General features: G+C 35.5%; 7 protein-coding genes and 2 long non-coding RNA genes across 16 annotated transcripts; 5 read left to right on the forward strand and 4 right to left on the reverse strand.

The window, feature by feature from the left end:
- Positions 1 to 9,176: 9,176 nt before the first annotated feature.
- LOC18437702 (phytosulfokine receptor 1) lies at positions 9,177 to 13,663 on the forward strand. The gene has a single exon (XM_006847902.4). The coding sequence runs from the start codon at positions 9,981 to 9,983 to the stop codon at positions 13,116 to 13,118; it is 3,138 nt and encodes a 1,045-aa protein (XP_006847965.1). The 5' UTR covers positions 9,177 to 9,980; the 3' UTR covers positions 13,119 to 13,663.
- A 1,474-nt stretch (positions 13,664 to 15,137) lies between these two features.
- LOC148780296 (uncharacterized) lies at positions 15,138 to 25,284 on the forward strand. The gene is made up of 3 exons (XR_016041037.1): positions 15,138 to 15,215; positions 24,514 to 24,634; positions 25,198 to 25,284. It is a non-coding gene; the product is annotated as an uncharacterized LOC148780296 (long non-coding RNA).
- Positions 18,696 to 27,200, reverse strand: LOC18437703 (aldo-keto reductase family 4 member C10). Of its 2 annotated transcripts, XM_088847140.1 has the most exons (4): positions 26,851 to 27,200; positions 26,091 to 26,617; positions 23,334 to 23,588; positions 18,696 to 19,204 (listed from the first exon to the last, which is right to left on the reverse strand). In XM_088847140.1, the coding sequence occupies exons 2-4, from the start codon at positions 26,427 to 26,429 to the stop codon at positions 18,950 to 18,952; spliced, it is 849 nt and encodes a 282-aa protein (XP_088703266.1). In that variant the 5' UTR covers positions 26,430 to 26,617; positions 26,851 to 27,200; the 3' UTR covers positions 18,696 to 18,949. The 2 variants fall into 2 exon arrangements, with proteins under 2 accessions (XP_088703266.1, XP_006847966.1); XM_006847903.4 differs by having other exon boundaries at positions 26,091 to 27,200.
- Positions 27,201 to 34,854: 7,654 nt separating this feature from the next.
- Positions 34,855 to 36,978, reverse strand: LOC18437704 (uncharacterized). The gene is given in 2 exon segments (XM_020669353.2): positions 34,855 to 36,340; positions 36,342 to 36,978. Coding segments are annotated over 2 exon segments (2,031 nt in total). The 5' UTR covers positions 36,956 to 36,978; the 3' UTR covers positions 34,855 to 34,923.
- A 4,475-nt stretch (positions 36,979 to 41,453) lies between these two features.
- Positions 41,454 to 59,405, forward strand: LOC18437705 (ARM repeat superfamily protein). 6 transcript variants are annotated; one of them, XM_006847905.4, is made up of 20 exons: positions 41,454 to 41,654; positions 41,910 to 42,084; positions 44,866 to 44,984; positions 45,405 to 45,450; positions 45,927 to 45,999; positions 46,130 to 46,187; positions 47,241 to 47,336; positions 48,561 to 48,678; positions 49,564 to 49,830; positions 50,672 to 50,773; positions 50,869 to 51,226; positions 51,369 to 51,482; positions 51,626 to 52,263; positions 52,633 to 52,826; positions 52,934 to 53,156; positions 53,323 to 53,442; positions 54,265 to 54,627; positions 54,891 to 55,301; positions 55,765 to 58,392; positions 58,808 to 59,405. In XM_006847905.4, exons 2-20 carry the CDS (start codon positions 41,989 to 41,991, stop codon positions 59,165 to 59,167), a joined length of 6,384 nt encoding a protein of 2,127 aa, XP_006847968.1. In that variant the 5' UTR covers positions 41,454 to 41,654; positions 41,910 to 41,988; the 3' UTR covers positions 59,168 to 59,405. The 6 variants fall into 6 exon arrangements, 4 of the variants coding, with proteins under 4 accessions (XP_006847968.1, XP_020524952.1, XP_020524953.1 ...); XR_016041040.1 differs by having other exon boundaries at positions 41,464 to 41,654; positions 41,932 to 42,084; positions 52,934 to 53,175; positions 58,808 to 59,317; XM_020669293.2 differs by having other exon boundaries at positions 41,464 to 41,654; positions 41,932 to 42,084.
- Positions 59,406 to 76,606: 17,201 nt separating this feature from the next.
- Positions 76,607 to 84,493, forward strand: LOC18437706 (SKP1-like protein 1A). Its single transcript, XM_006847906.4, has 2 exons — positions 76,607 to 77,026; positions 84,180 to 84,493. Exons 1-2 carry the CDS (start codon positions 76,727 to 76,729, stop codon positions 84,351 to 84,353), a joined length of 474 nt encoding a protein of 157 aa, XP_006847969.1. The 5' UTR covers positions 76,607 to 76,726; the 3' UTR covers positions 84,354 to 84,493.
- Positions 84,494 to 87,268: 2,775 nt separating this feature from the next.
- LOC18437707 (flotillin-like protein 1) lies at positions 87,269 to 94,507 on the reverse strand. The gene is made up of 3 exons (XM_006847907.4): positions 93,684 to 94,507; positions 89,421 to 89,951; positions 87,269 to 88,374 (listed from the first exon to the last, which is right to left on the reverse strand). The coding sequence occupies exons 1-3, from the start codon at positions 94,080 to 94,082 to the stop codon at positions 87,865 to 87,867; spliced, it is 1,440 nt and encodes a 479-aa protein (XP_006847970.2). The 5' UTR covers positions 94,083 to 94,507; the 3' UTR covers positions 87,269 to 87,864.
- A 17,780-nt stretch (positions 94,508 to 112,287) lies between these two features.
- Positions 112,288 to 128,518, forward strand: LOC18437709 (tobamovirus multiplication protein 3). Of its 2 annotated transcripts, none has more exons than XM_006847909.4 (11): positions 112,288 to 112,806; positions 113,617 to 113,707; positions 113,824 to 113,876; positions 114,000 to 114,092; positions 114,176 to 114,247; positions 124,225 to 124,297; positions 124,405 to 124,450; positions 124,754 to 124,817; positions 126,617 to 126,670; positions 127,562 to 127,639; positions 127,951 to 128,518. In XM_006847909.4, exons 1-11 carry the CDS (start codon positions 112,681 to 112,683, stop codon positions 128,041 to 128,043), a joined length of 843 nt encoding a protein of 280 aa, XP_006847972.1. In that variant the 5' UTR covers positions 112,288 to 112,680; the 3' UTR covers positions 128,044 to 128,518. The 2 variants fall into 2 exon arrangements, with proteins under 2 accessions (XP_006847972.1, XP_020525214.1); XM_020669555.2 differs by having other exon boundaries at positions 112,289 to 112,806; positions 124,225 to 124,293; positions 124,400 to 124,450.
- On the reverse strand, positions 115,327 to 129,559 carry LOC148780297 (uncharacterized). Its single transcript, XR_016041042.1, has 2 exons — positions 129,225 to 129,559; positions 115,327 to 115,713 (listed from the first exon to the last, which is right to left on the reverse strand). It is a non-coding gene; the product is annotated as an uncharacterized LOC148780297 (long non-coding RNA).
- Positions 129,560 to 144,179: the final 14,620 nt, after the last annotated feature.

Genomic DNA, 144,179 nt, shown 5'->3' on the forward strand with positions numbered 1-144,179 from the left:
AACAATCAAATTAGAGCCTACCTAAAAAAATTAACTAGAAAAGTTTTTTTTTTTATGCCCAAATATCCTCAAATTGATCATCTCAACTTCAAGATACATGGACATGAGAAAAAAAATGGATTTTAAGTTTTACACATAGTGTATTTTGTAGCGTATTTTTGGACTGTCAATTTTCAAGATTTTCAAGTTTTTACAGATATGTCGATCTACACTATTTTTTAAGCGTTGAACTTTATAAATAAAAATGAAAATATATTTTAAGGCTATCACAAAAATTTCCAATATTGAAACCACATTTCATGACACTATTTAAAGGCAGGCTCTAATTTGATTTTTTTAGAGCCTAAGCTCTATACAACCAGCACCCTAAATATTTAAATACAATTGAATTTTAATTGGGTCCATCTTGTATCATCAGCATCATCATTATAGCCTTTTTCCAATTAATTTGGTAGAATTCTGTCGTTTTATTCTATTAAGAGTCATACCTTTAATGAGATCATAAATCTCCACATTTTTTTCATCACTTTCAACTGTCCTTTTGAACCTACCATTACCCTTTTTGAGCCTTTAACTCGCACCTCTTAATAGGTGTTATACTGGGTCTACGCCACACATGGCCAGTCCACATAAGTCAACTCTATCTCATCTTATCGACTATTGGTGCCACACCTAAATTTACATTATTTTTTTAGCTCGAAGTTTAGAAATTTGATGGGACAATGATTCTATAGTAATTTGAGATGCGTTTCAGGTCCTACAACCATGGATAATTAGATCAGATGCATGAGTCGGTAGACTCACCAAAAACTTTCCCATACAAAAAAGAAATAAATATACTATAATGTTTTGGAACGCGGATAATCAAAATGGCATATCATACACCCAATTTGCACAAAATATCAACTCTCTCCAAAAAAAAAAAAAAAAAAAAGAAAAGAAATAATAATAGAGCAATTCGTAAAATAGAATGTATACCACATCGACATGAACATGGTAAACATATGATGACCAAAGTCCATAGCCGTTTAATCACTGAGTTGGAGGGTGGAGGAGGAGTTGGACCATCCAACCATTAATCGGACCGTGCTGACCCTTATGGCCATAATATTACATTGGTCATATGGATCATACATATGCACTATACTTTCCACACAAAATGAATCAATGCCCTGAAACTTGGATCAGACTGTGGACTTGGCCCTAGCTCAAGCCGATTTACTCTGGCGAGTCCGAATGGGCTCGCCGGAGTCCAAAAACGAGATTTATTGACAAATATCTAATTGTCATCCCTTGGTCAAATAAATGAATATGGGGATATTGCAAAGGGTTGAATCACGATCAAATACAACCAAGTTTCAAGAGCTTTCCACCAAAAATAAAGGAGAAATCAATACCATGGCAGATTGTGTAGTGCGTGGAAAATAAAATTATTTTTTATTTTTTATCAAAAAATCCTGAACTTTGGGCTACAAATCTCAAACAAATCAGTATTTGGCTACTGCAGATGTTTGAATAACGATCATATAGAACCAAATTTCAATATATTTGGGCTAATAGAGGGTTGAATCGTGATCAAATAGAACCAAATTTCAACTTACTTAGTCCAAAAGTCATGGAGAAATCGATGCAAAGGCAAATTTCCACCCAAAAAAGAAAACAAATACCTTATGTTTCTCACAAGAATTGAGGACGTTTGGGCCATATCTCTCAATTTCTAGCTTTTGATCCAACAAATAAGTATAGGGATAATGCAATCAACATCAAATAGAAGACTGTTTTAATGAATTTGAATAAAAAGTGAAAAAAATATATGTCGAACTGAATTGAGTAAAAAAAAAAAAACGTTTTCTTCATAGTAAAAATGATAAAAAAAAAACAAAAAAGAGAAAAAAAGAATGCTTAAATCAAAACTTTGGTTCTCAATCGATCAAATATTTATTATGTTGGTGAAGAACATGGGATATTATAGCCTAACAATAATTATTTGATCAATTTTCGACCAAAACATCCAAAATTTGATGAGGTGACACACCTACTAAGTGTGTACACCCAAACTTGTATAAGCTACTAGATGAGGCTGAGTAACTCGGCCGAGTTTTAAAACACTGAAACAAAAAAAAGACACATCATTTACCATTCAAAAAATAATAATTCAAATGCACAATGTGATTCATTAAAATAAAGCTAAAAAAAGTGGGTGGAAATATATTAAGAATTCATACAACAAAGTATTGAAAATTCTTACAAAAAAGTATGTAAAACTCCAAAGGTAAAAGCAAAGAGTAAAGGAAGGACAGAGGATAAATTGTCTAAACATCAAAAGGAAGATAACAAAAAAGAAAGGCAGTCTACCACTAAAATTGCATCTTATAAATACAAATGTGGAGGGGTTTATAGTGACATGTTATGTGAAATGGTTTGCATTTGGAGTGCACTCACTAGGTGTGCAACCCCAAATAGGATTTCTTTCAAGTGCTCATTGCAAATATGGCTAATCAAAGCGTAATCCTATCTGATGGTCAATCCACTATGATAGCCCGGATGTCACCACATTACCCCATAAAATAATCTCTCTCTCTCTCTCTCTCTCTCTCTCTCTCTCTCTCTCTCTCTCTCTCTCATCACAATACCCCATCAAATAATCTCTCTCTCATCACAATACCCCATAAAATAATCTCTCTTTTGTGTACACTTACATGAATCTTGATTAAAAAATAATTAGTATCATTGTGCTTCTCTCTCTCGATAATCTCTCTCATCACAATACCCTATAAAATAATATCTCTCTCTCATCACAATACCCTATAAAATAATATCTCTCTCTCTTCACAATACCCCTATATAATAATGGACGGCTTTTAGGAGTCCACGTAGAAATGAGCTACTTCCTAAAAATAGATTTTTCAAATAGATTTTTGGATCTAATTTTTAAAGACATGTAATCTCTAACATGGAGATCGTGAATATGAAAAAATAAATAAATTTTGAAAATTAAAAATAGTATTTCTATTAAGAAAATATTTAGACCGTTAGTTTCAATTATTTTTAGATGGAGCACCTATTTGCATCGATTTTAAGATGGAAGCTTTATACCTAAGGACTGCAAATGTAGAAATACGGTTCCCGCTGCATGAAACAATTTTCCTAAAATAATCTCTCTCACTCATCATAAAACAATCTCTCTTGTGTACGCTTCTATGAATCTTGAATAAAAAAAGTCTAATTAGGATCATTGTGCCCCCTCTCTCTTTCATTCTCTCTCATGTGCACACTTCCATGAAGCTTAAATAAAAAAGTCTAATTAGTATCATGGTGCTTTTATTCCTTTGAGTGGATGAACCCACTTTGTTATCTTTGCTACCTGGCCTCACCTGTGTCTAGTTAGGTTGATATCCCTCTCATCCACTTCATAAAGCATGATTCCTTCTCATCCCTTCCCAACCATATGTAAAGAGAGAGAGAGAGAGAGAGAGCTTTTCTAGAGAAGATATGGATCATGACAACCACCATGGCATGGCTCCAAGCGAACATTCTATGATGGATGGTGCCATGTATTGAGCTTTGGGACCTCTCTAATACACACATTCTATGATGGTGGCATTTATTTGAGCAACGAGTCTCTCTCTCTCAATCTCTTCCTCTATGATGTGGCGTTTATTATGGCTTCCTTCTCTCTCATGCATATGGTGGATACATCTTCAAATGGATACCTCTATTGAAGAATGAAGCCTTCACTCTCTCATGACGAAAATTATAGAAACCCCAATTTGATATCACACTATTGAATCCAATAGTGTTTTTGTTTTTTTTGGGATTATCAGAAATATATTTTAATTTTTTACAAATTTGAAAAAAAAAATCTTCAACTTTCATAAACCTCGTCTACACTTTTTTTTTTTTCAATATTGGTATTTAAAATACTTCGAGTTATCACGGCATTTAAAGCGACGTATAAAATGGGGTAATCATTATGGTACCGTAATGCTAAGACTTCTCAATAATAGTACTGTGAATGATATTTTGGTAAAAAAAAATATCAAAAAGGGTGTGGATGAGGTTTATGAAAGTTAAAAGTTTTTTTTTCTAATTTATATTTTTGATAATTTTCACTCATTTTTACCACCCTGTAAGTAAAGAAATTGACTTTTTGAAACTAAAATACTCTATTTCTAGGCCTAGTTTCCCACTTTCTCTCTATAGATTACTGGACTAGCAAAATTTGAGTATATTGTGCCAGGGTGGTATAATTTTAATATAATCTGATCTGACACATTTTGTACTGTAACAACAAAATTTTAATATCAGAAGTCGGTCCGGTATACATCCTGTCGGACCAGCATTTTTTGTCAGAAGTCCGTGTCGTCAATTTGTATTAGACCTACACAGTATATTTTTGTGTTAGACCGACACAGTATATTTTTGTGTTAAAATGGGGATCTGAAAAATTTAACTCTTTTACTTGAAAGTGGTTACAAAGAAAATCAGTGTCGTGGTTAATATTATGGTATGAAAAGCCTTAGGGGAAGCATACCAAAAAAGTCCAAAATAGGGTATCCATATTTCTCCCTTCATTAAATGAGCCTTGTATGGAGAGCATGGCGTTTCTCTCTCGTTAATTTCATACTTTCGCTTTGTTTGACCACCCAATCAACATTTTTATATTAGTAAATGTGAATTCAAAACATGCAACTAGACGCTGACACCAATGGCTGGTCGGGTACACACCTCACAGCTTAAGACCAGGATCCTAAATGGATCAATGGTTGGTTGAGAGAGAGAGAAGAGAGCATGGAATATTGCAATGGCGTTTGAGAGAGAGAAAAGAGACCATGAAATCTTGAAATGGCCTGTGGAGAGAGAGAGAATATAATATTGAGAGTGGCATTTGAGAGGGAGGTGATGATACGAGCAACATTTGTAATATTATTGTTAGTTATTTGGGATGGGTCTCATGATTTTTGTTATGCCGTTATATTTTATTGAAGGTTATATTTTGAGTCAAATTTTGAATCACCATATATCTTCTCACTACTTTCATTCATGTCCATTTTAATTTTTTTTTTACTTTTTTAGAGCTTAACACTTGAACTAAATTACCATTGCTAACGGGATTTGTTCTATGTCGCAATGCACATTATCATACGACTTAAATCAACTTTCTCTCATCTTATCACTTATTAGAGTTATCTCTAAGTCTTTGAGATGTATTCATTTCGAATTTTGATTTTTATTGTTTTGTTTTTTATTTATCTCAACATCATCATCTCAGCTATACTCATTTTATAGATATATTATATACATTAATTTTTTATCGCTTAATATTCTATCTTATATAACATGACCGGTCTTCCTATTGTCTTACAAAAACTTTCTCTTTTTTTTTTTTGTCAATAAACACTTTCTCTGAATTTTCAATCGCATTTGATTTGCATTAGTAACATTTGAGTGATAAAAGTCAGCATGCCTCTTTCTTTGCATTTGATGGACGTCTCAAATCAGATTCAGCATCAGGTGGGGATATCACAACCGTCCAATGGGTCCTTCATGCCGTCCATCAAACTTTTGTTCCACAATTAAGGGCTTTCAATTGTGGCATTCGATTTCCAATAAACTGACTTTGTACGTCCCAAAAAGCCGTTATCGGCTCTTCCCAACAAACTCCAATTTCAGCGAACCTCATCCGAAATTCGGTACCGAAATTTTGGCCTCTAAATCGGTTGGACCAATGTTTCGGCTCCGTCCGAGAACTGGATTCATCAATCGGGTTGAGAGAATTGACTAATAAAAATAAAACATGAAAAAAAAAAAAAAAAAAGGGAACCATCGGGGCCAAATCTTCCAAATCCTTTAGAGCCGATTTTAGTGGGAACCGCCGCATACCATCAATAAATTAGGATGATCCTTAGTGATTTTTAGAAAGGATTGGAGTTTCACTAGTGATTTTTAAAAAATAATTTTTTTAAAAAATATATATAAATATATAAAAGTTTTTACCTAATTGATTACTTGAATGGCGCCATAGTTAAATATAAATTCTAAAAAAATTTAACTAAACTTAAAATTTCCTTTACGCTAGACTGCCCAGGCCAGCAAGAAAGTAGCACCAACCGTTCCAGTGTTGCCTGTGAAAGCCGAAATCTAACCGAAACATTATGAAATTCGTTGAAATTTTAAGCACGGACCCACTTGCAAATAGGTCGCCTTTATTCCCCTCAAGTAAACCATATAAACTAAAGATTAGTAAACTCCATAAACAAAAGCCTAAAACAAAAAATAAAGTCGACTCTATATCACTAAAGAAATGGTGGCAAATTTAAAAATTTAAAGTATAAATAAATGAAATGACGGGGCCTATCAAATCAGAGCCACAATGTCAAAGCCCCTTTTTTTGCCCTTTTTCGTTTCCTTGTGGCCGTTAAGATGCCCAGGAGCGAATCACCATAGAGCCGAAAAATTTAGGGGCTCGGCTAGAAATCCGAAATTTCGGTGAAATTCGTTCTTTTTTGCGGTGGGCCAGTAAGTTGCCGGGACATGGGACCCAACTAACGCGTTGTTGCGCCAAAAAATTGGTTGAAATTTCAGAACGAAATTTCAGGCCTTACTGAATTGCCTCCCCTCCCTTTTGGAAGATGTAGACTTTGTGATGATGCCGTTTACCAAATCTTACCGTTTGTCCTTCGAGACGAACCTTATGTGTTAAGTCCTGTTGCCCACCGACCGCTTCAGTGCTATTTGGCTATGATTTGGATCGCTGAATTTTCGATCTTTAGTTTTATAATCTAAGGGTATTGGATTGTTAATGGGCTAGGCCTAAGCATTTCAAGACATATCTGAGCTTGGCCGGTACGCGGGGCATAGTGACTTGATCCTGATTTAGACTTCTAGCTGTATTTTGTGGTCTAAGTTTTAGTTTTTTTTAGTGTTGGGCGAGTGCACCTTATTGACAAAAAGTAAGTGGCTGGGTCATATAGGTCCCTTCCCTGTTTTTTTTTTTTTTTTTTTTTTTTTAAACTCATGTTTGTCCAATATACCGATATGGCCAATCTGGATATCGCTATGTATAGTCTTCTAGAATCCAATTTCGGGTTCTAAATGCAAGTCATCTTCATCTTCAAAGTATATTTCCAACTAATTGAAGTCGGTTAGGTTATAAATGCACATATACACTTAAAGTAAAGAGAAGATGTCTCTGATAATATGTAAATCTGATAGATATCAAACTATAAATAACATGACAGTGTTTTGTCAGGAATGTAATAGAATTATTTTATCACTTTAGACCTTGAACATGGGTTATTATTATTTGATTTTTTTTTTATTGTTGTTTTTTTTTTCACTTTAAAATTTTTTAACCCTTTTTAGGCTTGTAAGTGAGTCAAGCAAGTCCACTTGGAGTGGCCTGAGTTACTCAGCTCGTGTAGGTGCCAAATCCCTAACCCAAGCCAAGTTTCTGATCATTCATAGTGAAGCTTTAAAAAACATTTATATAAATTATTGTAAATCACAAGAAAAAGATGACAATGGTGAGTTCTTCCAATAAGAGGAAGGGAGGTAATCAGTAATGTCATGAAAAAAATTGCCCCATTTATTCAACATACAAGCAATTTTGTATTTTGACTAAAAAAATCCCTTAATTTGTTACATTGAACTAGGGAATGTGACTTAATCTTATTTGGAAGCCTCTAGTATACTTTTGGGGGTCATACCTCGGCTAGAGAGGATAGTTTATTGTCAATGGAACACTACCGTGTAGGTTTGATTACTACTGCCAAACTAATAAAAAAGAGATTATGACTAAATTGAGCTCATTCACTCTCCATTCTCACCATTATTCTAAAACTAAAAAATAAAATTAATAATAATAACAATAATAATAAATTCTTCTCATTCCTTTAGTGGGTACCCTTATGGAAAAAAAAAGATCTACTATGGCACCGCATAATAGAAAAATTGTAGAAAGATTAGTCTGTTCCGGCCTTGAATCCCTTATTTTAGACTTCTAAAGGCATCACTCAGACAATTTTTTGTCTCTATGTTATTTCCTTGTGACTGTTCCTATTACCTCTCTGTCCATTCCCACCCTGCAGTGGTTATTGATTCATTTTCCCGATCCCCCTTTCTTCCTCCCGATTAAGAAAATCACACATTATTTTGCTTTTCCCTCTGTGAGATGAGCCTGGCCGATGGATAAGATAAAAGAAGAGAGGTGTCTTATCAATTTCTTGCTGATGGATCCAAATCCAAAATAGATACTTACTTGTCTCTTCAATAAATAGAAACAGGAGATTTCCACTTATTATTGAGGGATTCCCTCTCTATCCATTCCTACTCATTCAATCTATCAAAACTTGTAACGCCATCTATCAATCCCTTCATAAACCGAAAAGTTTATATAGAGCCGAGGCTCTAAACAATCAAATTCGAGCCTATCTAAAAAATTCCACTAAAAGAGGTTGTTTGATACCAAAATATCCTCAAATTGATCATCTCGATATCAAGATGCATGGACATGAGAAAAAAATGGATTTGAAGTTTTTGAAAATAGTATATTTTGTAACGCATTCTTGGACATTCAATTTTTAAGATTTTCAAGTTTCCATAGATCTGTCGATCTACACTCTTTTTTATGCTTTAAACTTTATAAATAAAGATAAAAATATATTTTAAGGCTATCACAAAGATTTTTAGATTCTGGATTCCATTTGAAAGTGAACTCTAATTTGATTGTTTAGAGCCTAGGCTCTATACAAACTGCACCCATTTATAAATAGCATGTTTATATTTCCTTTCTCATTTCCGCCACGCCATAATAACAATAGCAAAAGACCAAATCATGCTGACTCTTGAATTAGGGCAAAAAATGGATACCCATGACTAATCCCACTCATGCAATTCCAAGTTGGTTCAAGTATGCCTAGCAAATAGGCCGGCTCTAGCCTGGCCCAAGAGGCCTTGGCCTAGGATCGGCTTAACTCGGCTGGGCCTAATAGGCTTAAAGTGAAAAAATAAGAAATGGTGCAGTTTGTATCAGGCCAAGGCTCTAAACAGTCAAAATAATGCAAATCAAAAGATATTTCAATATTTGAAATCTTTGTAATGGCTTGATAATTTATTTTTATCTCCAATTATAAAATTTAAAACTTAAAAAAAAGTGTAGGTTGAGTAGATTTATTAACACTTCAAATTTTATGATTCAAAAAATATATTACAAGATGCACTATTTTCATGATTTTGAAATCTATTTTTCATCTCTTTCATGCATCTGACTCGAGGTTATGCTCTTCCTCTCACTGAGATTCAGCCGAAATTTCGTATCCGAAATTCTGGAACCGAAGAAAACACCGTACTTCCGCCGGGCTGGAGCCGAAAGCCTTGTGTCCCGGAGGCGGCACGGAATTACTGATCGACACGGCGTTTTTGTTTGACCTCAACGTGATTCCGTACCGTCCAACTTTTGACTGCTTAATGCTGGTAAACAGGTCTCCGGTCACCACCCTACGAAGCCTCAAAACAGTTGACCAATTTCCATACAGACGAAAAAAAGCAGAAAAAAAAAAAAAACCAAAGAACACGGGCTTTGACAGCTTAAGCCCAGTCCTTTTTTCTCTCTCTCTCTCTCTCCCTCTTTCTCTCTCTCCTGGCTACTTACTATTCTTCCCTCTCTCACTCTTTTTTCTTCGGATTGAGCTCTCTCTCTCTCTCAGGCAGGCCAACCCAAGTCCTTTTCTCTCTCAATTTTCCTATTCATTTTTCTCTCTCTTTATTTGAAATCATCTCTCTCTACTTCCCATTCATCTTCCTCTCTCTCTTCTTTGGATTGAGCTCTTTTTCTAGTTCATTGACTCTTGATAATGAATTATATGCTGAATTCTATATACCCCATTTAAGAAAAATGGATTTTTTAGGATTTCTAGAGTGCCCCGGAGTTTATATTACTGGTATGGGGAAGTAGTGATCTGGAGTTGAGGGTGCTGGAAATGGGGTTTTGGGGCTTCTTGATTCTGGTTCTAGGGTTCCTGGCTCAGTTTCGGGATGTAAATTCTCAGAACCAGAGGTGCAGTTCCTCTGATTTGGACGCATTGATGGGTTTCATGGCTGGTTTGAGCCAGGGGATTAATGGTTGGGGTAACGATTCTTATTGTTGCAGCTGGAGAGGTGTTTTCTGTGGTTCTTCTGGAGCTGCTTCTTCTTCCGGTTCAGAGACGATGGTAATTCGGTTGGTTCTTAGGGAATTGGGGTTGAATGGTTCCATTTCTAGGGCTTTAGCTAGTTTGGACCAGCTTCAAACCCTGGATCTCTCCCTAAACATGCTTTATGGATCTGTTCCATCTGAGCTTTTTCGGTTGCAGAGGTTGGAGTACCTGGACCTGAGCTATAACAAATTGTCTGGCAACTTTACAGATGTTATTGGGTTACCATCGGTTCGCGTTTTCAATATTTCGAGCAACTTCTTCGACGGACAGCTGCCCCTTCTCTCTGGGCCAGTGAATTTGACAGTGTTCAATATCAGTAATAATTCCTTTACTGGTTCGATCGATGCTGGGATATGTAGAAATTCAGGAAAAATACAGGCTATCGATCTTTCAATGAATCTGTTTTCTGGCTATTTTCCAGTGGGTTTTGGGAATTGCAGGTCTTTGCAAATTCTCTCCCTGAGCTGCAATTCTCTATCGGGGCAATTGCCTGATGATTTGTTTGGGTTGTCTTTGTTGGAGCAACTGAGCTTTTCAGCTAACAGGCTTTCCGGGAATTTCAGCAATCGATTGGGTAATCTCTCGAAATTGGTAATTTTGGATCTTTCAGCTAATGGGTTTTCAGGGCCAGTACCCGAAATTTTTGGTAACCTGAAGAATCTTCAAACTCTCTTTGCTTACTCTAACCGGTTGGTGGGTCCATTGCCATCCTCTCTTTCAAACTGTTCTGGGCTTAGAATGCTCAATCTGAAGAACAATTCTCTCTCTGGTACACTCTCTCTTGATTTCTCTATGTTTCCTCGTCTCAACCTCCTTGATGTTGGTTCGAACCATTTTGAGGGCCTTCTCCCTGCTTCTCTCTCTTCCTGCCAGGAATTGAAAACTATAAATCTTGGCAGGAATGGCCTTTCCGGCCAAATTCCCCAGAGTTTCGCAAACATGCAAAGCCTCTCGTTCCTGTCTCTCTCTAACAATAGCTTCCATAACATCTCGGAAGCGTTAGGAATACTACAACAGTGTCGGAGCCTTACTAGTCTTATCCTCACGATGAATTTTCAGGGTGAGGAAATGCCAATTGACATTAATGGTTTCGGAGGCCTAAAATTCTTGGCAATCCCAAACTGTGGTCTCTCTGGTTTCATCCCCCCATGGTTGCAAAACTGTGAAAATTTGCAGGTTTTGGATCTCTCGTGGAACCATTTGTCAGGAAGCATTCCACCTTGGATTGGAGACTTTGAGCGCCTCTTTTACTTGGATTTATCGAATAATTCCTTTACAGGAGAGATTCCGAAAAACTTGACTCTACTGAAGAGCCTCATTTCAAGAAGCTACTGGCCAAGAGATTCCACCATTGAAATGCCTGTGATTATCAAGAGAAACCACAGTGCAGCCGGTTTTCAATATAACCAGATCTCGAGCTTTCCCCCAACTCTTTCTCTGGCCCACAATGGGCTTGGTGGACCCATTTGGGAAGAGTTTGGAAACCTGCGCTTGCTCCATGTATTGGACCTGAGCTCTAACAATCTCTCAGGTTCAATACCGAGTAACTTGTCAAACATGAGGAGCTTAGAAATTCTGGACCTCTCCTTCAATAACCTTTCCGGTTCGATTCCCTTTTCTCTTTGCTTGCTCACCTTCTTATCAAGCATTTCTGTGGCATATAACCAGTTGCAGGGGCCTATCCCAACTGGTTCCCAATTCTCAACCTTTTCAGCAAGGAGCTTCTATGGAAACCCCGGTCTTTGTGGTTCACCTTTGCCTCCTTGTAATCGAACCGACACCAGACCCTATCTTCCCTCCCTTTCTCAGGGCAAATTGAAAAAGAACAGAACCACCATTATTGTGTCCACAACACTTTGCCTTGGCATATGGATGGCTCTTTTTCTTGCCGTGGTATTTATTATTGCGTCAAGGAGGCATAGAAAGAGAAAGTGTGGTGATGGAGTTTGCAGAACTGCAGGGGGGATCAGAAGGTCTTCTGAGTTCTCTGGTTCACGAATGGTGATTCTATTCCAACCCCAAGATAAAAAAGAGCTCACTATTTGCGATTTGCTAAAGGCCACTGATAATTTCGACCAAGCAAATATCATCGGGTGTGGGGGCTTTGGCCTTGTGTATAGAGCCACACTCCCTGATGGTCGAAAGGTGGCAATAAAAAGATTGTCAGGGGATTGTGGTCAGATGGACAGAGAATTTCAGGCTGAGGTTGAGTCTCTCTCTAGAGCTCAGCATAAGAACCTAGTTCTCTTACAAGGCTATTGTAGACATGGGGATGATAGGCTCCTTATATACTCTTTCATGGAGAATGGGAGCTTGGATTATTGGCTTCATGAGAGGCTTGATGGTGGGTCGATGCTCGATTGGGCCAGTAGGCTTCGTATGGCTCAAGGGGCAGCTCACGGCTTGGCTTATTTGCATCAAACTTGTGAACCCAACATACTCCACAGAGATATTAAATCGAGCAATATACTTTTAGATGAAGAATTTGAAGCCCACTTAGCTGATTTTGGATTGGCAAGGCTTATACTCCCTTATGATACCCATGTGACCACTGATTTAGTTGGGACCTTGGGCTATATACCCCCTGAATATGGGCAGGCTTCAGTAGCCACTTTCAAGGGGGATGTTTATAGTTTTGGTGTTGTTTTATTGGAGCTTCTCACTGGTAAGAGACCTGTCGATGTGTGCAAGCCAAAGGGGTGCAGGGATTTGGTTTCTTGGATTCTTCAGTTGAAGAGTGAAGGGAGAGAAGAAGAGGTTTTTGATCCATTTGTTTATGAAAAGGAACATAGTAAGCAAATGCTGCAAATGTTGGAGGTGGCTTGTTCGTGTGTTAATGCGTGCCCTAAAGCAAGGCCTTTTATCTGTCAGGTAGTTTCATGGCTTGACAGTATTGGGGCCGATAGCCAGCAAACAAAGTGAGAGTCAAATGTTTCCATGGCTTGATGAAAGGACTTAGCATTCGGTTCATAGTTCGTTGTAAAGTTTAAGATGGTATGTGGCTTCATGCCTTCTTGAACTGAATGCAATTGTATATAACAGAACATGAGGAATCTATGTGCTCCCTTTACCTGGCCCTCCGGTCATGAAGCCCACCTGGATGTAGGGTCATTTGATTGGACAGCTTTGATTCACGAACAAGTTTGGTTCTGGAAATCTAAAGCATCGCTTCCCTCTCGAGCATGGAGGACGCGAGTTATGCAACAGTACACACGGTCCTCTGTAGGTTAATACCATTTACTAATAACAACTTTGTTTTCTTATTTTACAGTGAGCATGTTTGCATTTTCAATTGTTTCTTTGATTCTAATTGGCCACTGTCTATAATTCCCATCTGCATGTGTAAAGTTGTAGACATTATGTAAAGAATGGTCGTATTCCAACCATTCATATGGGTACTCCTTTGCACCGATCTCTTGTTATGCTCTCAGATATAAGTGAACTAGAACTAGATTTTTTTACTCTAATTGGAATATTAGTCTTTTATTTGAGGTGATTTTTTTGTATTAGTTCTTTGCTCTTCTTCTCCTTATACACTCTCCTCACTATGCATATCAAAGTGAAAGGAAATTTCTGCAAGCCAAGGGGCTTTTGGTTACTTGATAAGCCGAGCTCCAAATCACATATTATAAACCTCTTGTGCAAAGTACGTTATAATCCCACGGACTATGAGAAAAGCGGGGCATATTTGGTGACCTTCGAAGCCATGGATTGATGGTGATGGAGAGAGCTGCGCCCTACCTAAATGTCAAATGTCAATGATTGATCATGCTTGCTCTCAATCACCATCCATCCATTGCTTTAATAATGGATGAACGGCAGATCATGTTGCGGACTAGGGTTTTTGAATGGCTAATGGATTACCATGTACTTGTAAGTATCAAGCAAGGTGAATAGGTCTTTCTTTAAAAGCTTTTGTAGGTCAACGATATTTGTAAATTCAATCCAATGTTAAATCAAATTGATGAGGATCTCCAAACTTACCTTAATATATTCTCAGGCTGCTGCTGCAATCTTCATGCTAAAAACTAGCATCACTGATTCTATAGTAATTGTAAATTCAATCCAATGTTATATCACATTGATAATGAGCTCAAAACTTGCCTTAAGATATTCTCAGGCTGCTGCTGCCAGCTTCATGCTAAAAACTAGCATCACTGATTGTATAGTAATCTTCCCATTAATTTCATCATTTTACAATTTATTATCAATGATTGATTAATCTCTCTCTCTCTCTCTCTCTCTATCTCTCTCTCTCTCTCTCGCACACACACATAGCCAACTGTTGATATCTCTGTCTCTCAATCTCTTCTATTGATTAATCTCTCTTTCTCATTGCTCCCACTGTAGATTAATCTCTCTCTTGATATCGACGGTTTAGATATTTGATTAATCTCTCTCTCACCCTACTATTGATTAATCTCTCTCTCATCGCCAACTGTTGATTAATCTCTTTCCATTATTGATTAATCTCTCTTTCTCTCCATCTACCATTTCAATATTTGATTAATCTCTCTCCCCTACTATTAATTAGTCTCTCATTCTCTCTCTCTCTGTGCATATATATGATTTGGGGTTTTGATGATGAGCTCGACCATATGTGATACAGCAGTGTTTGTTGAACAAAACAATTTCTTGTGGTGGAAGTAGTCTTCAACACGCATACAAATACCACTTGTCTGCTTCTTCTACGCTTAAAGAAAGACCCTCTTTTTGGCAACTTGCATTTGTAGCTTTACAAGTCAAATGCTTGGCCATTACTTAACCTCGTAAATGCATTTTCTTCTTGTTTTTTCAAAGGGGTAAGTTGGTGCTTTGGAGCCACATGCCTATACCCTAATTACCAAGGAACTAGGACTCTAAAGAGGTTAACTACCCTATATCTTGGTGTTGACTTTGACCGTTTTGCTTATCGGGGATTTCAGTATTTCAAAAATCGTCGAGCCAGCTCAGAATTTGGGGGTACGAATCTAGGTTTAAGATTTCATGGTGTTGGCTCAGTTCCACTAGTGTCTGAAGGTATTTTTTTTTAATTTATTATTACATTTTTTTATTTTATTTTTTTTTTGAATTTGCTAATGGCACATGTATTGCACAATGTTTTAGTTTAGATAATTTTTTTTTGTCTTTTTTAAAAGATATCCATTGTTTATGAGTTTCATAAATTTTAAGTGTTTTATTGAATTAAGTTGGTTAAAATTTTGATAAATACTTTTTAGGCATTTGTTATAATTGGCTAATGTTTACTTAATTTTTTGCATCCAATTTTATTTTTCTACATGTTACGGTTTTTCTAATTTTTTCTTTATAGATACTGCTTTTATTGAGGCGAGTGTGAGCTCTCTAGATATTGATATAATTTCTATTTTTGTTGGAATTCTTATTATAACTTGAATATTGATAGAATTTAGAAAGGGAAAATGTTTTGATAGGGCTGTAGCCCTATCAAGATAAGTAGAGCCTCACCTCAAAAACTCGTTACAAATTATGGTTTTGGCATCAGAAAACCTTAAAATCGATCATCTTGGCCTTCATATTCACTTCGGAGTCTTTTTCAGTTTGGTGGAAAAAATGATGTAATTTGATGTTTCGGCCGATACAAAGGAAGACCTCAGAATTTACCAAAAAAAAGTAATATAAATAAATAATATATTTTTTATATAAAAATATATTAAAATATCAAAAAAATAGAAAATAAAAAAACAATTTTGTGCTCTGACTGAAGATTTCGACGTGTACCAAAGCACATAATTGTATTTAAAAAGGACAAATATGTGCTTTGGCCGAAGAGGTTGAAGCTTTGGTCGAAACGTTTGAATTAAACCGAAGCGGGCCAAATTGCCCTGAAGCAGGCCGAAGCTGATACACCATAGCTTCACTTAGCTTCAATCTCGACCAACATTCCAAAGACTGCAACCTCTTCAGCCGAAGTGAAGCGAATTTGATAACATTCCTCTAAATTAATATTATTTAAGAAAATGGTTATGTTAAAGTACACATACATGTGAACATTTACTAAATGTACTCAATATTTTTGGATAGTTAATACCATTACCCCATAATATAGTAATTTTGTGTTTAAGAGTATTTTAGGTAATTATTCAAGGGCAAAGTAGAAATTATGATAGAAAGAAGAGTATTTATTAATTATAGTGGAAAATGACATCATCCACAAAATGAGTGACATCACCCACATGAAGCATTAAATGATACTAAATTTTTTTAAAATATCTATCTTACCCCTCTGAGGATGAAAAATACCTTTATTATAAAAAATTTGTATTACAAAACAAGGGTAATTAGTGTAAAAAAATATTGACTACATTTAATAAATGCTCACATGTACATATACCCTAACACAACCTGAAAAGAAAATTCCCCAAACAGTTTGTTTTTACTTTCATATCTTTCTTTTCATTTTTCATTTTTCATTTTTTATTTCTCTCAAATTTCCCCTATTTTGGACCTCAGAATCTAAGATTTTTAATCTTAATTTGCTCATAAACCGAGATCTGACCAATAAAGTTCGAAGTTATTCCAAACACTTCAAACTTTACAATCCCAACTTGATGTTTGAGACCTTTTGTTGGTTCTCGTTACAAATATCAAACTTCAGGCTTTGAAAGTCCAAGTTAATATTTGAAACACAGCTTTGGACCTTCAAGGTCTGGAGTAAACATAAAAATAAAAAACAATTAAACTATGGGGTATTCGAAGTCCAAAGCCAGGACAATTTGAGAAAAAATAAAAAGATTGAAAAACATAGGCATTAATGTGAAATCAAACTTTTGGGGGGTTAACTATAATTTAGGTGGGGATTAGCATAGATTTCTCCAATAGAAAGGTAAGAATTATAAGCCTAAAATAAAACAAGAAATCAAAAGATTCATGGCATGAAAATAATCGGTACACAAAAGGAAAACTAATAATAATCAGAAATTAAGATTTATATTTTGCAAACTAATATATACTTATCTCTCATTATTTTGTTGGAACAAAAGACAAGTCTCATGACTTCAGAAACTTAATTTATGTAAGGGGATGTGCATGCAATTGTAGAACATTATTCTGGGACTTTTCACTAGGTTTGTTTTTTTACTACATGGTATTCGAGCCTTTTTGGGATTGGTAAAGAAGTTCATGGACAGAAAAAGAATAAAGAATGACTCTGTAAGTAATTTTATGATTATGACGAATAGGAGTATTCTAAAAACTTAATTTATGAGAGGGGATGTGCATGCAATTGTAGAATATTATTCTGGGACTTTTCACTCAGTTTCTTTTTTTACCAAAAGGTATTTGAGCATTTTTTGGAATGGTAAAGAAGTCTGTGGACAAAAAAAGAATAAAGAACGACTCTCTAAGTAATTTAATGATTATGAAGACTAAGAGTATCCTGGTCAACTTTAAAATATTTGATTTTTGCAATAAAAAAATAACCCTCTTAATCCAGATTAGAGAAGACTATCCTGTAATAAAAATAACTGTGGTCAAGGACCAAACAGTAAATTAACAAGACAAGATGGCTCCATTACATATCCTCAGTATATTTGTTGCAGCTCTCCATTCCAACCATCATGGCACCTTCATATGCATTCACTGAATCCCATTGCATATCCTCAGTATATTATATTGCAATCCTTTTACAATATAATAACTTCAAATAAAATAATACAACTAGGATTTCAAGAACTTGAAGCAATTCAAAATCTTTCTTTCAATAACAAAGAAAGGACACATTCTATGCTTGGGAATAAATAAAGCAATAAACAAATAAGCAAGAAATAAAAGAGGGTGTTGGAGATTATTTCAACCGGACTTTTTACACCCTATACCGCGTTACTACGTTTCGATGGCGCGGGATCTAATGGCCAACCTTCAATCTCAACCGGGAAAGCAAGTTTTGGACAAGCCACTTTAATGGAACATGAACCCTTTGATTACAAACTCAATAGCTATAGCTAGGTGAACCCCCTTGATAACTTAGTTTGAGAGAGATGCTTCTCTTTCTACCGCACCTTATAGAGTTAGCCCCAATGTGTGATGAGAGATGAAAGGTGGTTCGCTTTCTTGAAAACAGCTATCAATGTGCATGCCTTGTGATGGAATGCAAATGAGGCTTAAGCCCCGTATCTGAAGGCCTCTATCACACACAAGGGTCACACAATCCCTCAGTTCACTGCTCCAGGCATATTCCAACCTCATCAAGAGATGACCCATCTAACCTTTGTCGGTTTGTTTCTCTATGACCAGGTAACATGGGCTTTCCCCAACCAGAATAACTTATCACGTTAAGCACAGTCTAGTATCAGCAAACATCGTTTGTTTAGTGTGGTCCACACGGGAACAAACTCCCACTGTGTTTATGTTCCACTATATAATTCATTTACAAGCACTCAAAACGTATTTAAAGGCCATACACACCCAACAAGTTCCACCATTTACCAAGGAACATGTTTAGCATTTAACTTCCCATTGAGGCCACAAGAACAAACCCCCTTCTAAATAACATATATGCAATTGCCCTCGAAATACGATGAAAACATAACAATATCAAACAATCCAAACAGTCAGCTGAACTGGTTCAAATATATCCATATGCACACTTACTTTAAGCAAGATTACTCACAAAACCAACAAAGGGGACAAGAGCATTAAACTGCACAGGTACAATCAGAGCTAAAAAACAAAAAAGATTTGCGCCAAATAACAGAGGGCACAAGAGTAGCAAAGATTGAACGCAACATATTTCATCAATTGTTTTCAATGTCATCCTCCATTTCGAGCACTGCTTGAAGAGGGCTATTATCAGAAAGGAACACACCTTCTGATGGATTTATGGGTCCATGTCCAAAGAGGCAGAATTGGGGCTCAATTCTATTCATGAGCATCCACTCCTCGTCAGAAAGAGACCAACTGAAAATGTCTGCATTTCTCTCAATTCGATGGGGTTTCAGGCTGCATGGGAGCACACTCGTGCCCCTTTGCAGTCCCCAGCGCAAAATGACCTGCCACATATTAAAAGCTTAAAATTTCAGTGTGTGCATTCATCCTTAACAGACCATCCCTCTCTCTCTCTCTCTCTCTCTCTCTCTCTCTCTCTCTCTCTGTCTGCTCCGTGTTTCTGCCTAGTACCTGAGAACTTCTCTCCTAATATTTTGTCAACAGTTTCCATGACCACTAAATGGTTTCTTGAATTCCAGTCAAGTGGGAACATGGATCAAGTAATTCTAGCCTACACAGTATGCAATAAACTGGAGTCTAAATAATTTCAGATCTGGTGCTTTGAGCATCCATTTGCAAATCTATCACACATTCTGTTAGCTTTAAGATCACCCAGTTCTATTGCTTTTTATTCTTACAACATTTTGAACGACATGAGTTGTTCTGCAAGCACTTCTATGTGTTCCACCCAATAATGGACTTATTTCAAATGGCTCAGTTCCTGTACAATAGCGGTCATAAGCAGGCTACTACAAGCACACCCGAAAAATCCATCACATGTCAAAAAAGGCAGTCCAGCCAAGATGCTAAAATGGATGTTCTATATTAGATGTTGGGATAACAGTCTAGATGGATAATTTTTAGGGCTCCAAATTCCCTTTTGTTTTTTTTTTGGCAGGATCTTGATCTTGGAGGTATAGAGTATGAATTTGCAGAGTCACAAGTTGTCATAAAAAACATTTACTTTTGAGGTGCAATTGTAGTCATATTGACTACAATGCAGTTGTATGAGAACTTTTCCCTGTCTTAAAAAATAAAACTTTAGAGTTTTGCAGTAATTAAACCGCATTTTCTATAAAAAAATATAGTAAATTTATTTATTTTATATAGTCTTTTCTTATTTAGAGTGCGTTGTAGTTTTCTTAGACTGCTAAATTTCTAGGATTTTCTAGAGAGGTTATCCTTGTAGTCTTCCTAGGTTACCATCTATCTTAGATTTGTTTTCCTTCCAGATATGTCATTAGAATTCCTTTTAAAAGGACAAATCATTTTTGAATGTGGGAAGTTTTTGACTGGTATTCCCCTTCGTTGGTAATATTTTTCCTTCTTTTTTCCCCTACATGGGCATTTCTTAACTATACAGTTTAGCAAAGAAAAGAAAAATAATCTACAGAAAGCATTCTAACAATATATTAATCTATCTCCATCGCATTTTAACAATTTTCTAAAAATATTAGAAACAAGAGGTCATATATTATTGACAATGGGATGACATTAATTCCTGCTATTTTGATAAACAATAAGGGGATATTAAATATTAGAAGTTAAATTATGAGAGAGTCTAAGGTAATTCATTTTGCCATGTTGGGTCTTACTCCACCTCATTCCATGACCATATCCTTATATTATCTCTTTTTGTGGACGATCTCTTTCGAATTACCCAGACATGTTTCATGAAAGCCAAATCTAAAGTGTATGGCATGCATATTTCAAAACATCAAATTCAGATTGGGAAAACAGTAAAAGTTCTAAAATCTGATTCACGTCTAGGCTACATGCCTAAGAGATGTGAAATTCTGAACAATTTATAAAATCTCAATGCGTATATCATCAGAGAACATGTCCTTGTAATTCACCAGCAGAATGCCATTGGTTAATTTAAAAACAAGCTTAAATTGAAAACTATGCGATCTCTTTTTTTCAGCCTTTCGAACCTTCTAATTCTAAGGTGGCTATTATTCTTAACCTAGTTTACTTTATCATAAGAAATCTATCACCCATTCTATTTATTGTTATTCCTGTAGAATCCTTCATGCATTTCAACTTTCTAAAAATTCAGACAATGGTCAATCTATCTCTTCAAGATCATGCTCCCTCCACCAAATCATTACCAGATACAAACCTTAGGTGAAAGCAGGCCAGAGAGCCAAATAAAATTTAACTTGTTTGGAAATGGATATGTAAACATTTCTTCTTCTTTTTTGAGAGAGAGAAAAACCTTCTTCCTGACACGATGATGACTAGGATTATATGTAGACATTTCTTTTTTTAAGAGAAATCCTCTTCCTGAAACCAAGATGACTAGAATTATCTTGCTCTACTTGGATTAGTGTGATTTTAACACATTACACAATAAGCAAGAGATGAAGACTATTAGGCCATAACCTTCTGTAAAACTAGAATGCATGGCCACACTGGATGTGATAAATTCCCAACTCATCACCATAGTTCTGCGCTGTGTACACACTTCTCCATTACTTACTATATATCATTTTTACTCAAGACAAAAATGGCCACTTATGCTGCTTAGAACCTTCCAAAAATCATCATCATCATCATCATCATAGGATCCTTATTCCACTCATGCTGCTTTGAAACTTCCATAAATCAAACCACAATAAATGGCAATAGCTAGAACTCAAGGGCCCAAAAATTCTGCCATGAATAAGAATGATCAGCTATGCGCCAATGACCAAACCACCCCACACTCAACGCTTTGAAATTGCAAACACAATAATGGCACTGAGTAACCCTCAAATGCTTCAAATCACCCTCATCAATTAAGAGACAGTATCCAAGAAGGGAAACCACCACAGCTCATTCTTCTGATCTCTATTTATAAAATGTAAGTTTGCAGTGTTTTCTATACTGATAAAAAAGACCCCACATGGAAAGCTTTCCCATTTCTTAGAAGAATGTAACATTGTATCTGTAAACAGTTACCTTCTTGTAGAGAAGAATGCGGATCAAGGATTTCTTATTAGCATGCAAGAGTTAGCCAGAAAGAAGAACATGAACATAGGGGTAAGGAGATCCATGGGAAATTTTGTTTGAGAATTGGAGTTTATAGTTTTAAGATCCTTCTTCCTTATTGAAATTGCCGCCAAAATGTTTTATGCAAATACTATTTAAGCATTCCCTCTTGTTCCACTGACAACTATACAGTTAAGGAATTAATAAAACGTACATTGCTAGAAAAATTTCTGCAACGTCTAAGGAATAATACAAGCAGCTCATTTTAGGGTTCCAATGCATCATGCACTTGATTCCCTTCAATGACAAACATCAAAATCCCATCTCCTTTCCCTCCCCACCAGCCCTCTGCCACTGCCCCTATCCCCAGGAACCAAGTTACCTCCAAAGCATCTAGCCTATCCCACACTCACAGGTCAAGGGTATTTTCCTTAATCACAAGAAACAGCACAAAGTTACTCTGTTTCATGGCAAAAAGAAAAAGTATATGAGAGTATTCTCAGCCAAAGTATTACGAACTCAGCCATAAACATTTCCTTGGATAGTCGTCAACATTTCCTTCAACATCCTCATTTTCTGAGAAGGTACGCTTGAAAGAGAGCACTCATCCAACCGTAATGCCTAGTTTGACTCCTGTCCAGAAGTCCTTCAATGAAACCAATGTTGATGAGAACCCCTAACTCATAACAGCTAAGCCACTCAAACAAACATATTTAGTTTAGGGTGACCCGTTTCCCAATATTTCCTATAATAATTTGTCAAAGATAATCTCAGAGGGCCTTCTTCACCGTTGCAAACCCATGTGCCGAGGGAAATATGTACATCTCAATTCTCATCCATCATTGCTGTACACATCATTTTTCTGATATCAACGTATAAGATATAAATTTAGTTGACTACTGATAAATAAAATACATTTGATGCAGAGCAGTCTCGAATAGACAAACAAGTCTGCCAAATGATACTTCATATTAATCCATATAAATGTGCAAATAAATCAATTTTAAGACTTAAGGACTTGCCTTGAGTCGATTCATCTTGCAGAACTACTAGTCTTCAGGCATCAAAACTCACAAGTGAACAAAATGGGTGAAAAACATATAGTTGCCAAGCTTTTCACGAGACTTGGGCGAGGTTCAAATCCCACCCAAGACTTACCCAAGGTCTTTGCCCAAATATCTTTAAAGAAAATGGAATATTCAAAAGGTCTTTCCCTGATCTTTAAACAAAATGGAATATTCAGTAAAACATTTTGTATAAAATGCATCTAAGCCATCTAAGCCAACAAGAAATTCTCCTCGAAATGCTCTCAACGGTAACAGCAGTTTAAATTCAAACATAAGATGATCCAAAAGTATTATCTTTTTTGGAAGCAAAAAATCGTGAAACTTCAAAATATGGAATAAAGAGTGAAAGGAAACAAAGAAGTAAAACTCTTGCCTGCTCTGGTGTCTTTTTATGATGGTTGGCAATATTTGCAACAACAGATAGTTTTAGCATCGGCCCATGTACAGATCTTGACCTTCTGAATGCTATTCTGGGTGTTCCACATTCATCTTCTCCCCCTGATCCACTGTCATAGGCACTAGCACTAGTATCAGGGACACCCAAAGGGGTATGAGCAGAGACATGAATACCTTTTGATTGGCAAAACTTGACCAGATCATCTTGTCTCCAAAATGGATGCAATTCTACCTGAAATTGGTCAAAACTTATGCTTATAAGTACTCAAATAATAATCTTTAACTATTTTGATAATTTAAGCACTAGTGCCGTGACATACCAATCAAGTGTAGCATCACTTTAAGATAAAATAAATTTTACATTAAACCAAGGTATTGAAATGTTCCTCTGCTTAGTACTACAAAGTCACAAAAACTACTCTATAGATGAAAACTGATTTCTTATTTGATGAGAAGTCAAGATATACAATTATGAGAAACAGGCCAACCTTTCTTCCAGGAAAATAGTGTCTTCATTTAAAAATAAATCACTGTCAAATATCAAATTAGAAAAAAAAAAGAAGTTGGTAGGAAATATTATATGAGATAGTTTGATGTGGAAAACTTGTGCACATGTAGTGGATGTCAGTGAACTTGATAGGTTGAAGTCCTAGAACTGGGATAAAAGGAGAGGTTTACTCCAGATTTTCTGTGTATGGCAACAGGCAGAGGCAAGAAAGGAAGAAGGTTGTCTACTTGCCTCTTTTGGTACTTAGTGACCAACGGTGGGATGCCCGATGTAAAGCTTCAAGGACTATGTGAATCAATGTATTCTCTTTAAAGTGCATTGCAGTTTAGTCCAGCATTCTCTAGACATAGTGAAGTCAAGAAAGGTTTAGTTGATGTCATTTCAAGGCTTAAGACTTAACCAGGGTTCCAAAATTAATGCGGAGTGTAATGAATGGTGACTTTGGTCAGAAAGATGTCATTCTACCTTGTATCTAAGTCAAGGGGTTAACATTGTAACAATGCAGTGCATTTTCCATTAAGATGCTTTATTTCTTCTCATGGTTAAGTTATATTTATGTTTTAGTTATATATTATAATATGAAAAATAACCTCATATGGTGCTTTTGATTTAGGTGTGATTTTTCTAATGGTGATGATCTGGTACACAGAAACATCTAGAAGAAACCGGAAAATAACTATGTGCATTCACGCAAGGAAGATAAACAGACTAAATAACAGTCAATATACTGATGTGATTTTTGTTCACGATCAATCAAGTAGTGCAAAAAGGTACTGTGTAAAACCTGTTTTCCTTGCATTTGGGTAGCTTTAGTTTGAATTTTTATTGTAACAAAATACTGCAGTCGAAAATTGTCTTAAGCAACTAGAAGAAGAAAGCAATTACCATTTCTGCCATTCACTGACATAGTAATTATAGAGCATTGGGTGGTCAAGGGTGTTGCAGACAAAGAATTGGAAAATAAGAGACGTATTATGAGTGTGCGCTGAAATGACATGCCATTGGATAGCATCTAGATGATATCAAACAAAATGGACATGACTATGATATCAGGAAGGGAAATTCTAATGGGCAACCAGAGAAGTAAAAAGCAATGACCATGGCTGCATTAGCTAAGATATAGCATAGATAGAACATGCTGTCATCAAGAGTGTTGCAGCAAAAGGATTAGAAAAAAAGAGAGGTATATTGGGTGTTACTTAGCTACCATAAGCTAGTGTGAAAAATATATATCTTATAAAGTGGGCATGACTGTGAAATAGAAAAAGGAATGTGGAGCACTTGTTATGTATTATAATATGAAAAATCACTTCATATAGTGTTTTTGATTTAGGTGTGATTTTCGTAATGGTGATGCTCTGGTGCGCACAAACATCTAGAAGAAACTGGAAAATATTCAAGCGCATTCATACAAGAAAGATAAGCAGACTAAATAGCAGTCAACGTATGATGTGCTTTTGTTCACGATCATTCAAGTAGTGCAAAAAGGTATTGTGTAAAACCTATTTTCCTTGCATATGGGTAGCTTTTAGTTTGAATTTTTATCGTAACTAATACTGCAGTCGAAAATTGTCTTAGGCAACAACAGAAGAAGAAAGCAATGACCATGGATGTCTTTCACTAACATAGTAATTATAGAACATTGGGTGGTCTCAAGGGTGTCACAGACAAAGAATTGGAAAATGAGTGCGCCCTAAAATGACACGCCATTGGATAGTATCTAAAGGACATCGAACAAAATTGACATGACTATCATCTCAGGAAGGGAAATTCTAATGGAAACCAGTGAAGAAAAAAGCAATGACTATGGATGCATTAGCTAAGATAGCATTGATAGAACATGCTGCGATCAAGAGTGTTGCAGCAAAAGGATACGAAAAAGGGAGGTATATTGGGTGTACTTAGCTATCATAAGCTAGTATGAAAAAGATGTATTTTATGAAGTGGGCATGACTATGATCTAGAGAAAGGAAGGCGTAGCACTTGAGTCCAGATACCAGAAACAATTTAACCTCCAAATACTTTCTGTGAACTTGGGAAAGAAACAAGATAAAAATCAACCACAATTGAAACAGAGAAAACAACTTAAACAAGTAACTTACTTGATTGGTCAAAAAAGACAGTCTTTGCACAATAGAGGAAATTCAGTGGTCCACAAACACAAGAAACAAACAAAAAAAAAACATTAGCAATCACAATTTAAATAAAGAGAAACAAGTAATGGACCTGATTGACCGCAGGTACAATCTTTGCAAAATGGAGCAAATCTTCGATCTGCTTGACATTAAAATTGCTCACCCCAATAGCACGAACAAGCCCCATTTCTACAAGACCTTCCATTGCCTTCCATATTGGTTCTAATCTCCGAGAAAACTGCCTATCCTCGATCCCTGCCTTCGAAGGAGGATCAGTTGCATCTCCTATTGCTGAACTTTCAGGCCAATGAACCAAGTACAAATCCAAATATGAAGTTCCGAAACTCTTCAAAGAAACCCTAACCGAATTCTCGATCCTTCGATGAGCCGTAGTTGTGCAATAAAATTTAGAAGTCAAGAAAACATCCATTCTCTTCAGACCAGGGATTGCTCCATTGAAAGCCTCAGAAAGAGCTTGTCCAACTTCAGTTTCATTGCCATAGAGATGAGCACAATCAAAATGGCGATACCCAACTTTTAAAGCAGTCCTAACAGCTTCTACACAGAGATCTCCTCCACTCTGCCATGTTCCAAGCCCAAGAGCTGGAATTTTGGCCCCTGTATTCAATACGAAGTAATTACCACTAGCTCCATTTTTGCCTCTCATGATCCTTAATCAATGGCAGGTTTCAGTAATGGATGATAAGTTTTGGGCAGAACATATAGAAGAAAGCCCAATTGAAACTTTGCTTGATAGCTTAAAGACAGAGAATCAATGGCTTATTTCAATAATGGATCAATGGGTCATTTCAATAATGGAAGATGAATTCAGGTATAAATGAATAACCCACCTTCCTGTTTCTTTAGAATTTTAGAAGATTTCCTCTTCTGTCTTCTTCATTAACTGACGAACTCAAGCATCAAACCAGTTAGAAAAATAGCTGAAAGAGACAATTGGGCGAATCCCCGTTTGCTTGGAAAGAGAGAGACAAGGGGACTTCATTGCTCGACTCCAAATCCAAAGCATCGCATACTTTCTCTCTCTAAACCCAAACAAACGTGCCTTCTCTCTCAAGGCCAGGGTAAACATACACCAGCACCATTCTACATTCCTGAAATCAACTACATTCCTGAAATCAACGCCTTTATCTGTAAAACCAAATTCTCCTGAAATCAACTACATTCCTGAAATCAACGCCTTTATCTGTAAAACCAAATTCCCCCTTTCCCAAGTCTCTGGTTAACCATTGCAACACGCAAAAAGTAAACAAGAGAGAGAAAGTGAAAGAAGTCACGATTTCCCGTCCGTAGTTACCTAACAGAATATACGAAAATCAACCAACCACCAACTTATGTAAAGCGACATTGTTGACTAAACCAGAATTACAGAATAGTAAAAAGGCAAAAACAATAAAAAAGAGACAGTAATTCCCGTTTCCAACTTTGTTGGGTCACATAAATTACGGATAAAAGCATCATCAGTAACTTGTTGCTGTGCTAACAGTGGTCTAGAGAGAAAGCAATAGAGAGAACTACTTAAGGGTAAAACGAATAAAAAAGAGAACGTCATTCCAGTTTGATGGGTTACTTACATTACAGAGAAACGCATAACGATGACTTTGCTGCTCATCAAGAGCTGTCTAGACTCTAGAGAGAGAAAGAAAGTGTATAGTTTCCATAAACTTAGAGAGAGAGAATCTTCATATACATGTTAAGAGTTTCCAATGTCTTCTTCTTAGAGAGAGAGTGTTGAAAGTGCCAGAGAGAGATATCATGTACTTTTTACAAAGAATGTCTTTTTTAGAGAGAGAAAGATGTAGAGAGAGAAATATGTAGAGAGAGAAAGTTGAAAAATTCCTTGCTGGTTGTCTGGGCGTTTGTTCTCATGAGTCGCCTTCAGTTGAGTAAAGTCGCACATAAATTTATGTGCTTTCTTTTTGTCCTTAACCGATCAAATACTATTCCTCCCTCTCACTTCTTATTTTTCCCTTGTTGATTATATCTTTTCTGGCAGGTCCTTGTTTGTTAGTTAACCTCCAAGTGGGAAATGCATACAGAAATGTTATTTTATTTTGTAATTGAAAATTATTTTATAAATATCATATTTTTTTGTCTGTAAGTTCCGCTTTTTGAGAGTCCCCAGTGTATTTGAATTTGTTTTGGGGGGAAAATTATAGATAGCCTCTCAAATTGGACTTCCTAGGTATTCTCTCCAATTACTTTTGATATCATATTATTAATACTGATTATTTTTCACATCACTCCTCAATCAAAAAAAAAAATGGTTTGTTAAACCCCAAAATACCCTCATTTTAACGTATATTTCCTACTTTACCTCTCTAAGCCATACATTTGTGTTGGATCAACACAACACTCTCAATATAAGCCCGTCCGACCTATTTTGTGCTTGACCGGCATAATTTGAATATCATAAGTCAGTGCAGCACATTTTGTGTCGGACCTACACTTTTTGAAAGAAGCCAATCGGACACATTTTGTGCCAGATCGAAACAAACCGATCGGACATATTTTTGTGTCAGACTAGTACATGATGGGTGTCACATTTTAAAAACGTGGGTTAAAAATAACAACTTTTTCGTTTTATTTCGCTCTATCGAGAGCCATACTCAGTCATACTATAAGTGATCATATCTCTTGTCACTATTTTCATCCATGTCCATTTAAGCTTTCTTCTTGCTCTTTTAAAGCTTTCCACTTAAACCAAATATACACTCCTGAGCTGTCATTTTTTAGGTTGACATTACACATGGATAAACCACCTCCGTCTACTTTCCCTTATATTATTACAAATTGGAGCCACCCCTAAGTTCCTTAAGATATATTCATTCCTATTTCTATCATTCATTATCTTGCCACCTATCCATTCCAACATTATCATCTCAATCGTACATATTTGTTTCATCATATAAATGCCTAATTAACTTGTCCATAGCCAAACTAAAGATATATGGGCTCGACATTGAGCCTGATGTAGGCCTATTATCACTAAGAACTCGCTTATATCACCATTTGTTGTCCTCACGCTAGTTTGCACTCATTGTACACATCTCTCATAAGATATATGGGCCCGACACTGACCCTGATGTAGGCCTACTATCACTAAGAACTCGCTTATATTATCATTAGTTGTCCTCACACTATTTCACACTCATTGTACACATCTCTCACCATGTAGATATATCCTATAGAGACTTCTTTTGTTTCAACACTCACCAAATTAAGACATCATATCGTATGCTTTCTATACACAGAGGTTTCTCCTCTTTTTCGTAAACTTCTCAATCAATTGCCTAAGTAGGAAAACAATACAGGAAAAATAAATTTTACTTGAATACTTGTGAATCTTGTAAGGGCATTTTGGTTATTTTTTATTACTATATATTCTTATGCCTTCTACATATGCGCGATGCTGAGAGGGCATGGGCACCTAGAATTTAACTTAATTTGATGTTTGATCATAATGAAAATTGATCAAAATACACATAGGAGATTAATTATTTAATATTTTACTCATAGTTTGATTCAATGTCAAAATATCCATCAAAAGCCACAAGATATAAGCTGAAATAGTTGCAAATGATTGACAGATAATACTCCCTCACGGGTCATTTGATAAATTTTAATTTAAAAAAAAATTTAAATGTATGAGATCAATTTGATTTATTTATAAAAAAAATTATAGCACCCCATATGCCCTCAAAAAGTGTGAACTGGGTAAAGAATGAGGTGTAAGGGACTATTATGAAATTTAAAAATAAAATAGATTTTTATGTGTATTTCTCAAATGGCTTTTATTTCCCCAACAAAAAATAAGGAAAATTTACAAAAATAAATCCCTTATACAGATGAGAATTTAAAAAGAGTCTCACTTAAATTTTATTTCACACTCAAATCCCACTTTTTTATAACTAAAGTCCCACTTTTTTATAACTATTTTTGCATTTCCTTTTTATCATGTTTTGGATATCCAATTTCTATACTAGTATTTGTTTTTTTTTTTAATTTGAGGTAGAAAATGGTTTAAACATCGTATGTCCCTTTTTTGGGGAAATTATAAAAAATATATCTTAATTTTTAGTTTATTAGAAGAAGAATTAAAAAAAACTCATACTTTTCTAAACCTCATCCACACACTTTTTTTTTTTTTTTTGTAAAACAATAGCCTTCATAGTAGTCGTATTACCGTAAAAGCATCATGGTACTTAAAATACCATGATGACTATGAGAGGTATAACGGTGTTTAAAATATCGCGATTATCATAGTGTATCACGGTATTTTAACTACATTTGTGGTCTCAATGTTTTGCTCCACTAGCCATTTCAGGTCAATAACAATAACATCTCTAGGAAATTGATGCCGTTGCTCTATCTATGAAATGAAAGGCGGACTATGTGATAAAGCACTGTGTATATAAATTTAAAATTTTATTTTCTTTCACCGACTAGATCATTTACAAGGTCCAATTACAAATAAATATCTATTAAAATAAATAAAAAAATACAAACAGTTTTCACTTGCTACTACTAAAAACAACTCATTTATTCAATAAAAAAACTTGACACATTGCTTTATGGAAATATGAGAGCACAATAAAAGAAATAAAAAAAAAAAAAAAAAAAACTATCAAAAATTACCTCAACCGGACTTAGCACACCACACACCGAGTCACATTCTCCAATGGTGAATGGTGCTCATAATCAATAATCAAACTCAAATCCACTAGGTATGGCAAAACCCCTAATAATGAAATCATATGGATCTATCTTGAACCAAAGTGCTAAGGCTTTAATGCCTTAGCTCACCTTAAGCCCTCTTTGGCTTAACCTAGAGAGATGGCAAGAGAGATATCCTCTAGATGGGGCATGCCCCTTCTACCATTTATGAGAGAGAAACTCTTGGAGAAAGAGAGAGTGAGAGCTTTCCTTGCTTGGGCGTGCCCCCGTTTTGCAACCGACTAAAAAGAGAGACATAGGTGGGGCGTGGCCCCTTAGAGAGAGAGAAATTGTAAGAGAGTTTTTAGAGAGAGAAGAGGAGAGGCGTGTGGAGAAAATTTAAAAATATCATTTATTTCTTTTAGTTTATTTAAAGCACTAGAAATTGATTTTCTATTATATTATAAATCTAAATCATAAAAATAAAATATCAAGAGAATCACAAAAATTCAAATAATTATTATAAAAATCATATAACATAAAATTAATTAAGCTACTTAATTTTGATGAGAATCGGATCTGTATAGATCTAGGAATTATGAATATACTGAAGCACTCTACCTTCAATTGTGGACCATAATCCACACTAGCTTTCTAAAACTGCCCTGGTGGTTATCATGACTAATAGTCTACTGCAGGGGTTCATGATTGGTCATCAAAGTCTGCCAATAGGCGAGAGGATGTAATCCCAGTCTATAGACTGCAAGTTATCCCCTAAAGATGAATCCATAGTCCCCAAGACCATGATGCAACCACAACTCCACGGTGCATAGGATAATCTCTGGCACATGTACACGCTTTACCCATCTGCTATCTCATTACGGCTATCTTTGTACATGTCGTGTGATGGTTCAATGAGTCATTCCTCGATGAGGTCGGAGTTGCCATGATGAATGAGCATGAGGTATTTTGGGTTTTCCAACTCGATTGGCATAATACGTCGAGCCAAGTCTAAGTATCGGTAAATGTTAGTATTACCAAGTATGATTCATAAAAAGACCTGATTCCCACTAAGTTTTATGTTTCGCTATATAAAATACCTTTAATGACCACATAAGACTATTCTTATGGGGTGATCGACTCTCTCTCTATCTATATAGACTCCGAGTAGTTTATTTAGATGGCAAGATTTCCCCTCCGCGGAGGTCTTTTCTATGTGAAATTCTAAGGGATTTTAATACGGGATGCTCTCTCTCTAAGAAACATATCGAGTTTCCAATTTGTTTGATGGATTAGCACCAAGGTTAAATTATAAAGAGCTCTCTAGAATCAATGTGGTTTATTTAGATGGTGAGATTTCCCCTCCACGGAGGTCTTTCTCCATGTGAAATCCAAGGGATTTTAATACGGGATCGCTCTCTCTCTAATAAACATATTGAATTTGCATGTTTTGGATGGCATTCTGAAAGTGGGCAATCGCAGGGTTTTGTTGAGTTACAGAGGTGCGAGGAAAAAGAGAGTGGAGTATTGGTTGGAAGAGAGAGAGAGGATACGTTAGGCATTTTGAGCCAATTGTAAGATAAATATTATTTAACTAGTGAGAGAAATATGGATTCTCTGCAACTGATGAGGAATTTAAATAAGAGCAAGGGGCGCAAGAGGGAGACCGAAGTTTAGAGAGAGACTGTGATTTGAAGAGGTGTGTTTTGTTAGATTTATGGAGGAGAGAGAGATAGATTGTGAAGACCTCGGTTTTGACGATGAAGCGAGTCTTCCTACTGTGATTTTCGTGGATAAGACTATGCTTCTCTCTAGGTGAGCAAAATATGAGACCACGATAGTTAAATACCATGATACATCTTGTGGTCATGGTATTTAATATTATGATACATATGTTGTCACGGTATTTAATATTGGGATACCTCTCATGGATCACAATAGTAAGTAGAGGGATGCCTTTCATGGTGATCCGTGGTATTTAATTACCATGATATTTTCATGGCCAAACAACTACCGTGATGGCTATTCTGGTAAAAAAATGTAAAAAGTAAAAAAAATTGTATGAATGAGGCTTTAAAAAATAAGATTTTTTTCCAATAAATCAAAAATTAAAATATATTTATGATAATTTTCCCTTTTCTTTTTCTTTTTTTGTAATTGTGATGATTCCTCTGTTTGAACACCCACATTAGTCTTTTTCTTAACCTAAAACAGAGGTCGGAACATCCAATGTTTGAAACACCTGCAAATTTTTTTTTTTTTTTTTTTTGTGCCGCAAAAAGTTGTTCTTTGGATATCCGAACCCCTTCTCACTCCACAAAAAAAAAAAAAAAAAAAAAAAAAAAAAAAAAAAGAAAAAAAAAAAGAAAACATCAATCTTTCGATCAAAATTTACAATACTTATTGTATTTTAATTTCATTTCTTATAAATCAGATTAGGCTTAAATTTGCATGCACACGCTTCTAACCATCACAATTCAAGGTAACATAAAAGATTAAATAAACAATATCAATATCCAAAATACGCCTAACTATCTGGTCATTTTGTTTTTTCAAAATATTTATTTTGTGTTTTAGGTGCATAATAGTGAGATGTACGGGTGCCCAAAATTCGTCCGATCATTAAAATAAAGAAAATTATTTAAGGCCAATCGGAACTTTGTGTTGTGATTGGGTTTCCTACAACATGTTTGTATCAGAAACGAAGTTGGAGATCTGACTTGGTCATTAAAAAAAAGTAACAAGTTTTTTTAGACCGAAACAGAACTTCACATTATGACATTTTTCTAAAAAAAAAAAAAAAAAGGAAAAAAAAAAAAAAAGGGGTTAGAACTTGGAGTTCTGATTAAAAAACTAGACGAAAAAACAGGAAAAGAAATAAACTCCAAATTCAGACCTTGGGGTGTTTTTTAAAAAAAAGAAAAAAAAGACCCATGTGCCTAAAATATAAAGTACAAGATACATTGGTTTCTATAAGGTTGTAACTTTAAATAATCCAGTTAAGGCGTACCTTCAAAGTTTATCATAAGTAATTCTAGTGAAAAAAATTCTTAGAAATATCTCAAATCTATTTTCATATCTAATTATAAAATTTTAAACTCCAAAAATGGCTATAATCAAGTAGATCCATAAATATATGAAAATATTGAAAATGGACGGTCTAGATAATGTATTGCAAGATGCACTATTTATGGGACTAATTTTTTTTTTTTTTTTCATATTCACACATCTCGATGTCGAGATGATAAATTAGAGGTTTTTTCAATATTAAAAGAATATTTTCCGATGGAATTTTGAATTGCATCTGTAATGCTACATTTTAAGGTTGCAACCTTATATAAACTTCTTCTTTTTCTAAATACTACAAAAAAGAAAAGAAAAAATAGAGAGGATATTAGTCAAAATTTCTCCAACTAAATAAATTTTAATATGGCATTACATTGAGCTCACAAATTTCCAATGTGGCGACTGGAGAGGTCTGAGAAACCACAAATTTTCCGCCACTCGCGGCACGCGCAATGGTAGATGATATCAAGTTAGACCATTATCCATTCTAGCAAAGAGGGAAAACGTCTGACCACCTAAAACCAGGCCATTATGCATCCTAGCAAATAGGGAAGACGTCCGACAATCTAAAACCAGAAAAATATTGGCTTTAAGTATTTTCAATCAAATCGGATTTTTGCTTTAAGTATTTTCAAACAAATTGGATTTTTGTTTTTAGACTACCAAAATCCCAATTGGAAGCCATATTCTAAAAACAAAAGTTTATATGGAGCCGAGGCTCTAGACTATCAAATTAAATCACACCTCAAAATTTATCACTATAAGAGGTTCTTTTGATTCCCAAATATCCTCAAAGTGATCATCTCGACATCAAGATGCATGGAGATGAGAAAAAAAAATGGATTTTAAGTTTTGGAACTAATGCATCTTGGAATGTATTTTTGGACCGTCAATTTTCAATATTTTTAAAATTTCATATATATGCTCAATCTACACTATTTTTTGAGCTTTAAGTTTTATAATTAGATATGAAAATATAGTTTAAAGCTATTATAAATATTTTTAATATTAAAACCAAATTTCTCGACACTATTTGAAGGTGAACTTTACTTTGGTTGTTTAGAGCTACATACTGTACCCATTAAAATATACAATGAAGAGTGGAAAAACTAAACTGAAGAATAAAGCTGTAGGCGATGCTAGTTTACATATGATACCTTAATTTACATGACAAGTTCAGTATCTCAAGACATGCCCGCAAGCAACAATGTACATGTTACAGTCCATAACAAGCCCATGTTATTTATCCCCAACTTGCTGCCATCTGAGCACCAAGGAGAAGTAAACCCGTTATGTGGTGTCTCAGTCTCTCGGCATGGTGGCAATGGTGTGCCACAAAGACCTGGATTTCCCTCAAAGCTTGACTCTGCAAATGTTGAGAATTGGTTTTCTGAGGGGATTTCCCCTTGCAGGCTGTTATGTGACACATTAAATTGAGCCAAAAAGTTGAGCCTCACCAATGAAGGCGGAATGGATCCGGATAAACTGTTTTGAGATAAATCCAATTGCTCCAGGTTCCGCATATTTGATATGCCATCAGGAATGGTGCCTGAAAAATTATTCCCGCTCAGATCCAATACATGAAGCCTTATTAAGTTGGCGATCTCCGGTGAGAGTTGTCCAGTCAACTTGTTGTTGCTTAGATACAGGGATGGAGGAAAGCTCGCAACACGAATGTATTGCAACGCGTTTGCCTTCGGGTTACGCCTGTAATACAGAGGCAAGCCTATGGGATTGGGTTCTGTTGTTGACATCGGCCCAGAACTGAGGCTCGGCAAATGGCTCAATCTTTGAGGAATCTCTCCGCCGAGTGAATTGTTTGATAAGTCCAAGTAGAAGAGGTGGGAAAGGGCTCCGCAAAGATGGTTCCATGATAAGTCTAGTATCTGCAGCTCTCTCAAGCTTGACAACCATGGCGGGATTGAACCATAAAGTCCGCAATTTGGGAGGGCAAGCACCCTTAAACTTTTGAATTTTGGAACAATGTAAAAAATGCTGCTCGGGAGTTCTTCGTTGTAGAAATTCATTGTCAGGATCAGAGTAGTGAGACTTTGGCACCGCTGTAGTATCTTTAATGCCCTCGATATGTTTTGAAAGCTGTTGTTTGATAGTGAGAGGAAAGAGAGGTATTGCAAGTTTCCAAATTCTTCAGGGATTTCACCACTGAAGTCATTCCTGGCCAGGTCCATAGCTTCCAACCTAGTACATTCCGAAAGCGTCGTTGGAAGATAACCAGTAAACTTATTATATTTGAGAATTAGGCCTTTGAGAAGAGGTGTTCCTGTGAAATTGAGATTGATGTCACCTTCTAGAGAATTATTCATCAGATTAAGCACCTGGAGCATTGAGCATTGAGATAGAGAAGAGGGCAAGGGCCCTGTGAACTGGTTCGAGCGAGCATTGAGAAACTGCAGCTCCTTAAGATCACTAAACATGTCTGGTATATCACCTAAGAATGCATTTTCAGAGAGCCCCAAAGAAAGCAAGTTTGTGAGGTTTCCCAACCCATGTGGTAGTTTCCCTGAGAGAGAGTTCTCGGAGACATAAAGCTCCTTCAACGACCTGCAACTTCTGATGCCTTCTGGAAGCTCTCCTTGAAGCCTATTTGCTGAAAGATCCAACTATCAATGGCGAGCTCGACACGTTGCAAATCCCAGCCTCAACTGACCCATTAAAGCTATTGCCACTAATATTAAACACTACAAGGTGTACTGCTCCTGTTAGAAGGGGCAGAGAACCATAGAAACCATTTCTTGAGATGTTGAATATCTTGATCGATCGGAGATTGAAGATGGCTGGAACCGAGCCAGAGAGCTGGTTGTTGCTCATGTCAATGACTTCGAGTTGCTCAAGATTGAAGATTTCTGATGGCAAGGAGCCTTGAATAGAATTGTGGGAGAGGTCAAGGAGTCGTAGTCGATCGAGACCGGCCACAGACCGAGAAATGGTCCCCATCAGGCTCTTTCTACTGAGTACCAAGCCTGTCACCCTTCTTCCTGAGCCAGGGGAGGCCATGAAATCTTCTTCATTTTCTTGGCATAAAATCCCATTCCAATTGCAACAAGCATATTCTTCAGTCCAACCAGCTATCCCCCCATCAAAACTAGACATGAAATTGACCAAGGATGCTAAATCATCTAGGTTGCAGCCTTGGCTATGGGCTTGAATAACCAAGATTTGGAAACACAGAGATAGAAAGAGAAGCTGACGCTCCATTGTTGCGAAATTCCATAGCTTGGTCGAATGGCAAAGACTTATTGCATTTGAGAATGCGGCAATGGTCAAGATGTGATGGGCCTACACCAGTTGTAAGTCAAGTAAAAGGAAGAAAAAGAGAGCCAGGTCGCTCTCAATAAGGATCCGAGTTCCCTAAACTTAATTGCATTCTCCCAACCTACTCTAGGTTATTATCGGTGAGGTTTGTACAAGGTGCCAAACTTATAATGTACAAGTAAGGCGTAGCTCTAAATTTTATTAGAAAATAGATTCAAAATGGAAGTTTAGAAACCTGGTGTGGCCTTAAAACATTCTATTAATAATGAAAATAAAATTATGACTTCCAAGTCATTGAGATAGTTTTCGTTACAGAAAACATCACTTGCACACCCTTCAAAAAAATTGATCATATCTTTCAAACCACAAGGGTTTTCTTCATGAAAATATTTTTGTTTGAAAGTAGACTCAATTTGATGAGTTACAAGCAAATTTTAGCTAAATATAAAATCATATGATTGGTGAAAAAAAATCATGAAATCCAATGGACAGTTCCTGGATTTTGCAAAGTCGTAATTGACACCCTTCATGGATGAGTCATTAACTCTCAATTCCCCATGATCTCCCACTAATATTTTGTAGGTAGATCTTACTCTCCAAAATACATTATATCTCTGAAGAATGCATCAAAGAAATACCCGATTCTGTAGAGTGCCTTCTCGACGTTTGAAGGTGCCAATAATTCTTCTGGAGGTGTATCACTTGACCATAAAAGTTATTGGCTTCCTTATATATCATTCCCAACTCACAAAAAATAGTGAAATAAATTAAATAGGGAAATAAGTAGATCTAGCTCTGGTACCAATGAAAGTTGGACTAAGTGATAAATCACGATGTATATAAATTAAAAATTTTCTTATTTTTCTTATTCTTATACCGGCAATATCATTCACAATGTCCAATTACACACAAATAACTCTTGAAACAAATAAAAAAAAAAAACATGCTTCTCACTTGCTACCACTGTTGAATACAATTCTTTAAATTAAAACTTTAACTCATTGCTTTATGGGAAGAAAATATCAAATCACAAATAAAATTTTAAATAAGTAAGATTGCTGGAGATTACCTCAACCGGCTTAGTATACCCCACACCGAGTCTCATCTTTCTGATGGTGCTCGGCATCTATGATTGGTCTCTTGATTCAAAACTCTTATATGGATCTGGATCTGAAACCAACTACCTAATGCCTCAATGCCTTAGTCTGGCTCAAGCCCATTTGGCTTGATATTTGGAGAGATGAAAAATAAATTAAATTGAGAGGGAGAGATCTACTAGCAAGAGGATCATCCTTTTTACTACCCAAAAATCAAACCACCACAAGCTAACCTTTGAGAGATAAGAGCAAATAGGTGTAGAGATTTTATGAGATGGGAGCGCCTCTTTATATAGATTTTCCATGCTTTAGGGTTTGCCTCAATTCATAAAGTCAAATATTGGTCGTCAATCTAATGAGACTTGTGGGGTGAGAGATTTAAGCTATCTATTTATTTTATCCACCATTAGATTTAAAGAGATGAGCTAGAGCTTTGTCCTCAATTTCCTATATCCATTCTTATCAAATCTTTAAATAAAAAAAAATATATTTTTTGTTTTTTATTTTAGTGTATCCAATCTTTATTTATTAGATCACCCAAACTTGGAGAACATGTTAGTTCTTATGGGTGGGGTATCCCACCCTTTCGTGGCCACATGTAGGCTCACCCAATCCCACATGTTCTAAATTGGCCACCTTTATTTATGGAGGGTCCCATATAATTTTAGCAAATATTTTATTTTATATTTAAAAATTTTAAGTCTTATATTTTATTTAAAATATTGAAAAATTAATTTATCCTAATTTATGAATCCAAATAACAAAAATTTAAATAAACATTCAAAAAATCATATATCATAAAATTAATTAAAACTAATTAATTTTATGGGAATCAAATCCGTTAGATCTAATAATTTATCAATATATGGGAGCACTACATCTTCAGCTGCGGACCACAATCCACCGAGCTTTATCAAACTGATCAGGCAGTTTCCATGACCCATAGTCTACTACAGGGGCTCATGATTGGACTACCAAAGTCAGTCAATAGATTAAGAGACGTAATCCCAGTTTATAGATTTCAGGTTTTCCCTAAAGACAAAAAAATCATGGTCATCCAGACCATGACTCTATGGTGCATAGGAGTAATATATCGCACATGTACACACTTCACCCTCATTGGCGAATATCAAAATGGCTATTTTTATATACATACCGTGTGATGATCTAACGATGAGGTTTTAGCCCTGTCTCTAAAGGCTATTCATCACACGTAAGGGTCACACAGTCCCTCAACTCTCATCTGGGCATACTCCGACATCATCAAGGGCTAACCCACTAAACCGTTATTGGTAGATCCCTATGCCCAGGTATCTTGGATTTTTTCAAACTCGACTAGCCTAGCACGTCGAGCCTAATTTGAGTATCGAAAAATTGTATTTGCCTAATATGGTCTGCAAGACGACCACACTCGCACTGAGTTTATGTTTCACTATATAAAAGGCTCCTACATGTTTCTTTAAAGGTCACATAAACCTAATAGTTAGGTGGGTTAGAGAACCATAGAAACCATTTCTTGAGATGTTGAATATATTGATCGATCCAAGATTGATGGGGGCCGGAACCGAGCAAGAGAGCTTTGTGTTGCTCACGTCAAGGACTTCGAGCTCCTTAAGATTGAAGATTTCTTATGGCAAGTGGGAGAGGTCAAGGAGTCGAAGTCGATCAAGACCGGCCACAAACCGAGAATGGTCCCCATCAGGCTTTTTCTACTGAGTACCAAGCCTGTCACCCTTCTTCATGAGCAGGGGAGGCCATGAAATCTTCTTCATTTTATTGGCCTAAAATCCCATTCCAATTGCAACAAGCATATTCTTTAGTCCAACCAGCTATCCCCCCATCAAAACCAGTCATGAAATTGACCAAGGATGCTAAATCATCTAGGTTGCAGTCTTGGCATAAGAACCAAGATTTGAAAACACAGCGATAGAAAGAGAAGCCGAAGCTCCATTGTTGGGAAATTCCATGGCTCGGTCTCATGGCAAAGACTGCAGCAATGGTCAAGGTGTGATGGGCCTACCCCAGTTGTAAGTCAAGGAAAAGGAAAAGGAAGAAAAAGAGAACCAGGTCGCTCTCAAATAAGGATCCAAGTTCCACAAACTTAATTGCATTCTCCCAACCTACCGTAGGTTATTATGGGTGAGGTTAGTACGAGGTGCCCACCCTATACTGTACAAGTAAGGCGTATCTCTAAATTTTGCGAGAAGGTGTAGTTTTTGTATTGAAAACTTTATGATAGCTTGAAAATCTATGTTCAATCATAATTTTGAAATTTATAATTCTAAAATGATACAGATTGAGCCTGCTTATAAATATTAAAAAATATTAAAAATAGATGGTCCACGTAACTTGTTACAAAATGACCTATTTTTTATATAAATTCTTTTATTCATACTATACTTAGCAAGTCACCGTTAAAAGTGTGACTTTAAAAAAAAAATGTTGTTTTTGTGACATGTTTTAAACTATGTTATTTTCAAAATATAGGGAAAAACACATTATTTTGATTAAAACGTTGAAAACACATTTTTATGAAAAACGGTTAAAAAACAACTTTTCCATCTTTTGCATTTAGATAAAAAAAATTTGTGGATCCAAAAAAAAAAAAAAAAAGACCATCATAGAGAAAATGATAATGGGCCAGACCATTTTTAATCCGATTAGTGTAGTAAAAATTAATTGATTTAATTTACTGATGATAGGATGAGACATCTAAATTAATTGCAAATGGAAATTCATAATCATAGGTGGATATTAATTTTAGAGCCATTATAGAGGTTACCCAGCTAAAGTATTTTCGACGAAGTTTTGAGGTGATGCTTTATTATTATTATTATTATTTTTTGCGAGATGGGTGATGTTATACCTGTTATTTATTTATTGATAAGGCCTATGTGAGATTTTTTTTATAAGGCTTAGACCTTATAGTATATGGGTCATAATCGGGATTGTCTACTATGAGACCATTTATCTTTGCTATAAATAAGTCATAATCACTTCTAGCAATTTAATCGCAAACTAAATGGTTTGGAGTAGGTCATAAAGGTCGAGAATCATTTTTATTTATTTTTATAAGTTTTGAGTCTAGTGGCACACTTATACCCACCCAATTTGAAATCTCCCGGACAAAAATCATTGCGACTCCCTTCTATCAAAAGTAATTAGTCCTTTCTTGTATTATCAAAGAATACGCCAAGAGAAAGATAATAACGTTAATTTCTCGAAATAAAATACAGTCGCAGTTTTACGCACCGCTAATTATAAGAAGGATCAGCCTAAGTCCCACTCTCCCTTTATTACCGTCCAAGTTAACGATGGATAGTGATAAACATAGCTTCACGTTTACGATCTTTTTATGGATCATACTGTTTTTTCTTTCGAAATGCACTTTCGTCATTTCAGTCACTGCAAAAATGAGGTTCCCTCTGCGGCCTCTCTGGCAATAGTGAGAGCGAGGAAGAGAGAGAGACTCGCCCAATTCTACTGCTGTTACACAAGGAACCCTAGGTTCATTTTCCTTCTCTGTCTAGAAACTCTTCGTGCAGGTATCAGATCTATCTCTCTTTCACAAGCACAAACACACAGAGTCACTCTTGATTTATCAATTGAATTAGTGCCATTTGATATGGTGCTCTATTTCCCATCCTCTCTATGCAATGCGTCGTGAATTTCCTAGTTCCTCTCTCTCTGCTTCCTCTTTTCATGAAATTTTGCTAAGAAATCATGATCCCTCATTCTATCTAATCTCTATCTCCCTCTTGTTCTCGCTCTCTGTTCAATAATTTCGATGGTCTCCTCAGAAGGGGAGTTTAATGTTTTCAGGTTGAGTGAATCAATTCTATAGGACCAAGGTGAGTGGGGACTTCTGAAGAGGGAAAAATGAGGGCGGGGAGTGCTGCCAAGCTCATTGTGGATGCGTTGCTCCAACGATTCCTTCCTCTTGCCAGGAGACGCATTGATACTGCTCAGGCTCAGGTGTGAACACTCTTATAAAATCAAACTCATGTTTAATCATTTGTATTTTAATGATGGTTTGTGACATCGATTTCAAAGAGCAAGCATGATATTTAATCATGCAATCGTGCATTCCAATTTGTTCGGGTTTAGTTTCTCCATTTTGTTGAGGGGAATTTGCAATTTAGGAGTGGCCTTAAAGGTTGGAGCCTTATTCTTACAGTGTGTTTGTCCAATTTCTGCTGTCTTGAAGTTGGTTTAGAACCCTCTTTTGGATTCATTAGTTCGAACTGTATTTTTTTTGAAATAGCTATGCACTGTTTTCTGACTTCTAGTTTGCTTAGAATCCTGTCTTATAGTTATTAGTTTTTCTGTGAATTTGAATGTAGACTACACATGATACTGAAGAGTTTGACCAAAGCCATCCTAATTCTATATAATGAGTATTGAGTAGCCCTGCCAACTCCTAGATCCAAGCTCTTCTTTCCATCTCAAACCTTGGATGAAAAATACCTATAACAAGCCTAGTGGAGGTATCAATCTTTCGAGATTTCTTCATTTTATTCCTGATTAGACCTAGAGCATATCACAATTTCTCTTTGCTCCCTCATTTTGAAATCATCCGCTGTGGGCGCCTCCCAATCCACAGCTAAGCATAACTCATGATAGTCTGTGCAATAAGATGTTCTTCTGTATAACTAAACTACAATATTAATTCATTGTTTTCCTTGGGAAATACAACAATGTGTTTGTTGTTATATCGAATTTGGTGGCACAATAAGTTTTTTCTCTCAAAATGTCATTTCCCCTCTTAGGGATTGATTCCAGAATCTTTACCTCCTGGCCTCGTACCGAGAGGTGACGGAGGCAGAATCCTTCGAATCGATTGGAGGAACTAGAGTGTGGAGCCCCAGTTTCCGAAGATGTCTAACGGAACAAGAGGAGTCCAATTTCATGGATCTCTCGTCCCTGCTCCATTCCCTCTTCTTCCCTGATCAGGGCCAGGATTCCCTGATATGGACCCCCACTCCCTCAGGAACCTTCTCAGTTTAATCCTTTTACCAAATCCTCAAAGCCCAAGCCATCCCTCTTAACCCGTCGGTTGCTGCCAGGGCATGGTCTAACCTTGCTACCCCCAAAGTCAGGTGGTTCACGTGGTTAGCATGCTCCAAAAGAGCTCTAACTGTGGACCAGCTCCAATGGAGAGGTCTTCAACTCCCAAACCGATGTATTTTGTGCCGCAACGAGGAAGAAACAGACCCTCACCTTTTCATCCATTGCCTTCTAGATCTGGCTTTATGGGCAGACATATTGTGGCTCTTTAGATGGCAATTGGTTACCCCCCAATCTCTCCCTCAGATATTCCAGCAACTGTTCACCCCTCCGTGGCCCAAACTAGGATTAATCCTTTGGCGGACAGCGGCCTCAGACTCTTGTGGACCCTGTGGATTGAAAGAAGAAGAAGAAGGGTCCTAACCCGGTGCTGGTCTTGCCTAAGCAGTCCTGGGAGGGGTGGGCTGGAAACGGTCCTAACCTTTGGCTTATGCACAAAGTGGCTGCTCTCAGGACTCGAACCCGCGCTCTTGTGCTGGCTACCCGAGCTATTTACCGGCACAAGAAACAACAAGATGATTTTCCAAGCAAGGGCAAATCTCTTGAATCCCTCTTGGACTCCCTCAAAGCTTCTATTATTAGCTGGGCCAGTACCAACAATTTTTTTAACCATTTCTCTACCTCGAACTTCCACCAGTACTGGCTGAAGCTGACCATCCTCACCCTTCGCCCCCTTAGACCTTCCAGATCCTCCTTATGGCGTCCCCCCCAACTTAGACCAAATCAAACTCAATTGTGATGGATGTTCTTTGGGCAATCTGGGTCCGTCAGGAGTTGGTGGCTTATTTCGTAAATCAGAGGGTAACATTGTTCATTCATACTCCAACCATATCGGGGTAACGGACTCCACAGTCGCAGAAGCAAGAGCTCTCCTCGAAGGCTTAAGAGAGTTCGACTCTTCTTCAAAACCCTCCTTATTGGTCGAAGGGGATAATCTCAATGTGATGATTGGGCCTCAGGAGTGACACCTTGCCCTTGGAGACTGCAATATTCGTTCGATGAAATCTTCATCCGCAGCTCATCCCTTCATATACCGTGGAATCTCACTCTCAAAGAAGCAAACTCCGAAGCTGATGCACTCGCCAAAGATGGAGCCTAATCGCCCAACTTAGTGGCTACGGGTCCATGACCTCCTTATCCCAACCCCTCCCCCCCTCCCATTTCTCTATCTCCCTTATAACTACTCCGATGTATTTACCCTGTTAGAGGGGTCCATTTTTTGGAACCTTTTAGGTTCTTATGCAGGACCCCCAATTTTTAGGGGCCTTTTCCTCTTTTTGTACCATCTCTTTATCAATACAAAGGTTAACATTATCACGAAAAAAACAAGTCATTTCCTCGAAGGAGTTTCCGCTTAATCTTTGGGATTGTAGGATTTGGTTAAGAATGGGATTGTTCATTGCAGTGCATGTAAACATGTGATGCATGTAGTATATTAAAAATTGTTCACTTTTCCTTTTCCAAATCTAATTGGCCAAGCGTGCATTTGACATTTCTCAAGAAGGATTATTGGTCTGGTGTTACCTCATTAGATCTAAGAGCCCTATCATCCCAGATTCCGTAATTATTACTGTTATCACTATTATTATTATTATTGTTATTATTATTATTCTTCTTATTATTATTATTATTATTATTATTATTATTGTATCTCATTTGGATCATTGGATGACTGTTATGAATTCACAGGATGGACAATACCTTCGACCATCAGATCCAGCATATGAACAGGTCCTGGATTCATTAGCAATGGTCGCTAGGCATACACCTGTACCTCTTCTTGAAGCTTTACTTAGGTGGAGAGAAAGGTAGTCAAACTTTAATCTTTCGAATAGTAATTATTGTTCTATAGTTTGTTTCTGTCCACTTGGAGTGGCTTATAGAGTTTGTCTCTGTCCATTTGGAGTGGCTTATGGAGTTTGTTTCTGTCCATCTGGAGTGAGAATTTTTATTGGATTTTGAAAAATGATTCAGATTTGCCCCTTTAGCAAAGAATTAAGCGTTGTCTTTGCCAAAGGGGTCAGTGTCGAGCATGAATTTCCTTTCTGTTTTCAGATAAGCCGATATGGCTTTTAGGCAGGAGCTTGTGGGGCCTTTTCCTTTCTTTAAAATTTAATCAAAATCAATGAATTTACGATTAAATATTTTTGCTTGTCTGAAAACCAATTTACATATAATACAAACTTTTCATTTACATGCTTGACCGGGTTCACCTTTATTTATTGCAGTGAATCTCCAAAGGGTGCAAATGATGCTGCAACATTCCAAAGAAAGGTCTGCCAAATTTTTCTATCGTAGATTATTTCTTAGAGTGACTTGGGTTTTGCGCCACCCATCAATTGTGGCTTGGATGTAAAGCTTATATCCATTCATTTGGAGATTTGTCGAACTCTCTTCCTCATGCTGGAGAGTGTTATTTGTAATTAGTAATTACCAAAAGTTCACTGACTAAAACCTTTCTTATATTAAAAGTCCTTCTCTGTGAACTTATAGCTCGATATTATGTGGTTGTCCAAATAGGTTGCGTGAAAGTTTCATCCTTTTATCCTTTTGAATGTTAATTTGGGACTTGGTGGGAATGGAACTCTAGACGTCACGTTGTGGCACCCGCCACCCGGACCACCTGTGCCCAGAGCCCATTCCCATCAGTTCCCTTATCAAGCTTATTGAATTTCCTATATGAAAATTTGAAGGAATATAATTGACTAATTTATTGAAAAAAATTGCCATTGGTTTCCCTGCAAATACAGCTTGCAGTGGAGTGCATATTTTGTTCTGCATGCATTCGCTTTGTGGAGTGCTGCCCACAAGAAGGCCTTACAGGTCTTTACATTCTTTAGCTCTAATTTTTTTGTTTCTTCTGGCAGATTTGTTATCTTTTTTTTTTTGGGTTATAAATCATGTCCTAATTCTCTTTTATTTTTCAATTTTTTTGATACTCTCTCATTTTCAGAAAAGCTTTGGTCTGGACTAGAGAATTTTGTCTTTGATTGGCTTATCAATGCTGACAGGTGAGACCTCAATGATGATGTTGTTCACATTGTTTCTTGTGGGGTTGACATATTCATCTACTTTTTTTTTTGGACATTGCATATTCCTCTCTACTTTTTTTTTGTGGACATTGCATTCATCTACTTGTTCTTCTCATTTTGTCAAATACCAAAAAACTGCTTGTTGATGTTCGCATTGAAATCAAATTCATAATCTTCACACAGAACTTAACGTTGATGACCTAAAGGCTCTGCTTGATCTTCCCCCATGAACTTGAAATAGATAATGGTTGCATTGATGCAATATGATATCAAGTGGAAGGAGGAGCTTGGTTGTTTAGAGTTTAAATGACTGTGAGTTTCAGTCTGTGTTTACTTTTTGTATCAGTATTAAACTAAGTGCAGTTGCAGAATGGAAGGTGCATTTTGAGACATAAAAATCTTCTGGTAAATAAATAGTTAGTTTCAAAGCTTCCGAATTAAAAAAGGATAATAATAAAGATTCAGAACCAAGGATATTGAGGGAAATTAATTGCACATGTTTTTAAGTCTTGAGATTCCTGCAATATGGATCACCCTGGACTGGAGATGAGTTCTCTGAGCTATACATGATGAATTTACATTACAGATTATTATCCACCTAGAATACACACATCCAGGAGTGCAAAGCTTTGTTGTAGGTAGGCTTTTTGATCTTAACCATGCCTTTACTCCAAAGAACTATTCTGGCAATAACAAACTTTCCTTTAGTTACTATGTTGTTGGTAAAGAATTTGCCATTGAAAATACTGACAAGCACATAAGCAATTCAGAAACAAAGATATTGATTTCAATTTGCATTTACTTTGATCCCACCTCTATTCCAATTGCATGTTAAAAGAACATTTTGAAGTTCAGTTAAGCATGGTATAAATGTAAGTATTATACATCTATCAGATATTGGTCACTGATGAAAAACATATGGATACATGAGATATTTTTTATTTATCAGATTATTCATACATGGTATATAACTAACATATGTTTGTTTATGTAGATCATTTGTATAATTGCCTTCCTAATGCAATGTTGTAGGGTTGTGAGCCAGACAGAATATCCATCTTTGGTCGACTTAAGAGGTCTTCTCTTAGACCTTGTTGCGCAGCTTTTAGGTGCTTTATCACGCATCAGGTATAGATGCTACTCAGAATTTCTTGAAGAACTCAATATGTTAGGTTATTGTATTTATGTTTGATGCCATTGATATAATCCTCTTTGGTCTTTCGTGGCATGGATTAATGTGCGGCTTATATATGCCATTGAATCTCTATAGAAAAATATTTATGTTCCAGTTTGTTCCATAGGTTTATGCTTCTAGAAACTCGAGAATTTATGCTATTTAGTTCCTAATTAGTACTTCTCAGAACTCTCACTACTCTGTACTCAAGAAAGTTGTCAGGCTCAACGTTGTCAAATTCGCTTCGGAGTCTTCTTCGGTTTGGTGAGAAAAATGAAGCAATTCAATGCTTCGGCCTTAGGGGAAGACTTCGGACTTTTTTTTAAAAATTGAATATAAATAAATTAGATATTTATATATAAAATATATACCTATAATGGAAAAGATTAAAAATGAAAAATAAAAAATAAAAAAAATGAAAAAACTAAAAAAGAAAAAAAATACTTTTATATAACTATTTCTTTGCAGACCCGAAGCATACCCAAAGCATACCGAATCTAGCCGAAGCAGCCTGTATCTGATCGAAGCAGCAGCACCAAGCTTCACTTCGCTTTAGTTTATGCCTAAAATCCGAAGGCTTCGGCCTCTCGGCCGAAGTGAAGTGAAGCGAATTTGATAACATTGGTCAGGTTAGATATATGGACATGACGGACTTTATATATTCGATAAGTCCTACTTAAAAAGCCTGTGACTCAGTTTAAATTATATTTGACTTCCAATTGCTGGAATCTCGGAGACTTGGACAGACTTACTTAAGTTTATTTATGTTAATAACTCAGACACCTCTTCATATATGTGTACGCCATGTGTTTGTTTTATGATAAAATCCCACAATCATATAACAGTTAAAGTCATCTCATCGTAATTACCGACTAGCAGATGGCAAATATTGAAAATGCAATTACTAAGAGTGTATGACTTTGATTATTGCCATATTATGTAGAATTAACTTAAGGTTAACATTATCAAAAAAATTATAGACTCGATATAATTCAGTGAAATCAATAAAAAGTATCTTATATTAAAGCAATTATAAATAGAATCGACATGAATCTCAGTAGCATCTTAAAATCTCAATGATAAACTTGGTAGCAGGCTGAAATGTCTTCTTTCTTCCTAATATTGGTAACATTGAAGCCAATTTTTATTGTCGATTTTCTTTTTTTTGGGTACATTAGGTTCAGTTCTGTGACGGAGCGCTTTTTCATGGAGCTCAATATCCGCCGCATTGACACAAGCATAGCTCGAAGTGAAACTCTAAGCATAATCAATGGGATGCGTTATCTTAAACTGGGGGTATGCATCATCTTCACATCTTATATAGCTGTATCGTTTAAGTCCAGATGGCTGTTTTGGTTTGTTTTGTTTTTATTTATAATCTCTTCACCACAATCATTTCCCTGTAGTTTGATTCTATGTCTTATCATTGCGGTGGTCTATTTTTCCTGAAATGTATTTGATATATTTTATACTATGTCCCCTTCCTGGACCTTTCAAAGAATTTGTTTCATCTTTTGTGCAATCTGTTTAGAACCGAATTCAATAACCAACATATGAAATTTCCAAATGAAGCATTGTTTGAAATACCCTAATGCTAATACGCTATCCAGTCAGCTTTTCCTGGGTGTTCAACCTACTGTTCCTATGATTTCTACCAACCAAAGTGAGTTGCCTGAAAAAGGTTTAAGGGAGAAAGTAAGACGAATAGATGTTCACTTCCTGTTTAAGGGCGACTAAAAAATTTCTATCCTCTCAATACTGAAGGAGATGTGGACCTTGTTGGCTTTGTTATATTGGCCATGGTATAGATTCATTCTTTGATTGGGTGTTACCACTATATAGCTCATTTTCTTTAAACTGCATTTCCATTTGAGGATATGAAATTACTAAGCATTGAGGCTATTTCTTTTTTTTTTACCCCAGTTTTAAGTCTCTGGTTTGTTTGTAAGGCGGCCTGTAAAACCTTCTTTGATTTTGAGAAGTATCTCTGTAGAACCTTGAATGGTTCCCTGTACTTGTAAAGTTTTAGAGTTCACTAATAACATAAATCAGTCTCATCTCAAGGGAAGTACTATAGATCATCTCTTTGGTATGATGTTGAAATATGTTTAGCATATTTCAGGGTAAAAAAATAATTCGGTGCTTACCAGTTTGAGTCTAACAAGATTTTATTCTCTCTAGGTCAAGACAGAGGGTGGATTAAATGCATCAGCATCTTTTATAGCAAAAGCAAATCCTCTAAACCGTGCTCCACATAAAAGGAAAAGTGAATTGCATCATTCATTGTGCAACATGCTTTCAAGCATATTAGCACCACTAGCAGACGGTGGGAAAAGTCAATGGCCCCCATCCGGTGTGGATCCTGCATTGACTCTATGGTATGATGCTGTTGCTCGAATACGAGGTCAGCTTATGCATTGGATGGACAAACAGAGCAAACACATAATAGTGAGTCGGATTACCGATTGAAATAGAACCCATTGTTTCAAGAGAAATGTCTTCTTTGTATTTTTCTTTGCATGATGTATTTATTGGTGCTTTTGGTTGACATGGAATTTTATCAGGTATTATTTTTGATGCATTAGTTTTCATGGAATATTTTTGACCTGCATCGAAATTGGATGCATTTGTTTCCTTGTGTTTTTTGTCACTACATACTGTACAAAGGAGCTTTGCTACTTCCAGTTTGAGATGAGTGTAATCTTTTGAATGAAATCTATTAAAAGTCACATCTTCAGTGTGTACATTTTGAAGTATTTTCTGCCCATTTTTCCTTCTTTCTGTCCTCTGACAAGTAGACTATCCTTTCCGTAAAAATTTAAAAATATTCTGTTTTTCACATAGAGAGATGTTGCACTTATTTTTTTCTCAATCTCCTATGAGTATTTTATCTGTTTTAATTTCAATGCCGATAAATCTTTGGGTGAAGCACAAATTTTGGTGAAACATATTTTCTTTTTTATCTTCTCCTTGTTTTTCTAAGAGATGGAACTATGAATTTTAAAAGAGAACATGCAGCACACTCAATAGCTTATGGATGTAGAAAGTGAACGTATAATTCACCACCTTCCATATCCCTATAATATTTCCTGCTTTTGTTTTCTTTTTTCTTCTTCTTTTTGATGTTTGTCAGCTTTTCATGACCCAACTTCTTACTGTTATCTATTAAAATGATTATGGATATAATCTGGTTAAAATCATGTTTGTGCTACTAGGTTGAATTTTGAGTTATGATTCTTCTATCAATTTCTGTTTGGTTTTATTAATTAGCTCATGTTCCTTTCTGCAGGTTGGCTACCCTTTGGTTACACTTCTTCTTTGCCTGGGTGATCCTCAAACATTTAACAATAACTTTGGTCCTCATATGGAGCATCTGTACAAGCATCTCAGGGTAAGATTTTGGGTTTGCTAATGTTTATATGTTTTATTCAGATAATCACATGAACCTTAGTTCACAATTATGTCTGTGCCTTTATGATTATGCAGGACAAAAATCACCGTTTAATGGCTTTGGACTGCCTTCATCGAGTTGTGAGATTTTATTTAAGTGTTTATGCTGATTACCAACCCAGAAATCGTGTATGGGATTATCTTGACAGTGTAACCTCTCAGTTGCTGACCTTTCTGAAGAAAGGTCTGCTAACTCAGGATGTTCAGCATGATAAACTTGTGGAATTTTGTGTCACAATAGCTGAAAGTAACCTGGACTTCTCCATGAATCACATGATACTAGAGTTGCTTAAGCAAGATAGTTTAAGTGAAGCAAAGGTCATTGGCTTGCGTGCACTGCTTGCCATTCTTATGCCCCCATCCAATAGGAACTCTGGTCTTGAAGTGTTGCGAGGTGATCAGTTTTTTGTATTAAAGATCGATTTTTAGGCTTAGGGACAACATGTTGATGATGTATGAGTTTATTGCATTTCAATATTAAATTGGTGTTGTTTCTTTATGTAACTGGTGTTTCTTTACTTTGTAATATGACACAGGGCATGATATTAGCCAATACATACCAAAAGTGAGGTCTGCCATTGAGTCTATTTTGAGGTATTGCCGTAGAACCTATGGCCAAGCTCTGCTCACTTCTTCAAAGACTGCAATAGGTAAAGGATTTTATACTTAAAAACTTGGTACCTGTTTTATTTGAAATGCTATAGTAATATTCCTGCATTTTTATCTGTATGTGCTATGATTTGGTAATTTGGCCTCGAGAAATAACAAATGTTAGACACTATATGGAACTCAGATGCTCTTACCAAGGAAAAATCACAAGGATGGCTTGTTTTCCGCTCAGTACTGAAGTGCCTTCCATATCTGATCGATGAAGTCAGCCGGAGTGACAAAATTATTGAAATCATCCCTGAATATTGCATAAGCATTGAACCTGGTGTGCGTGAAGAAGCAGTGCAAGTGCTATATCGAACTGTTAGGTATCTTCCGCACCGTCGTTTTGCTGTGATGAAAGGGATGGCTAACTTTATTCTTCGACTACCTGATGAGTTCCCATTACTCATCCAAACATCACTAGGGCGCCTTGTAGAACTCATGCGTCTATGGAGGGCTTGTTCACTGGAGGAGAGATTATCCAGCAATGCTCAAAATGTTAAATGGCAGGGTACCAAAAGTGACCCACTTCATAGATCGGGTCCTTCTCATCAGTCAGATAAAACAAATGAGTTTCGAACTTCTGACCTGGACGCTATTGGCCTTATCTTCCTCAGCTCCGTAGATGTGCAGATAAGGCATATGGCGCTGGAGTTATTGCGCTGTGTTAGGGCCTTGAAGAATGATTTAAGAGACCTTTCAGTAAATGATCGATCTGATGTTAGCTGGAGGAACGAACCAGAGCCTATATTCATAATAGATGTTTTTGAAGAGAATGGGGTAAGTTCATTGCATGTGAAATTATAAGCCAATGGACTAGGAAAAACATTGTCGATAAGGTTATCACACTCTCTATTGAAATAGACAGTGATGGTGAGGAAGGGGAACTCACAGTTGAGGTCATTTACCTGTTCTGATAGGTCCCATGCTTTTTCCCTTGCCATCCCTTGGAATGTCTATTTCAGTAGATGGTGATGACTCAATGGGCTATGATTTTTCCAGAGCCCCTTGGATTAAAGCATTCTTTCCCTCTCATATTATATATGTATGGATGATGACATTTTCTTACTGGAGTCTTCAATAGCTTGGCTGAATAAATATGGGATATCAATGAATGCTATAGTGATATTTTCTTGCTTAATTGTCCAGGATGACATTGTTCAGCGTTGCTATTGGGATTCAGGACGGCCATATGATTTGAGACGAGAATCAGATGTAGTTCCTTCTGATGTTACACTTCAGTCAATTCTTGAAAGTCCTGACAAGAGTAGATGGGCTCACTGTCTTAGCGAGCTTGTTAAATATGCTGGTGAACTTTGCCCAAAATCCATCCAGGAAGCAAGGTAAAAAGATTGCCTGAACCCAGCTGCCATAGACTACTAAATCAGAAGGTGTTTTGCACCTGTAAGAAAGTGAGATAGCACTCATGGATGATTTCCATGTTCAACAGGATGGAGGTCACTCAACGGCTCGCACTTATAACACCTATAGAGTTCGGTGGAAAGGCCCACCAGTCCCAAGATGCTGAAAATAAACTGGACCAATGGCTTCTGTATTCAATGTTCGCTTGCTCTTGCCCACCTGATACTACAGAAGATGGAGGCTTTTCAACTGCTAAAGAGCTCTACCATATGATTTTTCCCTCACTGAAATCTGGATCTGAGATGCATACGGTTAGCACAATACAAATATGTAATACCTTGCATTCTTGCAAGTGTGAATGATTAGAGAAACTGGCGTTATGTACCTACATGAACTGTTGGTTTGCTTTTATCTTGTTTACTTGCGTATAATGATGAATTATTGTAGAAACCAGCTTTATTTGCTTTCTTGATGCAGCATGCTGCTACTTTGGCACTTGGGCATTCGCATTTGGAGGTCTGTGAGTTCATGTTTGGAGAGCTTTCTTCTTTTATGGAAGACGTTGCATCAGAGACAGAAAGCAAAGCAAAATGGAAGGTTAACTCTCTGAACTTAAAATATATCCTTTTTTATTTGAAATTTACATCTAATTTTGTGCAAATTTTCAGGATGTTCAAAAATACCAATTTTCTCTAGAAATGTTAGATACTCTTTTGGTTGGAACATAGGATCACAGTTAACATTCATAAAATAAAAATAGGTACTCTTTGGTTGGAACATAGGATCATATTTACCATTCATTAAATAAAAATAAAAATAAAAATAAAAGAATGTTCAATTATAGTTTTATGGTTCTTATGTCCTAAATACTGTTGGGAAAAGGCTCCGATGATGATGATGATGATATCCTAACTATTGAGAAGAGAGGATGCTTTGCATAAATGTTTGAGAGATATTCAGTCTTGATAAGTGGCGAAAGGATATGTTAATGACCCACTTGAGTGCTGAAATCTTTTCGTTGTCATATTTGAGTATTAGTGCCTGATTATAGAAGTTTAGCTCAAAGTCTTATTTTCTGTTGTGCTATTGTGCTCTATCTAATGTTGCACTTTCCTACATTTCCCACCACATGTTCTGAATTGCTTTTATTTTGTGTGACTTTGAAGCCCAAGAGTTCATAACATATGCCTAACCATGTGATTTTCTTTTTTTCTGTTCTGAATGCTGTCTTTCATTCTTATAACCTTAAAATTTGGCTCCACTGTGGTTGCTCTCTGTGAATCTAAATCGCCTTACATACACCTCGGAGCAAAAAATAAACAGCAAATCAATATGCAGGTGTGGGAGGGTCAATTCAGTTACATGTCTGACTTCTTTATATTATCAAGGCATTCTTATTTCGAATTTTACCATTTGCAGAGTCAAAAGGCTCGCCGAGAAGAATTGAAACTTCACAGTGCAAATGTATATCGTATGGTTGCGGAGAACGTATGGCCAGGGATGCTCACCCGCAAACCTGTTTTCCGCCTCCATTTCCTGAGATTCATTGAGGACACAAGCAGGCATATCATGACTTCTCCAGCTGAGAACTTCCAAGATATGCAACCCTTTCGCTTTGCCTTAGCATGTGTACTTAGATCCCTTGCCCCCGATTTTGTGGAGTCTAAGTCCGAGAGGTTTGATCCAAGGACAAGAAAGCGGCTCTTTGACATTCTCTATTCCTGGTCTGATGATACAGGTGGTGCTTGGGGCCAGGATTCAGCCAGTGACTATCGACGAGAGGTGTTTTTTAACCTCATCTTTTTGTTTCTTATATTAGTTGCAGTAAAGAGAAATGAAGAAACTCCATGAAATAATCACCAACCAATCCTGGTATATTAGTAGAAATAAACATTTGAAAAGGGGAGTTATAGTCATTTGCCTGAGTAGAGATTTTCAAGCATTTAATAAAATTTCTCTCTCTCTCTCTCTCTCTCTCTCTCTCTCCACATGCACACAATTCTTTGATAATGAGAAATTTTCTTCTCATGTTTACTCTTGGATAGGTTGAGCGCTACAAGGCATCCCAGAACCTTAGGTCTAAGGACTCCATAGACAAGATTTCATTCGACAAGGAGGTGGCTGAGCAGTTGGAGGCCATACAGTGGGTGGCTATGAATGCCATGGCCGCCTTGCTTTATGGGCCATGTTTTGACGATAATGCGCGAAAGATCAGTGGTAGGGTTATTTTGTGGATTAATGGGCTTTTTACTGAACCTGCTCCTAGGGCACCATTTGGGTACTCGCCGGCAGATCCAAGGACACCATCTTATTCAAAGTTTGGCGGGGAGGGAGGGCGTTTGTTGGGGGCCAAGGACCGGCAGAGAGGAGGGCAACTGAGAGTTCTCTTGGCGAAGACAGCTCTTAAGAACCTTCTCCAGACCAACTTGGACCTCTTCCCTGCATGCATTGACCAGGCAAAGTCTCATTCTATTTCTTGATCCTATTTCTCTTGGTTTCAAACTTTTAAAAGAGGCCAAGCATATGTTGGATGCATGCTGACTGCTTGAATTCCAGTCATCAAGAACATACATTTTGGCCTAGATTTAAAAAAAGAAAAAGAAAAAAAAGGTAACCTAGGGAACTATCGTGTACTTATCTAGTTGCACTTCCTTTTACTAAATTCCATTCAGAATAAATACTTTAAGACAAAGGCATGGTAGGTTTTTTTCTTCAAGATAAAGCGAGCCTTTCTAAAATTCGGCCGAAATTTCAAGAATTCAGGCAATTTAGCTATGGTTTTGGATTCCTTTCCTTATCATGAAACTAGGTTCTATTTTGTTCTCTTTGTGCCAATTTAAATTGGGCAGGTTGAGAACGTTATGGTTGTCTTGGCTATATTAAAAAGTGATAGGTTTTGGTTCTTTCTCATTTTTGCAGTGCTATCATTCTGATGCTTCAATAGCAGAGGGTTACTTCAGTGTGCTTGCCGAAGTGTACATGAGGCAAGAGATCCCAGGCTGCTCCATCCAACGCCTCCTCAGCCTCATCCTGTACAAGGTGGTTGACCCCTCCCTCCACATAAGGGATGATGCCCTCCAAATGCTTGAGACCCTTTCCGTTCGCGAGTGGGCAGAGGATGGCGAGGGCTCTGCTGGCCGCTACCGTGCTGCTGTCGTGGGCAACCTTCCCGACTCGTACCAACAGTTTCAATACAAGCTCTCGGCCAAGCTCGCCAAAGACCACCCGGAACTTAGCGAGCAGCTTTGCGAAGAAATAATGCAACGTCAATTAGATGCAGTCGATAACATAGTCCACCACCAAGTACTCACTTGCATGGCCCCGTGGATAGAGAATTTGAACTTCCTTGCACTCCTAGAGAGTGGGTGGAGTGAGAGGCTCTTAAAGAGCTTGTATTATGTGACATGGCGGCATGGTGACCAGTTTCCCGATGAGATTGAGAAGCTTTGGTGCACAATTGCTAGCAAACCTAAGAACATCATACCTGTTCTTGATTTCCTTATTGCCAGGGGGATTGAAGAGTGTGACTCAAATCCATCAGCCGAGATCGGGGGTGCCTTTGCAACTTATTTCTCAGTGGCCAAACGTGTGAGCCTCTATCTTGCGAGGGTGTGCCCTCAACTGACGATTGATCACCTCGTATACGAGCTCGCACAACGCATGCTTGAGGAAAGTGTTGAGCCTGTTAGGCCAACAAGCCGGCTCGATGGGGGCTCGAGTGTGGTGCTCGAGTTCTCTCAAGGCCCAACACAAGTTGCCCAGCTGGCCGATCCCCAACCTCATATGTCGCCCCTATTGGTTCGTAGCTCCTTAGAGGTGGGCCCACTAAGGAATGCTAGTGGTAGTCTGAGCTGGCGCACTGTAACTGGGAGGAGTATTTCGGGCCCGCTCAATAGCATGGCTGAGGTGGTGGCTGTGACAGGTAGGTCAGGGCAATTGCTTGCCTCCGCCGTCACGGCTGGGCCTATGATGAACATGTCTGGGCCATTGATGGGGGTTCGGAGCTCAACTGGTAGTCTAAGAAGCCACCATGTATCAAGAGATAGTGGTGACTACTTTATCGAGACACCCAACTCGATAGATGAACCAGCAGCTGCACCTGTAGTTAGCGCAGGTGAACTTCAGTCTGCTCTTCAAGGCCACCAACACTGGCTCTCGCGTGCTGACATTGCATTGATATTGTTGGCTGAGATTGCCTACGAGAATGATGAGGACTTTCGGGGCCATTTGCCCTTGCTCTTCCATGTGGCCCTTGTCTCGATGGATAGCTCAGAGGATATTGTATTAAAGCATTGCCAACACCTGCTTGTGAACCTATTATACTCATTGGCTGGTCGTCATTTGGAGCTCTATGATGTGGACCATGGAGATGGTGAGCACAAGAGGCAGGTAGCCAGCTTAATCAAGTATGTGCAATCAAAGCGAGGAGGAACAATGTGGGAGAATGAGGATGCGACTTTGGCTAGGCCCGAGCTCCCGAGTGCCGCATTGTTATCGGCTTTGGTTCTTGGAATGGTGGATGCCATTTTTTTCCAAGGTGACCTTCGTGAGCTGTGGGGGGTCGAGGCCCTGAAGTGGGCCATGGAGTGCACATCTCGGCACCTCGCATGCCGCTCTCACCAAATCTACCGTGCCCTTCGCCCTGCTGTCTCCAGCGACACATGTGTCTCATTATTGCGATGCCTTCACCGATGCCTTGGAAACCCTGTTCCCCCTGTGCTTGGGTTTGCGATGGAGATTCTCATGACTTTGCAGGTGATGGTCGAGAGCATGGAGCCTGAGAAGGTGATCTTGTACCCTCAGCTCTTTTGGGGATGCGTCGCCCTTATGCACACCGACTTTGTGCATATTTATGCGCAGGCACTCGGGCTCTTTGCTCGTGTAATCGACCGCCTCTCATTTAGGGACCGAACCACCGAGAATGTTTTGCTCTCGAGCATGCCAAGAGATGAGCTTGACTCCTCTTCCTCCGACCTTAGCCGGCTAGACTCTAGGGGCTATGACTCGACGATGGCTCAGAAAGAGGAGCAAGGGAGGGTTTCGGGCCTTCCGGCCTTTGAGGGGGTGCAACCCCTAGTTCTCAAGGGTTTGATGTCGACTGTGAGTCAGGGCCCAGCCATTGAGGTTCTCTCAAGAATCACCCTCCATTCTTGTGACTCGATCTTTGGGGACTCAGAGACCCGGCTTTTGATGCATATCACGGGCCTTTTGCCATGGTTATGCTTGCAATTGAGCTCGGCCCAACATCTTGAGAAAGCTCGCTCTGTTGCTGCCAATATCTCTCGATGGTGCAGGGCCAAGGGGCTTGTTGGGCTTGCGTCTGTTTTCTCGTCTTATGCACATGGCGAGCTTGCAGGGGTTGAGGAGTTGCTTGCGAAAGTTTCGCCATTGGTATGTGCAGAGTGGTTTCCAAAGCACTCAGCACTAGCATTTGGTCACTTGCTGAGGTTGTTGGAGAAGGGGCCAGCAGAGTATCAGAGGGTGATTTTGCTAATGCTGAAGGCACTTTTACAGCATGCCACCATGGATGCTGGCCAGAGCCCACAGGTAATGGTTCAAAAAGCTCGTGGAAATATCTTTTATAAGTCCCTTATAACAAAAACAGGCCCACCAATCCCAAGTTAAAATGCAAAAAAAAAAAGCAGGCCATAAAGAATGTCCATTTATGTGTTCATAACAGGCAACTTATTATATAGCAGCCTTTTCATAATGGCACCACAGGTGTTAGAATGGATTTCAAAAATTTAAAGCAAAGACTCCATTATAACCGCATTACATCATCTGTTAATGAAAAACATGTCTGTTGTATGTCTGTTTAAATAGGTTAATGAAATTTGGTGAGTTACTAAAATGCACCTTTATTTCCTTTGTAACACTGTCACATCCCTGATTGTAAAACACATCCTTCACGCTATCATGTGTTTTTTCCATTATGCTCACTTTTTTTTCTATGTTGCATCAGGTTTATGGGGTGGTTTCACAACTAGTAGAGAGCACGCTTTGTTGGGAAGCTCTGAGTGTCCTGGAGGCTCTATTACAAAGCTGTAGTAGCTTATCAGGGCACACTCATGAAACTAGTGAAAATGGGCAGGAAGAGAGGGTAATGGCCTATTCGCTAAAGGGGCGGAGTGGGCAGTTGCCTCAAGGTAGTTTAGGGGGGCAAGCAGAGGGGATGTCGGCTAAAGAGGCGGCTTTGCAAAACACAAGATTGTTTTTGGGCCGAGTCTTGGACACATATGGGATGGGCAGGAAGAGGGATTATAAGAGGTTGGTGGCATTTGTGGCGAATATAGGGCCAGCTACTGGTGTACAACAGAGGTGACTGTGGGTTGAGAGATGGTAGGAGTTTCTCTCTTTGTATTTTATTCTCTTCTGCGTTCCTCTCTTTGTATTTTATTCTCTTCTGTTTTGTACTTTATTGTAAATATAGATGTTGAATGTGTGTAAAGGTAATGGAGCTTGAGCAGCAGCACCACATGCTATTTTTTCCCCCTTTTTTGTACTGTGTGTGTGTGTGGATAGGAGAGCTTCAGTAATGTAGCACTGCTCATTATCTGTTACATTTTGGGACTTTTGTTTTCTGTACCATCTGTTTGTGTGTGTGTGTGCGTTTGTCTTGGATTTTCTAGATAAAAACATGTTCAAATGGTTGGTTGCCATTCGATAGTATAGATGGTCTTCCATGGTGGTAACCATGGCAACTGAGCCAGTGCTAGAGAGCCAGACTTTTTGTCAAAGGGGTGACCCATCATAATATGCCATTGGAATTAAAGGTGATGAGCGGAACTATGGAACTCAACACCATGGAGTGTTACCTTCCCTATGGGTTCTCTGGTTTCCATATGTAGGTCCCCTACCCCAGTCCCAGAGCTGTAGCCCAGGTGATCTAGCATCTTCTGTAATTGTCAAGACCGGTTTCAAAGAAAGCATAACCGGTTGGGCTAATGGATCTTGTTGCAATTGGCATGGTATCAGATGCCAAGAAGAAGAAGAATCCATGGCATCGTATCAAAGGTTTGCTGGATTCTTAGGGAAAAGGGCCTGAGAGGGGATCATCTATAGGTCCTTGTCTGGTTTGACTTAACTCACCTTGACCTCTCCCATAATACTACAGGAGAAAAGATATGGGGACTCGTAGCCTCACTGAAGGTATGATCTTTAATAGGGCAGAATGATGGATCAGGATTCGTGTAGTCCAACCTCAATGAATTGAGAAAAAGCTATGATGATGATGATGATGATGATGATTCTTTGCCATCGGAAATTTTATTCCTTCGACAATTACAGGTCCTTGACCTGCTCTACAACGAACTCTGGATAGATATGTACCATCACCAATCTTCTTTCTATATAGTTATTTAACATCACAAAAAATGGCTTCTATGATTCTATGCCCTTATTGTAGGGGCCAAAATATCTTGCTGCTTACGATTCTAGTGGAAGTACCTTCACTGGGTTGATCGATACTGGAATTCTCAATCAATCGATCTTTCGGATTATGGGTTTCCACATGAGGTTCCAGAAGGCATTCAAAAGTGCAGGTCATTGAAAAAGCTTTACACCAATGCATATTTTCTCTTGGGATTCCAAAAGCTTGGGTAGTCTCACTATCTTGGTTTCTTTAGGAATTTCTTGGAATAATTTAGCAGGCACTATACCAGATGTGTTCAGTAATCTTAGGGAACTGCAATTTCTCATTGCTTCTTCAACTGGTTCATGGGGTCGGTGCCCTCTTCCCTATCTTACTGCTCAATGTGTCAGGTGCTCAGTTTGAGGAATAGTTCAATGGAAGTTGAGATTGAAATTTGATTGGAGGCATGCCTGTTCTGAAAACCTTAGATAGTAGTTATAATCAGTTCGCCAGTCCCCATCATCGGCTCTCTTAGCCTCCATAGTGGAAAATCATAAACCTGGCAAGGAAGAACTTCTATGACAAAATCCATAATGATCTCAAGAACTTACAATTTCTCACTCTTTTCTCTTGTTATCAAAAACATCTTTAGAAACATTTCGAGTACATTAAGGATTCTATAGGGGTGCCGGAATCTCACTGGTCTGGTCCTCACAAAAAATTTCCACATTGAAGAGCAATATTTCAGGCAATGTTTTGGCATTTAAAGGATTTGATTGGCTCTCCCTCACAAACTGTGGCCATTATGGATTGATGCCACTGTTGTTGCAGAGCTTGGAGAAGTTGCAGATGCTTTGCTGGTCTCGAAACCATCTATCTGAAAACATTCCTCATTGGATAGGAGGCTTTCATGACCTTTCTACTTGGACCTTTCAAACATCTCACATGCTGGAGAGATTCCCGAAAGCCTAAGAAATTTCAGAGCCTCACTTCTGACATTGCCTCCTTCCATTGTGCTCTCCCTCCGGCCGTTGTTTGAGCAACAATTGGGCTGAATGGCCCGGTTTGTCCTGAATTGGCAACATGAAAAGGCCCAAGACATTAGATCTAAGTTGTAAAAAATTTTCGGGCGCCATTCCTGATGAGATCTCGGATATGGGGAGCCTCAAAATCTTCAATTTTTCTTGGAACAGGTTTTCTCAATCCATTGCGGACTCGATGGTCCAGCTTACATTTTTGTCTAGATTTAATGCATCACTCATGTGGGGACATGCAACATCGGCTTGTCGTGGATAGTAGTAGCATGTGGTGTCCATGTATTGTGAGGGGCATGGAGCAGGTTTTTGTTGAATTATATTGTTTGAAAGCATAATATTATCTGTCTAGCTCCTACACGAGCAAATTCTACACGAGCAGATTCTACACTTGCTTCATTAGGCAAAACCCTAACTGGGAGTATTCTTAGGACCCTAATATTCGTGGACGTAAACTACTCAACCAAGCAACCAACTATAAAAAATTAAACGAAATAAAATAACAAATCCTAGAAGTGCTTTAAAAAATCATGCTTGGGATAGGATCTAGGCATTCATGAACACAGATCTCTCCCTTTTTTTTCTTTGCTAATTTATACATACGATGATTTTGAAGTCGATCCTAGAATATAAGATCAAGAAAAATCAGCTTTTGCCCGAGGGAGCAAGTGTACAATTTCTTCTACAGAGTATAGTTTGTAACTTTTGCCTAAGGGACCAACTCCACAATTTGCTTTGTATAGTTTTTGTCTTTTGATCGAGGGAGTATGCGAAAATTTGTTCTATAGAAATATTGACCAAAGGGTAATGGGGTCTTTGTGTGAAAGTCAATGTTATGTTGTGGCCATAAATGTTACTTTCATTGGTCTGTTTATTCTATTTCCTTGATGAAAGTCTCAAAACATTTGTACAATGTATCTTTCAACATGCCCTAAAATTCTCGGAGAAAAGCAATTTGGTGTCCATCGGCCTTGGTGCTCAATCTCCATTTAAACTGAATAACTCTACATTTTATTTATTTAGCTCTTATTCTTGGAATGATCTTGCTGAGATATTAATTTAAACAGAATATCAACATACACAATCGAGATCTTACCTTTGCTGCGAAGATCGTAACTTCGGATTGCTTTGTCATCAAAACGTTTCGGAGATATTGATTCTCTGCATTAAGTTGTTTTTGCCTTAACCAATGATTTTAAAAATGGATGGGTGACCCTGATCGGTCACCCCAAAACCGGTCTGGATCAGTGAATTGGCAGTTTGGAATGCTATTTCACTGTGCAAAAAAAATAGTAAACCATCGAAAAAATACGTGAAGAAACAACGAACGTGCCAAAAACCTGTCCAGATCGCCATTTTACTATAGAGAATCCCCGTTTTACTATGCAGAACCATCAATTAGTTTTTAGACTCGGCTGTTTTCCTATATACACATAGAACTGGAATGGAGTGACTGATTCCCGAGTCAAACTGGGCAATTCCATGCCGACCCGGCATTTTTTAAATCACTACCTTAAACAATTGACTATGAGATAGAAGAGCCTCCATCACTATCCTTCAACCATTTAATCCCTTATCTCTAATGACATAACACCTCTTCTAATCTTTTTGGGCCTAGACGAGCCAAAATGTGTTTTAAGTATATATTGTATATATTAAATATTTGAGATTATATACTATAAAACCATTCACTTTTGGTAAAAGGAAGGTCAAAATTGCTCTTAGCTTGAAATCCTGTAGGTGTCACAATACTCGATTTGAACTTTATATGCAATTGATGGCACGTCACCAATCACCTGATTTTATATCCAATAGTTAATAATGATTGTGACATCCTTATATCAAAAGTAAATGGTGTTATTATACACATGTCCTAAATATTTTTTTTATATTTATATCGGGTCAATTTAATTTCTTTTGGTTCAAGTTGAGTCACATGCTTTATTATAATGAATTCAGCCTTGGCATAAGCTAGTCTGGAAACTAGATTTTTAAGCTCGAACATCATCATCATCAAAGCTTTTTCTCAACAGGATCAATTATATGAATCCTAATTCGTCATTCCACTTTATCAAAAACCATACCTACATTACAATATTTCGGGCTGAACTTTGACGATGGCTGTTCCGGGTCCAACATGGAGTTAAGAATCCTGTTCAAAGCGTTCCATACTTTTATTCCAACTTCTAACCTCTCAATACATTTAAGTCAGAGTCAATGCACATGAGCTTAGCACCATCCAAAACTCCATGCCTTTGGGACCACGTGTTCTACGTACAGCTGAGGGACCACTGTAGACCAATTTCCAAATAATTAAACAAGGAGTTGGAGTACGTCATCCTTGCTATAGGAAAAGTCCTTCATGAGTTCAGCTATAGGAAAAGTCTTTCATGAGTTCAACGGGTGCAAGAGCCGGCTGACTCACCGTCCATCTAAAAGATGGACCTTGTTAAAAACTCACAAGGTATATATATAGAGATATTTTAAAAAAAAAATCACATTTTTAATATAAAAAATTTTAATTTTTTTTTTTTCACGTTCATGATCATCTTAACCTATATCATGAATTCTTAAAATTTTATATTAAAAATCCATTTCTAAGATAGTTTAAGAGGGAACCCGTATATGTATAGTATGAGTCGGATGACACATAGAAATCTCATCCTTTGCTATCTCTCCATTAAAATTGAGGGCCTTCCTATATTGCCTGACCTCGAGGATCCATTCCTTGGTTTAAGTACTAGCTAGTTGGACTCCTTCCCAGACTGATCCATGCTCTGAGCATCTGAGACCGTAGGATTAATTACGATATTTTGACATCCTATATGAGATATTTTTTTGGCCATTCCAAACATTAATGGCCATTTTGGTCAATTGTCATCCAGAAGTTTTAATGACCACGTGGCCTATTCCTGTTGGTTTAGCTCACCCAACCCCAAAATAAATTCAAATCGAATTTGAATAATAATACAAACTGAAAATCTTTTTTATAAAATGTCAACCTTATATTATTGAAATAGCCACACCTCAAAAATCTCGTGAAAGCAATATTAAAATCCTCCACTTTGATCATTTTGACATTGAAATGTATGAATATGAAGAAAAAATTAATTTTAAGTCCTAAAAAAATGCATCTTATAACAAATTATTTAGATTATCTATTTTCTTGGTTTTCAAATATTTATAAATATACTGAATGCGTACTATTTTTTAAAACTTTAAATTTCATAATTAGGAATAAAAATAGGTTTTCAAGCCATAAGTTTTCAGTATTAGAACTACATCTTCAGATAAAATTTAGAGGCGCACCCTTACTTGTACAATATAAGGAGGGCGTGTATATAAACCTCACCCTTTCTTTCTTTGTGTTCTTCTTCATACTAAACCAAGATCCAAATTCCTTCTCTTGTACTTATTTGACATCGTTCTTCTCCTTCCCTTTCCTTCCTTGTTTGGGCCTATTTGACCGGACCCCGGACTGATTGGGTCTAAGTTAGACTCACCCATGGTCGACACAAATGTGGGTCCAGGTCAAGTGGACCCAAACCCAACTTGCTTGGTCAATTCAGGTCAAGTCCAAGTCAAAATATTAAATAATAATAATTATGTATTATATGAAATTTAATATTAAATTCTATATATTATACATATATGTGTGGTTGGGCTGGATCATCCCAGACCTAAACCCAAACCCAAACTGACCTAATTTTAAGGTTCCAAACCTGACTCAGTCAGGTCGACCCATTGCCCCCCCTGAAATACTTGTTCTTCTCCTTCTTCTTACTTCTTTATAGATAGCAATATTGCTTCCCATATACAAAACCAATCTCTTATATGTTGTGACTTAGGTGAAATTATAAAGAAATCATGTAGAATAGATTTTTAGAGCAAAACTTTAGGAAAATTTATCAAAATATACATGAGATATGTACTATTAACATTTTACATGTATTATTTTATTTCAAAATGTTGGTTATCTTATTGATATATAAAAGCGCCTGGATTATTTTTTGAGAATGGGGAACCACTCTCTTGCATGTTGTGACTTAGGTGAAATTATAAAGAAATCATATAGAATAGATTTTTAGAGCAAAATTTTAGGAAAATTTATCAAAATATACATGAGATATGTACTATTAACATTTTACATGTATTATTTTATTTCAAAATGTTGGTTATCTTATTGATGTATAAAAGCGCCTAGATTATTTTTTGAGAATGGGGAACCAATCTCTTATATGTTGTGACTTAGGTGAAATTATAAAGAAATCATGTAGAATAGATTTTTAGAGCAAAATTTTAGGAAAATTTATCGAAATATACATAAGATATGTACTATTAACATTTTACATGTATTATTTTATTTCAAAATGTTGGTTATCTTATTGATATATAAAAGCGCCGAGATTATTTTTTGAGAATGGGGAACCAATCTCTTATATGTTGTGACTTAGGTGAAATTATAAAGAAATCACGTAGAATAGATTTTTAGAGCAAAATTTTAGGAAAATTTATCAAAATATACATGAGATATGTACTATTAACATTTTACATGTATTATTTTATTTCAAAATGTTGGTTATCTTATTGATATATAAAAGCACCTAGATTATTTTTTGAGAATGGGGTTGGGGTTATCATTGTAGCACTACTTGTGTCATAACAAAGGTCTAAGCTTCCATTCTCACTAACGTATTAAAAAACCACTAACGATTTTAAAAATGGGTAGGGGCTCGTCACCCTCACTGAATAAACCTAAGCTTTGAATTACCCACAAAAAAAAATAAGCACCTAGGCCACATAAAATTTCAAATTTCTTCCAATAAGAAATAAGACCTAAAAAACATCAATTGGGTAAAAGATGCATGAATAAATTTCCTTGTATCTATCACTGGATAATGCAAGAAGGCATCCAAGCAAGCTTGTATTGATAAATGGATGAACAAGAAGAATCCTGAAAATTTCCCTCACAAAATAAAGGTACAAGAAAATATCATATTGACTTTTTTCAAAAGCATTGATGGCACTTGCCATATCTTCCGAAGTCATAGATCTAGTGACCCGATATGAATCTTTAGGTGAACAATCTACCCCATTGATCAGGATTTTGAAACACCACTTGACGGACAATAAATATTAAAAGGGATTGTACACAATGAGACTATTTATCGTTGATACAAAAAGGTCACATTTACTTACAACAATCTTATGTAAAATCTGATAGCTTGAGTGTGTTACAAAGTTCGAAAAAAAAATTTTTGGAGTTTGAGTTTGGTCAATGGGATAAATAAAACCATCCAATTTCACATTCAACGGTCAATATTTATTATGACCACCTTATACCAATAATAAATGATCTCATTGTATACTTTTTCATATTAAAATCTTGAGGAAATCTTCACTTATTCCGATTCTGAAAAAGCTTGAAGAAAATTATTAAGGATAGCGCATGGACAGTTACTACAAAATAATATAAATAATAAAAAATTCCCAAAATTTTAATATGGCCCTAGTTTCCAATAATATAAAATTGAATATGCTGGCTTGACAACTTGAAAAATGTCACCTACAACGGAGAGAGAGAGAGGAAATATAAAGAAAAAGAAAGGCCAACAAACCAAAAAGAAATGTCACCACTTATTAATATTAATATAGCCCACCCAATCACAATTCATCAAATAAAATAAATACTAAAAATAAAAAAGCAAAGCCCAGCAACAAGAAATGAATGGAATCATCAAATAGATTAAGCCTTACTCCATGTATTCCAAAATTGATGAAACAGCATAGGAAAAAAATATAAAAAAATGTAAACTAAGAAAATGATTAAGCCTTAGTCATTGCATTCCAAAATTGATGAAACAACATAGGAAAAAAATATAAAAAAACGTAAACTAAGAAAATAAGAGCAATGACCAATAAAAACCCATTAAACAACAGGAAATGAAAAATTAAATAAATAATATATAGAACATACAATAAGTTTATGAACTAACTTGCCCAATGAATAATGGAAAAACTCATAATTATGCTAATATTTCAAACCTCTCAAGGTCTATCTTGATCACTTTCTCAATCCCATAAGATATCCCTTTCTCAATTTCCAGGATTTACAAACGTCTGTTTTCGTTGAACCGTTGTTGAGATAGGGTTTTTTAATCAAGAAAACCTCTTATCCTCTTTTTAGATCTAGAATCTCAAAGCAATAAAAGTTGAGCAAAAAGAGTCCGAAGGATAAAGCTCTAGCTCTAAAACTAAACACTTTTTTTTTTGTTGTTGTTGTTGAGAAAATCATTTCATGCAGGCTGGGTCGTATTTCTACATTATGCGGTCCCAATGTATAAAGCATCTATCTTAAAGATGGATATAAATAGGTGGTCCATTTAAAAATAATTGAAACTAATGATCCAAATGTTTTCCTAATAAAATCGTTATTTTTATTTCTTAACATTTATTTATTTTTTTATATTCATAATTTTTATGTTAGAGATTACATGAAGTAAAAATTTGGGTCCGAAAATCTATCTCAAAAATAGACTTTTAAGAGTCGACTCATTACTACATGGACTCATAGAAACCGTATTACTTTTTTGGGTGTTGTTTTCTGTATTTGGTGGGGTGGGGGAGAGGAGGTGAAGAAAGAGAGAAAGAAACAGGTGTCTCATGTTGAGAGAGATAGAGAGAGAGAGACTTACATTTGAATAAAAGAGGAAGTCATGTTTCATTTTTTAAGTTAGGATTTATTTTTTTTTGGTAGATAAGTGGAGAATATAGGCCCCTACCCATTTTAGAAATAGTATGTGGAGGAAGTCATGTTTCATTTTTTTAAGTTAAGATTTTTTTTTTTTTGGTAGATCAATGGAGAATATAGGCCGCTACCCATTTTAGAAATAGTATGTGGCTTTTGAATGTGTAACTGGAAATGAAAACCCAAACCGGTATTAAAGGCTCGTGGTGCTACCATCACGGCCTCAACCCCAGTCCTAAAAAAAATAAGAAAATTCGTCGAGCCATTAATCTTGAGAGATTCAAAATATAGACCAACATTACTCAGGAGAGAGAGAGATTAATAACACTTAAGAGAAGTCTATCACAATAAAAATGAAAAATCGAGAAAAATGAGAAAAAAAAGATAAAAGAGATTCTTGTCAAAAGATTAAAGGAGGTCGCCTAACATATAATGATTAAAATCTTAGACATTACAAGAATGTAAAAAAATTGAAAATATATCCAAAAACACATTATTCTTTTTGTTCTTATTTTTTGGCATGTAGGCTTCATCTCTCATTTTGGGTTGTGCCTTTTGAAGGGACCTCACCGTGGCTTATTATAATCCACAACATCACTACACTATTCAAACTTTTCTTCTTTTTCCTTATTTCTTATTGTTCTTGATCTTCTTTTTTCAGCTTGGTCTATTTAGGGTGTACACGCGCACATAATATTATGGGATTGTATAAAATGGGACCATTTACTTTTAATACGAGAATAAAAGTTCATAATTTCTTATAACCATATGTGAAATTTTAGAGCTTTGATGTATCACAAAATTCAAGAAATTTTCTTTTGAACTTTGAGCTTGATCAATATAATAATTGCAGCCAATCAACTTTATATTATATAGTCAAGATTAATTATGATCACCATATACGAAAGGTAAATAGTCTCATTATATACTATATATATATATATATATATATATATATATATATATATATATATATATATATATATATATATGGCAGTGATTTCATGCAACAGTTGTATAGTAATATGATGCAACAACCTTCAAAAATCATGTTAGGGCTATTTGTTTGATCCAAAGTTTGAAATATACATTATTTTAATTCTAATGAACAATTAGAAAAAATAAAATTAAAAACGCAACTTAGAAAATATTTTTTAGCCCAATTAACATAGGCCATCCATTTTGGTGTGATGGTTAGATATAGGCCTTAGAAGGGTTTTTTTTTTTCTTTACCAATTTTTTTATATGGTTTTATTATGATTAGATGAACAATGTTAAAAAAGATAAAATAATTTTGAGTTTGTAAAGGCTAAGGTCTTGAAATTCGCCAAATAAATGGTCTAGTTCCGTTGTTGGAGGAGACACATTTTGACCATATCTAAGATTCAAATTAAACTATTTTTTTGGAGATTGATTATTGAGATAAAGAGAGTGTGTGTGCAAAATTTTGGGTCATACAAATACTACAAACATTGTTTTTTCTAGAAGTGTCGTTGCATTATACTATAATACAACCGTTGCATGAAATCATTGCCCATATATATATATATATAGGAGAAATGATCATATAGGACCCTCTCCCACCCATGTGTGTAGGACCCTAAAAGATCGTTATTAAATTTGGAACGGATCTCTAAAAAATTCAAGTCTCACACCCATGTGATAACTTTTCTAATGATCCGTGTCAAATTTAATGGGAGTCCTTTGAGGTCCTACACACATGGGTGGGGGAGAGTCCTATATGATCATTACTTTTATATATATATTTATATATATATATATGCCAATGATTTCATGCAACCGTTGTATAGTAATATGATGCAACAACCTTAATAAACCATCTTATTGCCATTTGTTTGATCCAAAATTTGAAATATAAGATATTTTCAAACAATCACAAAAAGGTAAAATTTGAAAACGCAACCCATAAAGTATTTTTTTAGCTCAATTAACATTTACCATTCATTTTGGTGAGATGCTTAAATCTAGGTCTTAGAAGGATTTTTTCATTTTCAAATTTTTTTGGATGGCTTTATTATCATTAATGAACAATGTTAAAAGAGAAAAAAATGATTTGGAGTTTATAAAGGCTAAGATCTTGAAATTCACAAAATGAATGGTCTAGATTCGTTTTTGGAGGGGACTGATTTTGAACATATCAAGGGTTCAAATTGAATTTTTTTTTTTTTTTTAGGATTGATTATTGAGATGAAGAGAATGTGTATGCAGAATTTGGAGTCGTACAAATACCACAAACATGATTTTCTAAAAATGTCGTTGCATTATAATACAATATATATATATATAATTTTTTTATTTTTTATTTGGGAGGGAGGGGGGGGGGGGGGGGGGGGGGGGGGGGGAATGGAGGGTAAACACACGCAGATATATGGTTTTTAGGATGTAGAATGCTATATTTTTCATCATAGAAAGAGATATAAAATGATTGAAATATGTTACCTTAATTTCCAAATAACTTAGGATGCCTGCCAGCATAGGCCATATGTTGTGGAGACTGTATGGTGAGGATTTAGAGTATCATTAATCTTCATCTGATTCCATGGCTATCTCAAGGTTGTGTCAGCTCCTTATCTAATTCAATTTCTATGTTTTTGCTTTAGTTTCTCTTACCCAAATATAATTTGAAAAAGAAACCCCTCTAATCATAAACATCTTATCTGATGTATTCCTAGATCATTCTAGTGCAAATCTTTTTTGAAAAGGAAGCTCTCATTGTAGAAAAACTTATTGCTGTTATATTGTCATCCAAATATTATGAATAAAAGCTTGATATAGCATGTTGTAAGGTGGAAGTGAGGAGGGCATTGTGTCTCTCTTGCTTTAATCACACATGCAATGCACATACATCCCACTTATATCATTGTACATTGTAGAATGGAAACATTTACAAATTCATATCCCAATATGCCCATATTTTTTGAGCTTTACAACATTGTCAAATGCTTCATCATTAAATATTTTATATTTTTTTTCATGATATCTTGAAAAATATAAAGCCCAGTGCTTTTATCACCCTTAAATTCAAATTATGTCTCAATTAACTTGATGAAATACAAGAAGAAGATGCCGTTTTGTCATTCAAACTTGCTTCTAGCCCCTCCTCAATTAATTTACTTTCCTAATAATTAGTGACCCTCAGTATACAATTGCAGTTGCAGTCTCTTGCGCCATCTGTTTTAAAACGAAATAAATATTTCGACACGTGTTAATAAAGTAAATGTCAGCTTTCTGACACGATTTTAAATTTTCTAACAACGTGTCAAACTATCTGCTTCGTCTGCTTTAAAACGAAAGACATGTGACTTTGTGGATGCACTGTCGAAATGTGGCCGCAGTCTCTAAAAACATTTTCCTCCATTAAAATTATTTGAAATGGAGAGTGCAAATGTTCCAACACAGTTTCAAAAAAAAAATTGATGTCTTGTCAAAGAAGTTTACATCATCAGCTTTTTTTTTTTTTTTTGATACAGTATCAACATTTCATAACATTGGCTTTTAAATTGAAGGTGCACAAGTACAGGGTTGCACTCATTAAAGTGTGATAGGAACCTCACTTAAACATTTTCCCTTCTAGTATTTAAACTTCATATGTTCAAGTAATCAATTAATTGTTTCACCTTCCTCTCTAACTATTTTCCATGATTTCACTTTTTTCTTTCTTTTTCCTTTTTATCAAAATAAACTTTATTCCGTCCAACAAGGACTAGAAATCCTAAAGCCCCATTTTAGATGTCCCTTATTTTCGACACAACATAAAAACTCCGTATAATTGCGCCTGCGTGGATGGTATGCAAGTTTGGCATGCTACTAATATTGTTCAAGATTAGAACCAAGTTTGTTAAGAAAACAAATATAAAAGCCTTGTTTTGGTCTCATTAATATTGTTATGGGATTATATACTATGAGATTATTTATTTTTAGTACGAGTAGGTCGAAATCATTTTTAGCTAATGGACATGAAATCCAATATATGAAAGTGTGTCAAACTACATTCGAAAATTTTTATTTTAGATTTTGTGCCCAAACAATAATAAATACTCAACCACCAATTTCAAATCTAACGGTTAATGATGCTTATGAACCCCTTGCTTCAAAAGTATACATTTCTTATTGTTCCACTTGCCATTGTCCTTTGAAAAATGCCTATTTTTAGTATTTGCATTGCCAGTGAAGGCAGGTAAAGATAAGTCCTAGGCATCCAATTGGGGCTTGAATAAATCCAATGGCTAAACTTCTCTCTCCAATGGATATAATCCATTAAGATACTTGGGAAGTCCCAAATTCTAATTAGAAACACACATTTTATAGAAAATGAAGTATAATTTTTGGAAAAGTATATAATGAAATCATTTATCTATAGTACAAGGTGGTCACAATTAATCTTGACCATTAGATGTGAAATTAGATGGTTGGTTTTTTCCATTGACCAAGCTCAAACTTCAAAAGTAATTTTCTTAAACTTTGTGACACACTGAAGCTATCAAATTTCACATCTGACGTCCGATAATTGTAAGTAATTGTGAACCCCTTATACCAAAGATAAATGGTTTCATAATATACAATCCCTTTATCACTCCCACTTATCCCTATAGGTTTTATTTCCAATAACTAATTCCATAAGAGGTCCATATGCCCAGTTTTAAATGAGAGTTTAATACATGTGCAATTAATTATGTCCCCTCTTATCCTTGTGAAGTGGATGCCTTGGTCAGTTACCAATATCTTTCAGTGATATCCCAACATGAAAGCAAGGCCAACTGGCATTTCCTAATAAAAATCCTCTATTTCACGTGACACTGCATTAAAGTTTCCAAGAAAAACCAATAGTAATAGGCCAGTTGACATTCAAGTCCCTTTGAAATATGACTTAGCAAAGTATAAAGAAATGTGGTGGGCAATAGCCCATTGAACCATGAGCAAGCAAACTAGATGAAACAAAAGAGATATCACATCCGAATCAATCACACAAATATTTAGAAAAAATAATTTTTTTTGAAATCCTCAATAAATTGCATGTATTTTGCTAAACAATAGATAAAGAAGAAAAAGGTTGGTCAACAATAGATAAAGAAGAAAAAGCCTTGCTCAACTCTAGGTGAGAATTATTGAGATTGGGGTTGGGGTCGTGGCAGTAGTGTCACCTGAGGCATCGTTAAAAGTCACACCCTCCATTATTACTAATACTTTTAAAGAATTACTATTATAGGTAAAAAAAAGGCATCAAATTGATCAGTTCGACATCGGCAATTATAACACATTATCTGAGCTGTTAATTTTTTAGTGCCCGCAGTAATGTGGGTATATATTAACATCTTAAAAAACAAAAAATTAATGCCCATAGATTCGCTTGTTCTATATTGTATTTAGAGCTTCCAATTTCATAATATGGGTAAATATAGATTCCTTGGCGAGTTTCAGCATTTTTTAGGTTTTGAGGTGCGGCTTTACTTTCTGTCTTAAAACCGAGGCTTTAAAATCACACTCATTTTCAGGTTTTGAGGTACGGCTTTATTTTTTGTTTTAAAACCTAGGCCTTAAAACCACACTCATTGAAAAAATCCCAGTTCTTAAAATAAGTTGCCTTACCTAGGAGTTTTATGTTCATGAGATTGTAAATAGAAAGTACGCATCACCGTCTAATCCAGGGATGGATGATGATGGGAAGGCTAGAGCCATCGAAAATTCACGTGATTCAAGTAACAGGACCACCGCCTATCTCATCACCGTCCATCCTTCACATTGGAAGTTGATTGACAGTCATGATCACAAGATATCAATAACCATGGGATCATCATATGCTTTAATTAATTGATTTCCTGTATTTTTTTCACTAATATCTCTCTCCCTATCTAAAATATCACGCTTTCCCTTTACTCCCTAATTTCTCTCTCCCTCTCTAAATTGCCTACTCCATTCCTATCAATAATCTCTCTCTCTCAAAAAATACTTCCTTCCACGTCTAAACATAATAGGGTCAAAGTTTATTACAAAAGTCTTTTTAAAAAATTACAAAAAAAACTTAACACTGTGCTTTCCATGCAATTTACCCCCAACTTTGTTTTTTTTCTCACTTTTTTTCTCAACATACATTTGTTATGTAAATACCTCAAACAAAATAAAAAATACCTAAAGTAACCTCTTTTACTTTTTACCTTACCCCTCTGTCCCACCAAAATAAACTAAGCTCTTTTACTATTACCTTACCCCTATGGTCCACCAAAATAGGGGCTCCAGCACCGTGTAAGTGTGTTTAGCGATTAGGGCTCCGTCATTATATAAAGTGAGGTTCAGTAGTAGCACTCCAACACTGTGTAAATTGCGGTCCGACAGTAGGGCTCTGGCACTATTTATAAGTGCGGTCCGGCAGTAGATATTATTGGATTCCAGGGCTCCGACACTATGTAAAGGCAGTCCGAAAGTACTCAGTTTCGGTTCGGTAGTTGTCTTAAGGCGGTCCGACACTTATGCGCTCCGAGAATATGTTGTTGTGCTCCTGCTATGTGTTACTTGGTCCAAAGGTCAACCTCAAATCTGACCAAAATGACTTTTATGTATGGAAAAGGCATTTTCATCTAAAAAATTAACTTTTTTCCTTGAGATTATTTGCATAGAAACATTGTTTTGGAAAAAAAATGATAGAAAAAATTAGGTTGGGAGTAAGTTACATAAAAAAAACGTCGTCTTGAGATTTTTTTTTTTTTAACTTTTATATGTTTTTTCACTAATAAAAAATATATTTTTAAAGTGGATTTTACCGGGTGTTGCACGTGTATATATGAGTCGATTGACTCATAGACACCACTAAGGACACGGTTTTTATTAGTCCTAAAACTTATAGGTAGACATTAATCCCCCTCTTCATACCTCCTTTTTAGATAGATTTTTTACCTAACATTTTGGGTATATATAATGGATAACATGAATAGGTAAAAAAATAAATTTTAAAAACTAATAATGATGATTTTTTGAAGGAAAAATATAAACAGTTAATTTCACTTTTTATTTATTTATTTTTATTTAGAGATAACAACTCCAAAGAGGTTGTGGGGCACCTTAGGTATATGTAATCTATGACATGGAGAACATGAATATGTAAAATATATAATTTTAAAAACTAAAAAAAATGTCTATTAAATTTTTAAAAAGGGAAAAGTACAAGAAAACCTCAACGACTACACTTACTATGTAACTTACTCCCAACCTAGTTTTTTCTCTCACTCTTTCCCCGAAACAAACTTTCTATGCAAATACCCAACAAAACAAAGTTCATTTTTTTAGACGAAGATGTTCTTCCTGTATACAAAAATCAATTTGACCCGATTTTTTTTTATGACTTTTGAACCCCAGTAGCACATTGTTAGAGCACACAATCACATTGCCGGACCCATTATTCCAAAAACTTAAGTGCCAGATTGTCCTAAGCTAACTACCGGACCGAAATTAAGAATTATCGGGCTACCCTTTACATAGTGCCGAATCCTTGGAATCTAGTAACATCTACTGCCGGACTGCGCTTCGCAACTGCCACATCGATGTAACTTCAGATTTTTTACTGCCAGACCGCACTTGCACATTATCGAAGCCCAGTAACTACAAAAGTATCTAATGTTGGATTGCCCTTTGCAACTGCCGCAGCCCTGTGATTCGAGAAGTTTTACTGCTGAACCGCACTTACAGTGACTTCAGAGAGACCCCAGAAGTTTTACTGTCGAACCGCACTTATACAGTGACTTCAGAGAGTTCTATCGCCGGACCTCATTTAGATAGTGACGGAGCCCTATTTTGGAGGGATAAAGATATGACCCTCTATACCCTCAAAGGTCTTGGTCTAGAGTTTCAGTCTTTTGAGACCTCCTTGATGACCAAACCAATATTTTCGTGTTTTTCGGAGCTTCGATCCTCTCTTTTCACATTTGAAGCTCGGTTTGTATCTTCATCGGTTATTGAAAGTAATCATCAAGCCTTAGTGAACACATTATTAGGGCAAAGAGGTGGATTTATTCAAAGACATGGTCGTTATGGAAGTAAATGAGGTAGAGGTCACAATCCAAGTCAACAAAGCATTTATTTTGGTGGGATAAAAGAGAGAGATATAGGTAAAGTCAAAATAAAGGAGAGTAGTTTAGGCATTTTTTTATTTCTTATTTGGTTAGGAGGTATTTACATAGAAAATTTGTTTTGGAGAAAAAAATGAGAAAAGAAAATAAGTTGGCAGAGTTGGGGTAGTTTTGATTTCTCTTTGTAATTTTTTCTTTAAAAAATTAAAGAGGTTAAATATAGACTGTCCAGAAATATCCCTGAAAGAATCACATTTTAAATGCTAGAAATATTTATTTATTTTTTTCATATTGATGATGATCTTTTCCTATATTAGAATGATAAAAAATCTTAGTTTTAAGAGGGAGCCGCATATGTACAATATGCGTTCGCTGACTCATGAAAACCCCATCCAATTCTAAACCGTTAATCTCTTAGATAAATGCGGGACCTCCTTTTTTAAGGTAGATGTGGGACGCCGCAGGGGACGCTAATGTAGTTGTACGTTCCCCGACACACAAAAACACTTTACCGACGATAAATAGGGCTCCGTGATGGCGAACCAGATTAGATTTTGGTGCCCTGGTGGGAGAAGAGAGGAGAGAGAGGGAGAGATTGCAAGGGAGATTTTAAGGATCAATAATTAAGGAGAATTAGGGTTTCTCTCGCTGTAGTTGCCGGGAAGCGAATATGTCGAAGGACGAGAAGAAAGTGACCTTGAAAAGCTCAGATGGAGAGGTTTTTGAGGTCGAAGAGAGCGTTGCAGTAGAATCTCAGACCATTAAGCATATGATTGAAGATGATTGTGCAGGTAATGGCATCCCTCTCCCGAATGTTTCGAGCAAGATCCTTGCTAAGGTTATAGAGTATTGCAAGTACCATGTCGACGCTCAAAAAGTCACAGAGGATAAGACCCAGGAGGAGGAGATCAAGAGCTGGGACGCTGAGTTTGTCAGGGTCGATCAGGCCACCTTGTTTGATCTCATTCTGGTAAAAGAAATAAAAGCGCTCTTCTCTCTCATCTGTTTCCTCTTTTTTTTAGTTATTTAATATTTTTTTTGAGAAATAGTTATTTGATAATTTATCTTTGATTTCTTGGAATTATGTTTTGTTTTGGTGGATCTTGTGATCTGATGGTCGGTTTCTTGCTATGGTTGTTACTTGCCCTTTCTTGAACATGGATTTTGTTGGTGTTTGTTTTCTTGATCAGGTTTCTCTTTTTGTTTAATTTTTTTGAATCTGTTAACTTGAAGGTTATCTCTTTGTTCGTGTTATGATTTTCTGTTGCTGAATATGGTGAAAGAAGGTGAAGTATTTTTTGTTTGCTGTATTATTTTGAAGCCGTGTGTTAGGGTTTCAGTATTTTGATGCATTATGATTTTTTTTATGCTGATTATGGAGAAAGAAAGAAAACGTTTGTGGTTTGCTGTACTATTTTGAAGGTTATTCGGCTAGGATTTCAGTCTTTTAATGCAGAACATTAGGGAAGGGCTCTCTGTTTCGTTTAGAACCTTTCTAAAATTGGGCTGGGTTTTTATTGATTGATGATGTTTCTTTATCTTGGTCTTTTCCATTATTGTCGATCTGGTTCTCTTTTTGGTGTTGATTATGATTTATAATGTTGAATATGGAGAGAAGAGTAAATTATTCTGGGCTTGCTGTACTTTTTTAAAGGTTTGAGTCTTTTGGTGCAGTATAATTTCGTTATGTTGAACATGGAGAAAGAAAGTAAAGGATTGTGGTTAGCTGTACTATTTTGAAGGTTATTGGGTTAGGGTTTCAGTCTTTGGATGCATAGTTTCTCAAGAAGGGCTCTTTGTTTATTTTTTTGAAAGATGCCCTGATACATTATTATGATACAAATAAAAAGTCGGGTTTTTTATATTTTTATATTTTCTTGAATTTTAGATTTGGCATTATTCATATTTTTTGTTTATTTAGGGTTGTTTTATATGTTTTTGTTGTAGAGATTTGAGGGGTATACAAGATATTTATTTTAGAATTTTAGGAGATATTTTTTGGATGGAGAGAAATGTGAAGGATTATCTTAAATGATACTTTCTAATTTTTAGAAAGTCATTCTTTTAGTTAGAAAGTCAAACTTTTGGTAAAGATGTAGTTAGAAAGGTTATCCTTTTTAGGAAAGAAGTCAGTTTTTAGAAAGACGGAGATAAATGTGTTTTTATTTATTTATTTTATTATTTCAGTGTATTTAAAGGGAAGAGTCCCTCATTGTGATGAACAAGAGAGATTGGAATTGAGTAAAGTTGATCAAAAGCACTTTTAGGGGTGGATTCCCCTCTTGACCTTAAGAGAGGGTATATTCTTTAAAAATTTTATTTTCTGATTTATTATTATTTCTCCCTGCATGACATTAGATATGTGGTATCTACAAAAGATCTTAGGAGAAGTGAACACAGGCATCCCATATGTTGGGTGCTCTTACAAAAAGTAAAACTTAGTAGCAGACGTTAAGAGAGGGTATATTGTGTCAAATTTTTATTTTATTTTTATTTTCTGATTTGTTATTATTTCTCCCTTCATCACATTAGATATGCGGCATCTACAAAAGATCTTACGAGAAGTGAGCATTGGGTGCTCTGAAAGTAAAACTTAGTAGCAAAAAGGAAAGAAGAGTATTCGTACAAAAAATACAACATTCAAGTGGTTAAGGCCCTCCCATAAGATGGGTCCTCAGAATGATCATGAGAATAAAGTCCGTAAAGAATCAAAAAATAGAACTGTCGAATGAAAAAGGGGATAAGAAGAAAAAAGGCCTTCAAAAAAGTGCAGGTAGGAGTGAGAAGTTGGCATGCAGCTAAGAAAATAGAAGCTGACAACTAAAAGAGTAAATTGCAGTTACGTAACTCAAAAGGATGGGTGAAAAGATTCATAACAAAGTTTAATATTGTACTCTGAAACTCCAAGAAACAAACTGAGAGAAGAACATTAGAGGGGAGGGTTGAGGTAGTGGTAAAGACTTGGTTAGTGAGAAAATAAAGAAAAGAGAGGGAGAGAGTGTGAGCTAAGAGTAAAGGAAGGAGGGAGGTGGGAGATACAGCAATTCAGTTACAGAGAAGATGAAGAGAAGTTCCAGAAGTACTAAAGGAGGGAGAAATTAAGTAGAACTGAAACAAAGAGAGGGAAGCAGAGAAATAGTTTTAGGAGCTTGGGAGATATTGGTGAAAAACCACTAAAGGGACAAGGGGGGAGAGTAGACCTCCCCCAAAATCGCATGTAAGAACCTAACTTTTGTGTCTTCGATTCCTGTTGTTACCCAATTTTCTTTCTTCCCTTTTTTTCCCCATTTTTTTCCTTTTTTCTCTTTTTGTTTCTCCTTTTTTTGTTTGGAGTGGTGAGGGCGAGAGGAGAGCTAAAGAGCAAAGGATATAAATGGTAGGAGAGACAGAATAGGAAAGGAAGTGTATGTGTGGGTGTGAGAGAGAGATAGAAAGGGTAGGAGAGAGAGAATAGGAAGGGAAGTGTGTGTGTGTGTGTGAGAGAGAGTGAGAGAGAGATATGTCGTGGGCTGATGATAGTTCCTGCTAATCCTTGTGTGCCTTCTTTAGCCAGTCTATATGCAGTAGAATTGGCTTCTTTGAGGATATGCTTGAAGGCTACTGGGATACTCTGAGATACCCTCCAAGGGGGATGAACGTCATTGGATGCCCAGGCAATGACATTGCTTGAAGCAGCCTCAACCAAGAGATCACAGTGTTGGGATGCTTGATGAATGGTTCATTTCATGTCTTCAGTAGAGCCACTGTTGAGTCAGTGATGCCAATGGAGTTTGAAAAGGAGAGGAAAACTCCTTCTAAATTTGCTGCGGTGCCACCATAACCCCGATGGACCCTGGATCCCATGGAGGATCCATTAATATGAAGTTTGAGGAAGCCCGGGGGAGAAGAAACCCACACTGCTCTAGGTCTAGGTGAGATATTGGCAAAAGACAGCAAATTCTCCCAATTATCAAGGAAGTGGGAGATGGAAATGGTAATTTTCTTCCCTTGAGCAAGAATCCACACAAAAGCTTGGACCTTTTGTGGGACAGGAGCCGACTCTATCCTATTTAAGAGGGGAGGGGGGTCTGCAGAGGAGGGGCTGAGGATAGAATAGGAGGAGGAAACAGTGGAATTACTGAGTGGGAAGGAGACCAAATGAGAGCATCATAGCTCGTGAGGGGAAATAAGATTTGAGACAATGATTGAAGGAGGGAGTTGAGATTAGAGGCGTTGAAGTCAGAAAGCCTCTGTCTAAAGATGGGGGTTCAAACGGTTGAAAGATTGTCTCTCCGCATACTCATCAACAGTAGCTTCTTGATTAGAGGCAATTGTGTCAAGTTAGGGATAAGAGTTTTCCAATATCTGATTCGCTTCCCATTCAACCTTAAATCTGATGTTATTCCTAAAGGCAGTCTTGCTCCAAGCATTACTGTTCCAAGCACCAGAGCCTCTGTGTCTAGGGCTATTAGGAAACCAGTCATTGTCTTCCATACCATTCTTGGCTTAAATAACCTCCTTCCAACAGTTGTCATCAGAACTTGTGAATTTCCACCACCATTTACCCAACAAGGCTAAATTATTCTCTTTAATCCTCCTAATCCCTAAACCTCCAAGCCTCTTAGACCTGCAAACTGTTTCCCAAGCAACAAGGTGAAATTTATGACCCTCATTGGCCTGGCCCAAACGAAATTTCTCATGAGCTTTCCAGTTGTAGGGCCACAGATGAGGGAATTTGGAAGAGGGACATCTGGTAGATAGGAATATTAGCCAAAGTGGCCTTGATGAGAGTTATTCTACCTCGGAGAGAATCCTTCCAATCGGCTAGCTTCTTGTGACACTTCTTCGGAATATTGTCCGGTCCCAAAGGTGTTTCCTAGGTTTGGGGAATGCCAAGGGGAAGTCCAAGATAGATAGCTGGGAAATTATCTATCCCATGACCTAGGTTTCTGGCAAGCACACTGATTTTGGAGTACTCCATCTTTACTCCCAGTATCATATTTTTAGTCATAATGACCTTCATCCCGGTGGAAATGAAAAGGGCCGGGGTTTATCTATGGATCCTTCTTTTGATGCATGGGTGACACTCATTATTTCCTTTTTAAGCTTTTTGATGGGTGTATAAGAATTAGGGTTCAAGTTTCTTACAGGAACATTATGTGTTTCTTACAAGCTTCTTTTGATGGATAAATTTTGATCAGGCTTTCTCTAGAAATATTTGATGTTAAGGGTATCTTTCTTTTTGTTTTGAGATATTTTACTGGTGTCTTTTGATAAATACCAATCTCATGAATAATCTTGATAAGAAATTTTTTTTCTTAATAATGTGATTGATAAATAATGTTTAGAGAAGAGGCCTTTCTTCATATTTTGTTATGTATATACTGTTTTGAGGTTATTCCTTTTGGAAAATTAATGGTTATGTGTTTACGTATTTGTTTCAATACTAATGGTTATTTGTTTACATATTTGTTATAATACTACTTCTGATTTCATATGAATTGTTCTTATGAACTCGAAGCACCTTATGCAATTTTGGCTTTCATAATATGATGGAGTTACCTAATATGATATTATGCTATCTATTTTTTGGAGCTTTTTGTGTTTATTCTTTACAATTTACTACTGGTCAAGGCATCTTTTTCAGGAATCAAAGTCGGGCTTATGATATCATTATTCATAAAGACCTCTATTTTCACTGTCTTTTGTGTTTGGTGTCTCAGAGAGGTAGACATTATTTATTCATTGCTTATTCTTTCTCTTCATTGAATTTTCAATCAGATCAAGATCTTTAATTTCAGACTGTGCAATGGATGATGTGGCTTGTTTCGGAATATTTATTGACTTTGTTAGCCTATTTTGCAATCCTTGAATCTGAGTTAGTGAATATTGTGCTGCAATTGATGTATGTTTTGAAATTGTAGTCTCTATTTGATAGAGTAATTTTGAAGAACTTTGGTGGGACTTTGCTGCGTGCTTGTTACGAACTTTGTGCATCCCTTTGGAATGGGTGCCCCATACTTATTTATGTCATGAATAAGACAATGAACATGAGCATTCCTTTTCCTATTCATGATTTGTATTTTGTGAGGCATCTTTGTCCTGTTATCTTGATATTGAATAGGCGATTGTAATTGCAATTCAATGTTCTAATATATTGTGAATTTTACTATTTTATTGATAATTAATGGTTTCTTGTTTTAGTAAATTATGCGGTGATGAATAGTATTGATACCATAAGAAGTTTGTTCTTTCACTAGGGTTGGACCGTTAGTGTTGATCTTTTATGCGTCATGCAAAATTTACAAAAAATGAAATATTTTATGTTTTTTTAATAAAAGTTAGTTAATATTTGTGGTAGATAATGAAAATGAATTTTTTTGAGCTGATCTTTTGTCAATGGAATAGTCTGCCCTTTAAGTATTCATTAAGGAATTCCATGTGGTTTTTGTATTCCCTAAATATTATTTCTTCAAGCACTATTTTCAGATGATAGCATGATGAACCTTTTTTGGAGGATTCTAGTTTGCTTAAATGTTTGAAATGCTCAACGTTTGGTGCCTTTTCTTGTTGAATTCATATGCTAGTGATTGAGAAAGTCATGTTTCAATAGTTTGGCCTTCATACTGCGAAAGGGATATATAATCATAAGTTGTCTCAGTATTTGGGTGTTATTTACGTATGGAGGCATTCTCTCATATATTTTTGTTAAGAGATATTTTAGCTTATGGTGCTTTTTATGTTTCTTATCCTTGTTGTAGACTTTGAATGTTCCATCACTAGTTTGAAATTGCTCGTCTTTCATCCTGTGGTTTTTCTTTTTGACTTTCCCTGCAAAAGGTCCATCTAGCTAGAAGCTCTTGTTTTTCTCGTGCCATGTGCTATCCTTTACCTTCAGACTTATCCATCCTCGTATTCGGTTTTCCCATATGTGCAGTTTTTGATATTTTGAAAGTCACTTTTTTGCCATCAATGAAGTCGAGAAGAAATTAATCGGCTCCTTAAGAACCATTAAATTAAATCTTGACATGACACAACCACTCCACTCCACATGACACGACCACACAATAAACTTAGGCTTCTGGTGGAATTTCCATCAAACTCACGCTTTGGTGTCCATGCATAGCTCTAATAAGTACTAATTAAATTTTAGAGCTTCACTGGACACCTTCCACTCCAAATGAGGTCATCCTTCGTGATCATTAGGACCCATTTGAGGATATGATCCTAAGAGATCACAATGCCTGCCTCTTCGATAGAATGATATCCTTTGTACTTGTGCACACGTTTGTTGTTGTATATCTTTTAGTGTTCTACTCTTGGTACCATGTTAAAGTTCTCCACCTGGTAAGGTTTAGGATTGCAAAACTCAAGTGAGGTGTATATAAACTGAAGATGCGCAACGTTTACTAGTTATCTTGAAACTGCTACCTTGAACTTTTCAGTTGAATAATTTGCATTCTGTAATGAGTACTTGCGAGCTAATGGGCTTGAAGTCCATATATCCTCTCCCCCCTCTCGTTTCTAAACCAATATCATATATCCTCTCCCCCCTCTCGCTTCTAAACCAATATCATAGAGGTGGCAGTTAGCCATCTTTTTTTTTCTCCCCTTCTGAACAAAACTCATTGAACATGAACCCCCCTTGGGCTAACACCCTTCAGTTCTCTAAGAAAGCCTCTCTACTGTAAGGCGCTATCTTTTTACTCAATATTATCTGATGTTAGCAATCTGTCTTTTGATTTTCAGTACCAGTTGGTCACATCCTCCCTTGATAGTTTGGCTCTTTCAACTCACACATCCTTTTCAAGCACGTTGGTCATATGTTTTGAAAGCATCATATTGTTGAGCTCCGATATTATTTTAAAGAATTTGATCTACACAATGTTTGGGTCTCTATTATTGCATTGTAAAGGGAAACTTTGCAGTCTTGAGCTACAGTTCTTATAGATTGAAGGTTTCAACATTTTTTTTCTCTCCATTCACATTCATTGTTTTATAAAAGAACTTCTCTATCTGGCTATGATTGGGTCTCTCTATTAGGCACGTAACACAATTAAGGTTCACTTTTAAGCCAGTCTTGATCAACCAAAGTCTCTCTCTCTCTCTCTCTCTCTCCACATCACTTTTTCTTTTGTTTGCAGGCTGCAAACTATCTGAATATCAAGAACCTTCTCGACCTGACTTGCCAAACTGTCGCCGACATGATCAAGGGCAAGACTCCTGAGGAGATTAGGAAGACCTTCAATATTAAGAACGATTTCACACCAGAGGAAGAGGAAGAGGTCAGGAGGGAGAACCAGTGGGCCTTCGAGTAGAGAAGAAAAGCTTATCTTGTTTGTTTATACATATTTTACATACCGCTGTTGTTCATCTACTGCTGTTTTTGGACAAGGGTACTTTTAATTTGTAGTGACTTTTCAATGTGCTGGTGAATAGAACCATCCTTTTGCTGCAATTTCTATTTGTGGGGACAATACTGTTTAGGTTTTCAGTGCAGAAGAAAGTCCTCTTGATGTTTATAGCTGTAGAGAATGCTCTCTTTATCTAGGCATTTCATGTGTTGTTTGTAGTTGCTCAAAGGGTCTCTCTTGCCCCCCTAAAAGCAGGCCCAAACAGGGTTTGTCATCTCTCCTTTAGAAAGAGGATGCCATGCCATCCTTCTCTCTCATCAGCCCAAAGAGGGATTTGTTCTCCTTTTGAAAGGGGATGCTATCTCTCTCCCCCTCTCTCTTCTCTCTCTCACATCAGCCCAAAGGGGGTTTTGTTCTCCTTTTGAAAGGGAAAATGCTTTTATTATTGGAAGCGGGTGCAAAAGGTTTGCTTTTGAAAGGGAAAATGCTTTTATTATTGGAGGCGTGTTTGTTGTGATTTGACGTGGTATATAAGTGAACATTTGTGTAAATGAATCTCCTTCTGCATTAGGAATTCAATATGAGTACACCATTGTTCCATTTGAACCGAATACGAATTTATATATAGGTGACTTTAACCGAATACTAAATTACATATAGGTGACAACTTTTAGCTGTAGTATTTTAAAATTTTGAATCAATCTCCTTTAGCTATATGGTATTTTGAAATTCAGACTCAACATTGAAGCCCAACTAAGCCTAACTGGTTTGGCGCCTAACTGGTTTGGATTGTAATTAGCTATTTGGTATTTTGAAATTCAGACTCAGCATTGAAGTTGGAACTGGTTTGGATTGTAATTAGCTATGTAGTATTTTGAAATTCAGACTCAGGGGTTATATAGTATTTTGAAATTCAGACTTAGCATTGAAGCCTAACTGGTTTGGATTGTCGATTACAATCGGGCTGCCCCAAAATGCCAACAAAATCCACCTCTTTATGAAGTAAAATCGTTTCAATTTGCCTGAACTTGTTTATGTTTGGGAAGGGGATTGTTTTTGTTTAAACTTCGAAGTTTAATGTTTTGGGGGTTTGAGAAAACCGTTTGATTCAAATTGGTTGAATAAAAGGTTTGCGCAAGATCAAGTGAGATTTTTGAATTAATCGTTTTGATTGATTGAGAGCTTCACTTTCACAATTGAATTACTGGTATTTATTGAGTATTTAATTATTTTATATACGACATAGAGAAATAAAGGGCGGTGAAAATGGCAGATGGGTTTGATCTCGAAATATTTTGAAAGGATTTTTTAGAACAATGTTATTATATCAATATTCAATAAATTTGAGTGAAGATAATCAAAATTTAAGGTTCGAATTTTTATGAGATCAAGGAGTTAGGAACTCTCTGTTAATGATATTCATGTCTAATCCGAGAAAGACAAGTTGGGATAATTTTTCATGCTGAATTTTGAGGATAAATATCAATAATGGCAGATCAGATCATAAAAATCCTGGAAAATCTGTCAAATGAGTTTTTCATATTTCAGATATTTTTGGTTTTGAGAATGGGGTTGGGAAGCACTACTTGTACCTCAGGTTTAGGCTTCCATTCTCCGCCTTAAAAAACCACCAATGATTTAGAAAACGGGTAAGGGCTCCTCATCCCCCATTTTTTTCGGTTTTGACACAAAAAATGAACCACTAAGGTTTTGACACAAAAAATGAACCACTAATGATTTAGAAAACGGGTAAGAGCTCCTCATCCCCATTTTTTCGGTTTTGACACAAAAAGTTTGGTTGGTATTGTAGAATTTGGGGAAAGAAGATCGATAAAAAGTTTTCTATTTCTGCTTGTAAAGTCAAAATATACTTCATATATAGACCATTTAAAACTCTTTTTACATGGGACATATTGACAATTTATTTTTGAACCAGAGAACATTAGATTCCTTCAGCTCATTCATGGTCCGAAAGACACTGATGTCCGGAGCAGTGTTAAAAAACTCGGACTTAGTGACTGATTCAATCTGGGCAATACTGAGTCGATTTGTTGAGTCAAAATGTCAAATACTACTAAGAAAATTTGAGTTTTACAAATTTTCATATGAACCTAAACAAAAGAAATGTATAAAGACCTAGATGCATCCCAAGTTCTCTAATCATAGAAAGCGCCTATCAGAACAAGTTGACTCAAAAGATTGCCATATTATTCACTATTTAGAATCAGTGTTTGTCAAAGTCAAAATCTTCAAATCAATAGATTATACAGAGAAATTCAACACATCTTAGATCCTCATTCACAAAACTCACCTACTAAAATAGTTGGCTGGATAAGTATTTCCATCTATAGAGGTTTTTATTCGCTGGTTTAAATCATGGTATAGAAGCTATGATACTGGAAGAGACCAGTGCTTAAAAACTCGGCAATTTGGATCGAATTTGGTGGATCGACAATGAAGTCCGATAACCCTTGAAATCTCTTGATTTTAATTCATCATTAATTTTAGCCGATTTTTCACGAGTTTGGCCAATGTGGACTGCCAATCCAGATTAACACAGTGGGTAAGTGATCCAAAAATCGATTCCAGGTTTTATAACACTGGAAAAGACAATATATTTTTCAGAATAGCTTATGCTTGAATTGAAAGTGTGAGATCAAGATAAACACCAACTCCCTTTATAGATAGAATGATACAGATCAATATGAGTAATTCTCATGGTCTAAATGTTAATAAGTAACAGTTTGGAACACTCGACGTTTTTTTATCCGTTAAATGTGTTGTGACACAGATAAAATAGCACGAATAGCGTACTCCAGCAGGAACACAAAACAATGTTAAAGGTAGCGACCATCAAAGCAGGTAGAACCTCCAGCTTATAAAAGATGTCACTCTATTCTCTCAATGATTATTTATTGAGATTCAAGGAAAACAACCTCAAGAAACCTTGAGCCAAAGAAAAAAGCAGAACTTGAAATCCTTACCCAAGTAGTCAAACCATCACAATAATAAAAGCCAAATGACATTTTCTAGTTATACATCAATTACACAGAAAAGGTCTTTAATTTACACACAATAATAAAAAGCAAAATAAGTTATTTTGATAAATAAAGAAAAAACTATGTACACAGAAAAGGAAGAAGTTCGAGAAACCAGGGAGGATGGGACAAAGAAGATTTTTGAGATTCTTACCTTATCAAAAGATAAGAAAATAATGCACAAATACTAGAAAACTAAAAGCAAATATATTCTTTTGATAAAGAGAAGTAAAGAAGTGCAAAAATCCCTGCACAAAAAAGTTAAAAAGTTTTTTTTTTCTTCGAAAACTGTTTAAGAAAAAGCATACACAAACAGAAATATAAAAAGAAACACCCCAAACCCCAAAAAAGAACAGAAAAAAAGGGAAGGGAATATTAAAGAGACAGGTCAAAACACAGCACAAAATCTGAACCCATCACACCGAGCTTGAGACCTCTCACTCTGAGCTTTCTGGCAACGAGCCCAGCCACGCAGGCGGCAACATCCCCGTTTGTTCCTGAACAGTGGCTAACAACGGTGGCAGCATCTTATAAAGTCCTGCTACCTGACCCATTGCACCTGCACCCGACCCCAAGCCCGAGCCCACCTCCGAGCCATTAGTCCACATGCTAATCTTCGGGCTCAGTCCTTGTATGGCCCCTGCATTAATCCTGGCCATTTCTTGGTAAACCCCTGAGTTCACCATCATGTAATCTCTTAGTGCTCGATAATCACCGCTTAGTGCCTCCAACAGGCATTTTACATGGTATGCTTGGGCGTTTGCCAGTGCCTTGAGCCCTTCTGCCTCCTTTTGTTTCGTGATAAGTTCTGCCTGCGCCTCTTGCTGTCGGGTGTACAGGGCGGCATCAGCTGCCGCCTTGCGCCCCTCGGCCTCCTTCTCTCTCTCATAGAGCACTGCATCGATCGTTCGTTGTCGCTCGTAGAATGCAGCATTAGCCTCCTGAACCTGTTAGCTTCAAAATGGCCAACACTGTAAGATACTAACCAGAAACATAGCTCAAGGGAAAAAACAGAAAAAAAAGAAAAAAAGAAAAAGAAAAAAGGCTATGATAACAACTATTTAATGTAACAATAATCTGTTTGTTAATAATTTGCTTATCGAGATTTATTTATATTATTTCTATTGTCTTTTTGCTGAAAATAATGGTTGTTATAACGATTTGGGGAAAAAATAGTCATTTTCTTTATTTTGAAATAATTGCGCGCTTTTTTTTTTGTTGCTTCTACTTTTCTCTTTTTTGGGAAATCAACAAAAGAAAACTCTTCTTATCTTTTATATTTAAAATATTTCATATTTTACACTCAATTCTCATTTTTTTAAAGCATGAATTTTTATTTTAATATTTTTGTATAGTGGATTAAGATCATATTTGAGGCATGTATACTTTTTAGCAGTCCACACCTGTAAAAAGTTAAAAAAAAAAAAGGAATTTTTTTAAAAAATGATTAAAATACCCCATAATCTTTTAGATTATTTTTGTCAATTTATTTCTTATATGTTTTGTAAGTATGTGATGTTGAGAAGTATGGATGCTCAAATTTTAAGATTATTTTGATGCATTAAAAAGAATAAAATTAAAATATAATATACGCTCCCCAACCGTTGGACTTGAACTTAAAATATAAAAATGAAAAAGTCCTATATTTTCAAATTTCAAAACAAAATAGATTTTCTTTTTGTAAATTTCATTTCCCCTAAGAGTGATTACACATTTTAATCATTACCCTAGCAGCTAAGTAGCCTTGAAGGCCATCATCATCACACAATCATTGAATTAGACGGGCGACAAAGAGAAAAAATCGCTTAGGTTATGGCCGAGTTCTCTCTCCGTCATCATGCAACCCATAGATTGAATAGTGATAGTCCTAAGGATCACGTATTCCCCATGGGATGGGTTGAATGGTGGTGACCCCAATGATCACATATCCACCATGGTCATAAGGATCACAATATGCTTCCTCTCTGCAAATCACTAAAAAAACACACTCCACCTTTGTTTCGTACTCCACAGCGGCTCGGCTAAGCATGTTGGCCTTCATCTTCTCCGTCTGTGTCATCGCATTCCTCTTCTCGAGCTCGCGCTGTAGCTCCGCCTCTCGAATCGCTACCGCCTTTGCCGCCTCCACCTCTGCTATCTGTGCCTGTCGAGCCCATTCTGCCTTTTTTGAGGCTAATGTTGAATTGGCCGCAGCTACCTCGGCTTCGCGCTCATTCTCGAAAATTTTCACCTCGGTTTTCACCCTGATCTCCTCTTTTTTGCCCTCTCCTTGGCGCTGGGTTGCGATGATTTTGGTTTCAGCATCGATTTTAGCAGCATTTTGGAGCGTTTGGCCGTCACGCAGTTTGGAACCGATCTCACCCTTCATTTTCGCCTCTGCTACATCGACTCTTGCCTGGTTCGCGGCCTCCATTTGGGTTTTCTGGCCGAGGTAAGAGAAGTATTCATGGCCTCGAACATCAACGAGTTGCTTTACATTCGCGTTGTATATCAGAAGGCCGAATTGGTTCAGCTCCAGTTGCACCTGTTCGGTGGAGAATAAAACCATAAGATTGACAGTTCACTTGGTGCTCTTTATGATTGGAAGTTTTTGAGAAAAAATTGACCGATTTTTTTGGTAATAACCAGAAAATAGAGAGCCAAATTGGTGTTCTCTGTGACCAGCAAATTGAATTTCTTGCAAATTGGATGATATTTTTTAAAAAATGAAAAATCGTGTTGGTGTTATTAAGAAAAATAAATGGACTTTTGGGAAATTATACCCAAAAAAATTCTCTAGAAAATTAAATGAATTTTTCAAAATCAAAGTAGACAATACAAAAATTGAATGAAGTTTCTTCATTAAATTGACTATCCATGCAGCATTAAGAAACTTGCCTCGGGACAGGTACTCCGCCCTGGCTTAAGGCCAATTGCTCGCCCAAGTATTGTTCAAAGCCAAAAGCCTAAGAAATTTTGTTTTTTAAAAAAGAAAAATAAAAAAAAGGTAGTAAAAGTTAAATAAACCAAAGGCAACTTTAAAGACTCCAAATAAGCTTAAAAAGTATAGAAAGGTAGATGAAGAAATGATTTATAGCTAGGGACATTTTAAAAATAAAAAATAAAATTTAAAAATACGGATTATGCAAAAAAAATACCAATTTTTGCCAAGAAATCCAAGTTATACATGAAACATTCTTACAAAAGCCCCATATTTAGAGTTTTTCTTTGGAATTTCTTAAAAAAATTTTATATATCCAAAGTTGTACATACCACTCGGGGTAATTCAAATGGGCGAGGCTGAATTAAATTAGAAAGTAAAAAACCAAATTAGGGTTTTTCATGACCAAAACATGGACCTTTTCAGAAGCTAAACTATAAAAATGAAAACCAAGTTGGTGCTCTATGGGCCAGAAAATAGACCATATTTATAAAATACACTAAAACTATGTTGGTTTTCAGTGTTTTTTGGACAGAAATTCACTCTTTGAACAGTTAAAGTAGTGAATAAAACCAACTTAGTATTATTTAGGACCACAAAACTGACTTGCCCAATAATTAAACCCAGTGGTTTAAAAATCGTCGAGTCGGCACATAATAGGTCGATTCGAACCGGGAATCGGTCATGTCGTGTCGATTCTTTTGTAAAACGGGGAACCGCCCGATTCTAGAGAAAAACCAGCGATTTTGTATAGTGAATCACTGGATGACGCCATGACTCGCCCGATTCTGTGCACGTGCATGACGTCATGAGTCACAAGGGACATTTTTATAAATTTTTTGTAAATTTTCGAGTTACAATGGGTGCACAAAGGGCATTTTTGTAAATTTTCGAGTTACAATAGGCACCCATTAGTAAAAACATGTGCTCCATCACAAACTCACACTGCTACGTGTGTTTCGTACGCGACTAGCTTTGGTAGCAGAATACAATTTATCCTTATCAAATTTGTTTTGTGGGTTCAGTGTGAGCCAATTGCACCAAGGTAATAACTCAGAAAGAAATAGGATATAATTATTGAGTGACCTCTTTATATCACAACTTAATATTTAACGTGGTGGTTAGAGCATTGCTTTGTGCGCTGGGTGTCATCATTCTTTCACAAACAAATTAATTTTTTCTTGTTTACAAAAAAAGTTTTTTTACAAAAAAATAATTTTTTTATAAAAAAAAAATATGTTTTTTGTTAAAAAAAATATAAGGTTCTTGTCAAAAAAAAAAAAAGGTAATACAACAAAAAAAAAAATTTCTTGTCAAAAAATAAAAGCTTATTGTAAAAAAAACTATAAGGTTCTTGTAAAAAAAAAAAAAGGTAATACAACAAATTTTCTTTTTCTTGTAAAAAAATAAAATTTTATTGTAGAAAAATATAAGGTTCTTGTAAAAAAAAAAAAAAAAGGTTATACAACAAGTATTCCTTGTAAAAGAAAAAAAGGTTCTTGTTAAAAAAAAAAAAAAAAAAAAGTCATACAACATGAATTTCTTGTAAATAAATAAATAAAAAGTTATTGTCATAAGAAATAATTTTGTCCAAAAAAAAAGATCAAAGGTAATACAACAAATATTTATTGTAAAAAAATAAGACGTTGGATTTATTATTATTTGTATAATAAAATAATTTTAAAATGTAAACCAACAAGTTCAATTTCAGTATATAATGTTTTCCACCAATTCGATATTTTGGTGGCCATTTTTTATTGATTAAAATCATTCTTTATTATAGTCCATCTATGATTATATATTTCATCCATGATAATTTTATGATTTTTCTTTTGTGTGATGTAAATTTAATAGTCAAAATAAGTTCATATAGAGAAAAAACATTTCAATATTCACATATTGATGAAAAAATAAAAATTAATAATGTAGTACCCCGATTTCTTATTGGATTCCTAAAAAACAACATTTATAATAAATTTTAATAATTTTTTTAGATTTTTTTAAAGCTTAATCTAACCGATTCAACCTATTCCCGATCCAGATCGCTGATTCACCGATCCAGATGGGTTTTCGAGGTGCCCGATCCGGGCCACCGATCTGTTTTTTAAACCACTGATTAAAACTAAAACGGCAAACCAATAGTTATACTCGGCGAAGTCGACTCTAGGTATCGGTGGAGTTGGTTCGGATTCAGCTCCCAACCGGGCCAAAGTCTCCGTAAAATTTGGGATTATATAAAAAAAATCATAGAAATTATGTTAAAATTTAAAGTGGATGTATAAATATTTATATGTAATTTTAATATTTTTAATGATGATTTGTGAGTTTTTTTTGTCATATGTCCTAAATTTTTTTTTAGATTTTTGAAATCTTTTTCTTCTATATCAATGTTTTATATATGGAAAAATTGATATAAGGTTGCAACCTTAAAACGTAGAATTAAGGTGCACCTAAAAATCATAGTAAAATGCTATCATGAAGTTGGAAAATCCTCTAATTTATCATCTCAACATCGAGATATATGAAATAGGAAAAAAAAAATGTCGAATACCAAAAATAGTGTGTTTTGCAAGATATTATCTCGACCATCCATTTTCAAGATTTTCATATATTTACAGATCTACTTGATTTGAACTATTTTTTTAAGCTAAAATTTTTGATTCAATGATGAAAATGAATTCTCAGGCAATCCTAAAAATATTTTACACAAATTACGTCTTATGATAAAAGTTAATGGTCCACCTTACTTTAACTGTTTAAAGTTGCAGGTTTATATCTTTTATATATTTCTTCTCCCATATTGGACTTTTAACTTTTTAAATTTATTTCGAGTTTTACTTTTGAATTTTACAATTTTTCCAGTATACCACTGAGGCGAGTCCACTCAGACTCACACGAGTTACTCTGCTTGGGCAAGGCTTGAGTCCCCAGCTCCAGCCAATTCATGAAAAAATCAACTCTTTGCCGACACTAAAATATAAAGTAGTAAAAAACAAATTGTTGGGCCTAAAATATTTCTGTATTTCAGAAAAAGTGTTTGTAAAATGTTTTACTGTCTTTTTCTTTTTATAAAATATTTAAAGCAGCTCGAGTTACTCAGGCTTGGCAGGGCTGCAGAGTCAGTCCTGAACCAAACATAAGGGAACTGGCTCGGTCTGGCCTGCTACTGACGTGTTATTGTCTTTCTATACAGAGTCGGACGAGTCTCCTATAGACTCGTCGAATCTTCTGCTACTGGACTCTTCTGGTGACGCTATCGACTCTCAACCCGAGTCCCTGTTTTTTAAACGCTCACAAAAAACCACTCTCAAACAGCGAAGCACCAATTCCTCTCACCTTCTCAAAGACCTCCTGCTTGAACTCCTTGGTTCCTTTGAAGATCTCCTCCATGGTCATAGAGGCAGCAAGAACCCGAGTTTCTCCCTCTATGATTCCTTGAACAAGCTCTTTAACATGGTTAGAGAGCTTATCATGAGGAGAGATAAGCTTAGCATATTTGAGGAGGGAGGAGTCTTCGTCGACTCGAGGGCCTATCGTGAACACAGCGGGGAGAATGAAGGGGAGCTTCTCAGCGCTCATGGCCTGAACCTCGAATGTGTAGTTTACAGGCGAGACATCGAAGACAGTGGAAGCTTGGCCCGGGAGAATCCACGCCTTCTTCGCCAGCTTTATGTCGGGTATTCCATAGCCAGTGATGACGAGGTACTCGGATGCATTCGCAACCCGGTACCACATGGTTGCAGAGAGAGGGAGAGAGGTGGTTAGAGAGATGATAGAGATTGCAATGTTAGAAGAGTGGAGAAAGTGGGGTGGAAAGAGAGGAGGAACAGAGATTGCAGGGATGTGGAGAAGGTGGTGAGAGGGAGATGAGAAGTAGATATACAAATGTTAGTATGCAAATATATATATAAATAAAGAGAGAGAGAGAGAGAGAGGTTGAGAAAGAGGCTTGAAACGCGTTCAGTAAGCATGTAGTAGGGGGAGGGAAGTTGCAGTAGAACACGAGGAGAAATAGGAATTGGATAAAAAATTGAGTCGGCGGAGTTATTTGCAGTGGGTTCAGAATTTATGAGGTAGCTCCCAAAATCAAAAGTATACAATTATTTCTAGCGTTTATAAGACGCAGGATAATTCTGGTTCTTCCATCAATTCTCTCGTTCTCTCTCTCATTGATGGGGCCTAACGCGACTTTAATCTTTGTCGAGTAACTCATACAAGGGTAGGGCTGGGCCCGGCAACTCGGCACAGCCCGGCCCAAGAGTATGGAGAGGGCAAGTGCTAGGCTGGTTCGGTACTGCCCGGCCTTGCCTCGTAAATTTTTTTTTTGTTCCATTTGTGTTTAGCGTGGTCGTGGCCAGGCCTGGGTCAGCCCTATGGGAACACAGTCCTCGGGGAACAAGGGCCGAGCCAGGGGAAAGCCCGAACCAGTGCCACCATTTATACAAGAGTTTGCCTTGTGCAACATCGACGGTTCAAGATGAATTGCAACGTTTCATCTTGGAGTTTTATAACCCAGCGATTTGGATTGGGAATCATCGATTTAGATTAGATTCAGTGGGTGGGTGATCTGGGTCACCACTATCGAAATTCTTCTGATATTATTTTCTAATCATTTTAATTAAATTTTCACCGGTTTGACTAATCTAGATTACCGACTTAGATGATTCATTTGGTATAGTGGGTAGGAATATAAAAGATTATACATTGTTTGTATACTAAATGTATACTAATATTTTTGGCAGTAGTATTACCTAGCCTCATGGTGAGGTCTCCAACTCTATTCTTAATAAAGGGTAGGGGCACAAATCCCTACTGACTTACTACTTTTTAACGGGAGTATTGTCGAGTTGTATCATGAGGTCTTTGACTCCATTCTCCCCTAAGGTAAGGGCCCAAAAATCCCTATTGACTTACCACTTTTTTCTCATCAAAAGGCAGGACCCAAATTCCCACCGACTTACCACTTTTAATTACCGAAAAATGTATAATAATATGCAATATTTTCGTTTTTTTAAGGGTGTGGTCTATATAAGTTTGCGTCCTCAAACAATCAAAGTAAGGCGCGCCTCCAAATTTTATTATAGATGTAATTTTGGTGTCAAAAAATTCTTTTAGTTATAAAATTTTAAACTCCAAAAATGCTTCAAATCAAGTAGATCTATAAACATATGAAAATCTTGAAAGTTGTCGATCCACGTAATATGTTGCAAGATGCAATACTTTTGTGATTTGAAATCTTTTTTGTTTTCCTATTCATACATCTTGATGTCAAGACAATCAATTAGAAGTTTTCTAACCTTAAAACAACTTTTTCTCGTAGATTTTTTTAGGTGCACCTCAATTCTATATTTGAAGGTTACAATTTTATATAAACTTTTTTTTTCTAATATCAATATGTTGTAACTTATTTTTTTAGTATAAAAAATGGACCCCAAATAGTTAAGATAAAGCACTTTATAGTTGACCTCGATGAAGGCGACTTTGAGGTGTCTTTTCACTTATTTAAATAAGAATCACAAAATAAAAGTAAAAATATTGTATGCTCCCGCAGGTATATTCACCCTCAAGTAAAGCCCGATAATTTTTTATGTATTCAAGACCTTAAACTTTTGGATTATAACTTCCTCACCTAGGGACCAACTTCGTGAAAGAAAAAAAACTTATATATACAATCTTTTTCTTGTAAATAAAAAAAAAAAAAATGTGCACCTGAAGAAATAACATCGTAATAGTGAATGAGGACTGTGTTATATTTGGACTGTTGGATCTAAGTGTTAGAAATTAAAATTTAATACTTTTTTTAAAAAAAAATTGGTATGGCTGATTCTAAGATGGATCCCAAAACTTTAGATTCAGTAAAAGAAAAGTGTTAGGTGCATCTAGGACAGAGGTGTTGGACCAGCCATAATAGCCATTTACACTGGACAATCCGGATCCCACATGAATCTTGATTTCCAAGTTAGACCGTCAAAATGTCAGAAAATGCAGTCAATCACATCCCTTGACACACCAAACCAAGATCCTCAAGAAAATACTCCTAATTAAGATTTGTATCCAAGAGTAAGTGTACAGTATGCTCTCGCACAAGTTGATTGTATCTTCTCAGCAGTTTCAATAATGCGTGTGCCATCCTCCAACATCTTAAATGTTGTAAGACGATGATTCCATCCCCATTCGAAAAACCATGGTCTTTATTATTATGTGCGAGTAGGTGCTCATATTTAATTCAAAGTCTTCCTATTTGAATTCTCTAAATCCAAATAATATTTTATTGGGAAGGTTACATAAACTTGCATGGAAGTTTTTGGAAGTTTTCCGCTATTTTTGTTATTACATTCAATACTTTCTTTGTTTTTTCCCTTTGAATTGACAGGTGTTGAATTTTAAATGTCATTTTTGATAAAAATGTCCCTCGCAATTGTTTTAACTGTCAAATTTATTTTCTTTTCTTTATTGAAACCCATAGTCCAACTAATGTGGCACTTGGAGTACTGGACCAATTTGGGTTTCAACAAGAGATGCAAATAAAGGCATTAAACTAAAAATTATTGTGTTTGATTGGGATGAGCTTTTTCATCCAAAAAGAGTTAAAAAGTTTATCCAAGTTAATGCAAAAGAAAACAATAACAAAGTAATTGATTGTAATAACAAAAAAAAGTGGAGTTTCCTCGTCTATGTACCAACTTCAATGTAGATGGTTTATGCAATTTTTATTGTTTTTTTGTATTTATAAGTTGATGGCATATTGTATATTAGCTCCCTCGAGGTAATAGAGCTACTTGGGTGGATTTTTATATGAAATTTTGCGACCTACCTAAAAATTACTAGATTACTATTTTAAAAATGAGAAAAATTGGTTGACTTCCTCAGCACTTAAATCTTGCCCTCCAAAAATTGGATTATCCTAGTTCAATCTTGGAAGTTATCTTTTACAATCAAATAAAATGTGTGATACTATTTTTGTTTTATTCAATTTTTCTTAGGTTGAACACTAAGTTTAAGAAGTTACATCCACAAAATTTGGAATCCTAAAATTACTTGTAGCTTCAATTTTACCCAAGGGAGCAAATGGGGAGGAGTAGCAAATATTTTCACTTTGATTAAACTTGGAAACTATTGAAATCAAGGTTCTTTATGATTTTATACACCTTTTGAATCTTTTATCTAAAACGAAGTGTTAATTATTGTGGTTGTGGTTGTGTTTTTGCGGATGAGAAGTTGTTTGATGGTTGGGATAGGGTGATACTCAAATTTTTGTGGTGCGTCCTCAATTTTGTTTCAAATATACAAGAGCTGCTTCCCCCGAAAATATGGATGGCAATGTTTAGAAACTCAGCTCAGGCCCAGCCCGAGCCAAGTAAGCGAGTATGAGTGACTTGCCTGCGTAATTTACAGGGCTACAAAAGTGTAACAATAAAAAGTAAAACTAAAAATATTAAAAGTAAAATAAAAATAAATAAAAACCAAACCAAACTAAAAACAAAATAAAAAATCCAAGTAAGCTAGACAATTATATAAAACACCGATTTAGAGAAAATTGATTTCAATTAGAAACATTTAAGAAAAATCAAAAAATAGAAAAATAGAGCATATGACAAGATTAACTCATACTTCATCATATAAAAAGGTCAAAAGTTACATATAAAATGTTCACTATCTAGTATAATTTATTATTATTATTTTTTTAATCACCTCGAGTTTTACCTGAGTACCCAACTCGGCTAGGGCAAGTCCAAGTAACTCAACTAAGTCTTGGGCATAATTGTCTATTTTTAAAAAATTCAGCATCTCTAGATTCCAAAATTGTGTTAGAAATTAGATCAAAAAATCTATAAGCTTTACTAATTTGAGCATATCCCACAAAAACACATTTAAAAGTTCTAGGACCCAATTTATTTCTTTGAGGATCTAGAAGTCTAACACATGCAAGATAATCCCATACTTTGAAAAAATTCAAAAAAGGTTTTTTATCAAACCAAAGCTCATAAGTTGTCTTATCACTCTTTTTATATGGAAATATATTCAAAATAAAACATTCACTTAATAAAGCTTCACCCCACAAATTCAATGGCAATGAAGAAGAAATAAGCATTACATTAACCATTTCAACTATAGTTAGATTTTTCCTGTCTGCTGGTCCATTTTGTTGAGGGGTATATGGAGCAGTTACTTGATGAATAATATCATTATTTTCATAAAATTTATTAAAGTCATTTGATAAATATTATCCTCCTCTATCACTTCTAATAATTTTGATTTTCTTAGTAAGTTGATGTTCAATTTCTGCTTTGAAAACTTTAAATTTTTCAAAAGCCTCATCTTTATGACTAAGCAAATAAACATAAGAAGATCTAGAAAAATCATCTATAAAGGTAATAAATTATCATTTACCACCTCTAGTTATAATATTATTTACATCACATACATCACTATGTATAAGTCTTAGCAATTAACTATTTCTTTCAATTAAAGGAAATGATTTTCTTGTTATTTTAGCTTGTATGCATACTTCACATTTTTTTTTAGTTAATTCATTGCAATTAAAAATTAATCCTAATTTAATTAAAACTTTAATACAAGCATAATTAACATATCCGAATTTACCATGCCATACATTACATGGAGTAACAATATAAGCAGAAGATTTATTCATTTCATTAATAAGGTCAAATTGGCACATCCCATCATATGAGTAATCTTGCCAACAAATACACAATTTTTGGTCAAGATGAGTTTGCCAAACCCAATAACCATTTTAAAGCCCTTTTTTTTCAAGATACAACCTGAAACAAGGTTTCTTCTCATGTCTGGTATGTAGTACACATTTTCTAAGGTAAGTACCTTGTCTGAACTAAACTTTAGTTCCATCGGTCCCTTTTCAAGCATATTTGCTATAGCTTGGGTTCCAAGTTGACTTGAATTACAGTCACCCACTAGTTCAAAAGTCTTAAATATGTCTCGATTATTAGACACATGAATGGTAGCGCCGGCATCAACCCACCATCCATTGTTTTTATCGATCATATTTATTTATGTTATCATTGCTACAAATTTTCTTCAATGGTCAAGTTCATTTGGTCTCTTGGCCTTTTGAGCCCTTTTTGGTGTCGACACTCCATTAAATAATGTCCCGGTTTTCCATATATATAACAAGTGGCTTTATTTTTATTTTTGTTGGGAATAGATTTTTGGTCCTTATAATTTCCATTATGGACCTTTGAAAAGAAAGGCTTCTTGTTATAAGGAGCACTTGATTTTGCTCAATAAGGTTTGTCTTAGAGTGAAAATTAATTGATTCATATTTGTTTTCCCTAAGTCTATTCTCTTTTTCAATTCGAAGAGATCTTTAAATTTTAACCAAATCAATGTCAACTTTCTTGTGTTTCATCTTCTTATAGTACTCTCTCCAAGATGGGGGTAACTTATGAATTATTAAGCCAATTAGGAAATATTCATCCAAGGAAATACCACAATCTATAAGCTCATCGACTACAAGTTTCAACTCATATATTTGAGGAAGAATAAGCTTGTTTTCAATGAATTTAAAATATAAGAAGTTAAAGATTAGAAATCTTTTGTTACCAAACTATGTCATGAGGTACTTGATCTCAAGTAGCTTCCAAAGCTCTCTCGCCGTGCCAATGGATGCATACATGTCATAGATAGGGTCCGCCAAGGTATTTAGGATATGACCATTGCATATATAGTCATCCTCTATTCATCTCTTGTATGATTTTAATTGAGTTTAAATGGAGTTAGGAGTTTAAACTCAATTTAAATAGACTCATATGAATGGAGTTTAAATCAATTTAAATTGAGTTTAAATCATACGAGTTTATAAAATAATATGAGCTTGTTCATCGTTGGAAACTCAATTTAAATCGTTGCATAGTTACAGTTAGTCAACAATAATGTTACATATTAGACCTCTAACAATGATAGCATTATGATGGAAAAATAACATATTAATAAAGAAATCACACCTAGTCCTTTGGCAACACTTATTACTGGAAATCACACTTTAGAGTGCCTATGAAAGGCTACGTAGCCCTTTAAACAATAGGCCTAGACATGGGTTAGTCAGGCTGCAGCTCCTCGACATGACATCAACGGTTCCTTTAAAAAAACACTTACCTTGGTTTCTACAGGAAAAAGCACATTATAGAAAGGAGGGCAATACATTTTCCCTGCAAACAAACATGGGAAAAAGCACAATATAGAAAGGAGGGCAGTACATTTTCCCTGCAAACAAACATGGGAAAGTCCTTATAGCGCAAAAACTGTAATTACAAACATGTTTATCAAGCTAAAAATAAATAAAGAGAGAGAAAACATGGCATTCATTCAAGAAAAAAAGAGCATGAGCTTTGCAAAGAATAGGAGGCCCGGAATGGAAGCCTCAGTTTGGCTTTTGAGGCATTTGGCACAGTGTCATATGTCCATATGCTTGTATTAAAAGAAATTATCAAAAATATATTTACCCAAATCTTTCAAAACCACGCTCATTACCCATTTTATTTACTATTTGGGATTTTGTTACCAAAATACCATTCACGGTAAATGAAGATGGACAACTTAGAAAGCATCATGGTACTAATATAACCGTGATGCCTCGTACGGGATCTTCATGATTCTATGTGAAATGTCTAGGGCACCACGGTCCTAGCTTAACTGTGATGCCTCTTATGTGGGGGGCAAGTTTTATATCATCAAGACCTTGATGGTTCTAAGAGAAGCATGGTTCACATAAAGAGCATCACGGTACTAGCACAATTGTGATACTCTGTCACAACCCAAACACTACCGTGATAGTTTAAAGTTAGTACATCACAGACCTAACACTACTATAAAGGGTATTTTGGTCTCAAAATTGCTAACCGTGATGAAAAAGAGTATAAATGGGGTTTAGAAAAATTGGTATTTTTTTTCCAAAAACCTAAAATAAAAAGATATTTTTGAATTTTGATAATTTCCCTTGAAATAACATTACTAAGGCATGTTCATTGTTGAATAAAGTGGAGAGAGAGAGAGATTATATGAACTTTGAGAGAGATTATGTGAACTTTGCGTGACCCTTTACTTGTTGCAACCACTGACAAGAAGCCCATATGAACTTGGCAAACCTCCTGAAAAGAAAAAAAAAAACTCATAATCTTCAAGCAATGACTTCTATTAACTTCTTGTTGTTGTTTGGATATCAAACTAATAGGAATGGTAGAAACTCCCTAACAAACCAACCCAAGTAGTTCCTTCCTAATCTCAGCTAGTATGCACATTGTGCAACTGTGCGCAAGGACTTCGGATTTGGCTTTGGTGCCAAAAAATTTATGGAATTGTTTTGAAGATATTTTAAAGAGGTGATCGTACACTGTGAGACCATTTACTATTATTATAAGAAGATCACACTAACTCTTAGCCATTAGATATCAAACTGGATGGCTTGGGATGTGTCATGATGTTTGAGAAAAAAAAAAAAAAAAAATTGAACTCCTAAGTCTAGTCAATGACAGATTTAGAACTACCTAATTTAAAATTTAATGGACAAAAGTCATTGCAACCTCATTGTGCTAAAATTAAATGGTGTCTTTGTATATTTTTCTAACCTTAAAATGTAGAAATTAAGATGCACCTAGAAAATCCATCATAAAAAGCTGTTTGCATATGAGAAAACCCTCTAATTGATCATCTTGACATCAAGATGTATAAAAATGAAAAGAACAAAAGATTTCGAATGCACGAAATAGTGTATCTTGCAACACATTATCTGGACCATCCATTTCTAAGATTTTCATGTGTTTATAGATCTACTTGATTTGAATCAGTTTTAAAGTTTAAAATTTCGTAATTAGAGATAAAAAAAGATTCTCAAGCCATCCTAACAATTTTTTATATTAAATTTATATTTATGATAAAATTTAGAGGTACACCTTAATTGGATTGTTTAAGGTTGCAATCTTATACAAACCACACCCATTTTTTAATAGATAGATGATAGTCCAACATATAATGCATATATTACAAGTGGGGTCAAACGACAAGGGAATTTAATCATTCGATGACATTTCCCAGTTAGTCTCCTTGTTGAAATATTATAAACAAAACACACCATGAAATTGTTATAAACAAAACGCGCCATAAAATTCATCATAAGAGCCTCTATTAAGGGTCATAACCTCAGTGAAGCCATAAGTCATTTTCTCACTATTTCTAACCATGCCATTTTGAGCCTACCTCTTGCCATTTTTTACCCTTCTACTTTAAACCAACTCACATGTATAGCCCAATTAAATCTATTTTATCTCATCTTATCACCGATTGCAGCGACACCTAACTTTTCCTGGCCGTTTGAATATCTGAAAATATATTGTCTGTGAAATATATTACGGGCGTAATAAATTACCTGCAAATGGATTGTCACTGTTTAGGTAGTATTTAGATGCAACTTGGGAAATATATTGCTACTATTTGGCTATGTCCGGAAGAAATATGAAAAATACATTACCATCCAAATGTGAAAAATATAGCTATGTTTGGCTAACATGATTAAACTTTGGTCTCAACATGATAAGCCATAGGAATAATATGATTGGAATAATATGATTTTATTGTTTATTGTGATAAGCCTTTTTTTTATTTATTTTTTATAGAAGTCTTTTAAATGTCTCTCTATATATAATTTCAAATAAGCAATAAATTTATGATACCAAAATCAAAATCTTTGTGGTACGAATTAAAAAATGGGAAGAAGTTTGATTAGTAAACTAGAAGGTTTGGTAATTGCAATAGAAAAATTTGAAGCATTGGAGGAAACTAAAGAGGCATCTTATTTCAATTGAGTTTTTACTAATCTCTTATGAGGATTATGTTGTGTGAAATTTTTTATTATAATTGTGTTGTGTAATTTCTCATCGATTACCAATTATTATTTTTATTATTTTGGTTTTTATCTTAGAGCTGATGGCAGGCTACAACCCAAATTGGGGATAGAGGTACATAGAAATTTTTTTATTATGATTGCAGTAGAAAATTGTAACAATCCTAAAATTTCAAAAAAAAAAAAAAAAAAAGAGAAAATATGCTTATAAATAGGTGATGTTCTGTTTGAATATGATGGTCCTTGGGGACCATCACTGTTTTCAAAAACTTTTGCTTTGAATTAACATTTGCTTGCCTTTACTTTTTCCTTTCCCCGCTTTTGCCTCCTGCTGCTTGCAGCTGGCAGCGTCCTTTAGCGGACGTGGTTTTCGTACGATAAACGTTTGCTTTTAACGCGACACCTCAGGTATGAGGTAGAGCGTAAGAAAATAATATAATAATACGTTATAAGAATTTAAATAGGGGATGTGAGCACTCCCACCCTAAAACAAAACTTTGAGATCTCTCTCTGGTCGAAACACAGTGAACTTCTCTCTCGAACCGAAAATTTTTATCGGAAGCTCCCTCTCAAATAATTGTGGGTAAGTGACATCGTCTTTCTGAAAAATAGTCTATTTTTAATAAATAGTGATATTTCCGTTCAGGATCTTTATTTTATAAGTTTTGTGTGTAAGTGACATCGTCTTTCTGAAAAATAGTCTATTTTTAATAAATAGTGATATTTCCGTCTAGGATCTTTATTTTATCAGTTTTGTGTGTAAGTGACCTCATTGTCTCGAAAAATAATCCATTCTTTTTAAAAAATAAAATGAAATAATTATTTCTGCTTATTATCATGAATTTTAGGCGTGATAAATTTTATGCGCACGTGACCTCATTATCTTGAAAAATAATCTTTTTAATAAAAATTGTGATATTTTATCTATGTTAGAAATTTTGAATGCTGTAAATTAGAAAAATAAATTTATTATTTTTCTTGTCTATTGTTAGAAAAAAATTGTGATAATTCTGCTTTTAGTAAAATTGTGATATTTCTTTCTACTGTTTTGAATATTTAGACATTGTAAAATTCGTGTGCAAATAACTGCCGTATTATTTAAAAATTGACATTTTTGCAATTGATTATAGTATTGTTGTGAAATGTTTATTTGCAAATTAACATCCCATAAATTGTGATAATTCTGTATTCTTGAATTTTTATAAGAGTTTTTCTATACATATTAAATTGGCAATTATGCCAGAATGCCTTTACAAACTGCTACCTTTCTAAATTTGAGCCCAAGATATTTGATTGATTATTTTTGAAATGTTATATGGAGTGATTGTTATTAATGGATTAAGTGAAATTCATATTAATGATTTTAGTGATATGTTGAGTACATGATATTGCTGCTTTCGAATGTTTAAAGAGATTTAGAAATAATTTAAGTATGCAAGTGGACTCATCCGGTTCGCCGGTGAGGTATAAGTGGACCTATCTGGGACGCCGGTAGGGATTAAGTGGACTCATCCGGTATGTCGGTGAGGTATAAGTGGACCTGCAGGGATTAAGTGGACCTATCTGGGACGCCGATAGGGATTAAGTGGACCCATCAGGACGCTAATGGGGTATATATGTGACCTACTTGGGACGCCAGTAGGGTATTTTGTGAAATCCTTTGAATTATGTACTGTCGTTAAAAGTGTTATAAGCATTTCAATTACTCGGATTATACTTAATTATGCAATTATTGAAAGTGAAATTGTTGATGCATTTCTATTAATAGATCTCATTTTGAAAAATATTGATATCTTTCAATCATGATTATTTTTAGGATTATGATGATCACTTACTGAGTAGCCAAACTCATCAAACTATGGTAAACATTTTTCAGGATGACTGCGGTTTCATTTGTGTCCTCGTCAATATCAACTTTGGGAAGATATTGTAGTTTTGCTTAAACTTTCTTTATTTACTTTGTAAGACCTCGCCACTGTAAATTTGTCCTATCAATAGATGTATATATGTTTTGTCTGTCACATCTCGGGGTGTGACAAAAATTGTCTCTCATCACGTTCTACAACTGTTCAAATCAATTTAGATTTCCCTTTACTTTCACTTACCAATTATTAAATAAATTTGTTTTTACATGAGCGTGAGATTAGGGCTACAACCAAAATTGGGATAGAAGAATGTAGAAATTGTTTATTATGATTACAGTAGAAAATTGTCCTCCTATACCTGTTGAAATCAATTTAGATTCCCCTTTTCATATTCCTACTTTCACTTACTACTTACCTTAATAATTATACAATACAACCTATACTGGAGAGAAAGAAATTTTTTTTTAAGCGTGGATAGGGAAGAGAGACGCACACCGAACGATTTCCAAATATTACCTGTCAACCTCGTAATAGATTTTTCACCCCGCAGTACGCGTAATGGATTTAGTGATTTTTGGGAAACCTCAGGTAACGTCTTTCAATTTCTTTACTATTAAAGTGTACCCAAACAAAGTAAATGTCATATTTCCTTGAAACCTATTGTCACTTAATAGATTTCCACCGATCGCCCCTTAATTTATTTATTTCGAAATCTATTTTGTTGAATTCCAAACCTAAGTTAACATATTTTATTATTAATCATGATAGTATTTTTTTAAAAATATGATATTATGGCAACATATTATTAATCATGCTCTCTCTTAATATGATAATAACATATTATCATATTAATAATAAATATGATAATACACCTTAGAAAACATATGAAAAATATTAATATTTTATCAACAACTATTATTATCATGTTATGATAATAATAATACGATAATAAAATATTATTATCGTATTATTATTATCATAATATGATAAATATTTTATCATATTATAATTATCATATTAATGTGATACTAATATAATATTAATATTAGATATATTATATTATCATATTAATAATATGATATTAATTAAAACATTTATATTTCTTTTTTTATAAGAAATATAAATGTTTTAAATAATATCATATTATTTAATAATATAATATTAATAATTATTTATTAATATTAATATAATAATTATTAAAATATTATGTATTATTATATTATATAATAATAATATAATAATAATAATTTATTAATATTATATTTATATTAACATATTTTTATTAATATACTTATTATTAATAATATATTTTAATATAAAGTATATAATAATATTATATTATTATGGATATTTATATAATTAATGATGATGATAATAATAATAATAGTAATTATTATTATTATTATTATTATTTTAATCATAAATATTCAATAATATTAATAATTTAATTAAAATATTATACTATTTTAATAAGGTTTTATTAATATGATATTATTTATTATCAATATTATTAATAATATGACATCAATAACCCTAAATATTATTATCCAAGTCCCTTGATAATAGCATATTATCATAGTTTATTATTAATCATGTCGTATTATTATGTTGGACGTGATAAATTGGACTTTTTATGTTGTTAATCAACCTAAGTTCTCCAACATATTTTGCTCAATAATATGTGAGTTTGCTGAATTCTATTATCATCTTATCTTTTTTTCTTCTTTCCTTAAATCTCACTCTTAAAATAAAATATCTCTCTTTTTAAATCACTCTCTCCCATTCTCTCTCTCAATAATATCTCTCTCTCCACTCCCTCTCTTCCCAACGCGCTCTCTCATTCTCTTTTTCTTAAATCATTATCTTCTGTTCTTATAAGCTTTTCCCCAAACCTTCACATGAGTTGTAATGGTTGAAAAATAGCAAATTGTTAAATTATTGACAAAATAGTAAATTCTTTATTAGCATAGACTCATAATATGAGTACATCTGTAGAATTTGTTTTCCTCACCCTTCACTTGAGTTGGAATGGTTGAAAAGGGAAAGGTTTCTATACTTCCCCTACTATCTAGCCGTCCAATTTTGATCAAGAGAGCCATTCACCATTTGATCTTAGATCCAACGTCTCAAAGTATTTTATTTTTAGTTTTTTTATACAAATTGTATGAATATAGAATTTGGTATGTGCCATCTTATCATTGGGGCGCACCTATAAAAAATATTAAAAATAATTTTTTGATAAAATATAATGACCAAAATACCCCTTGAAACTTTTGGGGGTATTTTGGTCATTTTATTTTATTGAAAATATATATTTTTCACTAGTGCGAGTTTAATAGAGGATTGGACGTACAAAATTTGGTGTCAAAATAGTTTATAGAAAAAAATAAAAATAAAATAGTGTCGAGACATGACATTGTGATTGGGGCAATCTTAGCCCTTCATTCAGAATGGACAGTTGGATAAGGAGAAGTATATAAGTTTTACGTTATGGGGGAAGCATAGAAAGCTTGCCCGGTTGAAAAAATAGCAAACTGTTAAATTGTTAACAAAATAGGAAATTCTCTAATATATGCATACTATATCTCTAGACTTTGTTTTCTTGAAACTATACACCTCTATGGGTGTGTACTGACCATAGTTAGCAAGTTGGGGACTATCAATAAATCAGCTTACCATAAGATTAGAACAAATCCTTTTTAATTTAAAAAGTCGGATGAAAAAATCGAGTAAAAAATATGGATCGGCAAAAATACTTCATGTAAAGATATCGCTAATATATAGGATTAGACTAAAAAAATCGGAGTAAAAAAATCAGATAAATTTATAATATTATAAATTTTGAAATTCTAAAAAATAAAAATTATGTCAAAACTATTAATAATTAATTCATCCATAAAATTTTACTAGACTAATATAATTAAATCAATTAATTTAGATGTCTCAAGACTCTCATCCAATCATCCGATATTTAATATAAGATTAACTACTATATACCAAAAAAAATGTACCATATAAATCTACCCGTTAAATACTTTAAGAAAGATCACACCTACTTATTACATACAAAAAAGAAATATACTATATAAATTTATTCATTAAATACTTTAACTATGCTAGTGACAAATATACTATATAAATTTATTTATTAAATACTAAAACATCATATGTACCAAAAAAAAAAAAACATGATTTTTGTTTTCTCATTACAATGATTTAACTATAGTATGGTGCTTATGGTCACTCTATAACTATGTTTAGAGTTTTATAAATTTCTTTAATTGAAAAGAGGCTGGTAGAAATTTGGGTTTCTCATCTCTTTGTTTACCGTTTGTATAGGAAGGGAAAAAAGAATAAGGAAAAAGGAAGAGAAGAAAATAGAGTTGGGCTCATAACCATTAGGGTTTATAGAGAGAAAACAAGGAAGAAGGAAGAGGTCACGGGCTTCACAAAGCTGATTTTCAAAGAGAGAACGAGCTTCACAAACCTGATTTTTAGAGAGAAAAAAGAAGATGGGATGCGGATTTGAGAAAGTTTGAAAAGGGTTTGGGATGTTGTTTGAGAAAAAGCCCTAACTAATATTGATTTGTGAAGAGGTCGTGACTGATTTTTAGATAGAGAAAAGAGGAGGGTTTTACATTTTCTTAGGTAAATAGCAAGCAGAGCTGAATGATTAGGTTTGGGGAACTAATCCTAAATGCACAATTGCTTGCTCCTGTAAGTTTACAATTTACACTATATTGTTTATATTTATCACATAATAAAAAACAATATATTGTTTACTTTGTCCAGTAGTCACACTCTTTGCTTCTCATTCATTAGTCAAAGACTATGTTTTGAACTCTAATTTGTGCCCTAAATAGTATTTTCATAAAATCAATTATCACAAATAATCACATAAATCTGCATGTATATAATTTTCTTTACACAATGAATTACTTTACAAAATGATTTGCTATAAACAGTATTTCATTTGCACAATGATTTTCCATAATAACAACTGAAATCTGCATCTATGTTTTAAAGTTAAAAAACAAAAGGGAAAGTGGGGATAAAAAATTCTATTTTAGTTTTTTTTTAAAATAATGTTTCTGTTTTCAAAATCATGAAAGTAGTAATGGTTGCAATACACAAAACCGGGGAAAAAAAAAATATTTCAAAACAAATTATAGGTAAAACACGATACGATTTATTGGCCTTATTTAAATAGTATTATGAAAAAAGTGTGTTTTACACATTTTTATGAAAACTACGTGATATTTTCCGATCTTTTAAAAAAGTTTATGTTTAAAACTGTTCCCATAAAAATGCAGATTTTTTTTAAAAATCGCTGTTTAAACGGCGATTTGCTAACTATGGTATTGACTATGTTGAAATATATTCACTAATTTAGCATTGAAGTTATAATATATTAGTAAATTTATTCTTTTTTTTGGTAAATTATAACATACTATCTTATAAAATAATATCAATACAAATACTCATGTTTTTAAGTCTTTGTAATTATTGTAATCGAAATTATAATATCTATTAGTAAATGGATTATTTCTTGCCAAAAAATTTGTTGTCGAAAAGTATAAATAATTATAGTTTATTATATAAAAAATTGAAAAAAATATAAGACAACATAATTCAAATTATAACATAATGGAACATAAATTCTTTTTTTATAAAAATATATATTTTAAAAATATTTAAGGAATTTTATTTTCATTTTTTGCATTTTGTATTTTTTTTTATTTGCAACTTCTATCATTCACAACGAAATTGGAAAAACCTTCTCTATCACTTTTATTTATGCAATTTGAATTATTTAATTGTTTTTGTTTTAATTTGTGCCAAATAGATATGCGTTCAGTAAATATTTTTAATATAATGTATTAATTATTATTATTTGATATAATATACGATTTTAAATATTTCTCTATTTAAAATGGCTTTTACAATTTTTTGGTAAAATTATAATATCTATTAGTAAATAGATTATTTCTGGTCAAAAAAATTTGTTGTTGAAAAGTATAAATAATGATAGTTTATTATATAAAAAATTGAAAATAATATAAGACAACTTAATTAAAATTATAACATAATGATACATAAATTATTTTTTGTAAAAAAATAATTGTAAAAATATTTTAGTAATTTTATTTTCATTTTTGCATTTTCGAATTTTTTTTTTGCAACTTCTATCATTCACAACGAAATTGGAAAAAAATTATCTATCACTTTTTATTTATGCAATTTGAATTATTTAATTGTTTTTGTTTTAATTTGTGCCAAATAGATATGTGTTAAGTAAATATTTTTAATATAATGTATTAATTTTATTTATTTGATACAATATTCAATTTTAAATATTCCTCTATTTAAAATAGCTTTTATAATTTTTTGGTACCCACTAATTTTATTCTATCACTAATAGTATATATGATTTATTTCTTTCTTTTATGATTTAAAAAATTCATAATTACTTAATAAAATTATTCAATTATGAGGATAAAATTCAATAATATCTACATCATATTTTATTGAAAATATTTATCAATAATGAATATATTTTACAGATTAATATTAAATATCTCGCGCAACACACATGTATATTGCTATTAATATGTTATGTATAGCATATGTGCCACACAAAAACATAGCCTTGGCTGATTTGAATCAATTTTCAAGGCTCACTAGGCTGCGCTCGGGCGTGATACAAGTCACAACCAAAAATATTTACAGGGCTGGTATAGCTCGGCCCGATGGCAACCCTATTTTGAGGAAGATTTCAGTAGAGGTGGCACTAGGGGCCGTAGACCCGATTAGGCTCAATCCTAAACTTTATGAGGTCAGGTCAAGTTAACGTCAACATCAACCGGATCTAGACCCAACTTTGTATATATAGAGGGTAATGATATCATGCAAATGTTGTAGAGTAATATGACGCAATAAACTTAAAAAATCACTTTATGATTATTTTTTATCCAAAATTTGAAATATACAGTCTTTTCATTCTAATGAACAACCACAAAAAAAAAAAATTTAAAGCACAACTTAGAAAGTATTTTTTTAGCCCAATTAACATAGATCGTTCATTTTGGTGAGATGCTTAGATCTAGGTCTTAAAAGGATTTTTTCATTTTCAATTTTTTTGGATGGATTTATTATCATTAGTTGAACAATGTTAAAAGAGAAAAACAAATATTTTGAGTTTATAAAAGCTAAGATCTTGAAATTCACTAAATGAATGGTCTAGATTCGGTTTTTGAGAGGACTCATTTTGACTGTATCTAGGGTTCAATTTTCTTTTTTTTGAGATTGATTATTGAGATGCAGAGAGTGTGTGTACAAAATTCGGGGTCATACAAATGCCACAAACATGATTTTCTAAAAGTGTCGTTGCAGTATATATATATACACACACAAGCAATGATCAAATGCAACGGTTGTATCATAGTATAATGCAACGACACTTTTAAAAAATCATGTTTGTGGCTTGTGTATGACCTCAAATTTTGCACACACAGTCTCTGCATCTCAATAATCAATCCCCCCGAAATAAAATTTCTATTTGAACCCTAGATATGGTCAAAATGAGTCACATCCAAACACAAATCTAGACCATTTATTTTTTGAATTTTAAGATCTTAGCATTTATAAACTCAAAATTATTTTTTTCCTTTTTAACATTGTTCATCTAATGATAATAAAGCCATCCAAAAAAATTGGAAATGGAAAAAATCATAGGCCTAGATTTATGCATCTCACTAAAATGAACGGCCTATGTTAATTAGGTTAAAAAAATACTTTTTAAGTTGTGTTTTCAATTTTTTTTTTTTTTTGTGATTGTCCATTATAATGAAAAGAGTGTATATTTCAAAATTTGAATCAAATAAATAGCCATAAGATGATTTTTTAAGATTGTTGCATCATTTTACTATACAACGATCGCATGAAATCATTGTCCTCCCTCTCTATATATATATAAAACATCAGATTGGGTTCGGGTCAAACAAAGCCTTAGTCCAAAACCGACCCGACCCACACCATTCCCGATCTAGGCCGGCTAATCCGAAATTCCCAACTCTAAGCGCCAAAAGAGAGTCCAAAAAGGCCACCAAATTTTCGGTTAGGGTCCCACACGTGTGATAATGACACGTGTGCGCCAAGGCATGCGCTTGCTATGAAATGAGCTGGCCGAAAGCTAGCCTTCCAGATCCACGGTGGTCCAAATGAGTATGCGCACTCTCCAATTTAATACGGGCACGTGGCGGTCCCATACTCCATCTACCGGCTACTCCGGTCACCTAAAACCACCGACCTTTTAATCGAAGCCGGAATCTTCTCGCTCATAATTTCCGCCCTTTTTAGACGGCATTTCGGGCCCTGCAATCATTGTAAATTCCCCAAAACTTTGCCCTCGTTTGTTTGTTTCCTCTCACTGCTCCTGCGAAAAAATATCCGGTGATATTTTCTGGCCGAGTCTGGTTTTCCGTCGGCTGTTTCGTTTCATTTTAAGCTGGATTTTGGCCGTTAAGTTTCTGAAAATCTCCGGAATTTTGAGTTTCTGGTGAGGTTTGCGCTGTGTTGTTTGATAAATTGGGGAATGTTGGAGATTACGTTGCAAAACGCCATGGATTGGTGGGAGGAGGCGAATAATTCAAAGGTTTGGCAGGATCGAATATTTTATACGCTTGCAGGGCTCTATGGTTTTGTTGGTGCTATTGCTCTGGTGAGTTCGATTGTTGCTTTCTGGTTGTTTTGTGATGATTTGTTCATTGATCCTTGGTTTTGACGAGATTTTGGGATTTCTTTTATTTTTTGGGGGGAACTAGAGGAATACTTTTTTTTAGAATGGAATTAGAGGAATATTTGTCTATGAAGAAATCATGGGTGATGGATTAGTTTGAACATTCATTGATTTTGGATGATTTGTATGCGGGGAGAGGAAATTTTTTTAATGGAGCGTTTGAATTACCATGCATCTCTCCCTCTCTCTCTCTGTGCGTGCGTGTGCGCGGTTTATTAATTTGGATGGTTCATAATTTGCAAACCCAGGAAAGGGCTATTTGTAAGGCAATTATTTTGCGGCTAGGGTTTTGAATTATTCGCATGGATAACGTCTCTCTCAGATTTGTTTATTAATTGCAACGGTTTACTCTTTGTCCATTCTTTACAAAAACCGGATACACCAATAGACTATTATGCATAACTTCATCATCATCATCATCCAAGCCTTATCCCAATTACTATTATGCATATAAGGAAAAAATTATTGACCAGGTTTTCAAATCATCACATTGATAACCTTTCTCACTCTCTCTCACATATACACATTCATCTTTGATTTCAAACGAAAATTTAAATGATGTTTGATGGAAATTGTATGTTAATGGACAATTAGAAAGGAAGAAGGAAAGGCATCTTATATTTTGACATCAAAAACATTATTTTTGTTTCAATGGGTTATTGTACTTTCTGTTTATCTTTGGCTCTTTTTGATGGATTGGAATGTTTTCATGTTTGATTATGACAATTGTAGATTCAACTTGTTCGGATAGAACTAAGAGTTCCAGAGTATGGTTGGACAACACAGAAGGTGTTTCATTTCCTGAATTTTCTGGTGAATACTGGTTCGTATATTCTACTCCATGTGGCGCTTTAATTGAGCGATTGTGATGCTTTTCTTTCTTTCCTTTTTTTAATTGTTTCCCATTATTCATTCTTTATTCATTGGTTTGTTATGCAGTTAGGTCATTAGTCTTTGTGTTTAGGCGAAGCGTGCAACGTTTACAACCAGAGGTTGGCTTTGTTATTTGCCTTTAGATGAATTTAATCACGTACAATACCTATTAAATATTGGATACTGCTCTAAGTTAATGTTATATGCCCCATATGTTGTACTAACTCATCCTTTATTTTTAGATTCTCCAACATATCTTGCTCGATATGCCTGGTCTTGTATTCTTCACGACATATGCACTCTTGGTTTTATTCTGGGCTGAGATATATTATCAGGTCATTAATTCATTTTCCTTCATTGCCAGGTGGGTAGTCTTGATCGTTTAGGTGATTGGTTCTGAAATATATTCTTTTGGCAGGCACGCTCTGTATCTACAGATGGTCTTAGGACTGGTTTCATGACAATTAATGGAGTGGTTTACGCAATTCAGGTGAAGTCTGAGTCTATCTTATGCAAGACTAGAGAATAGGGATGCCAGTGGCATATGTCTTGGTGAATCACGAATACGTATTGGGAACAGTTCATTTTATTATGGTTGCCTGCTAGCATTGATGATTTGTATCTTTTGAATGTATAATGAAAAGGAACTGTGTTCAACCCATTTTACCTTTTTTATGTTTGAAAATCTTGGGCATTTTTATTCTCTGTTTTTCATACTTCATCGAGTAAACAAATGCGATGAGTTACTGACAAGCATATGTATTTGTAATATGTAGATGACATCGTGTTGGTTTGTAATGTTACCTATTGTGATGATTTTAAATTTTATGTTGCTTGCGTACGGGTTACAACATGGAATAACAGTCATAAGTGAGAAGGAAACTTCAAAAAGGCTACTCCTATATACTTTTGAGGGTTGATTGTTATATTCTCATTTAAGTAAAATTAGAGCTGAATTTTTTTATGCATTCCACGCCTTTAGTTTTTAATCATTATTATTATATAAACATGTTATTAAGATGCATAATACTTACTGTCACCTCAAAATTTACATTATCTTGTGAAAGTTCAAACAACAAAGCATTTAGTCCCAAAGTAGCTTTACTTAAAAGTAAAAATCCCGAAAGTAGCTTTATTTCCAAAACAAAAGAAGTCCTGAGTTTGCTTAATGGATCCCCGAACATGTAAATTTGAACCAAGATGAGCATTAGGAAAATTGGAGGTAACCCCAGAAGTCATCGTAACCTCTTCACTCACCCTCTTTGATTTTTGTTTTATAACTGTCTTTTGTCATTTGCTGATTCACCTTTGTGGTTAAAGAATTCCTTGAAGCGCCTTATGGCCATATTTAGGGCCAGGGGTGAGCAACAGATTCTCTTCTAGAATTTGTAGTCTGATAAATGCTACAAATTTACAACTGGACGACCTCCCCTTTAGAAATACCCTTAAACATGGTGTTCAACTCGATTACGTGTCATGCAACTTCAGTGCAATGGTGAATATGAATCCTTCTTGCAACTTACAGTATGCCATTGTAGGTTCTGATCTTACTTGTTTCGAAAATGGTACTAACTTTGAAAGTGTTTACTTTGTTTTAAATTGAACATATATTCATGGCATGGTTGCCAAAGTTCCCCTTGCATTAAAATCTGAATTGCAATGTTCCATAAAAATACCCCATAAGTACAAAGGATGAGATTTTCATCCTGATGATGACCACCTCGAGGATTATGTTGGGGCATTAGAAGCATTAGGCAACCGCGTTGATGCTGATGATGAGGCTCGTCAGAGTGCTCCAGTACCAAGGCTTGTCCCTCCTACTACATCTTTAGGTCATGACACAAGTTTGGCATGCACCATTCCCTCGGAGTCCTAGCAACCCAGAATCCTACCACTCAAGGTTCATCTTCTTCAAATGTAGTCTCCTTTGCTTCCATTGTTTCTTAAAGGCTGGCTCTACGAAGGGGCAAGAGGACAAGATGAACTACTCTCTCTCTCTCTCACAGATGTAAAAGAAGCTTTTTAAAGCTTGAAATGAAAAGATATATTCTCATCTCACAACTAAGAGGATTCGTCATTGTGATTTAAGAATCTAAAACAATATGACATCATAAATATAAGATTTTAAATGAAATATATATTCTCACAACTAATAGGGATGGATTACACAATAGGACTTAATAAAACAGTGGGTCACTCTAGACTATGCTTAGTTCAAATTAAGAATAAAAAATAATGGAACTTTGTGCTATGTGAAAAGGGATTGGATTTTACCATCATGGAACTTATGATTCGTAAATAATGGGAACTTGGGACAATGGCAGTTTCTAACCTGGTATTACCGTTAATGAAAGTAGATCCCGCAAACATGGAACCCAAGATTTTAATGTACCAAAACCTTGGATCATGGTTGATGGGAGCGGGGATCTATTTCGAAATGGAACTGGATTCCATTGATGGATGGAACGTGGTCCCCTTTTTTTGGGAGTGAGATCCCAAAATCGAAAAACCGGCGTCCCTACAAGATCCGTTGTAGGAACCGTGGGATCGAGGTTCCAGAGCGGGATCGTCACCCTTCCCACAAGGTTCCCTTAACTATGCTTTAGGACTTGAAACAGTCAAATCTTCTTGTCATTGAACTTGTTGTATTTTCCCACAGGATTCCTATCTTTGCATAGAAAATTAATCACCTAATCGCCTACCTGAAACCCTTTTAATCGCCTATGTTTATCTATAGCTTCCTTATACTTGGTAGTGGCAATCTCCAAATTAGCTCAAACCTAGTTATGGACATCCTTCATGTGCTTGATCATATTGTTGGCATCTAAGTGTCCTTCCCCATTAGCTGGTAGAGGAGTCAAATCCACCATATGGGTAGGATTCCGCCCATATACGACATCAAATGGATTATTTTCAGATGACCTACGGCAGGAACTGTTGTAAGAGAAGTCGGCTTGTGGCAGAGCCACATCTCATTGTCTTTTCTTGTCACTGTCTATGCTCCGAAGTAGGCTACCAAGGGTTCGATTGACCACCTCAGCTTGACCATCAGTATGTAGATGATAAGCACTGCTAAACTGTAGCTTTGTACTCATCTTGCGTCATAAAGTTCCCTATAAGTGGCTTAGAAATTTGGTATCTCGATTTGATGTAATCATTTCGGGAATCCTATGAAGTCTTACCACCTCTCGAAAGTATAAGTTGGCCACGAGTTGCATCTAGAGTCTTCTTGCAAGCGATGAAGTGCGCCAACTTTGAAAACCTATCAACCAGAATAAATATAGAGTTCATACCTCGTTGAGTCTACGGAAGACCCATCACGAAATCCATGCTAACGTCTTCCCATGGTGCATTGGGAATGGGAAGTGGAGAATATAAACCTGAGTTCTAACGCTTCCTTTTTACAACTTGACACACTTTGCACCTCTCCACATGCTTAGATACATCTTGCTTAAGTTTGGACCAATAGTACTTAGACTCCACCAATGCAATGGTTTTGTCTCGCCCAAAGTGTCTCCCATGGCCCCCACCATGTAACTCTGAAATAAGGACCTTGCCAAGAGAACCGACAGGAATGCATAATTGATTCCCTGTGAAGAGAAACCCATCTTGTACCAGTAGTCTCCTGCAACTCCACCTTAGCACTCACCGCAATCTGTCCACAATTGTCATCATCAGCATACAAGTCACGCAGACACTCAATCCCTGTCACCATAGCAGCCATAATGGTCAAAAGTGACGCTCTCGACTCTAGGCATCTGCAACTTTATTCTGACTCCCAGGCTGGTGACGAATCACGAAGGTAAACTCCTGATAATATGCTACTCACCTAGCATGTTAGTTGTTCAGCTTATGATGCCCATTAATATACTCCAGTGCCTCATGATCTCAAAATAAAAGAAACTCCCACTGAATAAGATAATGACACCAGTGTTTTAAAGCCTGAATGATTGCATGAAATTCCACGTCATAGGTAATATACCGTCAGCATGTATCATTCAGCTTCTCTCTGAAATATGCGATTGGTCTGCCCTCCTGACTCAAAACAGCCCCATTACCAACATGCAATGCATCACACTCTAGCTGAAACATCTTATTAAAGTCTGGCAATGCCAGCACGGGTGCTTCAGTCATGGTTTGCTTAATCCTTTCAATGCTCTTTTCTGCTCTGTAGTCCATCTGAAAGAGCCCTTCTTCAAACAGTCAGTAAGTGGTGCTATGATGGTGCTGAATCCTCTAATGAACATTGATAAAAAATGGCCAGCCCATGGAAACTACGTACGTCATGTCCTGATGTCGGGTTTGGCCATTCTCTTGTCGCTGCCACCTTTCTCTCATCCACCTTGATTCCCTTAGTGGAAACCACGACACCCAAGAAAATTAAACTGCTGATCATGAATTCACACTTGTTCTAATTTGCATACAACTGCTCATCTTGTAACAACTCCAACACAAGTCTTAGATGGTCCATATGCCTCCTTTCACTACTGCTGTATTTGAGGATATCATCAAAGTATACCACCACAAACTTTTCTATATATGGCATAAAGACTTGGTTCATGTGCCTCATAATGGTGCTAGGTGCGTTTGATAACCTAAATGGCATAACCAACCACTCATACAATCTCTCTTGTGTCTTAAATGTTGTCTTCCATTCATCACCCGACCTGTTTCTGATTTGATGGAAACTACTTCTCAAGTCTATTTTAGAGAAAATCGTGGCCCCCACCAACATGTCTGTCTTCCATTCATCACCCGACCTGTTTCTGATTTGATGGAAACCACTTCTCAAGTCTATTTTAGAGAAAATCGTGGCCCCCACCAACATGTCTAACCTATCATCTAGACGCAGTATTGGAAAGCGGTATTTTATGGTGATCTTCATACAATCTCCATCGTGTCGTAAATGTAGTCTTCCGTTCATCACCCGGCCTGATTCTGGTTTGATGGAAACAACTTCTCGAGTGTATTTTAGAGAAAATCGTGTCCCCCACCAACATGTCTTAACATATCATCCAGGTGCAGTATCGAAAAGTGGTATTTTATGGTGATTTTATTAATTGCCCTATTGTCCACACATGCACCAAGAACCGTTTTTCTTGGGTTTCAACAATGTTGGCATTGCGCATGGGCTCATACTCTCCCTGATAAACCCCTTTTGTAGCAACTCTGTAACTTGCCTCTTTAACTCCTCATGCTCCTTAGGATTCATTCTATAGGTTGCTTTATTTGGGAGGCTAGAACCAGGTATGAGGTCAATGCGATGTTGGATGTCTCACATGGGAGGTAATCTCTTTGGAAGATCATCCGATATGGCATCATTGAACTCCCTCATCAATGGCTCTAGCTTAGGAGAAATGGCACTGATGGGCTTTTCTTCACTAGCACCACAGCAAACAACACACCCAACTCACCCAAATCCCTCATGAACTCCGTCAAAGATAAGAGATTAGTGTTTTTGAAGCACTTTCCATCTTAGAGGGTCCTAGAATCACTTTAACTGATCTTTGACAAAGGAATAAGTGTTTCTGAAACCATTACGAGTGGTACGCCTGTCATAGCCATGGTCTCCCCAACAACAAATGGCAGGTGTCCATAGGCACTACATCTCCCCATATTTCATCTTTGTATGTTTCTCCAATAGAAAAAGAAACAAGCCATCTGTTAGAAACAGTTACCTCAGTGCCCTTCTTGAACTATGCACAATTTTATAAGGATTATGATGGTTTTCCGTCTTGAGCTTAAGCTTGTCAACCATCTCTTGAGAAACTATGTTTTTGCAACTCCCTCGATTAGATTATTACACCTTTCCATATGCAGTACAACGTGTATGAAATATGTTCGTGCACAGCCAATCATTTTTCTCCACAACCCGAGGCGTAATCATACTGCACCGGATCACCATGCCTCCCCATGATCGCTATAAGTCGTTTTTGCGTCCTCTTCAACAATGACTCATTGTATACGAGATCACCTTCAAAAGAATGCTTCTTGTCCCCATCATAAAACTCCTCAGAAAGGTTAACAAACTTGCGATTTGGGCACTGTGATGAGACATACCCAATCCCCGAACACTCGTAGCACTTGATGTAGCTACCAAAACTCCTTTTGGATGTTCCGACTCCTAAAGCAAATCCCTTTTTGGTCCAGGACATCTTGTTGGTTGGCTGTTCTGGCTGTGCAAGATGTCAAACGGACCAGCACCAATCACTGCCTTTTCTTCCAAAATATCACCACGGGCTGCTGCCCTATTTCCCTGATCACTTGCACTTGCATCCCATTTGTTCGAGGGTCATATTTTTTGAGTTTCAACCCTCTTCGCAAGGTTATAGACCTCATCAAAGGTCCAATACCGCTGCAAAACTACCACATCTTGAATTACTTGGTGCAGTCCATTCACGTACCTGGCTATGGACTGCTCCTCCTGGTTGATCATATCACTACGACAGTCAAAAGATGAAACCCATATGTGTATTCATCCACGTACCTATTTCCGGGCACAACACATACATCTTTTGATACAAAGACTGCAAATAATTTTCAGATAGGTACTTCTCCTTTAATTTCTTTTTCATATTCTCCCAAGTGTTAAATTTGGGCTTTCCCATTCTCTCTCGCCTTGCTCTCAGCTGGTCCCACCATACCAAAGCACCTTTCTTCAATTTAATCGCAATAATCTTTAACTTTTTTATTCTCTGACACATCCTCGTAATCAAATACCCTCTCTACTGTATTTAACGAGTCTATAAAGTCACCAGGCTGCGACTTTCCTTCAAAATCAGGAATATCTACGTTTAGACTTGTGGAATTTGAGTGTCACTCATACCTCCAATCGTATACCTCTTCACTCAAGTCATCTCACGGAGCACGATAGTGAAAAGGGTTGTACGCAATATCATCTTGGACAGACAAAACTTCATCTCGCCCACAATAGATGCCTGCAAGCTGCCTTGCAAATTCGTGAACTTGTTGGCTCAAATACTCTTATCTCCTGATTCTGCTCAGCACGAGATGGATCCATATGAATACCCTTGCCTCGACCTGTTCTTACTACCATAGGTTCACTGAATTCACAAACCATAGGCAGAGAACCAACAAAACCTAGCTGAAACTAGCAGTTCTATGCTGATATAGTGAAACTTGGTCTAAAATCAAAAAACCCTAGACTTGTTGTTCATCCCTTTGTTCATCCCTAGCTTTGCTGTTGAAGAAAACTGAGGCTCAAATACCAATTTGATGCAGGAAAATGAAGAGAAGAGGCAAAAAGACAGTTCAATAACCATCAAAACATGCTAGATGTGAGTGGATCTTGCTTTCCTTGCACAAAAGAGTGACCCTAAAACCCTAGATTTATGTAGCATTTAGATGCTGAGTATGCTGCAATAGTTTTGCAATAGTTTCACAATAAAGCAACTATCTAGTTTGCTGAAAGAAGACAATTAATATAGTGGAGCATTGTTTGTCTCCCACATAAATTATCATCATCAGAGCCTTTTCCCAACTAATTGTGGTCGGCTACACGAATCCTAATTATTCTGGATTCATAGAAAGTTTTGGCAAATTTTTATATTGGCTACCTACCTAACACAACCCACTCTTTTACACGTGTTTGGGATAGGTTAAGGGAAAGTTTAAGGTCCACATAAATATTGAACTTAATAATGGCTAATATCGAACTAAATAATGGCAACAATGGTGGGGGCTAACGTGCTCTCGATGGTATTGTGTGAGTCCATTTCTTGTTGGTAAAAAGAAATTCTTTGGTATTGTATTTGGTTTCATTGATGTTGGTTTTCTTTTTCGTAGTAAAGCGGATTTCCCCCGTGATTTTCTTCGTTATTTCATGAAATCAGCAGTTTGCTTACAGAAGATGTAATTTTTAGTTGAGTCTCCGGTTGGATTGATTTCAAGCCATTTCCATTGTCTTTTCAAGGAGCTATAACTACTATTCCTATTGATTATTATTTTATTTTATTTTTGTTCTTATTCTGGTGTTTTCTACTTCAGGTATTGACCAAAATGGCTGGTTATCAAATTCTTTTTGTTCTAGGTTTCCTATTTGTAATTAAATTCTGTTTTATTGTTTTTTGCCTTGTAGAATTTGAAGTCTTCATTAATATTGCATTGCTTGTACTCCAGTTAAGAGAGGATTAGGAGTCAAGAGCTCTAGTAAATACATGTAAAGTCCTATGGCCATATTCATCTATGGGTGTAATAAAATTCGCTTTTGCAAGCTTTCTGTGGTATTGATTCCTTCACTGAGGTGCTGATCCTCAAGACTCATTCGTTGCGCCAATTCCACAAGAAACCTAATCTTTGTAAGATGCCACTTCCATACTATTTTAGGTTATCCTTCTTGTTTTGGTATAGTGTTGATGCTATACAAGTATAGGCCCTCTCTCTCTTTTCTTCTTTATCTTTTATTTACATCTCCCGTTCGCCTTTATTGTAAGCCATTCTCCAACCCTTGATCAACCACACCGTACCATGGAGTCACCCACCCGCAAACCACCTTTTCTCCTTCAATGCATAAATCTAGCCACACAGTCTTACAAGTTTAACTGTAGTTGCATTAATCATACTGATCAAAAATGGAAACTTGGACCCATCAGCCTGGTGCACCAAACCATGGATTGCATTGTTATGAAGAGACGGGGTTCCTAGTTCTGAATATGTTCAAACATGTTACTGAATTAATCCCTTTTTTTGGAGAGCTAAAGTATATATCTTAATGGATACGACCATTAGAAATCTGTGGTCATAAGGGTCATTGTTGTCAAATCGCTATGTTGCAAGGTGGTGAACAGAGCGAGATTCCCTACCAAAGTCCTGTCATATCCTGATGGGTTACTCTCTCTCCCTTGTGTTGAACCCTTCAATTGGATGGTGAACCCTCAGAATCACAGATTTCCCTTAATTAACTTATTGTCAACCAGACTAGTTACACTCCACATATCTGGTTCTGCCTTAGACTCTTAATTCAGCCTTAAGGACCACCATCTACAACCATTCAAAGAAGACTCCCAAGGAGACGTTATGGTGCCATATAAGGTATGTTGTTCCACTTGAAAAGTTTGGCATACTGCTTATGAGCTAATTGCCGTTCCTTTCGATTAGAGTCAACATATAAAGAGCTTACATTCATGACAACACCAACTAGTGGGTGTTCGGGGATCTGATTACTAGGTTATAGTTTTACTTATAATGGTTTTTCTGATTGGAATGGTGTGCCAACTCAGGGAAGACTCACATAAGAACAACTTTGAATTTTGTTTGTTGAATACTGCAGTATGTGCAAGCGACTATACAGGAATAATGCATGAAAATGGGGAAGAATTTGAAGTTGCAGCCTTGCAGGCATTACAGTTGCTAATTGTGGAAATCAGCTTGACTACTCTTGTGCTGATTTCACTTGAGATCAAGTGTCATTTCGTTCTGGACCTATTATTCGTCGTACATGTAATAACAACCAAAGATAATATTGGGCTGCAACTATGAAGGTGCACAAATGTAGGCATAATATGGAAATACTGTGATTCTCAATGTCTGGTGGCAAATCTTTTGATCTATGAGAGTAAAAAATATTGGAATGTGGCATGAGGTTGCAGTCATGCACAAGAAGATGCCCATACAGTTGGCGGAGATGCTATCAATAGGCAAGAAGAGGACAGCAAAAATCTCTGGCTCATGAGACTCAACTTGATATGTTTGGCAGAAGTAATTCCCTAAGTGTCTTCTTCGGCAAAAAATGGGATTGATTTAGTCAGTTTGATTCAGCCCTCTGCCTTCTAACTTGGGAATGAAAGCTACACTATGAAAGCCAAACTGTTCAGGCTTTCAACTGACTCAAGCAACCTATGTATTTTTTATTGCCTAGATGGAACTAGCATGGTTCCATTTGGATCAAAATCATATCAAATTAGGCAGTCCATTGGGGTCTAGTCTATATAATGTTCTTGTTGTTAAATGCCCTTTACAGATTTACTGAGTTTTGTTCTGCTTATTAATGATGTGATTATGCAATTTTTACTAGAATGATGTGCTTATCATGATTTGTGACCCTATAATTACAGAATTAAGAATGCCTCATGATCTTCTATAATTACTAGATACTAAAGCTCTGAATGCAGTTAATTTATAGAAAAAAATCTCGTATGGTAGTTAGCTTTAGTTTCTTTCTGTTAAGATTTGCTTAAATTAAACAATTTGATCTCCAAAATAGTCTGATATCAAGATCTTTGGAAGCCTGTTGATCAGCAGTTAGTATTTTTTGCCATTTTCAATTCCAATTACAAGATGCTTGATTCATGGTCAACATGTTTATAAATCTGTGAAGGAATATGGAAAGTACCATATTATAGAATCTATAGATCTAAACTTCTATGAAATAGAAAAAGTAATGACATATTTAAAAATAAAAAAATAAAAAAAGTAATTTGGGTGGTTTTGTCCTTGAACTGCCGACAGTTGGGACTGTGGTTGATCTTGTGGTGGAAGCCTATTCATATCCTGGTCGTCCTATCGAAAGTTTTTTTTGCAGGTTTGCTTCCATACTATAAAATATTTATTTTATGTTTCTGACTTGGTTGACAAAATGGAGTTCTGGAATGTGCAAAATCATCTCATTTCAACACTGCCTTTATGCAGGTGTATCGTTGTTTGCTGCCTTTGGATTCCTTCTCTATGGTGGGAGGTGAGTACTGAATCCTTCATTCTCCCTATTGGTTTTTGTAACATGTTGACGTTTGGAACATGTCTGTGTGATCACATACACCTAGGCACTGCATCAGATATACCATTCTACATCAATGATTTTTGGATGCTGAAAATGTTTGTTCTATCTATGAACATAGTTCTACACTTCTACACAAAGGTGCAGCAGAACATCCTTGAATGCACACTGCCGCACACGTTTATAGGTGCTAACGAAAATGAATTGTTTGCTTGCACATGGCTGTATTTGTCTTAACATATGTTTGTTAAAACATAATGCCAGGCTCTTCCTTATGTTAGAAAGGTTTCCTGTGGAATCCAAGGGAAGGCGCAAAAAGCTACAAGAGGTATGTCAGGGAACAGTATGATCAGCTTTTACTATAAATTTCTTGAAGCTGTACTATATATTGGAATAGGTTTGCACAAGGTTTGCACATCTATCATCCATGACTCAAGCAGCTGAAGAATGAACAGTAATTCCATCTACTCATATAAGACCAACACACTAAATTTTGATTTTTGTTATAAAGAGCTTAACTAATAGATATTCTTATGATGCCTAACAAGATGAACTCCTTTTCCCTTGTGATTTTGAGATTATATTCCCGCACCTAGGTTCTGAATTCAGGTTCCAAGCTCATGAATCAAGAAAAGAAAAAAGGGAAATTTATCAAAGAGCCTCCAAGAGATGAACTATTTAAAGTTTTACCCATTTCTACTGATATATTTTCAAAGTTCCTATCAAGGACATTAACCTTGAATTGTAATTGTTGAGATTTTAGGGGCGGTTTGATAAATGGGGAGAATGTTAAATAGTTGACATATTAGGTGCATTTTGATAAATTTCCTAAAAAACAATAATCCCTAGCAATCTTAGATAAATTTATACTGGAATCTGGCCGCCAAAAAATACGTAACCCTTTTAATGTTGGTGTCTTGTATAAAATGTAAACTGTGCTTGGATAATGTCTGGTTACGTATTTACAGTTCACTTGATTTACAAAGTGAACAGTGTTGAGAGAATTGGTTGGTAGTTGAGACATGGGATTTGTTGGAGGACTGGAGCAACCTAGTTCGAGTATAGCTTTCTGTGACCTTGAGACAATGCCCTCTAAATGCAGAAAGCTTAATTCTGGGTGCAATGAAGAGATTCTAGGGGACTGGTAAGATGGGACGGGCAGTAGGGATGAATTGGGGGATGATATTCCTTGTGAATGTGTGATTTACTTCTAGAATGTCGCTGCTCTCTGATGATGTTACATGAGAGGCATTTCTTAGTCTCGCATGTTTCAGAGGGTAACTTGCTTTAATGTTGATGGGTTTTTATTGATGAATGATTCTATAGGACCTCTCAATGTGTTTATAAGATGACTCCATATCATTTTATGGAAGCTGATAAGGTAATAAGTTTGATGAGCGATTGGGTCTTTTGGCTAATGGAGTGTGTATGAAGTCCTAGATTTCCTAAATTGCAATTTATTTTGCTAAAAATCTCTATAAAAAGTTAAGGGAAAAGGGGAAAATGCACTGTTAAGCTAACATGTCACTCAGGCTATATGGAGTTTTCTTCCCCTAAATTAAGAAAGAAAAAAAAAAAGGAAAGATAGGAAAGAAGAAGAAGCTATTTGAAAGTCTTAAGTAACTTTGTGATAAATGAGAACCAAAATGAAGAGCCAGTGAATAAGATAGAGATCAATAGCATGAGGATGATAATTACCATATAGGATTCAAGATGAACAGGTCTGTTGATGAACTCGTGCAAATTCAATTGTCACCAACACATGCCGTGTGTAGTCAACTAACTGGGATTTAAACAAGTCCCCCAACTAGCTACTGGTATCCTGTAGTTTTCTAGAAAGTGATTCCGCTTGCCACTCAATGCTTAAATTTAAGGTCCATGTTTGTTGATTCTCTTCTGATTAGTGAGGTCAGCACTTAGATTTGTCCTCAAATTTCAATGTGACACGCGCACCACCTTTCCTACAGCATTTTATACATGCTCTGACAGAATCAGATGTCAACTAGCTTATCTGTGGGTTTCCTGAATTCCAATATGGAATCAGAAATTTTTATTTAATCTCTTGAAAAGCATACTGAATTATCTGGGGTCGAACTTAAATGTGTTTCTTTTGATTTTCTTACGCAGGTTGGCTATGTGACTACCATATGTTTCACTTGCTTTTTAGTGAGATGTGTGATGGTGAGTTGTCTTTTTCTTCTTCCTTTTTCTAGGTGCCATCCGTTACTCCATTAAATCTTTCCATCTGTTACTCCATTAAATCTTTCTCAGTTCTTGCGGTTTCCAGTATCGTTCATCTAATCTTGGCTTCTTGTTTGCCTTGATAGATGTAATTTTTATATGAAATAGCCTATTTTTTGGACTAGTACCCCCATGTGGGTGGTATCTACTCCCCCCTTTGTATCTTCTCTCTTCTTTTTAATATAGAACAGTTAACTGTTTTAAAAAATAAAAAACACCATATGTTTCACTTGCTTCTTAGTGAGGTGTGGTGGTGAGTTGTCTTTTTGTTCTTCTTTTTTTTGGGTTCCATTCGTTACTCCATTAAATATCATGTTAAGTTTTTAAATCTTTCTGAGTTCTTGTGGTTTTCATTGTTATTAATCTAATCTTGGCTTCTTGTTTGCCTTGATAGATGTAACTTTTATATGAAATAGCCTATTATTTGGACTGGTACCCCCGTGTGGGTGGTGTCTACTCCCCCCCCACCCCTTGTATCTTCCTTCTTCTTTTTAGTATAGAACAGTTTAACAGTTTCAAAAAAAAAACTTTTCTAAGAAATGTTATCTCTAGCTATGTAGTGTAATATCTGATTTTTGCTAATTGGTATTTTGATCTGTTTGAGCTCTGCTTGATTCCCAACTATGTTCGTGTGTGCTATAAGAGGACTGAATCACATCACTAATTCATATTTTTCAATTGGTTTGGAAATAAATAAAGGAGAAGGAAACAATGGATAGACCTGCCCTTTGTTTTCTTTGTGCAGCTTTTTATTTTTAAGTGTTACAATAGCAGCATCTCATTATGACTACAATGCACTGAATCATTGTAATGCTATTTAACATGTGACAGATGTTCTTTTGTGCCTTCGACAAAGCTGCAAATCTTGATGTTCTCAACCATCCAGTTCTGAACTTCTTATACTACGTGGTATTTCCCACCACTTTCTCTGCTGAATTTTAGTTGAATTTTGATTTCTTCACATAGTCATGGCTGAAATGTATTTTTAATCTCCCACCAAATTTTTCTGGGGTTCTTAAAAACTGGACCAAAAATCACCTAAAATTGGGGAAACATAAGATTTTTTTTCCTTTCTCAATCCATTCTTTCAAAGTGATCTAAAATTCTGGTTTTCAACTATTTTTATGGTCCCTTGTTCAACTTCTTTCTTGGATTAGACCAACTCTTTGCCTTTGGATTAAATTTCAATCTGAGATTTGAGGGTTTTTTTTTTTTTTTAGTTGGTGGAAATTATACCATCAGTTCTCGTTCTTTTCATCCTGAGGAAGCTACCTCCAAAGCGTGGGATCACACAATACCAGCCAATCCGTTAAAAAGGGGTGAAATGAGAGGCTTATTCAGGTATCATATGACCTCCTAATTGGAGAGTTGGATCACTGCTCCAACCAACAAAACGAGAGTCTAGAGAGACCAATTGGATGGTATGGTTCCTGTAATTTCTCATGGTGGTGAGGGGTTGGATTTTTGTGTATCTGTAATTACTTGTAGCGTTGTGAATGTCGAATTGTGGTGGACTTGAAAGCAAATATTTGTGTTTCTTGGCTTCGGAAATCTGTTGTAATCTTTGGAGAATCGAGGCATGGTTTCCTGATGTGTAGAGAGAGAATTGAGGTGAAATTTGTAAGTTGCCATTTGTAGTTATGGGAAATTTATGTAAATGGCCCTGGTCTTTGAAGAGGGGTTTGGGGATCTCTTAAAAGGGAAGAACAACTGCAGTGTGAGTAATTGCAGACACAGGATTTTTAATTTGAGCCATCATTTGGTGGAGTATTTTAATGATCTTTTTTAGATCGTCTTTGGTATTGTTATTTCTGAATCATCTAGTAACTACGACCTCGCAAATGTCAGTATTTTAAAGTTCAAACTCCTCGCCAGGAGCTGAGCCCAGAGCTCCAGTCCTACGGGGAAGTACTAATTGGGCTGGCAATTTTTAGAAAGTGTAGAAAAAGGGAAGACTCGGGCGATTCTGACGTTTTTGGCCTGCAATTGCCTAGCGCCTGATCCGTCCTACCTGGAGGCCCGAGTCTGAGTCAGACTGGCAATTTTTTTGGACATTTGAAAATCTACAGAAAATGTTGTGCATTACTTTGCTAGGTCCCGGTAAATCTATATGATGTGTATTTCTGTCCAGTAAACTATTCTTCTGTTTTTGCAGTTCTCTGTATCAGTTCTAGTTGTAAAGCTTAAAAATAAGTAATGATATCTTTTGTGGGGCAGCAGGACTCTTTGAGATTATACATGAATGAAAGCATGTTTACAACAAATGCGATGCGCCGAATTTCAAGTAATAATGCTAGGCACGAACAATTCCAAGAACAATTCTGAAGTTGACACAATTTGATGGGAAGTTAAACGGGTAGTCGGCTTGCAGGAAAAAGAGAATAAATGATAACACGATTATCCCAAAGCAAGTCAAGCAACAAAATCGTACCTCAAAAAATGAGACTAAATGATATACAGGTATTCCTAAGCAAGTCGAGCAATAAAATCGTACCTGAAGAATCATCTCTGCTCGGGCTTGTGCGTGTGGGCGTGTGTGTTTGAGAGAAAGAAGAAGATGGTGGTGTATGATTCCTTGATTTCTCATCAGCTACCAGTCGTTCTCTATGGAGAGAGAGAGATGTATCATTCTGATATTTCTCATTGAACAACCGATCAAGAGAGGAGGTTTTGTTTATGCACCTTTGCCTAATTTCTCATCGACTACCAGTAGAGAGAGAGACAGAGAGAGAGAGAGAGAGAGAGAGAGAGAGAGAGAGAGAGAGGTTTTATTTATGCATCTTTGCCTAATTTCTCATCAACTACCGGTCCAGATCGAGAGAGGCACAAGAGGTTTCATTTATGCATCTTTGTCTAATTTGTCATCGACTGCCAGTTGAGAGAGAGAGAGAGAGAGGGGGGTGTTGGAGTTGCTATTTTATGCATCTTTGCCCAATTTCCCATCAACTACCAGTCTTGCACGAATGTTAGGTCTGATCAACCCAGTGTTTATAAACTTGGAATCCCTTCTCATGTTTGACTCCTGCTGGCCTATCATGGAATTAGTAATGCTTGCTTCTCATGCGTCTTACTCATGCTTCTTACCCATGTTACCCATGTTATTAATTAAAACTCAGTGCCATGAGCTCATGATATCCCTAATAGGTTATTGAAATTTTGTCTAGATTTTTTTTTTTTTGGATCGGTTTTAAATTCTTTTTAGAGTGTATTTACTTAAAGAGTTATGAAACCTACCCTAATATGCTTTAGCGTGCATGATTTGTGCATGGTACACATTTCCAATATTTTCATGTGAAGCAATCTCAAACAGTCTATTTAGCCATTGTAACATAGATGAAATTTGTGCCTACTAATCGGGCCAAAAAAAAATTGTTTATATAAAGTATCAACCTCAGCACATCAAAAACCACATTAGTTATTCCAACCTTGGAGAACCCTCCAATTGATTATCTTGAGGTCGAGATGTGGATATATAAAAACAAAAAACAAAAAAAACATTCAAGTAATTCTTGTTAAATTATCTATTTTCAATATTTTCAAGTGTTTATAAATATGTTCGATTTGTATTATTTTTGGAATTTTAAATCTCTTAATAAGGGAAATGAATAGAATTTTAGGCCATTAGCAAGGTTTTCGGAAACTGCATCTTCCAACGGTTGGAGGTATGCATTACTTAGATATTTAAGGTTGATGGCTTATATAAACCGCACCCAAAACAAGTTATAAAAAACAAAAATATAAACAAAATTTATGTTATGTAATAATTTAAAATATTTTTTAATATTTTTATTTATCATCCTATTTGTCTTATTCTTATTGATAATAAAGTTTGTATTATTATTTTGGTTAGATCGACGAGGAAGAGGGCCCTTTTTTTTATTTTTTAGCATCAACAAATTTCATCACTTCAGAATTTGTGTAGAAACAGAAATGTACAACAAAAAGGACAAAAAAAAAGGAAGGAAAAAAATTCTAAAGGTAGTTATTCTCATATAAAATCCTACAAGGCCTTCTAAGAGATGAGCAACATGTAAAAAGAAGAAAAGGAGTAAAAACAGAGAAGCGAATTCAAGGTTACTTCTCTAGCAATGGCATCTGCTGCGTGGTTCCTCTCTCTATTGATGTGCTGAAAAATCACAGTTCTGCCTACACAGTTGCATAATCTCGTCCATCACCATTTGCCATTTCCAAGGTTTTTCCTGTGGTTTTTTGCACCATTTTATTACATTTGGTAATCTCCTTAGCCACCACCCTGTCATGTGGTTGTATCTTAAGTAATACATGCCTTAAGCCATTAGTTTGGATTCATTTGCTGCGCAACCCGGCAGTCTGCCCTTAAAATTTCAAATAATTTATCCCCTATGATATCTGAGAAGGCCACCATAGTTCACTGTCATGCCCGACCCTCCCATCATAGTTAAGCTTGACCCATCTTGGGCTCTAGTATGTGGGTTTTTGAACATGACTTTAGTGAAGAATGCAAATTCATACTGAATTCTTAAGTAATATATGCATCAAATTCTTTAGTTCCAAACTTACACTAAAAATGAAACTCAAGACATCACGTTATGGTACCCAATACTAAAAATGAAACTCAAGACATCACGTTATGGTACCCAATACCCTGACTGAGATTATTCTCAAACCTCCTTGTTGCCAGCTTCATGGGAGAACTTCTCAACCCTCTGTGCTATATTTTCATATAACATATGATGCAAAAAAATATTATTATTTACACGCATGGGGACATTTAAGGGACGTTAACCTCATGCTAACTAAATATATGAAAGGCATCAATGATGTTATTTCCTTGTTAAGGTTTAAAGAAAAGTGTATATGCACCGGGCACTTCTTATACTGGAGTTGATACTCCAATTTAATGACACAATTGACACGTGTGGACTATGTGTCTAACCTTGTCATTACATTCTCAAGCGTCGGCATGCAACACCAACTAAAACTAGAGAGGTCTATGTACCATTGATGGGATACAATCAATTTTAGTATATCAAAATATACATTTCCCTACCATAATATTTGTGGGAAATTATGGCCCATGAGGCATATTTAAATATTTAATCAAGAAATCCAACAATGATCATATTGGCTTACATGTGAATTATCATGATATTGGTAATATGAAAAAAAATATTCGTATACCCAAATATTATTACGTCATTAGAAGCCTAATCAGAATGAGAGTTTTGCCGGTGTCAAGACTCCCGGGCGGCAAAGTTGTACTTTGGGGCTCAACTTCTAGGGGTCCTCAATTTTAAGAATTAATTGCATGAAGTAAATACTCTATAAATAGAGGTTGAGATTGAAGAGTAATCACCAATCATGTTATGTCATTATGCTATGTTAAGAGCCATATCTTTCACTGAAGTCATAAGTCCCCGTACATTTTCTCACTACTTCCAACTATATCTTTTTTTGGCCTACCCCTTGCATTTTTTAAACATTCCATTTGAATTAACTCGAACCTCTTAAAAAGTGTTGTATTGGGTTTATGCCACATACAGCCAATCCACCTAAGTCTACTCTCTCTCTTCTTATCGCCTAATGGTTGGAAGTAGTGAGACTGAAAAGTGATGATTAGCCTAAATAAAGGTCGAGAGTGAAGAGTAATAATTTGCCTCTCTTACTTGTAATGTTGAGGGAATCGACTCAACCAAGGTACTTGGCCCTTAGCTAAGGCAAGTAACTCGTTGAGTCCAATTGGACTGGGCAGTTATGCATACCTATTTAGCATGTAAAGTAATAAAAAATAAAAATAAAAATAAAACAAAATAAAAAAAGATACTAAAAATCCAAAAAAAGTATTTATAGTTAATAGAAATCAGTTAGAAGCCTAAAGAAGATGGGAAAAAAAGAGTATAGAGTATGAATTCTTGAGAAATTTGATTTATACTTTGAATATTTAAAAGTAAAAAAAAAAAGATCCCAAATCATCCTAAAAAGTATCAAAATTACCATGCCGCTAGGGCACGGCCGAATTACTTGGCTAAGTCGATTGCTGCTTGTACCCTTCACTGTGAGTTTGGCCTATAGGATTTAGATTTGTACCCAAATCCCTATTGTGGTTTGAAAATATCCCGGCAAAATATGGGTGAGGTTTGTATAAGGTGTCAACTCTAAACAATCACGATAAGGTGCACCGCAAAATCTTGATGCATTTTCGATGCTCACACTCTTGTGATGGCCTAAAAATCTATTTTTTTTATCCATATTATGAAATCGAAAGCTCCAAAAATAATGCAAATCTAGCAAATTTAGGAATACCATAAATCTTGACAATGGACGGTATAGATAATGTGTTACAATGTGTACTACTTTTAATGTGTGAAATTCTTTTACATATATATATATATATATATATATATATATATATATATATATATATATATATATATATATATATATATGTGTGTGTGTGTGTGTGTGTGTGTGTGTGTGTGCATATCAAGGTTGAGATGATCAATTGAAAGGTTTCCTATGTTGAGGATTGATGTCTTGTATTCTGAGGAAATAGATCTATCAAAGTAGAGTCAAAAGGACAACTCTGGAGGGCCGTTAAAAATCCGGAGGGTCGAAGGCCCAGTGGGCTTGATTTCAGATATCTTCGTACATAGGATTCGATATATCTGGGACTTGATATATATCCATAAAAAGGTATTTTGGTAATTTTTATCATCTATTTGGGACTCGATATATATTGTTGCGATTGGGGGTTCATCCAGAGTTAAGGGGAAAACGTAGATCTCTTTGTAGTTAGAGAAAACAGAGAGGCCTGAGGAAGATAGCGATTGTAACCCTATTCTTCATTGTCAGTAAAGAAGCTCTCATCTCCTGTAGACGTAGTCACGTTGCCAAATCACGTATATATTTACGTTGTGGTTGATTATTTCTTTCTTTTGTATTTGTTTTTTTTTTTTCATTTCTACATCCCAGTGATAAAACATCTTTTTCCCTTCAATGGTGCACCTTACTTGTACATCATAAAGTTGACACCTCATATTTTCTCTTTGTTTTATACAATCGTATTTATTATTTGTTTTATTTGTGACATAGGGACCATCAAATCATCTCGTATGACTGTCACCCATTCCAGACGGACCACAGATGAATGAGGGGGGTTAAGAGTGATGGGAACTTGTACAGGCGCCATCTCTTTCAGCCCTATCAGAGGCATGTTACACAGAGAGAGAGAGCAGGCAATGGCTCTTGGACCAATCACGTCAGAGAGAAAGATGTGAAAGGGTTGTGATCACAACAAAATCGAGAGTGCAGAAGGAGAATGGTTATTGTGTATGATACAAAGTTTGTACAAGGTTGCCTCTCTATATTGTAGAAGTAAGACGCATCTCAAGAGCGTAGTTGTTAACAAGGAGATTTTAGAAGTAAGAGTGAAACATCTCGCTTCCCCATTTGATAACTAGGAGATTTTGGAAGGGCGGCATTGCACGCCCTTCCACATGCCTCATTTTTCACATGAGAAAGGTTTCTATACCTTTTTTACAGCATAGAAGGTCTATATTTCCCTTATCATACAGCCGACTAATTTTGATCAAGAGAGCTACTCACAGTTTGATCTTAGATCCGATATCTCAAGGTATTTTTTATTTTTGTTTTTTTATAAAAATTGTATGAATGTGAAATTTGGTATGTGGCATTTTGTCATTGGGGCGCACCTATAAAAAATGTTAAAAATAATTTTTTGATAAAATATAATAACCAAAATACCCCTATAAATTTTTACGGGTATTTTAGTCATTTTATTTTATTGAAAATAAATTTTTTATATTTTTTCTAGTGCGAGTTTAATATGAGATTTGACGTCCAAAATTTGGTGTCAAAATAGTTCATAGAAAAAAAAATTAAAAAAAAAATATTATACAGACGTGACATTGTGATTGGAACAATATTAGCCCTCCATTCAAAATGGACGGTTGGATAAGGGGAAGTATATAAGTTTTATGCTATAGGTGAAGCATAGAGGGCTTGCCCTTTTAACATTACATCAAAGCCCATTTTTGGAAGGCTGCCCTTCCATCTTTCCCTTCATCTCCTATAAATTGTGTACTTCAAACGCTCTAAAATTCATTTAGAGATATCGTTTTAGTGATGAAAATCTTACGATGACCTGAAAATCTATTTTATCTTTAGTTTTAAAATTTAAAATTCTAAAATAGTATTGATCCGTCAAATCAATTAACACTTAAAAATCTTGAAAATAGACGGTCCAGATAACTTATTACCAGATTCGTTATTTTTTATACTTGATACTCCTTTTTCCTTCATGTCCATATATCTTGAGATTGACATGATCAATTGGAGAGTTTTCCATTGCCAAAATAGAACACCCTGTTTTATAAGATTTTTTAGGTGAACCTTACTTTAATAGTATAAGGTTGATATCTTATGTAAACTTTTGCCTATACATAACATGAGAGAGTAGATTTCCGGGCTAGAGAGAGAGATTGGTGGGGAGGCTGAGGAGAGAGAGAGAGAGAGAGTTGGGGGACGTATGTTCAAAAAAAAGAGAGTGGGGGAGACAGGCAGACAGCCTCACTCATCTCATGCGCACTCCATTCAGGGCCCCAAATTAATAACAATCATTATGAGTTTGTCCTAATAATGCGTCAATTAACCTTAACCTCGCCCAAATTAATAATAATGATATGAGTTTGTCCTCATAATGCCTTAAGTAACTTTAACTAGGACCCCAAATTAACAATAACTAGCATGAGTTTGTCCTAATAATGCATCCATTAACTTTAACTACCTCCTCGATTTCCTTTTGAACTTGTATATATTATTTAACAGTAGCACGGAGCCGCCCCATAAACAATAATGGGTGTCTTTAAATGGAAAAAGTTTATATAAGTGTGAGGTTCTAAAACAATCAAATTAGGTGTACCTAAAAAATTGAGGTTGTTTTGATGCCCAAATATTCTTAAATTGATCATCTCAACCTTAAGATACATGGAAATGAGAAAAAAAAAATGGATTTCAAGTTTTGGGACTAATGCGTAATACATTTTTGGACCGATCAATTTTTAAGATTTTCAAGTTTTCATATATCTACTCGATCTATATTATTTTTAAAGCTTTAAATTTTATAATTAGTAATGAAAATATAATTTAAGGCTATCATAAAGATTTTCAGTATTGAAACACACATTTCTCGACACCATTTGAAGGTGTACTTTATTGTGATTGTTTAGAGCCTCGGCTCTATACAAACCGCATCCTTTAAATAAGATAACAGTTTGTATAAGTCTACGGACTAACATGTAGAAATGCGGGCCCTTTAATAATTTATTTTTGAAATAAAATTTGATCGTTATTTTTAGGGGATATATAATCTTTAACATGGAGATTATTAATCTGTAAAACAATATATAAAAAAATAAGGGCAAGCACAAACATGATTTTCTAGAAGTGTGTGTGCAAAATTAACGGAATATATAATCTTTAAGATGAAGAGAATGAGTGGGCAAAATTTTGGGTCATACAAATACTATAAAAATGTTTTTTTAGAAATATGATTGCATCATACTATGATACAACCGTTGCATGAAATCATTGTTTATTATTATTTTCCAATTTGCTAATCTAGCTAAAATTTAGGCTTTCATTCTCACCTACCGTATTTAAAAAACCACTAACTATTTAAAAAAAACAGGTTAGACTCGTCATTCCCACTTAATTACCCAAAAATATCATTTGGTAGTAGATTGATAAATTTAGAGGGAGATATATAAATTTAGAGAGAGAATAATAATTTGGGCCCCCGGAGGGGGATAATTTGGCCCATTAAGAAACTATTCAACATTTAACACACCTAGTCCAACTCAATTATTCTTAGGCCCTCGTGGTTTCAGACCCTATCTCCTTACGCCACGTGGCATCATAGCGCAATCTGAACCGTGAATCCCGGCACTCAGATGTAGGTCAGAAAAAAGTTTGGACGGCGTTCAAACCTCTTGTGTCAAGTCCGGAGCGAAAACTGTCCTTTGTGAAAACTGTGGGTCATATTTTGATTTGGTTTTGTATTAGGTTTTTTGACTTTGAAATGAGGGTGAGGTTTGTATTCTATACTGTTTGGAGATTATTTTTTTCACAATATTAATAAGAAAAAGTATGCAATGAAGCTATTTATCTTTGGTATAAAGTAGTTGCAATTAATATTGATCATTGAATGTTAAATTAAATGGGTACATTTATTCCATTGATCAAACTCAAGCTTCAAAATAAATTTTCTTAAGACACCCAAGCTATCAAATTTTAAATGGTGGTAACTAATTGTGACATCGTGGTATCAAAGGTAAATGATCTCATTATATATAATCCCTATTAATAAATGCTTGGAGATATAAATTTAAGTGTTAGAAACCTTATGATGCCTTGAAAATTTATTTGTATCCCTAGTAATGAAATTAAAATTTAAAAAAAAGATATAGATCAAGCATATCTATAAAGTATAAAAATTTAAAATTCTTGAAAATAGACCATTCATATAACTTGTTGCAAGATATACTGTTTTATAGAATTGAAATTTTTTTTTTTTATATCTATACCACTCGAGGTCAAAATGAATAATTGGAAGGTCGTTCAATATCAAACCACTCTTTTGGAAAAGAATTTTCGGGTGCACTTTATTTCAATATTATAAAGCTGCACCTTTATTTAAACGTTTTACCTTCAAATAACATATTTGACGTACAAATGTCCAAATGAATGGAAATAACATCTTGAGATATCTGCTGCTTTCTCATTCAATCGAGTCTCTCTTTTATACTATCAATTAATTTAAGAGAGAGTCTCTTTCACCTTTAAGTTTCAGATTTTTTCAGATTTTAAATTAATGGTTTGGTGCTTTTTGGACCTAAACAAAAGTACGAGGTGCGTTACCCCCTAGAGAGAATAATACATTTTTCTTGGTAAAGTAAAACAAACAGAATATCGCACATTCAAAAGTGGTTCAACTCTTTTTGAACAGTAATTCTCATGCCTATTCTCTCTATCTCTCTAGACTGTAGACAGTAATTCTCATACGTACTCTATCTTTCTAGACTGTAGACAGTAAAGTAATTCTCTCACGTACTCTCTCCTTTTACAGTAACTCAGATGTAGCCTCTCTCTCTCTCTCTCTCTCTCTCTCTAGACAAAGGCCATAGAAATCATGTGGCATCTCTTTCTCTCTCTCTAACCTCACTCGAAAGGACAGATGCTGCAAAAAGAACAGCATGAAACCCCATAGAAAACCAAAATACTTGATTGCCAAACATTTAGAATTGAGTAACTTCATCATGTTGATATTTGTTGGTAAAAAGTTAAGACCTTATTAAGTGTCAATATTATTGAAAGAAAAACTTCATATATTTTTATTGAAATGGATGCAATTGTAATCACTTTTTGCCCCACCACTATAAGAAGGATAGGGTTGAGCACACAACACAACACATCTCTTTTATGTTTGATTATAGCAACTTTTATAGTTTCATTATTCGAAAATATATATGTATAAAGTTGTAAATTTATATTTTAGAAGAAAGGAGCACCTAAAGAACCAGTAGGAACGAGTGCTCTAAAGCTGGAAAACCTTTAAATTGTTTGTTTCGACCTCGACATCTTTGGACATAAAGAGAACAAATATTCAAGTTCTAGAAATAATGTATCTTGTAAGAATATATTTTCAAGATTTTAAAATGTTTATAGATGTGCTCGATCTATAGCGTGATTTTAATTTTAAATTTCATAATTAAGGCTCAACATGTATTTTCAACCCATCTTGAGGTTCCCCACACTAAAATTATATCTTCCGGGAAAATTTAAAAGTGCGTCTCACTTGTATAGTTTAAGGAGTGCACCTTACACAAACCTCATCCTTGATTATTACCAAAAGAGAGGTTCTTAATAGTTTGATTTTGGTATAGTGGGGTGATTGAGGACAAATTATGGGGTTATTTAAGAAAAAGTTTAATGTAAAGCCTTGCCTTTTAAACAAAAACTAAAGCCATGCCTTAAATTTTATAAAAGTAATAATTTTGAATTTGAAAAACTTTCAAATTGATCATCTCAATCTCGACAATTACATACATAAAGAAATATTCAGGTCCTAAAAAATGAAATATCTTGTAACACATTAGATGAACCATCAACGTTAAATCCACCAAGTCTCCTCTATTTCTAAAACCTTAAAATTCAATATGAGGGCAAAAAAAAAAAAGACTTTAAAGCGATTATAAAAGTTATAAGTGGCATTTCATGAAGGGTTGCTTTTTAAAAAATTTACCTTAAAAATTTAAAAATCAATTATTTAACATTTTACTCATCTTCAACTTTTCCAAATCATACCTATTTTTATACGGAAAATTGTTTAATGCGGGCTAGATCACATATCTATAATATGCCGTCCCAAGGTATAAAGCATCATGGATGCAAATAGGTGGTCCATTTAGAAACCATTGAAACCAAGGGTCCAAATGTTTTTTTCATGAAATCATTATTTTTCTTTCTTAAAAATTGTTTATTCTTTTATAATCATGATCTTCATGTTAGAGATTGTGAACAGACTCGGTGTCTATTAATTGATATGAATATCAAGATTTGCCTTTTATAGACAAATTACAGAGGACACTAATAGAAACTAAATCATAGACATCTATACTATATCCAGACTTACTATAAAATACAAGACACAATATCCTACCCTTTCAATATTTATTGATTAAAATATATACCTTATATATTAACTGAATATACAATATATATTTTCCTTTCACACTCCCCCTCAAACTCAATATGTTATAAAAGAGAGCAGCTGAAGTTTGAACACCAAGTCACGAAAATGAGCAGTTGGATATTCGGGTGCATATTCAGATTGCCTGGTTAATAAGCACAGACAGCAATGGTGAATCAACAAGCTGTGAGAATAAATAGCTTCAGGAACTCTTGGAAAAGATCTAATAGATATGAGAGTCGAAACATGTCTCGACATAGAGACAGATCAGATAAGCTAAATATGACTCAACAGAGCTGACAGATCAGATAGTCGAAACACGACTCGATTGAGAGGACATATCATAGAGTCGAAACACTACTCGACATAAGTTGTACCGACTGGTTGAGCAACATACTTGTATTGAAAATTGACGACAATGCTTAAGGGACGAAGAATTGACACAGCTAGTATGAACCTCGATCTGATACTATGTGAAGGGTTTCAGGTTTCTATAAAGAGACTCGGTGTCCATTAATTGATATGAATATACAAATTTGTTTTTTATAGGCACATTACAGATGACACTAATATAAACTAAATCATAAACACCTATACTATACCCACACTTACTATAAAATATAAGACACAATATCTTACCTTTACAATATTTATTGATTACAATATACACTTTTTATAAAAACCTAATAGAAAATATATACTTTCATTTCACAGAGATTATATGTCAATGAAAATTGGATCCTAAAACCCATTTAAAAAAAAATTAAATTTTTAAGAGTCAACTCATTTTTACATGGCCTCATAAACACTATGTCTTTTTTGTTAATACAATTGCTCGATCTCTATTATCTTTTAAATTTTAAATTTCATAATTAAGGATACGCAAAAATTCTAGCATTCAAAAAGTTTGACACCACAAGTGCATCATTACATAAAAGTCGAAATTTGCGCCTTACTTTTTACATATAAAATGGGTGCCTTACAAGGTTATACCCCAAAACTTTTGGGTCCACGGGGCTTTGCCCGGAGTAAATGGAAAGTACTCCCGCGGGAGCATAATATCATTTAACTTTAATCATTCTCCCGGACCGTACAAAGCCCAAGGGTGACGCCCTTTTACACGACCGAGACGGCTCCGGGTAAATGATGACGTAGTAGAAAAATGATTGTTTTGGCCCTTTAAATTAAGGAAACCAATAGGAATACGACACGTGTGGACACGTCGATCGGCGCCGATGCAGAGTGGTGCCGAAGACTGAAAGCATTTGGTCTCGATAGCTGCGTTGACTGCAGAATATAGGAGCATGCATAAACATTACTATTATACCCCTGTTCCTTTAGGAAATATCTGGTGAGGCGTTTTCCCTGCTCTCCATTTTGACTCTACTTTCTTCACCATGGTTTTGGAAAGGACAGAATGATTCTCAAACTCTCAACTCTCAACCAAGATTTCAAAAAGGGTGCGGTTTGTATAGGGCCGACGCTCTAATCCACCGAAGTAAAGCGCACCTTTAAATAGTGCCGAGAAATGTGGATTTAATAATGATAATCTTTGTGTTAGCCTTAAAATATATTTTTATCTTTAATTATAAAATTTAAAGCTTAAAAATAGTGTAGGTCGAGCATATATATGAAAATCTTGAAAATTGACGGTCAAAAAAGACGTTACAAGATGCACTATTTTCAAATTCGAGATCCTTTTTTTTTTCTCATGTTTGTGCATCTTGATGTCAAGATGATCGATTTAAGGATATTTGGGCATCAAAACAACCTCTTTCAATGAAAATTTTGAGGTGGGCTCTAATTTTATTGTTTAGAGCCTTGGCTCTAATTTTTTTGGTAAATTGTTTAGAGGTGGGCTCTATTTTTTTGGATAATTGAGTGTGGGATCTATTTTTTTTCAAGTAGAATAGGAGTTAGCTTTTTTGAAAGATTTAGTAGGCTAGTAGTAAGAATGGAAACCATAACACTAGGGCGTGGGGTGCTACCACCATGACCCAAGCTCTTTTCCCAAAAGGACTAGGTTTTTATGAAAACTAAATAAAGGTTCACCTGAAATCCTTATCTGAAAAGCATTTTTGGCAACAAAAATTTCCATGATGATTTTAAAATCAATTTTCAACATCGATAATGAAATTCAAAACTAAAAAAATAATACAAATCTTGCAGATCTACGAAGAATTACTTTTAAGCCACATGAATGGTATAGATAATTTTTTTATAATATACATTATTTTTAAAGCTTGAAATCTTTTTTTCTTTTTTTTTCACGATCATAATGTTCCAAAACCAAGATTATTGATGTAAATATTTTGTAGTGCTTGAATTGCAATTTTCATTGAGTTATGAGGTGATGTTTTACTTTATTTTTTGTTAAAAAATGGATCAGTGATTTGGAATGCCCTTTCAAATTTTTGGTCCGGTTTGGTGGATCAAACTGTCTGGTTAACTGAACCACAAATTCAAATAATTTAATTTTTTTCAATTTTTCAATCGTTTCAACTTGTAATTAGCACATTTTGATGGGTCTTGAAATTAAATAAAAAATAAAAAATAAAATAGTTAGTAAATTAAATAGTTAATCTCTTGGATACCTTTTGTTTTTTTTTTTGACAAATATATTTGGATGAATTTTCCTTTGTTAATAAGGTACAAGCTCATAATAGTTCCTACTTGATAGATGTGGAATCGGGTGGTTGGAGTCCGGGTGATATTGAAAATACACAGAGTCTGAGATTTTATTTATTTTTTTTTTAATTTTTTGATTTGGTTGTACAAAAATTTGCACACATTTACGAGGAATCATATAAGATGGCATTTTGAGAGAGGTAGAGAGATATGATAGACATCTCGAGTTTTTTTAATCTAAATGAATTGTGATGAGGATTGGGCTGTGGAACAAAAGAGGCTACACATGAAGAATTAACCATTAACTATTTAATATTCTACCCATTTGCAACTATTCAATTTCAAGGTCATGTGTTTTTCTATGGGTAGTTTGAAACTAAATAAACAAATTTAAGTTAGGCATTAAATTGTTCACCGATTGTGAGTAATTTGATAAATTTCCCATCAAAAATTTCATCATTGCTAGGTTAATTATTAAAAAACATCAATAATACATGCTCTGTGATTCAAAATTGAAATGTAGGGGGAAGTGGTATGGTGTCCAAATTTATTTGATGCATAAAATATCATATTTTACGTGTCTTTTTCTTTAAAGGAAAAACTGAAGCATAATTTACCTTAGAGAACAACCAATAATAGAGAGGCTCGAGACCACTTTTAGGAGTATTTCCAAAGTAACAAGAATTTATGGATGTAACCCACTCAATCACCAACAAGAACTACTCTATTTAGGAGTATGTCCAAAGTAACAAGAATTTATGGATGTGACCTTCTCAATCCCCAACAACAATAACACTTAGGAGTATTTCCAAAGTAACAATAATTTATAGATGTAACGTTCTCAATTCACAACAACCAACCTAAAAAAGGTATGGATTTATAGACATTCATGTTTACTTGGAAAAAGAACTTTTCAAGATTGACATTGAATAGGAGCCTTCTAGTTTTTGAAGATCATATGTAAGTAGGGGTGGCAAAGGATCCGGCCCCAACCCGGGACCCGGCGGGTATACCCGACATGGGTCAAGGTATGAGTTTAATGTTTGGACCTGCGGGTCAGGTCTGGGTTCAAAACCTGGACCTGAACACTATTCAGGTTTGGGTCTGGGTCCGATTGGACCCGACCCATACCTGTAAACTGTTGGAGATAAAATACGTCAAGCCCTATTCATTTGGGTGTATTAAGGGTCATATACAATAAGAATTCGTAATCATATTTAGCTATTAAACGACAAATCTAACAGCTTGAAATCTAATTGTAAGTGATTGTCACCTTGTTGTCAATAATATATATATATATATAATAAAAGAAGGGCAAATAAATAAATAAAAGTTTATAGTGATGGTGGCAATGTACCCAGCCAGACCCGGGATCCGACAGGTACAGATCCAACTTTTTGACCCGACGAGTGGGGTCTGGGTCCAAACAAGTACCCGAATACATTCGGGTCTAGATCCGGATCCGGGTCCAATCGGACCCGACCCATTGCCACCCCTATATGTAAGTGCCTGAGAACTCTAATTTTATTTCTAAAAAATACTAATTTGGTGATATTAAAGTGAGTCCTAGAATTTTTTTTTTTTTAAAAAAAAACCTCCTAAGTAAGGCTTTACGTGAGGAGAATATGACATTAGCTGAACCACCCTCAATAATTGCTCTATTGTACCAAGGAAGTAGGCCTAAAACCCATTGTGTTAGTTGATTCAACGCTGCTTCATTTGCAAAACGACGACATGGACCCGCAAAACTATACAGTAAGCTGTCTTGGTTATCTCGAAGGATGCCCCCTATACTCTTAGGGCTTTGTTTGCTCCCTATCAAAATTCAACTTCACTCAATTAGGTAAAAGAGGCTTCCACCAGCTGCTTTCAGACCCTTTCTATGTCCAAGCTTTGCCAGGTGATTCAAATTAGTGTTATCTTCCTTTGAAACACATGAATTCCTTTCTAACCGAAGTGCACCCCTCAATAGAAGCAAGTATTTTTAATTTGAAACACTCCGTACCATTAGGATTGTGTACTATAAGACTATTTATTTTTAGTATAAAGAGATCATAATCACATATAGCCGCC

Source organism: Amborella trichopoda, chromosome 9 (genome assembly GCF_054954075.1).
Source record: "Amborella trichopoda isolate Santa Cruz 75 chromosome 9, AtrichopodaSantaCruz75HAP2 v2.0, whole genome shotgun sequence".
NCBI lineage: Eukaryota > Viridiplantae > Streptophyta > Magnoliopsida > Amborellales > Amborellaceae > Amborella > Amborella trichopoda.

What these genes read in the sequence shown, in the direction of transcription:
- LOC18437702 (XM_006847902.4), top strand. Translation starts at nt 9,981, where the DNA reads ATGGGGTTTTGGGGCTTCTTGATTCTGGTTCTAGGGTTCCTGGCTCAG.
- LOC18437703 (XM_006847903.4), bottom strand. Translation starts at nt 26,666, where the DNA reads ATGAGAGGCAAAAATGGAGCTAGTGGTAATTACTTCGTATTGAATACA. An exon ending in TTGTACCTGCGGTCAATCAG is followed by an intron (nt 23,589 to 26,090) that starts GTCCATTACTTG and finishes GACCAATTTCAG; the next exon opens with GTAGAATTGCATCCATTTTG. An exon ending in ATAAAAAGACACCAGAGCAG is followed by an intron (nt 19,205 to 23,333) that starts GCAAGAGTTTTA and finishes AATATGTGGCAG; the next exon opens with GTCATTTTGCGCTGGGGACT.
- LOC18437705 (XM_006847905.4), top strand. Translation starts at nt 41,989, where the DNA reads ATGAGGGCGGGGAGTGCTGCCAAGCTCATTGTGGATGCGTTGCTCCAA. An exon ending in TGGTCTTGAAGTGTTGCGAG is followed by an intron (nt 51,227 to 51,368) that starts GTGATCAGTTTT and finishes AATATGACACAG; the next exon opens with GGCATGATATTAGCCAATAC. An exon ending in CTGGATCTGAGATGCATACG is followed by an intron (nt 53,157 to 53,322) that starts GTTAGCACAATA and finishes TTCTTGATGCAG; the next exon opens with CATGCTGCTACTTTGGCACT.
- LOC18437706 (XM_006847906.4), top strand. Translation starts at nt 76,727, where the DNA reads ATGTCGAAGGACGAGAAGAAAGTGACCTTGAAAAGCTCAGATGGAGAG. An exon ending in CCTTGTTTGATCTCATTCTG is followed by an intron (nt 77,027 to 84,179) that starts GTAAAAGAAATA and finishes TTTTGTTTGCAG; the next exon opens with GCTGCAAACTATCTGAATAT.
- LOC18437707 (XM_006847907.4), bottom strand. Translation starts at nt 94,082, where the DNA reads ATGTGGTACCGGGTTGCGAATGCATCCGAGTACCTCGTCATCACTGGC. An exon ending in AGCAGGAGGTCTTTGAGAAG is followed by an intron (nt 89,952 to 93,683) that starts GTGAGAGGAATT and finishes TCCACCGAACAG; the next exon opens with GTGCAACTGGAGCTGAACCA. An exon ending in CTGTGGAGTACGAAACAAAG is followed by an intron (nt 88,375 to 89,420) that starts GTGGAGTGTGTT and finishes TGAAGCTAACAG; the next exon opens with GTTCAGGAGGCTAATGCTGC.
- LOC18437709 (XM_006847909.4), top strand. Translation starts at nt 112,681, where the DNA reads ATGTTGGAGATTACGTTGCAAAACGCCATGGATTGGTGGGAGGAGGCG. An exon ending in GAGTGGTTTACGCAATTCAG is followed by an intron (nt 114,248 to 124,224) that starts GTGAAGTCTGAG and finishes AACTGCCGACAG; the next exon opens with TTGGGACTGTGGTTGATCTT. An exon ending in TTTTAGTGAGATGTGTGATG is followed by an intron (nt 126,671 to 127,561) that starts GTGAGTTGTCTT and finishes AACATGTGACAG; the next exon opens with ATGTTCTTTTGTGCCTTCGA.